The 143343-nt window shown below is 47.6% G+C and overlaps 1 protein-coding gene and 1 long non-coding RNA gene across 6 annotated transcripts; one reads left to right on the top strand and one right to left on the bottom strand.

The window, feature by feature from the left end:
- Positions 1–31829: 31829 nt before the first annotated feature.
- On the bottom strand, positions 31830–40449 carry LOC309639534. Of its 3 annotated transcripts, none has more exons than XR_014251711.1 (5): positions 39211–40449; positions 37700–38475; positions 33466–36299; positions 32401–32486; positions 31830–32269 (listed from the first exon to the last, which is right to left on the bottom strand). It is a non-coding gene; the product is annotated as an uncharacterized lncRNA (long non-coding RNA). The 3 variants fall into 3 exon arrangements; XR_014251712.1 differs by having other exon boundaries at positions 39430–40449; XR_014251713.1 differs by lacking the exon at positions 39211–40449 and having other exon boundaries at positions 37700–38110; positions 38386–38471.
- Positions 36295–89685, top strand: TBX5 (T-box transcription factor 5). 3 transcript variants are annotated; one of them, XM_082416831.1, is made up of 9 exons: positions 36295–36510; positions 40532–40716; positions 42348–42442; positions 44558–44677; positions 45516–45663; positions 49274–49426; positions 57188–57279; positions 73594–73820; positions 82989–89685. In XM_082416831.1, exons 2-9 carry the CDS (start codon positions 40570–40572, stop codon positions 83564–83566), a joined length of 1560 nt encoding a protein of 519 aa, XP_082272957.1. In that variant the 5' UTR covers positions 36295–36510; positions 40532–40569; the 3' UTR covers positions 83567–89685. The 3 variants fall into 3 exon arrangements, with proteins under 3 accessions (XP_082272957.1, XP_082272955.1, XP_082272956.1); XM_082416829.1 differs by lacking the exon at positions 36295–36510 and adding an exon at positions 37947–38029; XM_082416830.1 differs by lacking the exon at positions 36295–36510 and adding an exon at positions 38475–38817.
- The last annotated feature ends 53658 nt before the right edge of the window (positions 89686–143343 follow it).

The raw sequence follows: 143343 nt of genomic DNA, 5'->3' as shown, positions 1-143343 counted from the left end.
CGGCTGGAGGCCAGGGGATGCTGCATGGAGCGATTTGTGGCGCGGTGCGCGCGCGCCAGCGTTTAGGCTCCGAGTGCGGGCCTTCGTCCGTCCACCCTCGGCCAGGTAAGGCATCAGGTGGGTGGGGAGAGACGGACGCGCCTCTGCTCTCAAGGAAGTGTTCGCTCTGGGCCAGTAAAATGCTGGCAATTTATGGGCACCGGGGAGGTGGGAAGGGGGTGTGGAGGTGGAGAGCCAAACAGGGATGCCAGAGGTCAGTGCAACCTCGGAGCATCTGGGCTTCAGGGTGCGGATGTCACGAACGCAAGGAGAGGAGAGACAGCGCTGGGACCCAGGCTGTGCACCCCAAGTTGTCAGTGAGGGTGCGTCTGCTAGGTGTGCCTGACCTCCGGTGCGCTTTCGCACAGCTGGCCGGAAACTCCTGGGCTCAGGCAACAATGTTCTGTTCCGCTGCGTGCCAGCATGCATTTGGGGGTGCCTGTGTGTTGGGGTGGGAAGCCCTGAAGTAGGGGCTGATCGTGGTGCACTAGGAAACGACAGGGATTTGGAGTCTGAAGCCCTCAGTTTGAGTCCAGGTTCTCCACTTTTTACTGTGCACTCTTGGGCTGACCGCTTAACCTCTCTGGGGTCCAGCCCCCTTATCTTGGAGGGAGACATTCTAAAGGCAACTAAGTGGGTTATTGGAGTTTAGTAAAATGATGATTTGGAAGATCGTTATAAAATAGAAAAAGCCTTATTTGGCGTGGTCTATTATTATTCGAAATTTGGGGTACTGTCTAGGGAGAATCAACCGGCTCTGGGATGTGTGGTCCCCCGGAAGGAGGCCAGGGCAGGATCAAACAGGTTGAACCATGGCCTGCTCCTGCTCTGAGCAGGTGTCCCCAGACTCGACTCGGGGAAAGACATTTGGGAGGAATGACGTTGGGAGGCAAGAGTTGCAGACTTCAACCAAGTGCATCTCCAGGCCTCTTAACTCCAGCACCCCTAACAAGTCACTCGGGACTGGGCCCCTGGGAGATCGCGGCCAGAGCCTGTCCCCCAGCGCGTGGTCTCCAGGGTGTGCCCGGGCTCACCGCGCGCCCTCGCACCGGGCTAGCCGCGCGCTCCCGCAGCGCGTCGAGTTCACTCGGGACAGCCGGGGACCCGCGGGCAGACGCGCAGACAGACAGACGCCGCGGTGCCGGGCGGTCTCCGGCTGCGCCCGGGTCTGCGAATCAAAGGAGGGGCGGGCGTACTCCTCTCACCCTCTCACCCTGCTCCGCTCGCCGGGGAGCCCTGAGCGCGGCTCGCACGAGTCAGCTCACGTGGCCCCCGAGCCCCGTGGCGTCCTGGGGTCCCTTCCTAGGGCACTGGTCAGGGTTTACGCTCCGTCTCTTCGCTTTAAGCAGGGGACTTTCACCTGCTCAGGGACTCCGAAAAATTACATGCAAAATCGCCTATTTAAGTGCTGTTTTTTCTTTCTTTCTTGGTGCGAAATCCATTTTTAAAATCTGCTTCTCAGTGGGATCCACATTCCCCCAAAGGTTAAGAACCACCTTTCCCCACCAGGAGCTCCGGGTCTTATCCTGGATGCAAGGTGGAACATTCTAGATTTTGTGTTCTCCTACATATACCTTCAAAATCAGTTGGCTGTGAGAGTACCCCAGTGCTCGCGCGCGCACGCGCACACACACACACACACATCTCAAAAATGTCTCTTCCAAAAGTTTAAAGGGAAACTGAGGCTCAGAGAAGATTTGCTGCTAGCTCAGGGTCAGACAGCCAGTTAGAGGCTGGAAGCAAAGCTCAGGCCCCTTGGATCTTAATCTAAAGCTTTAAGAATCCTGAGTGTCCTGAGTCCAATCGTTACTCTTTAATGGCGCAAGCTAACCTGGTTTGAAGGACAAAAACTTGTGGAGCGTGCGGCTGCCAGCAGCACGGGGAAGGTGAAAGACCCAGCTTAGCTCTTTCCTTAATTAGAGGGTTTTTAACCTTTTGGATCCACCGGAAAGCTAATGAAAACTGAGTTTTCTCCAGAAAAATACACCAATGTCTATAATTTTGCAAATAGTATCCAGTGCTCTGCAGATCTTTGATGGCCACCCATGTAATCATGTTAAGAACCTTCATTTTAACTGATCCCAAGATCAGGCCTGGGGGAGAGGCCGATTTGGAGGACCCCCTCTGCACACCCTGTCTCTGAAGAGGCTTGTCCCCGGGAATGTACTGAATACTCTACACACGTGTACACGTAGACACAATCCATCAGCAGACCCGCATGGGCACACGGCGCAAATATTGGCGTGGTCCCGCAGACCCTTGGCTACGCACCCACAGCCAAGCTGCGGGGCGCCAGGAAAAAAGTTCAAGTCGCCAGCCCACTGCCAGCTTAAGTGGTCTTTAGCACCCAGGCCCCTTTAGCCTCATTGTTTATCCATCTGAACGACTCCCCTTCCCGGCCCACTCCCACTCTCCCCCCACCTTTTCCGAGGTCGACTATAAAAATAAACTATTTTTCCTTGTTAATAAATCTCCGCCCGGCGCCCTCTTTTAAAGAACTCAAAAAAAAAAAAAAATCACTGAGCCCAGCGCGAGCGAGCAGAGAGATTAATCTCGAAGCAGGATTTATGTGGCGCGGGCATCCTCAAACAATTGGAGTCATAAAGTGAAATGAGATTCGGAGGCGGGTGGGGGAGGGGGAGGGCCTCGGGAACCACAAACACGTTTGTGTAGCTAAACAATGTGGAAACTCTTAAAGACCCTTTTCTGCAGACATCTTGCAGCAACGGCGCTTCCCTGTCAGCCCGCGGGAAAGGGAGAAAGATATATTAACTGAAGACACAATCTAAAATTACTTATGGGTTTTAAACATGCGGGCAATGGGGGCGGGGGTGCTGATAAACTGTTGTCCATATTTCCTTCTCTCGGTGTATTATTTCCAAGATATTTCACCCCCCTTCACAATGTCCCCTCTCTCCCCGCCCCTTCTTTTCTCTCTCCATTCATTACGTTGACTAGTGTGCAGCGGCCGAAGCCTGGCGGAACTGGAGACCAGCCGGCAGGATCCTGGTTTGCGCCTATGTGCGGAGCGCAATTGCGCTTGTGCGTGCGTAAAGACGCGGGTGGGGCGCACGGCGCAAAAGCACGGGGGCTTAAATCGCTCACATCCGCCTCTGGGGTGACCTTTTTCAAGACCCTTTCTGCCGTTACCTGCGGACATTCTAGAGTTTTAGGGGCTCTAGGAATTTCGAGCAGCATATTTAAGAGCGGCCTTGGGCAGGTTGGCAGGGGAACCTTTCCCTTCTCGCCTGAAGAGTAATGGCGCAGGAACACAAGAATGCCCAAGCAGTTATGGGTCCCAGGCCTGATCTGTAAATTTAGAGCTGGCTACAGCTCTTCCAAGTTTCCAGTCTTAGTCTGGCTGGACTGCTTAGCTTAAGGTGTTCAGCTAGGGGAGAGGCGGACCCTCGTGTGGTTGGAAGGACTTGTGTAGAATTATAGTAATTCTGAAGAAATGGGTGGCCACGGGCTCAGCACCCTGGAGCGATGCCCCTGAGCAAAAGACTCACACGGTCATCAGAGACCTGCATGAACCAGGCAGCCTGAGTTAATTAGCCTGTTTGAGCTCCAGTTTGCTCGTCTGTAAAATGGGGACATAACAGTACCTACCCCTAATAAATGAATGTAAAGCTCGATGAAAAGAGTAGGTGGTCAATGAATGACAGATGTTTTTTGTTATGACTGAGACAATGACAGATGTCACTTGTTATGACTGAACTGTGAGACCCTGGCGGGGGCCACTAGACTGCCCTGTTATTCTACAGAGGGGACATCAGAGAGAGAGACATTCGGTCTCTGGGAGGGAATTATGATACACTTAAGATTGAAACCCTGATTTCTGGATTCATTCATTGATTCAATAAATATTCCATTAGTTTCAGCCTCCATTCTGGGCTCTGGGGACCCAGCTGTGACCAGGATGGCCCTCTGTCCCGTCCCGCAACCCACCGATCACTAGGAGAGACCGTTGAAACCAACGGTGTCTAATTTGGTGCCGAACTCTCGCCTGCGCCATTTCCTTAACGCCTTTCTGGTCACAGCTGGGGCGATGCAGACGGAGTCCTGCTCTCATGGGGCACACAAACGTGGAAGTCACTCACACACACAAAAAGATAAAAAGAAAAACCCGCAAAAGGCGGAGACGTTCTCCTCCACCGAGGACGCCACGGTGGCCGCCGCTCAGCGCCAGCCTGGGACCCGGAGCGCAGCTTCGCCCAGGCCGCCGGCTGCTGCTGTCGCCCTCGCGGGGCAGGCTTCCAGCAAAACATTTCTAAAAGTGTCTGGGCCCGATTCCGGAGTGTGAGGCAATTCCTCCGGCCCACGCTGCCGGAGGACCCTTTATTTAGGCGTGTTTCAGCTGGGCAGCTCTCGTCAGCGCCACTTATGTCATCTTTTCTGGGTGCGCGCGGGCAACTTTTCTCCGCTTACGCCCAGCGACCTTCTCTGAGTGGCCCCCACTTCGGCCCTGCGGAGCCAGCGATTTGCTCCCGGGGAGCGGGGGGAGGGGTTGGCCGCCGAGAAAAAGTGGCCGCCGCGACGGTGTTCTCAGTGCCTCGCGAGTGTGGCCGAGGAAATTCCAGCTCAAACCGCGCATTTTAAATTAAAACAGAACGAAAAACAACTATACTTTTTTTTTTTTTTTTTTTTACTGTAGCTCGAAATCGCCGCCTAGTTACAAATTCTCCCATCATATGTCTCTTGAATTATCCAGGCGAAATTGCCAAGTATCCAGATGTTATCCTGAATTTTCCAGAATTTCCTGGATTTGCCAGGCGGTCAAAATCTACTCTTATGGGGAGTAGACTGTATTAGCAAGAGGAAAAGGTTCCATCCACCAGCTATGACTCTGAAAGGATACACAGTCTCCTGAATTTTCCAGATACTTCGGGAGTGTCTTCCTTTGCCAAATTTCCCAGTGGCCCCGAGGTTGGGATGGAAGGAGAGAAAAATGGATGTGGTGTTGAGGGTGGTGAGGAGAGCTCAACTGGACCTCTTCTCAGAGCTTGTGGGTTTCAGGGTGCTTTCATGGCCTAGGGAAGAGCCTCAGAATCAGCACCAGGTTTCCCAGATAGATGTTCGGCCCCCTCCCCATATGCACACACAACTCCCCCACGTACACACAGACATAGGAAATTAAAGCGCTCCTTCTGGTCGTCCAGACATTAATCCTCTAAAATTTCCCCAAATATCCAGATAATTAAGTGTATATGGGAGAAGGCAAACTAAGGCCAAAATTTCGAGATAATTTTCTAATTTCCTTTCATCTCCATTCTCTCAAGGAAGGTGTAGAGACAAGTTTTATCTTGAAAGGCAAAAGACAAACCCCAAACCCCTGTACGTGTTTGTTTTACACAACTCCCTCCCAGCACTTAGCAGCCTAGAGCTCCTCAAACCCAGCCGAGGTGACTGGGGAGTGGGAGAGGCAGGTCAGGTTTGGGGATGATTTTGTCGACTTTTTCAGCTTCGGAAAAGACTGTCAGATCTCACCCGGAGCGGATATGGCTTTGCAGCCGAGGCGCCAATTTCTGATTCTTCCGTTTCCTGGAGGGCCCCTGCAGGGGAGAAGAGGGTTTCTTTGGCAACTCTGGCTGACACAGCCTAAGGATAGAGGTCGATTCTACACTAGCAAAGCACGAGGTTTCACCAACAATTTGGATATTTGGAACGGAAAACCCGCGGCTGGCTGGGGGCGGGGTGGAATAATCCGGGCGAGCTGGGTCTTGACTCCCCTCCCTGCCGTTCATCTCAAGGAGGTAGATGTCTACTCGGAAGCAGGAAAGTCTGAAAGCCAAGACTTTTCAGAAGTCCCCTCCTCTGGGGCTCCTTGAGGATTGGGGTTGATTATTGTCCTCTAGTTACGGGGGGGGACACTTTTTGAGGGCACAGTGGTGCCCTGAATTTTACAGCTGGAAAGAGGGGATTAAACTGTGTCTGTGTTTGTCCCCCTGGCTGTATGCTGCCACCAGCAGCATACAAAGAGGAGGGAAGGTTAGGATATGTGAAGGGGCCATCCTCTGCTCTACTGTCCCCAGGAAGCCTGTGATGGTTCACCCAAGTCACAGGTGAGGCCCTAGATCACAATCGTGGTTGCAGAGACTTTACTCTCTGGGTTCATGGATCTCTGCCCCCTTAGAGAGAAGATGCCGCGTTTTTACTGCATCCCAAGGATATTCCTAGCCCCCAAATGTTAAGGATACTCTCACTAGAATCTGTTTCCCACCAGCGGTTCCCCACCTACCTATGGACTCTAATTAAACGGAAATACCTCGGTATGGGGTTGGGAATGCAGTTATCAAAATTCAGGGTTTTAGAGTCCCAATACCTGAACCGCATTACTCTCTTTACTTGCTGAGTGCCTGTGGGCAAGCTACTTAACCTCTCTGAACTCCTCCTCCTCTGTGAACCACGATAGCAACGCTTCCATCACATGGCTGTTAGGAGGAACCAGCCGAGGAAGGGGGCAGGAGGAGGGGACAGCCACACCAAGGTCAGGTCTGATGACTGAGTTCTCAGCCAGAGGGTTGCAGAGCGCAGGCTAGCCGCGCTCATCTTGGCCAGATGGTGCCAACATAGTAAAATAAATATATATTGATGGGCTATTCCAGAAACAGCAGTGTGTGGTGTGGGATATCTTCCTACCTCAGCTGTGTGGGTGGATGTCTGCTTCTCACTGCCAAGCCCTAAGCTGTGGGTTCCAATCCAAGCCCTGCCCCTTTCTAGCTGGCTAACTTTGAGCAAGTGCCTTCCCCTCTCTGTGCCTCGAGTCCTCCCTCTGGGGTGGTTGTGTGGATCAAGTAAGTAGGTGCCTGGCACATGGCAGATTGAGAGATACAATATCACAGCACGTCGTAACAAACACGTAAGCAAGCCTAACACAATATACACATACTAATGGAAGGTAAGCGCGGTATAATATCTGATATTACGATGTGTTGTATTATAATCCTGGGCACACGTGTGCGCGCTGGGAGGGACGGACCGCCTTAGCCAGGACATGCTTCGCCATTGCAGTGCCTGTGGGGGACACTTGGGCTTGCTCCCCCACCTTTTCTCCAGCGGTTGCCAGCTGGGGTTTCACAGCGCGCGCCAGCGCTTGGCAAAACGCAAGAACTTTCGCTTTCTCCGCGTGGCGCTGCTCTGAGCTGGCTTCACCCCACCCGCGAAGGTTTTAGGAGGCTCCCGGACACTGCGAAACCTTGGCTGGGTCTGGCCGTTCTGGGAGGTATCCAGTAGTCCACAGGCACCAAGGAGACCGTGCGTCGGAGGAAATTCGTGCCTGAGCTCGGCGCAGTGCTATGCAAACACCCGCCGCTGCTTGGTTCGCGCCGACCTCTGGGAGCAGGAAGCTTGGTGGAGGCCAAGAGAGGACCCGAAAACACCCACCGGTTCTTTCCACTCTCTGCTTTAACGTCCACGCGGGGAGCGGGCAGAGCCCGCTTGGAGATGGCACGGTTGGAAGCAAGGCTATTTTTCTTTTACGCGCTGCTTCTCGGGACGTAGCCATTCCCGCAGATGTGCACTCTGACCAACCATCGAGAAACGATTTGGAGGAGCCCTTTCTTTGGCCCTGTAAAGGCAACACACACCCACACAACTGTTTGCAGCGCTAGAAGCATTGGCGAGAATACCAAATCGCTTGCACTCTGAACAATTTGCCCAAAGAATTAACACCCACATAGAGGTACTTGCGCACCCCAGATCCCAGATCGTCGGCACATGGGCACGGAATTGTTTGCACATCGATGATCGTTTGCGTATGTTGTTTGCACTTTCTGGCACGGATATTTATATTCTATCTGTAGACAGAATCACCTTTTCGCACACACAATTATTTGCACGGGCGTTAGCGCGTATACACTTCATTATATACAGGCAAATCAGGGCACACCCGCGGCCATCGCGCTTCTGCGCCGCCCTTGGCGCACACACACGCGCAGACTTCAGGGTGTTAAGAGGGAGGCGAGGTCGAGGTCTCTTATCTTCTCGGGAAAGGCCCAGGGTTTGGAGGAAAAAACTCTCTCGGGTCTGCGTTGGTTCTTTGTAGTCCTTGGTCTTTTTTTTTTTTTTTTTTTTTCCGGACAGAGGTCGGAAGCCAGACAGTTTCCCCGCTAGGAAAGACGGGGGTGGGGGCGGGGTGGGGGACGGGACAAAGGCCAGGCAGCGGGTCACCAGTTTTGAATAGAGGTCCAGGAACGGTTCTAGGGTTACGGGCAGGGCTGTGAGCCCCGAGTCTAAGGAGCAGCCTCTCTGGCCTCCCCGGGGCCCGAGAGCCAGGTGGAGCCGGGAGGGACCCACGGCCTGCGCTCAGAGGGCCGGGGAGCTGTGTTTATTTTCTAGTTATTCTTGGCCGCCTTCCACGCGATTATTTGTAGCAGCGCAGGGAACTTCAGGGAGAGCGGGGGCCTGGGAGGGTGGATAGAGGTGGAGGTCACTTTGCCAGGCCTCACGAGTTTTATGGCACCGAAGCTCATGCTCGGAGGGCGAAATTACAGGCGGCATCAAATGTGTAAATTATAGGTTTGCGTTGTAAAGAGGCCTAAGCGCGGTCGCTGGAGAAAGGCGGGTTGTGGATTCCAAGCCGACTCCGAGTCCGGCGCCGCGCGCGCCAATGCGCCGTGGGCGTTTGCGCACTCCGTTCCCAGGAGCGGCAGTCTGGGCGCCGGGCCGCTGGAAAAGACTGTGTCCCAAACCGGGTGGCCCCAGCAGCCGGAGAGAAAGAGACCAGGCCGATCTCCGGCGGCGCCCGAGGCCCTAAGGTCTCACAGCCAGAACTGGGGGAATTGGGGCCCTGTCTCCCCCACGCACCCCGCACCCCCATCGTCACCGGAGACGCCTTTTAGCCCGGCTTGCTAATTCGGTTTAATCGAAAATGGTTTTATACGCTTGGCCCTGGGCAAACGCTCATTTAAGAAGTTAGATGTCTGTGCGGCTGCAAAAGTGAAGCGCGTTGGAGACGATTTCGGCAACATTTCAGTTACGGGCTGTCTTAACTTCATTTCTCATCACTTAGCTTTTCCTGGATCTCTTCTGTTTTCTTTGCTCCTTCATGTCTTAACTTTTTCCCCCTTCTTCATCGCTTTTTCTTACGTTGCTTCCTTTCCCCTTCTCCCTCCTTCTCCCCATCCCTCCTTGTCTCTCTCTCACCATCATTTTTTCTTTTCCTTCTTTTTGTCCTCACCTTGGAGATATTTCAAGCCCCCCTTCTTTGTAATATCTTCTTCCTTATTTACACTATTTTGCATTTCCCTTTTACTCTCACCCCTTCCTCTTTTTATAGAATTACTCTTTTCCCTTCCTTCCTTTTTCCTTTCTACTTGGGTTCTCCACTTCTTGGCGTTGAATGTGCAGCAGTTGAACTTAAACTTTCTTGATTATAGAAAATCCAACTAAAGCAGGTCCCATTGGCCTGGAGAAAAGCAGAAAGAGGGAGACAAATAACAGCCTCCAGAAGCCCTGCCTTTGGTTAGCACCAGCCTCTTCAGGATCGGCTGTGTCGGAGAGGAGAAGTGGGCTGGAGGATTAATAAGAACTCGAAAGTTCCATAGGCAATGGGACTGTCCACTTGGGTGGGGTAAAATACTCAGTTATCAGCGGTCCACCCTGTGTGTTATCAACCACACGTACATACCAAGGTCTGTGCATGTCTGCCGCCCATTCGATCCCCATCTTTGTCTGATCTGAGAACTCAAGAGAAAGCCTTGCCGAGAGTTAGCAAGAATTTCAAGAAGAGAAACAAACCACCCACTGTTAAAATCCTTCTGAGACCACCTAGCTCCCTTCCTGGATGCCAGATTTCTATTTTTTTTGTTTCCCCCCGTGAGCCCAGGTCTCCCTCTTCTCAACAGCTATTCGTCCATTGTTATATTTATTAGGTAAATATAAACCCCATAAATATGCCTGAATGAAAACCTTCATGTTCCCTAATATGCTGTTCAGAGCCACCAACATTCATCTTCCAACCGTTTGACTTCTTTGGTTTAACAAAGAGTGTAGGAATTCTACACTCTTGCTCCTTTCCCTAAGCGATGAGAATATTAACATCTGACCATTGTGCCCCCATAAGTAGCCTCCACCCCATCTACCTTTCCAAGGCTTCCTTATTAATAAGTCATTTCCTCCCAGGCCTTAAACTCAGCCTGCAATTCAGACCAGACAGGGAGAAAATGTTGACATCTCTGAGCCACTGGCCACACCAGGGTGATCGTAGCCTCGTGCAAGGAGAGGCCCCCTGGGGACCCACGCTGGGAACTTGTGCTTCTAGGGATGGGGAGACACACACGGGTGTTCCTGTGTGGAGATCAAGGAGGTGACTTCCGGGAAAGAAGTACTGGTAGCAACATCACTGTTCATTTTCCTGAGCACGTACTCTTTAAGTCTGGCTTTCTGGAATGACTGAAGCAGCTGGCTGATGAGCCCTATTTCTGAAGTCATTGATTGCCTAGCACTCATGAAGCTGGAAACCAGTAAGAAGACTGGTGAAGATGAAAATATGTAATTAACTCGCAATGCTAATGAGGGTGTGGGAAACGGCCACTCTCAAACATGGATGGGGAGAGGATACATGGTTACAACCAGTACGGGGGCAATTGGGTATACCCATTAAAAAGAGGAGAGCACGATCGTTTAACTCAGCCATTTTCTTCTGAGGTCTTGGTCCTACAGATGCAGTCATACATATGCAAAATGACACACGTATAAGGACAGTCAACGCAGCACTGCTGTAATAGCAGAATTTGGTAAGCGATTCGATAGATATTAACGGGGATCTGGTTAAACTAATGATGGTAAAAGGAGCACTAAAATATTATGCAGCTAGAGAAAAGACGGAGGGCTTTCTGTATGTCCCGATAAGAAAAGACCTCTAAGGGGTTTCCCTGGTGGCGCAGCGGTTAAGAATCCGCCTGCCAATGCAGGGGACACGGGTTCGAGCCCTGGTCGGGGAAGATCCCACATGTCGTGGAGCAACTAAGCCCGTGTGCCACAACCACTGAGCCTGCATGCCACAACTAGTGAAGCCCGTGCGCCTAGAGTTCGTGCTCCGCAACAAGAGAAGCCACCGCAATAGAAGCCCACGCACCGCAATGAAGAGTAGCCCCCGCTCACAGCAACTAGAGAAAGCCCGCGTGCAGCAACGAAGACCCAACGCAGCCACAAAATAAATAAATAAATAAATAAATTTTTAAAAAAAGGTCTCTGAGATGTAAGTAAAAAATGATTAAAAGCGAAGGACAGAATGGTTTGTAAAGGATGTTTGTCATTTGTCAGAGGAAGTACAATTGCGTGTGTGTGTTTAGGCTCTACAGAAGGGGATACAGGACCCTGTCACCCTGTCACCATAGTTACTCCCAGAGGCATGGCTGAGGGAGGAAAAGTTACTTCCACTGTATAGTCTTTTCTACTTTTTCAGTTGTTTTGCCTTTTGCATGTCTGTACCCACAGTGACTTTTAAATGAATAGAAAAAATAATAAAAAGTGGTAGCTGTCCACATGGTCATTTCCCCAGTAGTCCCCATATTGCCATCTTCTGTCCTCCTTTCCCTTCCAGAATAACAGTCACCATCTGATGAACACTCACCATGCGCAGAGGCTGGGCCAACCACTTTTAAAACATCTCAGTTCATCCTCACATCAGTTCTCCCAAAGAGGCACCCTTAGCTCCATTTTACAGATGGGTAAACTGAGGCGCTCAGAGGCAAATCTCCTACCCAAGGTCACACACTTAGTAAGATGCTTTCTATCCCAGAGAGCCTGTTTCCTAAACCAAATAACTGCAGTCTGACCTCACTTCAGCATCCTCCTCTTTGTCCACTTTTTTCTTTTTCCAACTCCTCCAGTTCCTCTCCCGTCCCGTGATTCCCACCCCATCTCGCACCACTCACAAGTGGATGAGGGCAAATAAAATACTTGAAAGAGAACAAATAAGTCCAGACCAAGGCAGGTCAACTTGGTTCCAAGGTAAATCCAAAGATAATTTGCCAGAATACATGGCAGCAGATGGCATTGAGAGGTGGACTTGAACATGGAGACAGAAGCAAGTCAGGCACGTCCCTCAGCTCTTCACAGGAAACCTACTCGGTGCTTCAAAAGTATTTGGTCCCAAGTCCTGTCCTTTTCTCCCGCTCCTACAGCCGTTCCCATAAATCCTAGCTGGTCTTCATTCCTGGAGCCAGCTCTAAGCCTTGAAAGGTAATGGGGTGTGAGAATATGGCTTCGGAAAATTGCTCGGTTAAGATCTGGATATGGAGCTAAGATTCCTGTGGGGAGCCCTTTAACATAGGAGCTGGGGCCATTACCAAACTTCCTCTTATCTGAGGATTGGGCTTCTGCATGTGATGCCTTTCAACTTCAAATGCATTCCTTTCCTACCAGAGCAATGCCCCAGGAAGATACCAGGAATCCTATTTTTTGGCAGCTGGGACTAACTCATGGCCAAGTCAGCAAATAGCTCTTGAGCACCTAGGATGTCCAAGGTGCTTACTGCACACCCAAGATATTAACATGTGTGTTAGTTTCATATATACTTGCATATTATAAAAATTCAATTTGAACTCTTTAAAAAGTTACACAGTGAAAATACGTCTCCATCTCAGCTCCTTCCGCAGTCTTCCAGTTTCCTTCTTTCCAGGCAATCCCAGGTGTGGCTCCTTTCTTGTATATTTTCTGGACATAATCTATGCATGATTAATTTCTTCTTAATTGAAGCTTTTAGACTCAATGAATAGCCATGGCCTACTGGGTAAGGGCCCAGGTGCCTGGGTGCACATACTGGGCTGTGACTTTTGTTCTGGACCTCTGGCAATTTCCTCAACTTCTCTGCCTTGGCTTTCTCATCTGTAAAATGGGGTTGATACCTGCCTTAAAGGTTTCCTATGAGGAGTAAATGTGACAAAACATGCCAAGCATCTAGGATTTTGCCTGCCACAAAGAAAACGTGCAATGAATATTAGCTTTTAATATTAGAATCAATAATAAATAATTGTGCTCCATTTGCAGCGTTTCTGCCCTATTCTCCTTCACTGGGTTCCTTTCTCATGTAGGTCATAGTGTCTTAGACCTTTGCTGGAAAAATAACTGAGGAATTAAGTTTCTACCATCAGAGGAACAATCTTACAATGTGCAACGTTTGAAAAAGAGGAAAGGATGCTTAACTTCTCTAATCCTGGCTTCTTCCAAATAGAGAGATGGGATGGGGGGGGTTACAAAGTAGAACTGGTATTACCGTTACTACGTGTGTTTGCTGTGTGTGTGTGTGTGTGTGTGTGTGTATGTGTGTGTGTGTGTGATATCAAAAGTTGAAAGTAATGCCTGAACCCAGAATCTGGTCACTTTGAATGTGGGTCGGATTCACTAAAGAGTGGAATCTGCATTAAACTTGAAAATGTTTGTGGTCATATTAAAAAGTAGAGTGGCATTTACAAATTTAAATAAATTTAAGGCTGAAACATACTATAAACTATTGACTTTTTCTTTTCTTAAATTAATTAATTTATTTATTTTTGGCTGCGTTGGGTCTTTTGTTGCTGTGCGCGGCTTTCTCTAGTTGCGGCGAGTGGGGGCTACTCTTCATTGTGGTGCATGGGCTTCTCATTGTGGTGGCTTCTCTTGTTGCGGAGCATGGTCTCTAGGCACGCGGGCTTCAGTAGCTGTGGCTCGCGGGCTCTAGAGTGCAAGCTCAGTGGTTGTGGAGCACGGGCTTAGTTGCTCCGCGGCATGTGGGATCTTCCTGGACCAGGGCTCAAACCCTTGTCCCCTGCATTGGCAGGCGGATTCTTAACCACTGCGCCACCAGGGAAGCCCAAAACTATTGACTTTTGAAATGAATTCTTCTGGATAAAAATTCATTCCCTTTCATAAGTGTGTTCCAGCATTGTTTACTTAAATTGAATCCTATCTCTGCACCGTGTTTTTTTGTGTGGCCATTGGAAGATGGTATTTCCTTTGTATTCTTTTGGGACAACTGGCAGGTTGGCAATGGAGGGGTTTCTCAGGCCGGGGTCTGCGGTTTAGGGCGTGGCTGGAAGTCTCTGTACCTTATAGAGACAAACAGTAAATGCTGGGTTCCTCCCTGGAGCTGTGTTTTGAAAATGATTTCATAGTTCTTTGCAAAGATCATTGTACAGTTGGATGGTAAATGATGCTTTTTTCTTTTTTGGTCATCAGTAAGTAAAATTTATCCCTCCTCCCTTCCAGGAAAGAAGCCAAAAACATAGGAGGACAGAAAGATCACAAATATGCTGAGTGTGAACTTCTTATAGCAACATAAGCAAAAACTCTGTGTGCTTTTTCTTTGCACTTGGAAAAAATTCTTTAAATACATGGTGCATAGATTAATAGATCTAATTCCTGTGTACTTAACACCCAGAAAGAAAACTTCACATATTAACATGTGGTCATATTCATTTCAAATCTTTTTTTTTTAATAACACAAGTAAAATAGTATAAAGTTGACGTGCTTTTCCCTTTTCTCATCTCATCTCCATATTTCTTCCTCTCCTTAGAGGTAACCACTACTGTAAGTTTGGTAAATACCAGCAGTCCACATTTTTATACTTCTATAAAATATGCACTTCTCCAAAAGCACTACAAAAATTTGGTTTGTACTTTTTTAATTTGCATGAATCTCATATTCTGTACATAGTTCTCCAATTTGCTTCTGTCACTCAGTGTTATATTTCTTTCTTTTTTAAAAATATTTATTTAATTTATTTATTTGGTTGCACCGGGTCTTAGTTGTGGCAGGCAGGCTCCTTAGTTGCAGCACATGTGCTTCTTAGTTGCGGCTCGTGGGCTCCTTCGTTTTGGCATGTGAACTCTTAGTTGCGGCATGCATGTGGGATCTAGTTCCCTGACCAGGGATCGAACCCGGGTCTGCTGCATTGGGAGCATTGAGTCTTAACCACTGCGCCACCAGGGAAGTCCCATCAATGTTATATTTCTGAGTTTAATTTGTATTGGTAAATAGATATGACATGTAATTGCATATATTATATAAATATATAATATTTAGTTCACTTCAGTTGCTACAATTTATTTTAGAATAATAATTGTGGTTGACACATGCATAGCACTCTCCATGTGCCAAGCACTGTTCTAGCATTTTCTATAATGAATTCACTTAATCCTCACACCTATGAGATAGCTGCTATTATTATTCTCATTATCCAGATAAGAAAACTGAGGCATACAGTGTTAAGTAACTAGCCCAAGGTCACTTTCTCTGTTGACGGTTATGTAGATTTTTTCCCTTTTTTCACCACTATAAACAGTGATACAGTGAACATCTTTGTACCCACTTCTTCTTGTATACCAGTCATTTTTCTGTGCGCAAGAGTTTCTATCAAGTAGATACCCAGAAGAATTGCTGGGACTTGTACACTGCTGACTTCACGAAACATTTTCAGTGTCACATTTGCATGTGTGACCTTGGGCAGCCTTTGCTTTACTGAGCCTCAGTTTCTTCCTTTGTAAAAAGGGGACATAAGAGCTAACTTGTAGGGACTTCTCTGGTGGTCCATTGGTTAAGACTTGGCCTTCCAATGCGGGAGTGGTGCAGGTTCAATCCCTGTTCGGGGAGCTAAGATCCCACATGCCTTGGGGCCAAAAAACCAAAACATAAAACAGAAGCAGTATTGTAACAAATTCAATAAAGGCTTTAAAAATGGTCCACATCAAAAAAAATCTTTAAAAAAAAAAAAAGAGCTACCTTGTAAAAGTTGAGGTGGGGATTAAAAGAGCTATACACATGGTAAACACTCAGTAACTAGTAACCATGATAATAGTAAGAATATTACTGCTGCACTAGACTATGGCATTGTTGGCCAGACTCTAATCAAGGATACACTTTCCAAAAAAAAAAAAAAAATACACTTTCCAAAGTTAAATGATCTCTAGGCCCAAACTGGACAATTCTTCTTAGCTGTTATCATTTTATAGGCTTGAAAATAAGCAATAGGAATTTCTGTTAAATTTATATATGAAACCACACCAAACAACCCAGAGTGGGCAAAATGAAGCAGAGCCTTGAAATACAGAACTGGGCCATTCTGGGCCACATGATGACTGCTGTGTGACCCTAGGCCGATCACTCGACCTTTCTGGGCGTCTAGTTCTCCAGATCTCAAGGAAAAAATAATTTTACTTTTTAGCCTTGCAACCTAAGTTTGCTATGAAGAAACATAGACAGATGGATGGAGGTGATTCCTTTTGAATTATTGAAAATAAAAGATCTGATGTATAAAGATATTATTTTCTGTACCTTATATTTGGCTGGACATCCAGAAACCATTTTTCTGTTGCATACATATCCAAAACATTTCAGAAAAAAAAATCTTAACTTTTGAAATTGGTTTTCCTTAGGAGATAAAAGGAGCGCATTATAATGGTGGGTTAGGGAATTTTTCTCGTTACTGTGCCAATTTCTGGTTTGCGAAAATATTAAGACTTTGTTTTTCTACTTAAACTAATTTAGGTAGTAAAGAGATGAGACCGAGAGGAAAATACACAGATGCAACTCAATCCAACCGTTGTTTTGCAAACAATTGGTTACTTGATGGAATTTAATTAGTTGTTTTCACAACGTCTTGCCTGACCAAATTCATTCTTTCCTTTGCCTCTCTGCCCCACGGCCAAGATGTTATAACTCCAACTAGTTGTGTTTGAAATTTCTTCAATCAGTTGTCAGCTAAATTCAGCTTATTTTTATATCAAGATAGCTCACTGGTAGCTTAAGTCAAACCAACTGGCTTCTCTTCAAAGTGGTTTGTCTGAGGCTTGAGGCCACCGGAAATGCTCCGGCCTTGCTCCTAGCTGAGACCCCACTGATGTCAGTTGGAGTTGGGCCATTTTCATTTGCTAATAAAGGCCCAGAATCCATGGTGAAGAACTGATGAAAGGTGCTGGCTACTGCTGGTTGCAGGGAAACAATGCAACATCTCCTCGGGGGAAGGGAGAAAATCAGAAGTAAACGTAACCAATGGTCCAAACCTACTGTTTCAGCCAAGTCCTAATGGTATACTGGTTGGCTTAGTTTTCCTAAGATGATGTGGGGGGATAATAGGGTTGGGGAGAGAGCGAGAGAGAGAGATAGAGAGAGAGAGGGAGAGAGAGAGAGCGAGAGCAAGGGAGAGGGAGAAGGAGAGAGAGGAAGAGAGAAAGAAAAAGAGAGAGATTGAAAGCAAGGTCAATGATGAAGTAGATGTTTTTTACTTGTGTAAATTAGCTAGGAGAAGAAAGGAGACTGGGCATTACTCAAAGACAGAAAAGGGAGTTTGTATCCCCTGGTGGGGTAAGAGTTAGCATGCTGTCAGCGGTATGTGGGGTAGTTGTATCATGTTAGGCAGAAGTACTACTTTGTGGATGTCGTTATTTGGGGATTAAATACAGTTTAATGAGATGTGTGGGTGTCAAGCTGAGAAGGAGTGGTGTGGGGACTTGGTACTGCGTTTATGTGCATTTATATATTACAAAAGTCATTCCTTCCTCCAATCTAGTCCTTATCGAGCTCACCTCATGATTTCTGCCATATCCAAGCACTCTCTATTCTATTTTCTTTTTATTCACTTTTCTAGACCTGAATATCTACTTTGGGCTCATTCTGAGCCCATGAGTTTGGTGGGTTAGTTTTTTTAAAAAATAATATGCATGAAAATGAATATATAAATATTAACCTTTCTTTTTTCCTTAAGTTTATCTGGTTACACTTCAAAGCACCTTGAGAATGGCCAAAGTTTGGGCCACTTGAGGGTGATGGTTAAAAACATAGGATTTAGTGTCAGACCTGATTGAAATCCCAGCTCGAACATTTAGCAGCTGTGTAACTGCATTCAAGTTACTTAAGCATTTTGAGCCTCAGTTTTCTCATCAGTAAAATGGGGATGATCGTGTCATCTTTACGGGGTTATTGTGAGAATTAAGTAAGATGAGGCATGTAAAGTGTCTGCACAGTGCCTGGCACCTCCTACGGTCCTCAACAGGTAAGTAAAAGTGTGTTATGGGCTGAATTGTGTCCTTTAAGAATTCTTATGTTGAATTTCTAAACTCTGGTCCCTCAGAATGTGACTGTATTTGGAGACAAATCTTTTTTTTTTTTTTAATTTATTTTATTTATTTAGGCTGCGTTGGGTCTTCGTTACTGCATGCAGGCTTTCTCTCGTTGCAGCGAGCAGGGGCTACTCTTCGTCGCGGTGTACATGCTTCTCTTTGTGGTGGCTTCCCGTGTTGCGGAGCACAGGCTCTAGGCGTGCAGGCTTCAGTAGTTGTGGCACACGGGCTCAGTAGTTGTAGCTTGCGGGCTCTAGAGCACGGGCTCATCAGTAGTTGTGGTGCACGGGCTTAGTTGCTCCGCAGCATGTGGGATCATCCTGGACCAGGGATCGAACACGTGTCCCCTGCACTGGCGGGCAGATTCTTAACCACTGCGCCACCAGGGAAGCCCCTGGAGAAAAGTCTTTTAAAGAGGTAACTAAGGTAAAATGAGGTCATACAGGTGGGCCCTAGTCCATTATGAGTGGTGTCCCCACAGAAGGAGAGATTAGGACACACAAAAACGCAGACAGAAGAAAAACCATGTGAAGACACAGGGAGAAGGTGGCCATCTATAAGCCAAGGAGAGGACTCAGAAGAAACCAGACCCACCAACACCTTGATCTCAGACTTCCAGCCTCCAGAATGGTGAGGAAATCAATTTCTGCCGTTTAAGCCCCTCTCCCCGCACCCCTCAGTCTGTGGTACTTTGCTATGGCAGCCTGAGCAAACTAATATAAAGCATATAGAATATCTATTCACGGAAGTCTCTACTTTATAATCCTGGTGATTAGCCATATACAGACATGGATTTAGGCTCTATTTAGATCCAAGATGATGACACACAAACCACAAAAAAATAATAGTGGAAACTGGCTTGAAGTACTGCCTTCTTGTTGCCTTCTTGGCAAATTCACAGAAATGCTGTCATCCAGAAATGTGGTTATCACACGAGAAGGGTGACTAATCCCCAGTGATTCTAACTCATCATAATTTTTAGGTAAAGATTTTTGGATTCGGTGAAATGCAGTCATTTTTAATCAGGCTGAAATGTTCTAAAGAGCTTCTGGCCCAGATTCATGGTTCAAGATGCAGTTCATGTTGTCAGATGTTTCTGATGGTTTCTCAGGCCTGAGAAATTCATGTTCATCTAAGAATCTTTTTTCAGCTACTCTCTCTTGGCAAATGTCATTAACCGCCCCCCCCCCTCACTACCACATGCCCTTCCAATCACCAACTAGACTATTTATATGATTTAATGAATTCCAAAACAGTTCTTAATTGTGATTACAAACCAGTCTCTATACACTTTATTCCCATGAGCGATGAACAGATTTGGCAAGGTAGGGCATGCAGTGTCATGCACCATGGATGTTTGATGGTTTGAGCTTTCTGTAAACAGTGGTCAATGAAGGCTCATGAAGGAGAGTGCTTGGGCAGGCCCTTCCAGGCCAGAATGAGATGAGAATTTGGATAGGCAGAAAAAAAGAGGAGAGGCTATTTCAAGCAGAGAGGAGAGGTTGAGAAAAATCAGATGCCATCATATTGTAATCGTTTGTTATATGTCCATCTCCTTATTAGACCATGGTGAGGCCATTGAGAGTAGGGACTGGATCTTATTCGTTTTCGTACACCTGTTGCCAAGCAGAGTGTCGGCAACCTAGTGGCCATATAACATAGCAGTAATTGTCAGGACCCATGCAGTTCTCAACTTAGTCCACTCAATGGACAGAAACACAATTCAAAGTGGCTGAAGTGAGAAAAGAAATCAAAAGGAGAGGATTTTATTGCCTCATTAAATTGGGAAGTCTAAGGGCATGTCGGCTTCAGGCATATTTGCATCAAGGACCTCAACAATGCCTCTTCATCTTTTGGCTCTGTTTCCTTCTCTGTTGGATTCATCATCAGATAAGGTCTTTCCACATAGTAGTTACTGAATGCTCTGGGTTTATAGACAATCAGTACTCACTTTCTCTCTCTCTCTCTCTCTCTCTCTGTCCATATATATATATGGATACCTTTATGTACACATGTAGATGCGCACACGTAATTTTTAATGAACCATCTAAGTTAGAGACATTGTTCCTTTTATTCTCAATGCAACAGCAACCATTTACTAAACACAAGGAGGTTCTCTTATGCAATCACAGCACAGCTACCAAAATCAGAAAATACAATATTGATTCAATACTATTACCAAATCCACACTTCATTTCCATCAGTTGCCCCAGTAATGGTCTTTGTAGTCATCCCATCTCCTCTGCCCCAACCAGTTCAAAATCCAACCCACGATCATGCATTGTATTTAGTTGACATGTTCTGCTCTCTTTCAATCTGGAAGAATTTCTTAGCTTTTCTTTGTCTTTCTTGACCATGACATTTTTGAAGAGTACAGACCAGTTTTGGAAAATGTCCCTCCATTTGGGTTTGTCTGATGCTTCCATGTATATTTTTGTGAACATAATGTTTCTTTTTTTTTTCTTTCTTCCTTTCGCTCCCACCATCCCCGGCACTGCGATGGTGGGAGGGAAATTATCCTTTGGATAGCGATGGCTTTTTCACTAGAGATCTAATATGGCATTACCCCAGACCTTTGGCTCCTGTGAACTCCATGGAAGTGGGCTGTGAAGGAAGCCCGTCAAAGATTCCTGTGTTACTGGCTCACAGTTTCTTGAGGCTCGTTGGCCAGACTTTTATGGGTGCTGGGTTTTCAAAGACCATGTGACATTTTGGAGCTACCTTAAACCCACAGGCCATTTTAGGTCATCTTCATCTAGGTGTGTCTGCTTACAGGTTTGGGTCACTCTTAAGATTTGTTCAGGAAGGCAGCCTTCCTGTAAAAAACATAAAGGTCTTTGGTTTCCTTTATTGAATCATTTACACTCAGACCATTTCCATTGCTCCGTATTCCAACTTGTCTGAATTGACTTCGTACCCTCTAATCCATTCCCATAATTGAGATTTTACTCACAGGCTGCCCTTATACCAATTATGGTGGAGCTCTGAAGCGATTCTTTATTAAATCACATCACTTTTATTCTCTGAGCCTCAAGTGTTCTTATCCATAAACAGGAGACAATAACAGTATCTATTTCATAGGTTGCTGTGAGGATTAAATTTGAGTTAAAGCAAGTGCCACATTTAGTAAAATGCCTGATACAATGCCCATACTCAAATCCTTTTCTGTAGCTCGAGCTATGTATTTGTATGTGTATCTGTATCTCTATTTACCTCTCCATATGTGTAGATTCCATCCTTTACTTTGCAAGTAAAAACCCACGTGATCCTTTCCAGAATTGCACTGGAGAGAAAACCAGGGAGGATGCAATTGATACAGAGTGGTCCAAGCCCCTTATTCATTTGTGGTTGAGCAGCATGACATTAGAATATGAGCTTCTTGAACGCAGAGATGTTTACTGATTTTGGTCACTGTTGCAACTTCAGCACAAAGAATAGTTCTGGGCACATAATAGACACTACCAATATTTATTTAAATTGCAAGCCCCTCCTTGGTAACCTTGGAGGTTGGAATAAGATGGGGTTAGAGTATTAAATGAATTCCAGGTATAGCTCAGATCTCTTCCAGCTGGTCTGGAGAAAGGGGTGGAAAAGATGCTCTCAGCCTTAGACCTGTGAAGCATTAACTAAGTGCCAGTATTTGAGCTGAAGGGGGGTGTAAAGGGAACAGCAGTGAACTAAAGCTCAGTAAATGCAGTCTCATGGGTGTCTTGATCTGATTCACCACTTAGGATTGAAATTATACTCGATTTCCTGCCATTGCGCTTCTGCACTGTGCCAGGCATGCCACAAGCCTTCTTTATAATCCTCAAAATCTCCCTGCAAGGTGGGTGTTCACAGTCTCAAGGCTTCAGATAAATCGTGAGGCAGAGAAACAATCTACTCAGGATTGGCTTTTTTTCCTCCTGTTAAAAGGCCTGAACGCTTTGTTGTGGGTTAAAGGAAACAAGCTTTCTCAGTTCTACACATTCTACACATGGACCACAGAGAGGAAGAAGGATGATATTATCACATCTGGTGGCCCTCTGTCAGTGGCGTGTTAAGTGATAAACATGAATATCTTACTTAATCCTCTTAGCAATCCTAGAAGAGAGGTACAAGTATGTCCATTTTGTACAAGAGGAAATGAGACTCAGGGAAGTTTAGTAACTCACCCATAGTCACCCAAGTCCACTAATGCCCTTCACAGGGGATCCAGCTACTGAGCTCCACTGGAAACGTGCTTCATGTCATCCATGGGTGGTACGTGAATGAAAGCAACTGCCCAGGGCTACTGAGATGCAAAAACTGGGCAGTGGCTGGTACGAGTGACCGCTAGCTCGACCCTCTGGCCATCCAGATCCAAACAGACGGTAATGACTTTCAGCCAGAATGTGGACAGAGAGATGAAAGGCCTTGGTTCAGATTTCCCAACCCTTAAGCCAGCCACCTTGACTTTAGAACCATTCTTTGAACCGTCTTCAAAATCCAGCGTGAGAGGAGCTATAAGTCAGCTCCGAGCAAGACCACCCACTATTATTGCTTATTCCCCAATGGGGGAAGCAATTGCTTTTCCTTTTTAGGGGTGTGAAAGGGGAAATAAGGCTTTGATATAAATAAATGGAGACTAATATTCTTGGGAAAAGAGGATGGTGTCCTTGTGACCCACGTGGGCTGTGCAAACATCTTCCTTCATTGAAATGTAAGTCATTCCAGGTCAGTGACTGAGGTCTCCTGGCAGATGGGTCAACACACATTCATTCAATGTCTCTTTATGTAAATTGAGTCATGACTACTTGATGAGCTACAGGGGTGGGGGTGGGGGTGTGGTGGGAAAACTGGACTGCAACAGCCTGTAGCTGTGTTGTCATAAAACGGTGCCTAGATATCTCCAGGTGTTTGAACCAACACCCTTGCTTTTGGGTGTTGAGCTGCTGAAGACACTTTGCAATCTTAGTTTCATTCACTGCCACATTGCAGACGCTTCCTTGGGAACGCGGCACGAGCCGATGTCTCGCCTGGAAGTTTCCTCTTTCCAAAGAAGCGTGCCCCACCTTTCCCTAGAGATTTGAGTCAAGTGAGCTGAGGCAGAAGTTTTGGGTGATGTACCTTGCTTGACAAGTCTCAGCTCCAAGACTGGCCTCCAGAACTGTGAGATAATATATTTCTGTTGTTTAAGCCCCTCAGTCCCTGATACTTTGTTACAGCAGCCCTAGGAAATTAACACAGCCCGAGAGGAGAGGGAGACAGTGAGGATGGCCCTGAGAATAAATGTAACCCAAACTCAGCTGACCCTCTGCACACAGTACCTTCTGTGGTGGCCACGTCTGTGCCTCTGGTGACCGGGGAGAGTTCAGGGTGGCTCATTTCAAACCTCCCCTCACTAGAGCAAGTCAAAGGACATGCCTGATTAAGATTAGGATTTTCTTCGCTTAGAAAGACCAGCTTGGAATTGTACTAGCTCATCTGGAAGTATATGCCATACAGTATGTTTGCCGGCATCCGTGTACACATGGAAAGCATCATTGTATGGATCTGTTTATTTTTAGTTACAAGTTAAATATCAGATACAGATCTAGGCCGATGGTTATACCGAATTCATCACAATAGCTAACACTTACGGATCACTCGCCTGGTAGCTTTTCATGTATTATCTCATTCAAACCCTCCTAATAATTCTAAGAGGGGACACAATTATTATCTCTTCTTACATGTGGGCATACTAAGTCCTAGGGATGTCAGGCGCGTGTCCTTTTGGGCAGCCCTCCCTTGGTGGAGCAAGATGGTTATCAGCAACACTAGACTTTCCATCCTTAAAACTCTAAGTCCAGTAGACAGAGACCTTCTTTTTTTTTTTCTTTTTTTAAATTGAAGTATAGTTGATTTACAATGTTTCAGGTGTACAGCAGATTGATTCAGGTATACATATATAATATATATAAATTCTTTTTCAGATTCTTTTCCATTATAGGTTATTATAAGACACTGAATATATCTGTGCTATATAGACAGAGATCTTCTTTTTCCAGTATTTCTGGCAAAAGTCCCACAATAGCCTCTGATTGGATAGGATTTGGACACATGCTCATTGTTGAACCAATCACCGTAGCTGGGGGATGGAATATGCTAATTAGCTGTCTCTTGGGTAATTGAAGAATGGGTTGTTTCCTAGGGAGTATCAGGGTGCTGTATCCAGAGGAAGAAATGGACATTGTCTACTCTGGCCTGATAATGTGTTCTACAGAAAAACCTGCTGTAGTGTTTCTCAGAAAGCACTCACTCATCCTGCCTCACTAAACCCAGATCTATGCATTTCAGATTAACCAGGAAATTGTTTCAATGTAGACCTGACTTTATAGGAACTCTCCCTGACTCCTTGTCTCCTCCAGTTTCCATGGTTTGAAGCCAGAAGCACCAATCTATTTCTCATGCTTTAAATAACCAACCCTTGAAATTAAAGCCTGAGAATTTGCAGCTGGAACCTTAAAACGTCTTTCCTTAAAAACTGGAATGTGGGGATAGTCAGGGCTGGATTTGGCACAAGACCTTGTATCAGCTACCTACTGCCATGATAGTGCTGCGTAACAAATAATCACTACCACCAGTGGCTTACAACAATAACGTTCATTTTTGCTTATGAGTCTATGGGTTAGCTGCAAATGTCTGCCAATTGGTGCTTACTCAGATGCTTGTGGTCACCTTCAGTCAACAGGTGGTTTTCTTGATCTTGGCTGGTCTTTCTTATGTATCTATGGCTTTGGCTGGGACAACTGGGCTGGCTCAGCTCTGAGTCTCATGCTCCAGCAAGCTAGCCCCGGCTTCACACGGAGAAGACAGAGGGACAGGATAGCAGAAATGTACAAGGTGTTTAGTCATCCCATTGGCCAAAGCATGTCACAGAGGCCAAGTTCAGTGTCAGTGTGGGAAGGGGTTACCCAAGGGTATGGGTATCAGGTGGTGGGCAATGTTTGGACCACTACCAGGAAGTGACAGGGTCAGGATTTGATCCTGTGGCAATGCCTGGGAGCTGAGCCAGCCCACGCACCCAGCTTCCTCTCCAGGTGTTTTCTACCCCAGATATTTGCTCTCTCCTCAGTTCCTGGTCACACTTTGGGTCCAGATCTCTCTAAATATAATAGAATACAAGAAATAGAAATATAATACAAGAGTGCCCTCCTCTGTGAACCCAAGAGAGAGAAGTGGAGAGATTAGTCTAGAAAAATCAGTTTGGGAAAAGCCCAGCAAATGTTCCTTTTAAGCTGACTCTTCACTCAGCTCCCTAAATCTCCCCTCTCACCAGGAGCCCTGTTGTCCTCCTCCTTGGCCCCTGGGAGCCTCCACCCAGGGAAAAACAGGAGGTCAGGGAGCGGGCGACAGGCCAGCAAGATCAGCGAGAAACAGCTCTTTTTTTTTTTCTGCCGGCGACGGGTCCACACCCAGGGTGCATAAATCCTTTCTTTTATTTTTATTATTATTACAGCTCAGGGTCTAGCATGGGCCATAAATGGATTTAAGAGGCTGCAAGAGTATAGAATTTAACACAGTTGGCACCATTAAATAGTGGCATAGCAAACCCACTTGGAGAAGCGCGAACCCTCCCTCACCACCACCCGCCCCCTTCCCCATCGCCTCTCATCTCCCTCCTGATCCCGCAAATCCTTCTGGCAAAGGTTTCCCCCCCCCCCCCCCCCCCGTCAGAGGGGCAAGGGCAGAGGGGAATGGGGCAGACGCAAGGACAGAGGCAAGCGGGGAGAGTGTCTGCAGCCCCAGTGGAGAGGGCATTGGGCAAATGGCCAATTAGGGACATTGGGGAGATGGGACAGAGCTTTCTAGATAAGCATGGTTTTTTATCAGCCTATAAAAATACCACTTTCACTTATCTGCTGGCTCCTTGTCCAGGCTCCTGGGAACAGACGGAAGGGGGCACAAAAGAAAGGCCCAGGGGACATGGGAGGGACAGTCCAGGGTAGGGGGCATTTGGGGCAGGGAGAGAGGAAGCGGCTCCGAAAGCCAAAAATATGCTGCAGGGACGTTTTCTTCCCTCCAAACTTACCAGTATTCAGACTTCTATTCTTATTTTATTGCATGGAGCAGGGAGAGTCCTACAGTCTTGTGCGTCCTGTGCATTTTATTGATTCCGTATATATGCTTTGTCTGTGTCTCCACATCATTGGGTCTGAGTCCATCTGTTACAATACATTCATATATTCTAGTCAACTGATATTTATCTAGCGCCATGTAGAAGGGACACATGCTGTGTTGAATAAGACAGTCACGATCTCTGTCCTAGGCAGCTTAGAGCCTATGGTGGAGGCAGATAATAAACAAGCACATAACAAAGATGATAGAAAGAGGCGGCCATGAGGAGAGCTGGGAGCAGCGGCAGTGGCACATGCAAAGGTCCTGGGGTGGGAACAAGGGTTGGTGCAAATGAGGAACAGAGAAGGAAGCGGATGGAATGTGGAGGCACAAAGAGGGCAGGAGATGAGGTGTAAGGGGCAGGGAGGGGACAGCTCGTGCAAGGCCTTAAAGATACAGAAAGGAGTTGGTTGGTGTTTTTTTTTTTTTCGGTTGTGCCGTGCAGCTTGTGGGATCTTATCAATAGTTCCCTGACCAGGGATCGAACCCGGGCCTTTGGCAGTGAGAGCATGGAGTCCTAACCACTGGACCGCCAGGGAATTCCTAAAGAACCATTGACTTTTTTTTTTTTTTTTGGCCATGGCACAGCTTGCAGGATCTTTGTTCCCTGACCAGGGATTGAATCCACACCCCCTGCAGTGGAATTGTGGAGTCTTAACCACTGGACCACCAGGAAAGTCCAGGAGTTGGGATTTTATCGTAAGCTCTTTGAGCTGCCCTTTGGAGGGTTGTAAGCAGGAATGAGATATGGTCTGATGACTCACTTTTGCTTATGGGCGGGTCGCTCAGGCATCCTTGGGCCAGTAGGTGGAAGGGTGGTGATGGCAGTGGTGGGTGGCGTGTCGAGTGATCTTGCAGTGTGGTCTGCATGAGGGGCAGAAGATGGGGGCCCCAGCCCTAGCTCTGCTCCAAAATCCTTGGGAATTGTGTCTGTTTCCTTCCCGGTCTTTAGACCTGTGAACTGTGCCTCTAGACCTCAGTTTCCCCAGATGTAAAATCACAGAGTTGGACTAGTTATTACTGAGGGCTCCGTTGGGTCCCACTCCCTAGATGAGTCTATGTCAGAGCCCCGGGACCTCTGTGGGGGGTTGACAGGCAGCTAGGGAAGAGGCGGACTGGAGGGCTGAGGGCAGAGCTGGAGAGAGGCTTCTCCCTCGCCTGCTGCAAAAACCCATGTGTCCTTCCTCCTCCTGAACTGGAGATTTCCTGCCTGGGTGGGGGAGTTAAATTAAGGGGTTCTCTCCAGAGGAACCCCCCCGTGCCTTGGTAACGATCCCTGATCGTGCCCACCCAATAACTGCCAGGCTGGGCAGGGGCAGCCCGACTCTAATGGCACCGTGTGCAGGCTGCAGGAGAGGAGAAGTGAGTGTCCAGGGTAGGGGTGGACACAGTAACTGAGTGTGAACCATGGATGAATGGATGTGAATATGACTGTGTGTGATCGTGTGTGTGTGTGTGTGTGTGCGACTCAGGGTGAAGGATTGTAATTGTGTGTGTGGCTTTCTGTGCGTGACTGTGGGCCAGTGTGACCACTTGTGATTGTGACTGGGTTAACGTTCACATATGTGCAGGTGTGAGCCTGCGGTGTGTGTGACCATGGTTGTGTGTCTGTGTGTGTCTGACTGTGAACGTGGGCCGGTCTTTGTGTGACGACGAGCCTGAGAGTGTGTGTGTGAGTGAACAGGTGTGTATTTGCCTGTGGGAGCTTGTGTGAGACCGAGTACGGGAGGGTGTCTGTGTATTTGTGTGACAGAATCAGTGTGTGTGTGTGTGTGTGTGTGTGTAACAGAACTGCTGCCCCTGTACAGGCAGTGGGTGGCCATGCATGGCTGTGTGTGCTCCAAGTGACTCTCAAGTGGCTGGGTCTGGGGTATCTTGTTGCTTGATCCCTTGGGGACAGAGGGCCAGGACAGTGGCATCAGCGAGGGGCCAGGACACGGGGCTCAGGCAAGCCAGCTCCCTCCCAGCACCGTGGGGCAGAAGTGGCTGGAAACCTCACTGCTTTCCGTGCAGGAGTGATGGACGCATGGGCTCAGTAACCCAGATGAGCGCTGTGCCCCAACCTGGACCCCAGAAGGACTGGCTGCAAGTGGCTGTGGCCCTGGATGGATAGGGCTCCAGGAGCAGATCCACCCTGGAGCGAGCCCATCAGGCCCATGGCCTTGGGGGACAAGGTAAAGGCCACTTGGATGGGGGGGCGGGTCAGACACTTGTTGCAGGGGCAGCCAAACTGCAGCACGTGATCCCTTGGAACCAACTTCTAAGAAGGAAACATGGTTAGGACGTAGCGTCACCTCCTCTTCCTTCTGGGACTGGGGAGGGCCCCGGAGATGTGTGCAGGGCGCATGTGCACACTTGGGTGTGGGCGAATGCTCTGGGCCAGGGGCTGGGGCGTGCTTGTGTATCAGCTGCCCCCCCTCCTGAACTCTGCCTGCAGAGGAAGTAACTGCCCTGCCTACTGTCCAGGTGTGTGGCCAGCACATTTATCGCACCTGACATTTTCAACCTGCCAGGAGTGTGGGCCCTAAGCCCCCGGGTGGCGGGCTTGAGAGGGGACTTCATTTACAACACTGACCCTTCTACTCCCAGGCATCTACCAGCCAGTCCCCAGGAAGTGACTGTGGAATTTGTTTCCAAATATAGACTCTGGTGGCCCGGGCTCCCTGTACACGGCCCCTTTGGCCTCCTGGCTGAACGGCTGGGCTGTGACTGCCTTTCGGGAGACGCAGGCGCTCAGACCTCCGCTTGGCCCTGTTGGTAAAAATAATAATCATACAAGTGGCCCATAAAAAAGGAGGGTAGCTGAACACTGGGTTATGAGCCCAGGACACCAGTTGCCCCGCGATGATCTTTGGGTGATGGCGACCCTGCAGGCTATACGCAGACACAAGGCATTCCACAAGGACACACGGACCCACACCAGCCTGCACCACACACACTCGGGGCCCCGACACCGTGGACTCACCGTGGAGTGTTTTCCCATAAGGAGACGCACAGAAAAAACATATATGTATTTTCAGTGCTCTCTCTCAAGGAGGGACACACAACAACACACACACAAACACAACAGCAGAGAGACACACAAAGTTCCTCCTCAAATGACACACAGTCATCAGAGAGACTTAAGGATAATGTCATCTCCTTAAGGAGGAGACACACAGCCCACCTCTCCAGGTGGCTAGTAGAATCTCCGGCTTTGTTACAAGATGGGAACTGGGGAAGAGGTTGGGGAGTGAGCTAGAGCCAGCCCTTGCCTGTACTCAGATTCAGGTGTTGTGGAGTCAGGCACCCACTCCTGGGTCCTGGGCACTCCCTAGGATGTACCAGGAGCCAGTCCTCCTTGGGGCAGCTGTTGTTGGAGAAGGACTGGCATGGGAGAGGTCGGTGATAAAACCCCAAGAACCCAGCTGGTGTCTGTCTCCCAGGGTCCTGGAAGTGGGAGGTGCACAGGTGGTGCCGGAGATCCTGGAGATGGGGCAGCCCAACGGAGCGCGCATTTTGCATGGAGGAGGGAAGCATTGGTCCCTGAAGGCCATGGGGTCCGGCAGGTCCCGGGAGGAAGCTGGAGTGAGGACCACTTGCACCTCCCTTTGGGGCGCTGTCCTGGGGTTTGGATCTCAGAGTTTCTCACTTTCTAAAGGAGTCCCTCCCTTCCTAACTTGGATTTGCGGCAGCCGGTGCTGTGCCAGGAGCCGGTGTGGCATAGGTGTGCTCCTGGGCAAAGGGGTGGCAGGAAGAAGCGTCTAGAAGCGGGAAGGCGAGGCAGGCGAGGCAGACGCGGCTGGGGAGGCTGCAGGACTGGTGGCAGGCGCAGACTCCTTCGAATCCCAGGTCCGGAGCCCCTAAGAGGTCTGGGACTTCCCTGAGACCCACGCCACTGGCGCACTCTCTCCACCCCGAGCATGGGAACTGCAGGCTGGCTCCATGCCTTCAGCAGGCTGAGCCTACAGGCCCCGCACACTCCCAAGCGGCTAGGGTCCCCTTTCAGGCTCCTCCTGAAGGCGCAAAGCCTAGGGATGGGCACGGAGCTGGGTGAATTTCCAGCAGAGGCTGTGTGACTCTGCCCACCCTCTCTGAGCTTAATTATTTGTTTCAAGAAAAGGAGCCAGGCACATCTCCTCTCGCCCTCTATCCTACCCACCCTATTTCTCTCCCTCCAGGGGACAGCGTGTACTGGCTTGAAGCTGTGATAAATCCGGGCCAGGGTTTGGGAACAGAACACTGAGGTTTGGAGAGGAGGACTCAGCATGTCCCCATCTTCTGTCCCATCCTGCAAAGTGCTGTGGATCTGGGGCTTTGTGTCCACAGGCCCTCTTTTGGGTCCCTCTGCCTCCTCGGTGAGAGTGGGGAGAGGAGATGGTGACACGAAAAGAGATCCAAGCCTTTATCCCACGACTGAAGGAACAACTGACTTCAGCTTCAGACTGTGCTTTTAGGTGCTTACAAAGTGCCCTTCGCACCCCTCCCCGCCGCAATCCAAGAGACCTCTTCCCATTCCTTCCCTTTCCCCGGCCTTGTCTTGTAAAAGAGGAGCTCCTGGCTTCTGCAGTCAGAGCGCCTGGGTTCCGGTCCCACCAGCATGTGACTGGCCGGGAGCCACCTTCTCATGGAGCTATTTACAACTAGCTGAGCCGAGTGAAACCATGCTACAAGAGCTCCTAGCCTGCCATAAATGTTAGCTCTGATGGCACCTCGAAAGCTAGTGGGCATTTGAGCCTCTCTCCTTGTGGCCGTGTGGACACAAGCAGGACTCTTCTGCAAATACGAATGCAAAATGCTGGGGAGGAAAGAAATGGGAGCTTGAGTGTGCTAAGGGAACCCCTGCAGGTTGTCTTCCGGACTCAGACGGAAAAAGCGGGTAGCAACACTGCAAGGCCAGCCCAGAGTTTTTGCAGACATTGGATGCCCCATTGGAAGTAGAGGGAGAGAAGTTTTGTCCTTCCTGACCAGCTGGGAGATGAATGAGGTCCACAGCAGAGAGTGAAACGAGGGGGAGATGGACCCAGAACAGGAATTGCTCTTTTGGCTCCCTCCATTCCGCCAAACCTGGCCGTCCAAGCTGGTCAGCAACCTGTTTCTTTCTGAGAGCTTACTGCCTCCAAAATGGGAACAGAAAAGTTGTCCTGTATTGTCCAGTGGCCACCCCGCAGAGGGGCATTGCCCCGTGCAGGTTCAAGAAGAAAGCAATGCAACCCCCAAGTATTATTTAATGCTCTTTATAGTACACCCACAATCCAACATTTTTCTCTCTTAAAGGAAAAGGAGTATAATTTATTTTTTCTCTCAATAAGATCTGGCAGACATTCATGCCATGAGTTTTAGCTCCTGACTTTTCTCCTCCCACTTTGGAGACTTTTTCCAGGCAGGAGAAAGGGTTGCATGGACGGATGCGGGGGGCCTCAGGTGCCGATGGGGGTGGGCAGTATGCGTGAAGAGACCCCCTGGGATTCCTCAAGTCCCAGGTCCCTAGCTGAGATGTGCCGGATGCGGGCTTGGATGAAAGTATCCCACCCGCTGCGTGAGCGCATGTCTCCGAGGTCATCATTCGCCATTCAAAGTGGGGGCTTTTGCTGGAGACCCGAACTTACCCAGCAGAAGTTCTACTAAATCTCGATTTTCTCCCCCAGTTTAAAAAAAAGAGGGGAGTTTTTCAATCCCTGCCGTGTTGAACCCACTGAAGAGGCTCCGGGAAGCCCAGAGTGAAGGACGGAAGCGCCTTGCAGGCCTCAGGGCCCGCGGCAAAAGTGCGCGGCGATTGTCCTCCGGGCGCCCGGTGGTTGAGAGAGGTCGAGGGGACTCCAGGGTTGCCATGGCGACCAGGAAACCCAGGGTCCTTGTGGAAACAATTGCCGGGAACTTTTCCACCGTGAACCTCTGTCAGTTGCACCCCACGGCCAGCCTCTGTTGGTTTCACCCCAGTGTTTTCCGGGTGTGATTGCGGCTGTGTCGGAGGAGCAAGGCGTTTGGGGTCCCCGCTTCCGGACCCTTCTGTCGCTGTCGAGGCTGCCCCCAAAGGCCAGAAACCCAGTACAAGGAGCCCAGAGGAGACCCGCTGGGGCGCTCTCGGCCCGAGCTGAAAGGGAAGAAAAATTAGAGGTCTCGACCAAGCAATCGTTTTGGTGATGGATCCTTCCAGTTTGGGGTTTGGCCGCCCTCGTCATCCACGCCCCCACCCATCTCCCTTCACCTCCTCAAGGTCATTACTAGAGTTTTCACTCGCAGCTCCAGGCGGGGTGGCCTCCTCCATCCTCCACCCCTGCACCGGTGCAGAACTCCTTTCCGGCAAGTTTCTCCCAGAAAGAAAAGAGGAAGGAATGTGAGGTTTAGCCCTGCAGATGAATCTGCCTATTCCCGCGTCTATAAAACAGCCTCTAAAGTTCTCTTAAAACAGATAGGCCCAAAGCCTGATCAGACCTTAGGGTTTTCCAAAATCACTGGCCTGGCTCACTCTGGCCACAGGGTGAATGTTCCCTACCTAAATCACTGGGTTGATTGGGAGATAGCAAGCTGAGCTTTCTTAAAGGAGGTAAATCTTCTCACAACTGCCATCTCCTGTGTTTTCTTTGCTGTTACGTGTTCTGCCTATCCGCAGGTAGACGGACAGAAACCATGTCCCTTCCCCCTTAAATAAAACGCTTTATGAAACATCGGATCGAATTGTCTCCGGTGGGGATGCCACGCTCCGTGAGACCCGGGCTGGCTGGAAAGAGGCCCGCGGGCAGCCAGAACTGGAAGAGTCAGAGTTTCGTCTCCGTTTTGAATTCTGCCCTTGGAGCAAGCTTAACACGTGTGGATTTAATTTCCCTTTCTTTCTTGCTTTCTTCCCCCCAGCCCGCCGCCCCACCTTGTGAGGAAACAAGAAAAATAGTCTGCCGTGTCGACAGCGCGACACCGTTCCCTTTGCCAAAGAAAATTTGTCTTTCCAGAGCCCCGGAGAGCTGCAGGCTCCCAAGTTTCCATCGCACCCTCCAGTTGAGGGAGGGAGTATCCACACAGCCACCTCCGCCCCCCATCCCGCCTGCATCCCAGACCTGGAGGTATTAGCCTAAATCTCTATCTTTCCAGGGTCAGAGCCCTGGAATGTAGTCTCTTCCCCACCCCCCACTCCTTTCGGGGCTGTGGGGACATTGTGACCCTGCAGACATGGTGACTAAATGAGGAGGCCTTTCTACAGGTTCTAGGCTGCGGACACGACTGGAGTTCTTAGGCTCAGAGCAGCCTACGGAATGGGGGGGTGTGCTCCAGGTTTTCTCAGCTCAAGACCCTCACCCTTCTCTTCCACTGGGGACTTGCCAAAGTGGAGGGAAGCAAGAACAGGGACTCCTCTGCATCCAGGTGTGGTACTGCCTTCTCTGTTCTTCTGCAGATCTCCAGCGCTGATATTCTTCCAGGCTGAGCCTCTCGAATGAAGTTCCCGTAGCCATTTATTTCATTAACCTGACTGGGGTGGTGGTGGCCGTGGGGAAATCTCGTCCACCAAACTTGGGGGAGTGGAGAGGAGTATTTCCAAAGCACAGGGAACAACATCAACATGTCTAATCAGTAAAGTAAGTAACAAAACTAATTCTTGGTGGAAATATTGGAGAATATTGGATATTGAAATAATAATAACCGCCAGTATTCCCGGATACTTCTGGTCAAAAGGGAGGAAACCAGGAACCGAATAAAACATTGGGAAGGAGGATACTGCAGTCCTGGAAAAAAATACAACAGAGCCATAATTAACTAGGCAGCAGGGAAAGTGACCGCCTGAGAAACGAGGGAATTTCCCACCCTCAGTCTGACCCTCTCTTCTGCAAAACGAGTTGGTCAAAGTTTGCTTTCGCCATCATTTCTACTGTTGTTATAATTCTTATTAATTTTCCCAGTCCTATCTGCACTTCTACCTATTTTTCTGCCTTCGATAGAGATCCGAGTCAGGCGGGGACACATCGCGGAGAGAAACGGAAATGGGGTGAATTCTTAAGCGAGTTCTCTTTTGGGAGGAAAGAAATACGGTGGTTTGGAAGGCGACTTTCTTAAAAGCAGAAGGCAAGAGTGAAGGAAAAAGATCAACAGCGGTCGCCCTTGCTTTTATTGTTTTCGATTTTTAACATAGGAACCTCTGCTTCCCTATCCATTGCAATATTAAAATCAAGGCAGGAATTTTGCAAAATGAGGAAAATACATTTCGGGAGAAAACCGAGCGCGGGTGGGGGTGGGGATGGGGAAGGGGGTAGGGATGGGGGTGGTAGTTCGGGGAAAGCATCGGTCCTCCGAAAGAAGGAAGGGAGGTTGCAGATCGAAGCCTCTCTTTCAAGATAACTGTCCAATGACTGGGGAAAGAATGGAGATTCTCAAACCTAGTTGCGGTCTTCAGTTTATTCTACCAGTGGTGCGGCCTCCGGACCCTCTGGGACAGCGGGTCCGGAAGCTGAGCATACGGAATCCTTTGTGAGTCGGTCCGGGTCGTTGCGGGGCTCGCGCCAGGGATGCGAGAGAAAGGAGCCAAACGGAAAAGAGCTCGCCCCGCTCGGAGTTTCGCTTTCCCCTTCCAGTCTCGGCGGGGCCCAGGCCTCCGTTTCCGGCCCACCTCGGCCCAGAGGTCAAATAGAAACCCATCTCCAGGTTCTGGGTGAAGGATTTGGGGTTGCGCTCTTGGGCATCTGGGAACAAACGCTGCACCCAAAGGGCCTCGGAGTGGGTAAAAGATAATTATTAATAATTTGGGAAATGAAAGCGAATCTCGGGAAAGTCACTGCGGCCTGGCCGAGAGGAGAGACAGGGGTTCTGCTTGCTGGAAGCAGCAGAGTCTGCGGCCGGACTGGCCCGGGCGCCCGCGTCCGGCGCTGGAAACCACTGCCAGGTCTCCCCGCGGGCCCGACCTTACCTCCTGAGGCTGCTAGGTCGACTGCGTTCCTGCACTTTTTGTTGCTGCTCCAGCCCCAGACCGACGGGGCCTGGAGCCAAACCGTGCTTCGGAAAGCCCGGGGGGGTGGGGTGGGGCTGGGGGCACGCGCGCAACCCAGGCTCGAACCCCGAAGCCGCGGGCAAGTCCAGAGTCCGATGTCCGGCTCCTTCGGGGCTCCTAGGAGGGGAACTTACCCTTTCCAGGAGGCCGGGCGCTCGCTCGCTCGCTCGCTCCGTGCTGGGTAGGCCTAGCTCTCCTTTCAGCGCCGCCCGGGGCGTCTATGCGGTACGTTTCGCAACTGAACCTAGTGGGTTTCCAGCTGCGCGCAAAAGCTTGTGCGCATCCGCCACGCGGCTGCTTAGAAGTTATGCCCCCTGACGAGACTAATATTAATAATAATAATCGTCATTACAAAACAAAGTGGAGCGCCTCGTCCCTCTGCAGGACCCGGCACTACAATTTTTCTCTGCACAAATCACCCTCCCGCATCCCGCCCCCGCCGGGCCACGCTGGGACCAGTTGCATCCCCCGACCTAGCTAAAGGAGGATTCGCAGAATGGACTTTTTCTCAGCGAGAAACGATGCGGACGACTCTCTCTTCCTCCAAACGTCTCTGTCTCTTTTCCCCTCCGCGATTAACCCAGTAATTACTTCTATGCACGCCTGCAAGCGGGCAGTGAGTTATCGCGTCCCAAACTTAATCAGCTAGAGAAGGCGCCTCAATAGTCATATGCTGAGAGCTCCTCCTGGGAAAAAATTGTTTTAAAATAATGAGAAGACTCTTGCCTCCTGAGAGAGACCTCGATTCCAACCCCCCCCCGCCCCCGCCAACTCGGTTTTTTTCCAATCTATGGACTGATGTGGGCTCCCACCTCCCTTCGCCAAAAGACCCCCTCCCCCTCCCTAAGAAAATCGATCTTGGCTTTATTTGTGGCTGATGTCCGCCACCCCCATTTCCCCAGAGAGCGCTGGATTTGTTTATTTCTTTATTTATTCCCGTGGCCCAGGCGTCTGAGACTTGTGGCTGCGCAGACCCGGGCGGGAGTGATAGGCGAAGACGGAGAGGACTCAACCTCCCGCCGCTGCCCCCCAGTCGAGCGTGACAGCGCGCGGGCCGGTTGCGTGACTCGTGACGTCTCCAAGTCCTATAGGTGCAGCGGCTGGTGAGATAGTCGGTATCGCCTGATTGCCTCTTTATTTTATTGGGGTATGCCTGGTAATAAACAGTAATATTTAATTTGTCGAAGACCACGAACCAACTTCGAGCTGGGAGGTACACACTACTCTTGAAAGACGCTGGAAGAAGGCTTGGCCTAAAAGGGGTCTCTTTTGGGGGGTCCTTTCCAAACTCTTCATCTGAACCCCTCCCAGCGAGCCGTTACTCTCGGCATCTGCGCTGGAAAGAAGAGGTGGGAGTTTTGGAGGTGAGTGTCGCCCTGGAGAGCTCTGGGGTGGGGGGTAGAGGGTTCTCTTAGCACTGGCCTGCCCACGGCCCCTTGGCTTCCCTCCCCACCTCGGCCCTGCTGAATCCACTCCACTCCCAGCCTTGCTCCTTTTTTTTCCACCGTGGAAATAAGAATGCACTCTCTTGCTCACGAGAGTGTCACCTGGCAAGAATAGATTCGCCCTTGAGATTTCAAAATCCCAATTTAACTTGGTGACCCGCAGAATCTGCACTTCACAAACTAAGTGAATCTGGGCCAGTTACTTGGGGGAGTACAGATTCTCCCTCTCGAGAGGGACCTGCAGATTATTTATGGGAATTTATTTTATCCGCAAATCTCTGAGAATTTAAAGGGATTGGAGAGCTCTTTCTGGATTTCCCCTTCCTTTTTGCCAGAGATGCAGGCTCTTCCTGAAGCCATGTCTGTTTTCCGTCGTTGGCCGGGGGTCGCCCCCTGAGCGAGCCCAAAGTCCTCTGAGCTGACATTTTGGAAGAGTGAGGGTGTTTTCACAAATAAATAAACTGTCTCAGCAAAAGGCTGTTTGAAAGCAAACCTGGAAGGTGGAGTGAGAACTCTAGAGAATGCTTGGGTTGGTTTTCTCCCTAGTTGCCCCACTTTTAGGGTTGGACAATCCACTTTGGAGTTTTGCAGCGATGCATCAGGCCTGCCCTGGGATTTTAGTTCCCGGGGCCATAGAGGATGGCACTGAGGCGGCCTCAGATCTCCCTGGCGCTTCTCCTCCCTCCATCCCTCTCCCCAGACCTTGGCCTGCAGGCCTGAATCTCTAGACAGAGGCTGAGAAAAGAACAGGGTGACAGAGACATGGGTGAGAAACAAAAACGGGGACCCTGACGTTTGTTCCAAGCACTAATTCTTGACTTTCCAAGCTGGGTCTGCTCAGGCTAAGACCTACTGACTGTGTTTACGCTTCTATTGACCTCTTCAACTCGACCCTCAAAATAATACATTTCAGATAGGGGGAGGGCAGGGAGAGGAGCCGAGTGGAGATGAAAACCCCAGCCAGCCCCCAGTGACTGTTTGATTATTTTAATAAAACTGGGCACTGCCTTGTGTACACCTCCAGCACGGGAGGTCTGGTGGCCCTGAGGGGGTGGGAGCGCAGGGCGGTTTCTGGGCATCTTTGATCTCGGCCCCTATCCCCACGCACCTTCACCCTGCCTTCACCCCGGAGTCTCTCAGAGTCGGGGTGATGAGTGGGGATGGGGGGAGATATCAGGGCGGCTAGCGGCGGCAGGCTGGGCCAGGCGGGGTCAGGCAGTTCTCCGTCTTGAGGTCAGCGGTGGAGAGAGAACGCGGGCAAGGCTGCAGAGGAGGCTCCCAGCGTGTGTGTGCACGCCTCGTGCGTTCGTACTCCGTTCTCTGCACAGCCGCGTCACCGAGATTACTTCCCGGGCAGAAGCCGAGCGGGTTTGCGATGATTTGTGCAGGATTTTTTGCAGCCACCGAGCCGCGCTCAGAGAAGCAGAGATGGATGGAGGTTGGAGAGCGGGTGGAGAGGAGGGGGTGATCTCGAGGTCTGGGTTTGAGAGTCTTGTTGTGATTTGAGTGTTCGGGAAATCTAATGGAAAAGGTGGTTGGGGGAGGGAGTGGGAAGGGAGAGGGAGGAGGGAGGAAGGGAGGGAGAGAGAGAGAGACAGACAGAGGCAGGCGGCGTGCAGTGGGAGCTAGTTGGATAGGCAATTTCAGTACTTTGTAAGCATCAAGGCAGCCCAACGTCACCGAGCTCAGCTGAGTCGGCTTGTATTTCTGAGAGAGAGAGAGAGAGAGAGACAGAGAAAGAGACAGAGAGACAGAGAGAGAGAGAGAGAGAGAGGGAGAGAGACCGACTCTTACCTCGGATTCCGGAACTTTAACCCTGAAAGCTGCGCTCAGAAAGGACGTCTACCATTCGCAGGCTCCCTCTTGTCTCCCAATTTTCCCTCCCTGTGGGTACAAGGGAGAAGCAGGGCACTGAGATTATATTATTGGAGGTGCTCCCGGAGGTTGCTGTTTTGCTTTTTTCGGAGCCCTTCTGGCGCCTGACAACTTGCAAGTCTTTAGGGAGCGCGAGCGCAAGCGGGGGAGGTGTGTGAGTTGAATTGTGGGCAGTCACTGCCGAGGCTCCCGCGGCGGGTCCTCCTTTGTAGGCAGCGGTAGCCGCTGGTCTGGGGAAGCAGTCCCCCCCATAGACCCCGGAGCCACCATGCCCGCGCCCCCGCCTCGCCGCCGGCTTCCCTGCTAGGAGCCAGAAGGGATGCAGTGAATGCACCGGCTTCACCGAGCGAGGTAACAGTTCCGCAGATGGTCCGGGAGGCTGGGGAGGGAGCCCGCCGGCCGAGCCGGCTCAGGGAGGCGCGGAACGCGGCACTCGAAGCCTGGCCTCGGATTTTGCAGGGCCCGGCTCGCGGAGATTTTACGCGGCCCGGAGCTGCCCGGCGCGTGGAGCCGAGGAGGCGGCCGGGGCTGGGGGAGAGGCGTTGAGGTTTGCAGGACGCGCGGCCCGGTTCTGTCAAGCCGCATCTCGTTCGGCCCCGCCAGCCCCGAGCTCCCCGGGACCCCGGCCAGGGCTCGCGGTGGGACTGTCCCCGCGGCCGGCGGTGAAATGGGAGCGCACGTGGGGCACGCCAGCCCCACTTTCTTTTGTTATGAGCAGGCTTCGGGGCTCCCATCACCGCCTACCCCAAACCCCAAGGGCGTGGTGAAAGAGGCGGCTTGGGTGGGAGTCGGGCCTCAGAAGCTGATCTTCTCCTCGGCACCATTTCTGGGTCTCCTGCCACTGCAGACCCGGGGTGGGATCCAGCCTTTTGCCCAAGCGGCTGCTAAGATTTGGGGGAGGGGGGAGGCATTTCTTGCGCCTCCTTCCCAGTCTTCCCGGGTTTTGAGGGAGGAAATCCCTACTTGGGAACGTAGAGGATGTTGGAAGGAGATCAGAGCAGGAGGCAGGCTCCTCCGGGCTTGAACCGTTCTGCAGCTGTTATTTTGCGTGTTCCAACCTCACATGCTTGTAACCCCGGGCCATTTTGCAAGTTGTGTCGGACCTCAGTGGCCGGTTCAACGCCGGAAGCCCAGGATTTATCCGGGCACCACTTTGGCGTCGCCAACCCCGAGCTTGGGCCTGCAGTTCCAGCGAGCCAGGCCCGACGGAAGCTCGGAGAAGCTCCCCTCGGCCAGGCCGCTCGACAAAATGCCCGTCTCGGGCTGGAGAGCCGAGAAAACGAGGAGAACGCGCCCCCAGCGCTGGCCTCCGGCACCCAGCCGCGCACCGCCCTCCGAACCGCTGCGCCGCCGCTTTCCTGCCCTGTTTGGCTCCTTTTTACTTTTCATGTTGCTTACAGTTGGGGGAAAGGGGAGGACTCAATGTTAAAGGACTTTTAATTTCAAGGCCTGTGACCGATAGAAGATGAACGTGAATTCTCAAGACCTGGTTTCTCGATCAGCAGATCTTTCCTATGTTTTTGGTTTTTGCGAGAGGCGGGTTATTTCAGGCATTTTGCCTGCTGCAGAAAAATATTCCTCTTGTGAGTTTTCATAAACAGGGCTCTGCTGGCCTCTTGTAATTTGACGAAGAAAAAAAAAATCTCAGAAGGGCACCAGGTTTGTGTTTTGTTTTGTTTTTGGTTCGTACCCAATGGCTTCCAAAAATACCCAGGCCTTATCTTTATTGGCTCTTCCAGAAGTCCAGACAAATTTGACGGGCAGCTCGCTTATCGCGGGGGAGCCTGCGAAGGGGAGATGCGGGCCTCGCCTCCTCCCGCTGTGACGCGGGTCTTTCGCAAGAGGTTGTGCGTGGTCTTAAAGTAATAGTAATGATAATCATAACGGGACCTTCTGCAGCCTCCTTCAGCTGGGGACGGAGGTGCTGGTAGCTGGAAACTGCGGCTGGCAGCCTATTCACTGTTCCCTCCTGTCACCAGAACTGTGCTTCCAACCTTCTCTTTTTCTTCCTCTGCGCCCACCCCGTCCCCCGCCATCTGTCTTTCTCTTTCCTTCCCGTCCTCAGAGCAGGACCCCGAGCGGTCACAGGGCCCCGGGCTCACCATGGCCGACGCAGACGAGGGCTTTGGCCTGGCTCACACACCCCTGGAACCAGACTCCAAGGATCTACCCTGTGACTCAAAACCCGAGAGCGCGCTAGGGGCCCCCAGCAAGTCCCCGTCGTCCCCGCAGGCCGCCTTCACCCAGCAGGTAAGAAGGGCCTTGGGGACCTTTGCAAAAACCAAAGCCCCTCTTTCGAGTGTTTGGGCAAGGGGGGCGGGCAGTGCCCATGATTTGCCCCTTTCCTTTTTATCCTTGCGCAATTCCACCCTTCTCTGCCGTGCCTCCCTGAATGCCAGTATAGTGCCATCCACTTTATTGTGACGATTATCTTTATGGCCAGAGGATTTTTGAAATACATTGAAGTTGTTAGGGGAGCCTCAAAGATCCGGCTCTTTGGGACCAGCGAACAATGGCCCAGATCATTTCTTTCCTGCTGCACTAGGTGTAAACTCGGCTTGAACGCCTCATTAAGGGTCGGGTCAGCGGCCGCTTCAGGCCGGCATGAGCGATGGCTTGACCCCTCTTCAGATCTTTCGTAGCCTTCGCCTCCTCCCGCCTCCTCCGCGTCACCGCGCAGCCGCGCGCGCTGCACCGTTTCTCTGGCGGCCGGGGCCTGGTGGGCTGGCTCCGCGGGGCCGGCGGCGGGGAGCGCGCGCGGCTGGGCCGGGAGGGCGCGGGGAGCCCGGGCTCGCCTGGCTGGAAGCTGGGCCCGAGACGAGCGTGAAGCCTCGCCTCTCGCTCTGTGCCCTTCACCCCCGGCGCCCTGGGCGCTCAAGGCGTCGTCCGCAGACCTTGATGGTTTTGGAATAGGGTGTCAGAGGTCTGGAAGCGGGGTGTCTTGACAAGAAAAGATGTTTGCACACAGCTAAAACCCTTCTTTGGGATTTCGATGTCCTTCCTGGCTTTTTCATTGTCTCTCTCCTTTGCCCTTCACATCTCAGGAAGATGCGCGTATATTTGTATTGAGACAGTGGGCACGCATTTTCAGAAACTTAAAGAGGTTTTCTTTCAGGGAAAAACAAATCTACTTGTTAGACGTTTACAAATTATTGCAAAACGAAGACTTTGTATGTAATTTTTTTGTATGGGTTTTGTAAAATAACTTGTAGTTGAAAGTAGAAATGTTAAATCGCTTCGCCCATAACCCAAACAGCTTGAAATGAACGAAGCTGGATGTGAGGAGGGCCTAGGAGGTATGTTAATATAGACATTTGAGAATTAATTTTTGTTTGGGATTGTGGAAACCTATTATATAAATATTTAAAATTTTATATTTCACCTATGTCTACATATGCACTGCCATGGTGAGAATAAACACGCATGTATACAGTGCACATCTGTCTATTTTCGTGTGGACATCTGGGTGTCTACATAAGAATATCCTGGGTGGGTTTTTCAAGATTGAGGTTTTTTTTTTTTTTTCCTTTTAGCTGTCTCTTGGCTAAAGCGGATTGGGATTGGTCCCATTTTTTTCTCAGCCCCCCTCCTCCCCATGCACATTCTGGAACACCCTGATGGCTGGGGTTTTTTCTCTAGCCTTGTGTTGGTGGCATTAGAAGGAGACAGCTCTGCACTGTGGGATTAAGACCTGCCCGGGAGAGAGCATTCACAGGGATTCCTGGGCAGGGGCTGCTCCAGAGCCCAGACACTGCTGCAGTGGGCTGGGGGCAGTTTTCAGCCTATGAGCCCACTGCCTCGAGGGGGAAGGAAGAGAAAGCTCTGTGTTTTGGGGGAGTTTGGGGAGGCAAGCCTCACTGACTTTTCTCTCCTTCTTATAGGGCATGGAAGGGATCAAGGTGTTTCTCCATGAAAGAGAACTGTGGCTGAAATTCCACGAAGTGGGCACGGAAATGATCATAACCAAGGCTGGCAGGTGAGATGGTCACCTCTGTGGAGGAGGTACAGGGAACTTGTGGGAGAGACTAAGAAAGGTGTGGGAGACCAGAAAAAGGGGAGAATAGAAACAGAGAGGGAGGGAGAGAGAGAGCGAAAGCGAGAGAATATGAATATATCTTATTTGACTCTATTCTGGTTAAAGAGGAGAACGGTGAATTCCTCCAGTGATCTCCACCGGTGTGAGGGAAATACCTGAAAGATTCAACTCAGGGAACTGGGTGTTTCTTCCACCTCGTATATAAGAAGAAGCAAGAGCTTGGGAGGCTGTGCTATCTGGATGGATTAGTAATAAGAGAAGGAGGGATGAGGTGGGAGAGCCAACAGGAGAACAGAGAGTTGCAGAGACACACAGAGATGAGACGGGGTTTGGGTTTCATGGGATCTCAGACTTGATTCCTGGCCCAGACCCTCCTTCCCACCCTCCCTGACCTTGGAGCGGTTCCAGAGTCCCACCCGATCGCCAAACTCGGAATCGTTGAATGTATTCGCTACCTCTTTCATTGTTTATAGAAAGCAGGCGAAGCCTTTGAAAGTGAACCGGGGCTCGGCAGGTCTCTATATACAGACACCGATAAACACGGCCGTTTCATCAAGACACTCACCCCGGAGTTCCTCTTAAAAGCTCACAGTTTTAGCTAGAAATGCGAGACTTCTGGGGGAGGGGGTAGGAGGGTCGTGCAACTCGGTATCTCAGCGTCTGAGTGCGCCCGGGTGCGGGGACAACCCCGCCACGTCCCTACCGGCGCTGGACTGGCCCTCCGCGTCCCTGAGGGCAGAAAGTCCCAGTCTGCGCACAGCAGGCGTGTGAAGCCGAGGATCCGGTAGGCCGAAGCCACCGAGTGTGTGAAAGGGGCGGGTGGAGCCGCCTCGCCAGACGCCCACCGCTTGTGCAGCCCAAGCCTCCCGCAATAAACTGACAACAGTGACATTTATTATTATTTGAAATTAAACAATGTGTGCTCCCCCGCTCAGCCCGAGCGAGCAGGAGGCGCGTTCTGTTTATACCAAAGAACTCAGGTCCTCTTCCCATTCCGCCGAGGAAGGAAAGGGCGGCCGGGGGCCTCCTTTTTCCCTCCCAAGCCTGAGCCAACGGGATTTAACTATAAAAGGCCTGCGAAGCCTCCGGCGCCTCCGCCTCCAGGCGCGCTCGCTCGGGCAGATAAACACCGCGAGGCGAGGCTCCAAGGCCAGAGGGAGAGGTCTCCACTCACCCCTTCCCGCCATCCTTGAGCGAGCCAGGTTCCAGCAACTGGTCCTTGCGCCCCGGGCGGCCTTGGGAAGGCTTGCTTTCCGGGGCGCCCTCCTCCCGAGGCCGGATGCAGATGGGGAGCGCGCCCGGCACACGCGGGGCGGCGGAACCTCCTTCCAACCACCCGATCCTCGCGCAGGGCCCGGTTCCGTCCGAAACTAAATTTCTTTGAGGAGGGCCAAAGCGTTTGGACTCTCTAAGGAGGAGTGCCAGGCGCCTCGGAGATGTGGTGGGGACATTTAGGAAGAAACTCCTGCGCGACACTCGTGTCAGAGGTCACGCACCGAGCTGTACCCTGGGGGCGGAGTGAAGCCAGGACGTGCCGTGGGTATCCACGCGCGGGCAGCCCCAGGGGGCACCCAGGTGGGTGCCCACGTGACGCGCAACGCAGCTCAGAGCGGCCAAAGCACCTGGCTGGGCGGAGGAAGCCAACTTTTTTTTTTTCTTTTCCTTTTTTTTTTTTTTTTAACAAGCCTTTCCTGCCCCCAAATAAAAAAGTAGGTGTCTGGTTCTGAAAAGAGTCTTTAGCAAGAGTTGAAATGAGGGGTCCCTTTCAGGGCTTCCTCGAAACCGGTCTCTTGAAGTCCTCGCCGTCTGCTTTCTATTTCCTCCTATAGATAGGTATAGTCCCAGCCTGCTTTCTCATCTCTTGGCCTTTCTCCTCCGCATAACTTGGAGGGAAACCTGGGATGGATCTTGGCAAGAGCGGAGCAGGGGCCGCGTTTCTCGTCCACGTTTCTTAAAAGATCGATTCTTCCATCAAAATTTGTGGACGCGCTCTTCAGAATATTTGCATTAATTCCCTCTGCCTTTGTGTCTCCTCCTCCTCCCCGTCTCTCCTAGGCGGATGTTTCCCAGTTACAAAGTGAAGGTGACCGGCCTTAATCCCAAAACGAAGTACATTCTCCTTATGGACATCGTTCCCGCCGACGACCACAGATACAAGTTCGCAGATAATAAATGGTAGGCACCGTAGCGGCTGGCGGGGAGGGCGGGGAGGACCGTGCAAACCAAACTTCCCTCTCCCCACTGAACCAATAAACATTGTTTTGAGCTCCTACTGTGTGCTAGAGGTTTTTGCTGCCCCTTCCGCTGCATCCTCCTGACCTCACCCTGAGAAAAAGAAAGAGCAGCCATTAGCCCCCATTTTATAAACGAGAAAACTGAGGCTCAGAGGAAGTAAAGTGCCGATGTCTGTTGCTGCATCGGAGGGTTGTGGATTTTTAAAAAGGGTATTGTTACCAAGCGTTGGAGCTATTTCTGGGGGCATAAACCATTAACAGTTATTTTTTATGAGATACCTGCTTTGAACATGCCTTTTTTATGAAATTGCAAAATCAGTCCGGGGTATTTGAGTTAAACAGGCAAGAGAGGAGAGGCCCATTCCTTGGGTGCATTGCTCCGGCGGCAGCCAAGAGTGCAGAGGCATGAAGACGAAGCCCCTTTGGAAAGCCCTCAAGGAGTCTTCCCGAGACTTTTTTGCACATCCAGGCTTCCAGAACCCGCCAGTTGTTCATGGGCAGAGAGACGCTTCGAGGCTCCCCACGGTGCCCTTGGTGCTGGGGGAGTAATTAGGTGGAAGGAGAAAGAGCCGGGCGGCGGCGGTGGTGGTGGTGGGAGCGCTCGCCTGGACACCAGCTCCAGGCTTTCTGCGCATCTGGCAATGCAGATGCCCAAGCAAGACCTGAGGGTCAGGCCATTTCCAGATCATTCTCGTATTCAGCAGCCGTTGCTTTGCTCAAGAACCAGCCGGCACCACGGTGCACTAAGTCTAGGGGGGTGGCGCCTCTCCTTGGTCTAGGTCTGTGACGGGCAAAGCGGAGCCCGCCATGCCGGGCCGCCTCTACGTGCACCCGGACTCGCCGGCCACTGGGGCGCATTGGATGCGGCAGCTCGTCTCCTTCCAGAAACTCAAGCTCACCAACAACCACCTGGACCCATTTGGGCATGTGAGTACCTCGTGCAGATCTTCCTTGTATCTTCAGATTCACACCTTCTCTTCCTCACCTGACTCTCCTCTCCCTCTTCTCCAGGACTTTCTCTCTCTTCTTGGCTTCTTGGCTCCTCACGATGCCCACCCACGCTTCTTTCTTTGCTCCATTTCACCTGCCTTGGTTTTTTACTCTCTCTCCCTTCTTGACCTGGCCTTCCTTTCTCTTCCCCTTTCTCTTCTCTTTCTCATCTCTCTTTTCTTTTCTCTTATTTCTCACACCTTCTAATTCTTCCTGGCTGTGTCCGCCTCTCTCCTACCCAGACATCTGCCCCTTGCCGTCCACCCCGTGGTCCACTAGTTCACGCTCTGGGTGTGTCTTTCCTGGGTGGCTGACGATCAAGCCCCCTAGGTCTCCTGGCCTGGGGCTCTCACCCTGCATCCCTGCTGCCAGCACCCAACCCGCCTGCCTTTGCTGAGGGACAGGGGTCATGGGGTGACTAAGGCAGTTCACTCTGGGCCTGGAATTCCTGTTCGTTCAGCCCCATCTGTGATGAGGGGTGGGGAGCAGTGTTTGAGTCCTGCCGAAAACATGGGCCCTCTAGCTCGGCAGGTACTCAGCACAGACTGCAGAGGCTGGACCACGATGGGAGCTGTATACCTTACCTACCTCCTTCCAAATCCTGCCATATTATGGGGATGTTCCGGCTGAAAGGGAGACCTTAGGCCCCCTGCTTCCTCTTTTACAGATGGGGAAACCAACCCACCAGAGGCGAACTCCCGTACTCGTACTCGTGCCCCTTTTAGCTTGACACTCTTGGGTTTATCTGTTTTTTTCCCAACTTCCAGCTTTCCCCCCTCCTCCCACCATGCCCAGAGGGGGCAAACCAAGATCAGGGCCCTACACCTGGAATCTGGATTGGCCCCGAGACAGAGGAGCCTGATGAACTCCCTGAAATTGCAGGATATTGAGCGTGCAGCCCCCCACCCGCCAAGAGAATGTGTAGCTTCTAGTAGATTCTCTATAGGGTATCATCGTCTCTTCCCCCAAAGAAAAACAAATGAACAGAACACTGATTTGAGGGAAAACGTCCCTAAATCTCTTCATTGGAAATAATCAGGACAGAACGCAGTCTCTGAATTCAGAGTTTACAACCCTTAGTTTGATGATTCCACCAAACAAGTAGGCTGGTTCGTCTTAGGGCATTTGATCCTCATTGCAGCCTAGAGAGGAGGATGGAAATACACAGCCTTTATATGGAGTCCAGGGGAGGGGAGGTTACCTGCCTGAGGTCACACAGCTTGTATTTGGGAACAGGGATCTGAGGCCAGGTCTCTCTAATTCCAGAAGTGACCTGCATCCTGCCACTTTGGAGAATCAACACACAGGGTTCCCAGTCTGGGGACATGAGGGGATGGGGTACGAATGCATTTGATCCGGAGGGAGGACAGTGTGTGAAGGTCCAAATGAGAAATCCGTTCTTGTGGGGCCTTAGGGCTGAAGCACTGAGTCTGTGTTGGGAAGGGGACCAGGGCCCTCCACTGACGCGCTCAATGCCACTGTACACGTGGTTGGTGTGAGATCGGACTGTTGACCACTGGAGAAGAGAGAAGGAAGGCCTATTCCCCTTCTACGCTGTAGGAAGGGAGAGGAAAGGGGCGGGGGGGGGGCGTTTCTAGGCAAAATGCCGGGCCTCCTTTGCGTTTAAACCAGGGTGTTTTGCCTGCAGCGTCCAGCTTGTGGTGCATCCCAGCGCAGACGTGACCTCCACCTTGCGTGGGTGTTGGCTGGCTGACGGTGTACTTGCTGTCCCTGCGGATGCTGAACGGATGCTTTAGGTTAAGCGCTGGGGAGAGAAGGGACCATTTTGTAAAGGTCCTGCGTGCATCTCCCAGGACTGCGTCCTTCTGGATTCTGGGCCTCCGTGGCACCTTGCTCTGGGCTCCTTAGCTTTCCCTCTGCGGCCCCGGCTGTGCCTTTGGGGTGGCCCCCCGGGGAAGGCGCGCGCACGGTCCCGAGCCCTGGGCGCCCGTGTGAGTTTCAAGTCCTTCCAATTCCGCGGAGGAGGGCGCGGTGCTCTGAGCCCCTTCGGACTCCCCAGTTGCCACGTATTCCCACCCCAAACTCCGGACTTTGAGTCCAGAGCCACCCTAATGAAATTAAGGGCCATTTAGATCGCCCTCGCGCTGATGTCTCCACACTGTCCCCAGCCGTCAAAGCAATTTGGCTAAGCCGGGACGGTGGCCGCGCCGGCCCGCAGGGCCCCGCTGCGTCTCTCTGTCGCCACGCCGCCCCGGCCGGCGTCGCTATCGGCCAGGGAGGCGGCCGGGCCGCGGCGGCCGGAGATTAGAGCCGCGCGGCCCGGGGTCGGGGAGCCGCGGGGTCCCGAGCTTTTCGCCCCTCCCCCGGCCGAGTCGGGCCGCGCTCCCCTCCCCCTCCTCCAGGTCGGTTTCAAGGGTTGGCCCGAGAACCCTGCCCCAGGGTCATCCAATCAAAGACGCTGAGACTACCTCCGCCGCTCAGTTTGCAGTCCTGGGGAAAAAGCAGGCCAGATTTTTCAGCTCGTGAAACGCGGCAGTTCGCCCATTCGGTGGGTAGAGATCAGAACGTTTTGAGCTACCAGCTTCCCGGGAGCATCGAAAGCACGGCGCCATCAGAACAACAAACTCAGTTTTTTTTTAGTAAAGATGCTCATCTTCTCTGGATAGTTCCGCTCCAGCAAGAGTGTGGTGACTGCAGACCCCCTCCTAATATTCACAGTGGTGGTTGTAATAAGAGCTGCAACAGTGAGACCCCCCACTAGTCCCTGGGACCCCCCTCCCCAAGACATGGAGAAGATAGAAAGGAAGGAGAAAAATATTCCCCCCAAAGCAGATGCCACAGTGCTGTCTGGGGCCAGGTCTGGGGATAATTCCGGTGGCAGATCCTGAAATATTGTGAAGTTGGAGACAAGGAATCTCAAGGGCAACCAGACCCCTGTTTGATGTTAGGGGTGGGGTGGGTGCTTCCCTCCTGCCCAACTCACATCCTTAGAGTCTCCTCCTCCCCACCGTTTTCCTCTCTTTTTCCTGCGATATTTCTTCCAGTTCTGCAAATGCTTGGTCTCTTCCTTTGCATCTCTTTGAGCCTTTTTTCCTTGGGGGGGGGGTAGTTATATATATATATATATATATATATATATATATATATATATATATATATATATATATGTATGTTTGTTTAGTTGTTTCTGCTGTCCTTTCCTTCCAAAATTGTTGCCCAGGCTTCCTTGAGGGGGGCACCAATTCCTTGCCCCAAACTTGCTTCACTGCCACTGGGGGGGGGGACATGCCCTACGCAGGGAGTTAATTTATTAAACTAACTTTATTAAGCATTCTGATTTACTGCTGTGTGTGCTTTGGGTAGATTCCTGGAATACTACCCTGGCTTTTTCATATGGAAATTGTCATTTTTGAAATGTTTCTTTTTAATGAAATCACTGGCTTCTTTTCAAAAACAGGAGAAAAGAAATGGGACCTTTTTTCCAAGAACCTATATAAGGAACATAATTTTGGGGTGGAGAGTGAGGTTTTATGGAAACAAAGGGGTTTGATTTTTCTTACAATCTCATTTTCTTTATTATTTTTAGATTATTCTAAATTCCATGCACAAATACCAGCCAAGATTACACATCGTGAAAGCGGACGAAAATAATGGATTTGGCTCAAAAAATACTGCGTTCTGTACCCACGTCTTTCCTGAGACTGCGTTTATTGCGGTGACTTCCTACCAGAACCACAAGGTAAGCCCAGTACCCAGGAACCGGCGGGCCTGGGGCCGCCCACTTGTTTGCATGAATCGCAGTGGTCTCCTGCTAAAATCTTTAGCTTTATGGGCACCTTTATTCCTCAGCACAGTGGGCACTAACTTCTGCTTCAGTGGGCTGGGGCAGGGACAGAGCTGCAGCCTAAGGATCACAGCTGTTTGTACTACATTCATGCGGTTGGCACGAAAGTCACACGTACACACACACACAGCCGAAATAGAAACGAAATTATCAAACCATAGATGACCACGTGGTATCAATGCTCGGTACTCAAATGTAACAAGGAGGCATCTCGCTGCAGTCGTGAAGTGATCAGTGAGAAGAAAGGTCCCCGTATTGGCTGGCTCCGTGCTCTTGGGTGGGGACCTGGTGCCACCCTTCCTGGGACCGCCTTTTCTGTGGGGGGTCAGTCTCCTTCCCTCCTGCACTCTGCCTTTTGGATGCATTTCAATTCCAATCGGGACAGGTGGCAAAGTTGCTGGAAACCTTGAGCTTGGGTTTTCCCAGATGCTTCCTTAATTGTTTCAGTGATTACTGACCCTGGACCACATACTAAAGCAAGGTTGGCATTGCTAAAACAAAAGCAAAAACTGAGCAACCTGTGTCACCAGCTGCCTGGATCAAAGCTTTGGGGACTTAAATATGATCCTGCAAAAACACAGCTTGGTGAGGGGAGGCATGCACGCGACCAATGCATCATTTGGTGGCCGTAGTGTGGTATAGAGGTGGGATGTCGCAGGTGGATTGTGTCACTGTCAGACCCCCATGCTGTTCGAAATCCAGGCCCCGATTTGGGCCATTCAAGGCTTGACCGTGATGTTGGAACAGGGTGCCCCATAACCGCAGGTTGGGGGGAGTATCTTCTATTCTTGCTCAAGAGAAAGGGCTTGTCTTGACTCGTCATGGTTCATGTCTGTTCTTTAGAAACCTGAGTGCATGTGGATTCACTTTATTGGGAGGGAGGGCAGGACTGAATGATTCCTAAGCCTCGTTATGGAAAGATCTGGAATCGGGAAAGGCAAGATATAGGGTTGGGGAGAGGCAGCTGCTGCTGTGGGACTGTAGACTGTTGGGAGTATTATGAAGTGATTTGGGGTTAGAGGGCTGTGGGAGGGGAAAGTAGGGGGTCCATATGGGATCAGTGAGGGCGGGTCATGTGGACGACTTACCGAGATGGACATGGGGATGGGGTGCCGCTCACCCTCTACAGCTCCTATCCCTCCTCAACCTGCAAGGGAAGAGTGGGGTGGAGGGAAGGTATAGGGACTGTGGAGCCAGGCAGGAGAGGCCAGGGTAGGGTGAGAGATGGGCTTAGCACCCTAAAGCCTCCAGTCACCCCTTGAAGGTCATTTCATGCAGGCTGTGTGTTGGTTAATCCCCCCCCACCCCCTGCCCCCATGAAACCAGGGCAGTAACGAAATGCTGCGGGTAATCTCCAAATTCAGGTTGTCAATGACCAAGGCAAGCTGTGACGGATGGTCACTTCCAGGCCACACGGCCTGTCTGGGATCCCAGGCCTTGAGAGAGCTTCCTTTCAGCAGAAAACTCACTCTCCCCCACCCCACCACCCCCATGCAATTACTTTTTAAAGGGAAAGAAGGATTCTTTTTTTTTTTTTTAAGTTCTTCCCACTCATTGAACCAATAAGTGTGAAAAAGTAAGGTCAAGTGCCCTGAAAGTTCCAGCACTGTTTCAGGCTTGAGACTGACTGCTAGAAACCTGTTTCCTGGATGGCTGCTGTAAACCTATGTTTAACTTTGTGGTGATGGCCACAGGGCAAAAAAAAAAAAAAAAAAAGGAAAAAATAGCAACCAGGACGCTCAGTTCCCCATATATATGTATGCTTAGAGCCTCCTAGTTCTGACAGAGGATCCAAAAATATGTTGGATTTTTTTTTTTTTTCTGCCAAGGAAACCCATGTTCATCCACAGAGGAAAGGAAGTGATAGACACATGAAAGTGATCTGTTAAAGAAACACGTGGGTGTTCAGGTCTTTTGGGGGAAATTCCTAAGTTCTGTGTAGTAAAGATCTTAGGGGTCCATCAGGAGTGGGTAGATCTGGGGGACCACGCATTCTTTCTCTGTTTATAGCTTTATTGAGACATAACTCTCATACAGTAAACTGCACTATTTGAAGTATTCAATTCGCTAAGCTTGACATATGTGTATACCCATGAAACTATCATTGTAGCCACTTAGGGACATACTCAACACCCCCTAGATTTCTATTTAAAAAAAAAAAGTCTTCTCCAAGGAATATATTTGGTGATCTGTGTGAGTGGAGTGCCTGTCCAATGGGGTGTGTATGTGTGAGTTTTGAACACAATCTAGGAGATTGTGTATCTAAACGCTCACAGGTCTCAAAACGTGGGTCTCCAGGTATGCATTTGGATATATGTATTTTTTTTGTTTTTGTTTTTTCTTCCAGTTTTATTGGGATATAATTGACATACGTACTGTTTGAGTTTCAGGTATACAGCATCATGCTTTGACTTACCTACATCATGAAATGATGACCATGATCAGTTGAGTGATGGATATAGGTGTATTTGAGGATCACACAGGAATTACTGATTTTCTTCATTGGTTGGGCCAGGGAGCCCGGTTGTGCTGTACGTATAGGTCTTTTTAGCCAGCCTGACAATCCAGAAGAGGGATTTCATAGGAGACCACTTTCAGTCACTCTCCCCCATATGAGGTTTTCCCCAGTACTTAGTTACTGAGTACCAAAGACACCTATTTTCTTTGTCAGGAGGAAGTCTAAAGCAATGGATTTTTCCAGTAGAATCCAGGCCCTTGCAGACATTCCCTGCATGGATATATGATGTGTGACTTAAATAAGCAAGTCAGGTTGAGTGTGATTTGTGGACTCTGTTTTGTTACTTTATTGTCCCACCTGGACGGGATGTTGAGACTCCTGACTTCATGGGTAGAAGCCACCTGAGCTGTTCCTCACCCTCCTGTAGGGTTAGGGTGAGAGTCTGCAGGCAGACTGCCTGAGTTCAAACCCATTTGACTTGGGCAGATTATTTAACTCAGTTTTCCCCATCTGTAAAATGGGGATAAGAAGAGAATTTTTTTTTTGTTGTTGTTGTTATTGTCTTTGTGGGGATTAAAATGAGATAATCCGTGGAATGTGTTTTGTGCAGAACCTGGTACAGAATCAGCACAGTGTTAGTGATGATTCCATTGATCGACTACTTAACTGATCAGTTTATTAACAGGGCAACTCCATCCAAAACGCGCGTGTTGGAAAACTCTTTGCCTACCCTATTTTAGAATCTGAAAGACTGAGATTTTTAAATAAGTTCTCATTACTGTGGTTGAAACACAACTACAAATGTTAATGTTTGTGGTTTAGTTGCTTCATTCCGTGGTTGCGTTGTCAGTCCAAGGACTGTTTGCCCAGCGTTATGCTTTGGATAAGTGCGCAGGGAAAGAAAAGCAGTCTATGAGATTAAATTGCCAGGACAATTTGGAAAAATGCGAGCCACCAATTTTGGGTCCAAAGGGCTTAGTGCCTCCAGACTGATTTGGAGGCAGGTACCAGGTACCAGGTGGAGGCAGGTACGCGGCCGGGTTCTTTTCTCACGCTGCTGTCACACACCTGTATACCACGGGGTTCCAATGACACGACATATTTCCTGATCCCAGCTGTGATCCCAAGCTGGATTTGGGAGTTATTTCCCCAGATGGTTGACAGCTTGAGAAAGATATTTAAACGCTCGACTCTTCCCCAGCGACGTTTACTCTGTGAAACATGTTTTTGTAAGTTTTGCGCTGCAGTTGTCAGCAGCTCCCAGAGCAATCCCTAGAAATATTTAGGTGTTAAAAAAAGGTCACATGGGCATTTCATTTCCCTGCTTCTGCAACAGTGGCTTTGTATGCAAGCATGTCTCTCCCCCGATATTAACTTACTTTGCCATTAAAAGGCACTTTCCTCCTGCTTAAATCATTGTGTATGGAGCCTGTATTTATGAGGTATGAGCTTTCTGCTTGGGACCAGGAAAAGAACCCCTAATAGAGAGACATAATTAAGACTTTTGGCCTCCGCGAGGGTTTTTTTTTTTTTTTTCAAAAGTGAGAATTCACAACAATTATTCTCATTAATTTTTACAACCTCTGTCTCACTGGTTGGAGCTGGCATTTATATTTGTTTTCCCCCCCACGCGTGCCCCTCCCCCGGATATCCGGTTTTATGCTTATTTTGGAGGGAGTATATTTGTATGACGAATGGAAGTCAATTTCAGTGGAGCCTTTGGGTAGAACTCAGACATCCAGGTGTATCGGTTTATGTGCCCGTGAGTGACTAGCTCTGTGTTAGGAAGGGAATATCAGAGACAGGGTTATGGTAAGTGAGGGGCCAAGTATGAAATAAGTATGAAATCAGATGGACATTTTTACCTGCACCTAAGCTTGCATGTTAACGTTTCTCACGGGTAATTCTTATGTCCAGTAGGCATCTGCACCAAGACATAGGTAAGATCCACACACCTAAGTGTACATCTAGCAAACTGTGCGTATTTTTGGAAGCTATGGTGATAAGAGCAAGAATTAGGTAGTAGTTAATCTGTTTGAGGTGCAAAGAATGGGTTTGAGCAAAAAAATTTTGTTGATAAAATACCAAAGCCACCCTTTTCTTTTTTTTTCTCAGGGTAATTTTTTTTATCCTGAGCTCTTGGTGGAACAGTGACGTCATGGAATAGGCATTAATTCAGCCGTGATGCCACACCCTCATTGTCTTACTGTCCTCAGTATATTCAGGGGCTGCCTTCCGTCACGGGGTGGGTGGGAGGTACAGAAAGCGGGGTAAGGATTCCCTCCACCCCTTTTAAAAATGATCTAATTTTTACTTAACTTTTTGAGAATTCCCCTCTCCCCCTTTAAAAAATGAGTTATGGTCAATTGGGCTGCATTTTATTGTCATAAAACCGGAGTGAGAAAGAAAACCCCACTAGGTGATGGGCTTTTGGACTCAGAACTGGCTTGAGGAGTACACATGTTCAAGACTGTTTTCCAAAGAGATTTTTTATTTTTTATTTTTTATTGCAGTATCGTTGATCTACAGTATGTGCCAATCTCTGCTGTTTTCCACAGAGATTTTACAGACATTTCTACTCATTCTGAAGAGTTAATTCAAAATCAGAAAGTTGCAGGAATGAGTACCGTTAAAAAAAATGAAGGAGGAGGGAATGTGTATACATAGACATACCCAGACATATTTAAAAAGTTTTAAAATTGATTTTATTTTTTGGAGCAGTTTAAGGTTCATAGTAAAGTTGAGTGGAAAGTACAGAGAGTTCCTGTCTACCCTCTGTCCCCCTACATGTACAGCCTCCCCTGCTCCCAGCCTCCCCCCGACCCAGAGTGGGACATTTATTACTGTTGATGAACCTACATTGACACACCATCACCCAGAGTTCGTAGTTTGTGTCAGGGTTCACTCTTGGAGTTGTAGAATCTGTGGGTTGTTTTTTTTTTTTTTTTGGCTGTGCCATGCAGCCTGTGGGATCTTAGTTCCCCGACCAGGGATGGAACCCGTGCCCCCTGCAGTGGAAGCGTGGTGCAGTGGAAGCATGGAGTCCTAAGCACTGGACTGCCAGGGAAGTCCCTAGACTCTGTGGGTTTAGATAAATGCATAATGACACGTCTTCACCACGATGTATCCTACAGAATCGTTTCACTGCCCTACAAATCCTCTGCGCTTCTCTCGTTCATCCTTCCCTTCCTCCTAACCCCTGGCAACCACTGATCTTTATGCTGTTTCCATAGTTCTGCCTTTTCCAAGATGTCATACGGTTGGAATCACATAACATTTAAAAAATGTTAATTTTACATATATATTTTATTGTGAACACACACACACACACATATGTAGTAATTTTATGTTCATGGTAGAGCCTTGGATTTAGAAGGAAACTTTATAAAACCACCTCTTCCAGAAAAATGAACAGACCAGAATGCTTGCCCCCAAATGGACAAATTATGGGTGCGTTCATTAATTACGCCTAGTTTCTCAAAGCAGCTACTTGGTTTCTCAAAGTCTATAACGATACTACTGGGGGTAGAGGAGATGGTTTTGTGGGTACTTGAAGATGATGGAATCACAGAAAAAATGGTTCTTGTTCCAATTATCTTTCTATTCATTTATCAGAGAGGAGTCTTACTTCAATACCAGTTTATCATAAATACTTCTCTAAAAGTGTTGAATTTCCCCTTGCAACAAAGAGAAGGCAGGCCTTAGGTTTGGAACTTTCCGTGGGTACTAGGAGAGGGAATTTTTTTAAAAATTTAATTAATTAATTAATTTTGGGCTGCATCGGGTCTTAGTTGTGGCATGTGGGATCTTTCGTTGCAGTGCGCGGGCTCTCTAGTTGTGGTGTGCGGGCTTAGTCGCCCCGTGGCATGTGGGATCTTAGTTCCTCGACCAACGATCGAGATAGTTCCCCAACCAGGGATCGAACCCGTGTCCCCTGCATTGGAAGGTGGATTCTTAACCACTGGACCACCAGGGAAGTCCCAGTAGAGGGAATTTGATATACTTATTTTCTTTTTATTGACTAGCAAGTGATTCCACTTTGACATATAGAGAAGTGATATAATTATTTTTATAATATAAATTTAAATCAAAAGTGGTTTGATTTAAATAAAAGTATTAAGCAGACCAGTGAACAGGGACTATATAGATACGATAATGATGGTGAAGGTGACCTTTGAATGACTGGCCTCTGATGAATGCTGCCCGGGTTTCCATAAAGTGATTTGATATGTAAAAATTCAGTTCACACACAGCTTTTAGGAAATACTTCTGGCAAACTCCACAGGGATGCACTCTTTTACTTAGACCTGCTACTTGTACGCTCACGCTAACAGAATATGTGTTGATGGTTTCCATGAAGGTTCTGGACCTTGAACCAAAGACCCTGTTCTATCACTAAGTTTTGTATAGTGCAACAAAAATTTCCAAGAAGAGGGCTCTCTCTTCCTTACTTAGACAATTTTTTTTTTTTTTTGCCCTACCGTGGGGCATGCAGGATCTTAGTTCCCCGACCAGGGATCGAACCCCACTGCCCCCTGCAGTGGAAGCACGGGGTCTTAACCACTGGACCGCCGGGGAAGTCCCCTTACCTAGACAATTAAAGAGGTTTGAAGCTGTTTGGTAGCTATCGTATATGTTATAATTTTATATGTTGGTCTATATTTAATTAGACACCATTTTCCACCTGAGCTAGCAAACTGTATTTGTGAAACTATGAAATGAACATGAAATGAGGCATAGTAGGATTTTGACAACAGTAATCAAGACCTTCCCAATGGAGATTGCCACGCTGCAGGAAGTTGACACCGTGTCAACATGGTACAATTTTCCAAGGAGCAGGGGGTGTACCAAGTGTTGAGGCCAAGATTGTGTTTGAAACACAAAATGCTACGATTTAGAAAAAAAAAAAAAAAAAAAAAAAAGCCACTCCAGCCGGAATGATGCAGAGTAGGACTCCAGTTAATGGGCAAACTGAGACCAGGTTTTCTTCCCCTTTTAAATACAATCTGATCTAGGACATTTTTCAAAGCCTCCTTTCAAATGACATGGTGGGTCCCATTGATGTGACTGGCTTAACTTGCTTCTTTGGGTTGCCAGAGGTTGCGTTTCCATGACACTTATTAGCCGGGTCCCGAGGTAGTCTTGTGACAATCAAGTGAAAACGGAACTCTCTCTCTCTCTCTCTTCCCTTCCTTCAGATCACCCAGTTAAAGATTGAAAATAATCCCTTTGCCAAAGGATTCCGGGGCAGCGATGACATGGAGCTGCACAGAATGTCGAGAATGCAAAGGTAAGAACCGGCTCCCCGCCTCTGCACTCCCCACCCCCACTGATAACCCAGGTGAGCCAACAGCACCAGAAGAGCAGACACAGAGAAATGGGGCCCTCTTTGCCATCAAGAAAAAGGAGAAAGAGCCTCTGCAATCCCACTTTCTGGTAACCCTCCGGGTGGTTTCCTCTATCAGGCAACGTGGAGCGCGTAGCTTTAGGGGAGAGCATGTCCGAGGGAATGTGATGGTCTCCATCTGCCTCGGGAACAAAGGCTACAATCTTGTCCTCTTTCTCTGTTGTCTCTCTCCCTCAAGTGAAGTCTGCTCTCTCTTTCTTCCCATAAGTCACAGCCGATGAATGATGTTCTTTTTGGCAACAGCTCTTGATAAATGAAAGGGAAGTTAATGGCTTGAGTTCCTGGGGGTGATATACAGACAAAGTTGACACCACGTGGTGTCCCAGGCATGGGGGGATTGGAAGCTGGTGATAAAAATTGCTTGGTGTTTTTACATATCCTGTGGTCACGGTCGCTGATATGATGAATAGAAGGGGCTGTGGAGAATGGGAATTTGGTCTGATTTGAAAGGATTGTACAAGCGTTGCCAATTTTGTTAAATATTCTCTCTACCTCTTGGTAGAGTTCCAAAATAACTTACCATATGGCAAGAGAATTAGAAATACATCTTGATCCCTTTGACCATGAAAGTTTTTTTCTTCCCTTTTTGGTGGGTTTAGTATTTCAAAATAAAATGAGGTCATTTAGGAAGCTTTTCCTTATCCCTTCTGGAAGACACGAAAAGGGAGAGTTGGGCAAATGGACAGATGTAGTCATTCAAAGGAGGACAAGAGACCTAAGAAAGGGAAAGAGAGATAGGCCGCAGCTTTGTGGTTTGAACATTGGGTTTAGAAATACATGCCATGGAAATTGTTTTCAGATAGCGGGCTTACCAGATCTAATTTTGCATGCTCTTAAAAAATAAATAAGCCATTATCTTCAGATGGGACACGTACACCACACTCATATGAATTCCTGCATTCATAACTGGTTTTCTTCCCAATTGTGGATTTGTAAAGATGCTTTTTGTGGCGAAAATAACCAAGTTCTTACATGATTATTTAGAAACATTTTTGGCTTTACGTGTCTACATTTGGGAACTGGAGTTGGGTTTAATCTATGGCCGTTGGAAAGGTTGACAACAAATACCACTTAAAGGTGAAAGAGGCCAAACTATTTTCAGCCGTAGGCGCGGGATGCCAAGTTTTTATTTCTATGGTGTCTAAACCCCCATCCTATCCTGACGGTCGTCTGTCATCACAGCAGCTTCGCCGTTGATGGACAGTGTCATCTTGGTCCTCCTGCAGGTAGGGACTGGTTCCAGCCTGCAACTGAAGACCTTCTTCCCTCTCCCACTTCTTCCCTACTTCCCACAAGGTCAAGAGCAGGTGGGATCATGGGTTTAAGGTGTTGCGAGTCGCCCCCACAATCTTACCCAGTCACCAGGTCCTGTTGATGCTACCTTCTTACCATATCTCTCAAGTCGCCTCCTTTCTCCATCCAGGCTGCCTATTCCAGCCACCACCAACCTCACCTGCTGCAGCCTCCTAACCTCTTTAGACCTGACGTCAGCTCTGTTCCCCTCCCGGACGTGCTCCAGGCAGCTGCCAAAGACATCTTTGTACAACGCAAATCAGACACGCTTACTGCACAGCCTAGAACACTGCCAGGCCTCCTATTGCTCTCAGTGTCAGGTCCAGACTCCTTGGTGTAGTTGACCACGCCCTTCCCATCCAGCCTTGCCACGCCCCCTAGCTTTGTTGCTCACCAGCGTACCCTCTCCCTTTCAATCATGCTGAAGGAGCTGCTCCAAGTCTGTCTTCTTTCCATTATTTTTGGCCCTTTGAACACCACAGTTGGTCCGCCTCTGTCTTTCTCCCCTCCTCTTCCACCTCCTGCCCATCACTAAAGCCTCCTTGTAGCTATTTCTTTCTCCAAGAAGCTTCCCCTGGCCACAGACTGCGTAGTCAGGGTGTGTCTATTCCCAAGAGCCCTCACTGCTTTCCTTTGTCAGGCCGGGGCCCTGTGCTCTGGAAGCTGGTTGGACAGATGATGGACATCAAAGGAAAGGCAGGTGGGGAAGGACAGGTGTTTGAGAGCTCACACGTCAGCGATCCTGGGGACTCTCTATTACAGCTCTGAACAACACGGCTGGTTAGATATTTAGGCAGATGACTGTACTTTGGTCTGAACGGGCTGCCCTAACCATCCCCTAGTTACTGCAGATTGGCTGAGGGGTCCTTTCCGGGTAGGCCCTTGGAGATGGAAGGAAGGCAAGGTGGTTGGTCCTCAGGAGTCAGTGATTGACGTGTTGGATCGAAACTCTCAGCCTCCGAGCCACGTGTGTCTTTGTGGCCGCGTTAGGAGTTGTGCTGGGGAACAGGGAGTGGACAGGGTCATGCGCGCAGTTCTCTAGAGATGGCCCCTGGGGAGGAGAGGGAGCAAAGCAGAGAGGCTCCAATAGGCTTTGGAGTCAGACAAACCTGGGTTCAATCCTTGCTCTGCGTTTATCGGCATGTGACCTCAGGCAAGCAATTTCACCCCACGGAGCCTCAGTATCCTCATCTGTAAAATGGGCATAAGTAAATATAGTGTCCCCTTTCTAGGGTTCTTGTAAGAATTATAGGAGAAAATGCCTGAAGAGTGCTTGGTTCCTAGACCACACTCCAAAAAATGATCCAAGCTGGGGAAAACTCCTCATGACTCCCAGTTTTGCCCTTGTTCAGAATTTATTCTGGGCTGTGGTCCCAACTCCCAGCTCGCAGTAGGTAGTGACAAGTGGGGAAGATGGCTCTCCGGAGACGGCTGTGATAACAGCCTGGCTGGAACGGCAGGCTCACTGTTGATCTTGTAATCCTGTTTCCTGTCCCCCACACACCCGGTGACAGCTGGCTCAGGGAGCAAAGCGGGAGGAATGAAATTTCCTCTAATTCCAACAATCGGACGAAGGGAGAAGGGTGGGGTTAAGGAGGGTTGAGCCTTCACTCGCAGTGATCCCACATAAATAACGTTTGGATTAGCTTGGCCAATGTCTGGGCACTCACCTCCCCCTCCTCTCTCTTCACCCAGCAGTCTGGGTTTGGAACATGCAGAGGGTGTCTTAGTTTTCCAACATTGATGTACGGTTTCTAGTTACAGAAGTAGTAACTGCTTATTCTGAAAATGGGGGCGCGAAGGGAAAGCACAAAGAAGAAAATAAAATCATTCCACAAATCCTGCCTCTAGCCGGCTGATTAAAGTACATGCCAAGGTTATTTTGAAAGGTTAGTCTGTGGGTTAAAAACATCTTATCCCTAAAAACCAATATTTCCCAAATTGCAGTGTCCCCTCCCCTGGTGAGAGATGAGATGATTTTAGAGGTTTCCCGCAGACACACAGTTGCATCAGGCTGATTTCATAGACAGTATTGCTTAGAATGCGACTAAGTTCATTTTTTTTTTTTTTTTTTTTTTGGCCACGCCGTGAGGCATGTAGGATCTTAGTTCCCTGATCAGAGATTGAATCTGTGCCCACTAGGCGCAGAGTCTTAACCACTGGACCGCCAGGGAAGTCCCCGAGACTAAGTTCTAAGGAAGGAAGGGAAGAAGGAAAGGAAAGAGGAAGGGAGGGAGGGAGGGAGGAAGGATGGAAAGTTAAGGCTGATTATTTAAGGAAAATATTAACTAAATGGCAGGACAGCTGGTGAACATTGTCAAGGTGATATGCACATTGCAGAAATCTGGGAGTTGCACCTAAATAAATGCTCACCTTAATGAGAAAGTGTGGGAGCTTCACTGTCAAAGGTGAACAGGAACTTCATTGGCTTATGGGGCCAAGGCCAGGGCCCTGGGGTTGGGGAGGGCACCTTTATGGAGAGGATGGGATCCAGGCATTGCCCCAGCAATGGGATTTGAAACTGTTGGGAGGAAGGGTTTTCTGGGTTGGATCAGGGAAGGAATGGACCGGGAGCTACCTGTCTTGGGCTCTGGAGGAGGCGTCAGACTCTAAAGATCTCTGAAAGCCGGCTGGCGTGGCACTATGGCAGGGAACACCATTCCTTAGAAGCGTGGGGTTCTAGAGGTAGAAGGGATCCCGGGAGGTGGCATCTGGTCCCAACTTCTTCCTTTTGCGGAAGGGGAAACTGCGGCCCAGACACTCTTTTATTCAGTTTTTGATCTGTTGCTTGCTTCTCCAGCTAACACACATTGATTCAGGGCTTACTCTATGCCAGGTCCCGGGGATGCAAAGGTGAATCCGTGCATCGAGCAGAGCCTGCTTTACCATGCAGGGTCCACTGATGGTAAAGCAGGCTCTGGAGCTGGGGTCCAGGCTATCACGCTGGTTAGCCCCGGGGCTCCCCTACTCCATGGAGCTTCTATCTCCTCATTTGTAAAATGGGAGATAATTATAGAACCTACCTCCAGAGCTGTTGCAAGGATGAGATGAGGTAAAGCGGGTGTCCTAATTACTATTGCTACGAAACAAATTACTGCTCAATTTCACATGGACGGGCTGCGAAGTCCTGCGCTCTGAGCTGTGCCGTCAGCTGTGTGTGTGTGACACTAAATCCGGGACAGCCAGAGCTCTAGCACTTAGCTTCCGACGCCTCCACAGCCCACTCAAGGGGGAGGAGGTACTGGCAGCCTCGGTCCTTCCATGGGGAGCTCAGAGGCCGTCACAGTGCGCCAGATTTCATCCACTTGCAACCCGCTAGCCCTCGGGAATGCTCCCTCAGTGCTACTTATGGTGGAAAGACCAGGCATCGCTTGCTGTCACTATGCATGAGGTGAAACAGGAAGTCCCAGGGAAACACTTTGGTTTAGTTCAGGATTTGTGGGTCGGGAATTTGGGAAGGATACCTCTGGGCAGCTGTTGCTCGCCGTCTGGTGTTGGTGGGGACGGGGCAGGTATCTGAAGGCCAGACGAGGCTGGACGTCCAAGCTGGCACACCCCAAGACCCGCAATTGACTCTGGCTTTTGGCTGGGAGCCCATCTGGGTTGTTCACTGGAGCGTGTGCAAGTGACCTGTGGGGAATCAGACTCCCTCCGTGGTGTCAGGCTGCCCCTGGAGAACCACAGGGCCTTTGCTCACTAGACCTCGGGAAGCTGTAGTGTCTTTTCTGCTGCGTTCTCTTGGTTGAACGGGACTCACCGAGGCGGACCCAGATTCCAGGAGGAGGGTCAGGGATCCTTCCTCTAGATAGAAGGAGGGTCAAGGAGTGTGCCCACATGATTTAACACTGCCCCAGGGTGCCCAGGAGTGCCTGGCGCGGGCCCTGGCCTGGAGTGACCCTGGATCATGTTAGGTGCTGAGATGGGATCCTTCGCCTCGTGAAGCCAGAGGCCAGGTTGACTGCCAGTTAAGGCGCAGAGGCCTGGCTGTGAGCTTTGTTTCTTTTGGATGGAGAGAATCCCCCCTCCGCCCCGCCAGGCCGCCACTGGTCTTTTTGGAATGACAAACCCCAGAATCTGAACAAACAGCAGCAAAGTGCTTCCTTGGGCACTTCTTGCTTTAATGCACACAGAGTGGCCGTGAGCAATGCCTGGTCTCTGGGGCACACACAGCATTTACTGAGTATTATTGGGAGGCTAGCAGAGTGCAGCGGTGGGGGCTTCAGAGCTCTTCGTGGGAGAATTGCGGTTGCCTCTCCTTCCTCACTTTTTTACTGGACTGCCGATACCTTCGCAGGAAGTCATCTCCAGAGCTGGGGTACTTGGAGTCTCTGTTTGGCTGGCCTGGATTTTGAGCCCCTCAACCAGAGAGCACATAGAAAAGCTTAGAACCCAGGATGTCCCAGGTAGAGCCAGTAGGTTGGTTTTGTCAGCCCCAGGCCGTGGACGTCTCTGCCCACCCACGTGAGAAACCCACTATTGTCCCCCACCTCTGCAGTGCATGTCACCTCCTCCTCTTCTACCTTTAGGGCGGGGCTTCTTAATCAGAATCTAAGATCCCGTTGGAAAATCTGATTAAAGCAAGGAACGCTGAAAAACTCAAAATATATAAATAGAAAAAAATGTCAAAGAATTTCAAGGGATTCATGGGGTCCGGGACCCTTCAAAGGTTAAAATCCTTCTGTTGGAGCTGTCCCTCCTTTTCCAGCCCTTCCTTCCTGATTTCAAATGAATGTTCAGCTCCCTAACCTCAGATGGCCTTTTTCAAATGAAAGGCTCAGGGCTCTTGTATTCTCATGCTTGTGGTTAAAGGTGATGGGGAAGTCCAATTAATGAGGTGTGATTTCCAAGACAGTGTTCTGGAGATGGCGTTAAATCCCCACTTCTTGCTGTACTAGGCACGTGGCTTCTCTCAGGAAATTGTGAAGTTATGTAAAACAAGAGGGGGGTTATGTTTGGGAGGCCAAGCCAGCCTAACTTGTGAATGGAGGTTTGTCCCAAGGGGTCCCATCCTGTGTCCTGGTTGTCCATCACGTCTACCATCGTTTAAGGTTTCCCGTTCATCTGCAACATTGTACCCACCCCTACCCTCCCCAGCCCCTGCCCCAGTGAACCTTCTCTTCAGGGGTAGTGTCTAAGGGCAAACCACATGAAAGCAGTGCTTCTTAAACTTTTGGCAGACATGACATTAGCTGGGGGTGGGGAGGCTCGTGAAAAAAGCAGATTTCTGGGTCTCACCTCAGAGGTTCTGAATCAGTGGCCCTAGGGAAGGGGTCCGAAACTGCCCTTTAACAAGTTATCTGATGGAAGGGTCCCCTGGTCACACCTGGATAATTTGTTTTGGCCCTACAGAATGAGCAAAGACATGCAGGTAATGTGTGATCTTATTTTCTGGAAATAGAGCTCTTGTGCTGGGCTGTTTTATAAAAAAGAACCCTTTTCTCTACTTGGTGGTCAACTTTGGCTGAACATTAGGAGTTCCTGGAGTGTGTCCCAGTGTTGCATTATGAAGAATGTAAGACATATAGGAAACATGGAAGAGTTGTATGGTGACCACCCATATGCCCACTGATTAGGGTCTGCAATGAACGTTTTGCTATATGTTTGCTCCGTCACACATCCATCCACCAATCTGTCCATCTGTCCATCCATCCATACACCTACCAATCTGTCCATTTATCTCTCCATCTATCAATTCATACACACATTTATTCTTCCACCAGTCTATCCATTCACCAATCCATCCATCCATCCATCCATCCATATTATTTTTTTTTTGGATGCATTTCAAACTCAGTTGCAGACATGAGTACCTTCCATCCTTGTATACTTCAGCAGGCATACCATTAACTAGGATTCAGTTTTTGTTCGTGATTCTCTATTTCAGGTAAAATTTACATACTGTGAAATGCACAACTAAGTGCACCATTCACTTCCTGACAAATGCCCATACCCGTGAAACCCAAGCCCGTATCATGATATAGAGCATTCCTTCACCCCAGAAAGTTCCCTCACGCCCCTTCCCAGTTAATTCCTCCTCCACTTCCCCACCAGAAACAGTCAATATTCTGATTTTTTCAAACTGTAGGTTAGGTTTGTCTGTTATAGAACTTTATATAAAAGGAATCATACAGTGTTTACCCTTTTGCTTAAGGCTTTTTCCTCCTGGGTAGCTTTAAAAACTCCCAATGTCCAGGCTGCACTGCAGAACAACGGCATCAGTATTTACATTCCCCAGGTGACTGCAGGATGCAGCCAAGTTTGAAACTCACTTCTCTGGAGAGACTTCCCTATCTCTACCCATCCCCACCTTAAGCCCTGTCTCTCAACTGTCCCATCATAGCGGTTAACGTTCTCACATTAGGAAATTGTTTTCCTAGAGACCCATCCTCCCATAGGTGTTTTTTGGTTGGTTGGTCTTTTTTTAAGGGGGAGAGGCAGACTTGTATATTAGTCCACAGAACATTTAGTATTCCTGCGGAAGTGGCTGCTTTGGGGTGACTTTGTCAAGGTCATCATTTCACTGACGGTCATTCTGCATATGACCAAGGGGCCCCCGTGCTTCCTTTCGGAACACAGGAGACCACACAACCCCTTGAGTACAGGAAGCAGTTTCAGAAAGGTCCCTGTCCCAGGTTAGTCGCGGTCCCTCTGCACTCTGGCTTCCAGAAGGACCGAGGCCCAGCCTCAGAAGGCATCCCTCTACCTTCTCATCCTCCTTCCAAAATCATTAAAAACAAAACAAAACAAAACTAAACTAAAACTAAAATCAGTAAAGTATTGAGCTCTTTAATTTAGTACTAGATACCTGGGAATACTAATTGATGTACTATTACTAGGAGCCCGCCACAGGTTTAGTTTGCTTTGATCTTTCATGACTGTAGCTTCACATCCAGCTTTTACTTGGGGCTCACAACTCAACTGTGACGGGGGCCTTGTTATCCCCATCTGCAAAGGGAGAAACTGAGGCAGAGGGAGATATCCTGAATCATCCACATAACTGGTCCAGGACTTTTCTCTCTCTTTTTTTTTTTTGAATTTATTTATTTATTTTTGGCTGCGTTGGGTCTTCATTGCTGTGCGCGGGCTTTCTCTAGGCGCTCAGGCTTCCGTAGTTGTGGTTTGCAGGCTCTAGAGTGCAGGCTCAATAGCTGTGGCACACGGGCCCAGCCGCTCCACAGCATGTGGGATCTTCCCGGACCAGGGCTCGAACCCGTGTCCCCTGCATTGGCAGGCGGATTCTCAACCACTGCGCCACCAGGGAAGCCCCAGGACTTTTCGCTTGATTCTGGAGCTGCTTCTGTAGTGTTACTCAAAACCTTTTTGTGAATCTCAGGCCCCTTCAGAGTAACCGATGCAAGTATGGACCTCTCCCTAGAAAAACTGACAAGCTCTACTCATCTGATATTAGGGGTTGCGGGGCGGTGGGGGGGCAATTCAAAGATCAGTTGAAACCCTTGCAAGGTAAGAACTTCTGCTTCAAAACATAATTGTGTGGTTTATAAGCTCGTGTTTATTGAGCAGTGTGTCCCAAATATATGCTAAGCCTTTCCAAACACTGTATCATTTGACCATCCTTAGAGGCGGTGAATCTGATATTCCCATTTTACAGACAAGAGACTGAGGCTCAGAGAAAGGAAGAACTTAGCCAGCCCCACAGTGGCCAAGTTGGTGACTGGGTACCAAAGGAAGGCACATCCACACAACCTGATTTCTTTTTTTTTTTTTTTTTTTTTTTTTAAATAAATTTATTTATTTTATTTACTTATTTTTGGCTGCGTTGGGTCTTCGTTGCCGTGCGCGGGCTTCCTCCAGTTGTGGCGAGTGGGGGCCACTCTTCTTCGCGGTGCGTGGCCTTCTCATTGCTGTGGCCTCTCCTGCTGCAGAGCACGGGCTCTAGGGTGCACGGGCTTCAGTAGTTGCAGCACGCAGGCTCAGCAGTCGTGGCTCGCAGACTCTAGAGCGCAGGCTCAGTAGTTGTGGCACATGAGCCCAGTTGCTCCGCGGCATGTGGGATCCTCCGGGACCAGGGCTCAAACCCGTGTCCCCTGCACCGGCAGGCGGATTCCCAACCACTGTGCCACCAGGGAAGCCCAACACACAACCTGATTTCAGAGCTGCAACTTGAAATGACCACCCTGGTATGAACTTATATAGAGATTTAAGAGGTTGCCAACCAAGCTTGTCATAAATGGTGGGTGCTTATGGCTAGAGAGGGCAGTGTCTTTGAGTTTCTTTTTTCTTTTCTCTTTTTTTTTTTTTGGCGCGGCATGCGGCATGCAGGATCTTAGTGCCCCCTGCAGTGGAAGCTCAGAGTCTTAACCACTGGACCGCCAGGGAAGTCGCAGTCTTTGAGTTTCTTGCTGTCCCTTACATCAGACAGCCCTGGTTCAATCAATGGTGGGAAATTCACGTTACTTCTTTGTGTCCCCCCTGGCCTTGCCAGCGAGATGGAACAGCCAGCGTTCACCGTGCTTTTCTCCAGCTCACTGGTGTGGTGAGATCTGAGTCATAAAACGGTCGAGAAGCACTTTGTAGAGAAGGAGGAGGGAGCGATTCATTATTTGCAGAGCAAAAACCCACTTGGGGTGAGCTGCCTCCTGTCCCTTGAGTGTCCACACACGTTAGATCAGAATCGCTTCCCCAAGCCTATCAGAAAGTTAATAAACCGGGAAGGCTCTCATGGGATTTTGGGCCCCCCCCCCTTTTCATTTTAATAGCAGTGAGTGCTAGTGAGAGGAGGAATTTGCTCTTGGAGAACAGAGATCTTACAGTCCCCAGCCTTGCCCCAGTGCGCGGCTTTAGTCGTTTGAGAAAGGCTGCCAGAAACTGAGTAAGCCTCGCCAGGGGAAAACAACAACCGAAACCTCCCAGCACCCCAGAACCTCTGCCACCTGCTCCCGTGAAAAGGCCAATTCAGTCGGCTGCAGTGGAAAACATTCTCGGGGCCGTTCGTTAGCAGGCTGCGATGCCGTTTGGCCGTGGATTTCAATATTCCCTTGTAACGTTTTACAACCCAGACCCGGCGACAATGGTGTCATTCATTGCATCCGCTCACGTGGAACAGAATGTGAGAGGGAGGCGGAGCTGGGGAGAAGCTGGTCTGCAGCCCTGACACCCAGGGCGAGCTGAGGTACTCAGGACCCTGGTTGGTGTCCAGACTGGGCAGAGTGTGTCTGTGTCTGCAGGAGACAGCGGAGAGCGGTGGGATTTGACATTTGGTAAAGCAGGATTGATTGACAGTTTGACCGGTAAAGGTTGATGGTGCCTGGTGTAGCCAATATCTAACTCTGGCATCATAGAGGAGGATGTCATATGTAACAGAATGGTTGTGTCATCTCAGCAGCGATGGGAAGGCAACAATTCCCTATTATCAAGTATAAGTTGGCAAGAGCTTTGGAATAACCCTGACCTGGAGTGCAGCTCAGCTTTACCTCTTCTTAGCTGGGTGATCCGGGGCAAGTTGCTTAACCTTTCTGAGCCTCATTTTCTCTACCTCTAAAGTAAATCTAATCATACTGATGAAATGGGATTCTTGCCAGGATCAGGTGAGGGAAAGCGTGTAAGTCAACCAGTACAGTGGCTGGGACATTAGGACGTACAGAGAGAACAACGTGGATGATGAAGAGGAAGATGAGGATGAGGATGGTGGAAAAACAGTCCCCAGTTGCTGCCCTCTTCCCAGACACACGAGGGCTTTTCAACTTTCACTTTAATTCTCTGGTGTCCTGGATTCTTCAATGATGCTCTCCAACTGTGGAGGAAAATAGTCTATCTCCTCATCACAGGGACTTTAGAGGCTTTTGCTGTGTTGCTACTCACTGAGTTCCTTTGATTGGTCCATTGATGAGCCCAGGAAAAACAATCCCGGGAATTCCCTGGCGGTCCAGTGGTTAGGACTTGGTGCTTTCAATGCCAAGGGCATGGGTTCGATTCCTGGTCAGGGAACTGAGATCCCGAAAGCACTGTGGCCAAAAAAAAATATGCCAATGTTGTTTGTTGGTACCATTTTCTTCTCTTTGCCTCTGTAACCCCATCCTGATTGAGAAGTCACTGTACTCTTCCATGCCTCAATTTTGACACCTGTCAGATGGATTTGGGGATGTTGCATTTCAGGCATCAAGAAAGATGTGCGTGATTGATGGTGGGAATGATGTTTCAAGTTCTTCAGAGAGGAACAAACTGAGAGGGACAAGTGGTTATTGGGATAATATGCCTTTCCCACTTCTGTGAGTGTTAGTAATCAAAAGCAGAATTTGGCCTTTCCAGAGAGTAATTTTGCAATTTGGCAGTGCTGGAAGGGAGAATTCCACAGAGTCCATTGATACATTCTCTTGTAAATTCCCTCAGCCAACATTTTTTAAGAGTTATTTTCTTTAATTAAAAAAATAACGGTCCCCATTAAGAATATCAAGCTAAAAGAGATTCCCCCCTTCCTGTTGGATCTCTGACAGTCCAGTACTTGAACTAAGCAAGACCTAAATAGAATTGCCAGTGAGATTTGACAACTTCTTTGTTTTTTTATTATTATAATTTTTCTTTCTCTTCTTCTTCTTCTTTTTTTTTTTTTCCATTGCGTAGCTTCAGCAGCCAAGGGAGAACTATAAAGCTAATTTCATTCCTTTCAGCCTCCTGGCCCCAGAAGGAGAGTCTGAGCAGTGGAGCTGCTCAGGATGGCTCCAGCTTTAGTTCTGAGATGACACAGGCCACGGGAAAGCTGGGCTAGGAGACCCCTGGGTGTCGTGAGGGTGTCTGTAGCCTCATGGAAACTTGGCAGACACTCCATTGTCCCCTGCCTGGTTACTCTGACGTACTTTCAGATGACAAAGGCAGGGGCCCAGGGTGGAGATGGTCATCCCCCTGAGGGATGGGAGAAGTGAGAGAGGAGTCTTGGGCCCCAAACACCCGCACCCCCAAAAGCATATTATGTTTTAAAATTGAAAGAAGTCAGTAGGAGATTGGCTAGAAGTAATTCGGGGACAGTTGGGTTAGAAATCTGGTGGTGTCTCTTTGTAGCTCTGTGATCCTGGGCAAGTTATTTAATCTGCCTGGGCCTCGGTTTTCTAATCTGTAAAATGGGAACTAAAGCAGTACCCACTTCATAGGGTCATGGAGAGGATGAAGTGGGCGCATGCAGCATTCTTCAAAATGTGCTAGGTGTAGTGCTCTTTGAACGTAAGATAATTTCAGGTCTACCTTTTGATTTTAATAGGTATTTACTTTAAATTGCATTAGAATAACTATAACTAGTACCACAAACCCCTAATTTCATGGATATTACTACTCAGAGTGAGGCAAAACATATTTAGATAAAGAATTCATTTTAAAAATGGAATAAGTTAAAGAACAGTTGGTTCATGGCAAAAATCACAGCTAAGTTCGGGAGAGGCGTTCTTACTCTGTTTAAGGCCATGGGCCTCTCTGGCAGTCTGGTGAAGCTTAGGGATCACTTCTTAGAATAATCTGATTAAATGTGTAAAATAAGATGCATCGATTGCCAAGGAAGCCAGTTATATTAAAACACAGTTGTCAAAATCTTTTCTAAATGGTGATATAGTAGTATGCGCACTTTATGAACGTCTTAAGTAACAGGATCTAGTGGCAGGTCAAAAACGACTGTATTTTTGTAGTCATCATGAGCATAAATGGTGTCTGGAGACACATACAGCTGCAACGGGATGTGAAGCTATTTTGTTTCTGTTGATGACAGTCGCTAGGGCTGCTAACCGAACCGTGGCTTGTTGCCGACACCCAAACAGAAAGAAATACTAAATTCCAATTCAAGATTAGTGAAAACAAAGACATCATTTTGAAAATCTAAGTTTACACCCCTAAGTTTTTCCCCAAAGTTAAGATCTCCAAGTTAAGGAGACAGGCTTATGGCACTGCTCCCTCCCGAGAAATTTTATGGGCTGAAAGCACGAGTCATTTTGTAACGGCAGTCACGATAGTTTCTACTATGTGCCAGACATTTTCTAGAGTGTACTGTTGGGTAATTTCAACAATCTTGAGAGGTAACTGACGCTCAGAGAGATTGTGTCTTGTCCAAGATCACACAGCTGTTAGATGGTACGTCTGGTATAGAACATATATTTTCCTGAATCTAACACCTTTATTCTTCCCACTATACCCTGATGCTTAGATACTCAAGTAAAAATCACAGCCCAGTGGGTTATCAGGGAAGGGAAGGTGTCCGGGGGACTCAGGGCTGACTGCTATGGTTTCTCCAAACTATCTCTGTATTTCTCCCATTTTGCAGATGAGTAAACTGAGGCTTAGCTAGGTCACCTGCCAACTCTATGACCTTTAGCTGAGCTCTGTGCTACAGACTTGGTGGATTGGAGAACCCATTTCTGTGGGTTGCGTGAAGAAGGGACATTTCCTGAAGGGTATCGCTAGCAGCTTTGCTGGATCCACAGATGACCGGAGATCGGATTCAAATCCTGCTCTGCCCCTCTCACTTCTAGGGACCCATCTTGGGGGAAATGCGGGGGAAACTTGGAGTATCTTCAACTTCATTTTCATTTTGCTTTCCAGCCAAGCAGGTCCTCCCCTGGGAATTTCAGCTCTGTTTCCATTGCGTTTTGCCAGGCGCGGTGGTGCGGTGGGTGGGGATGGGGGGAGGATGGATGGAGAGCCTGGAGGGTCATACGTCACTCTGGGAGGCTGTACGCGCTTCCTTTATTTGTGTATTCCTCCTAAACTAGTCCTCCCGCTCCACTGTAATAATAATTATTATATTAATAATTCATATAATAATTCTGTTAATAACTGGTAATAGTAATTATTGTTTTCAACATGGAAGTATTCATCTAAACTTCGTAAGCGCTCACTGTAAAAAGAGCCAAGCCGTGCAGACGTGCAGAAAGTAATAAGTTGATCTAAAAGGTCTCCCATAACCCCAACTTCTGGAGGGAACCTCTGGGATTCATTTCATAATCTAGACCATGTTGTTTCCTCCTTCTTTAACTTAATTCAGCTCACACAGATTTCTGAATTTGTGCATATCCAGCCTTCTCATCCTTTTCAAGGCTGCATAATATTCCATCGTTTAGCTCTATCAAAGTTGACACTACCATTAATGAGGACATTTAGGTTATTTCTGGTTTTTTTCCTTGTTACAGACAGTGCTGCAGAGAAAATCCTTATACTTACGTCTTTGGATACAGACCTGATGGCTTCTTGGGAAAATCCTTCGTAATGGGATTGCTCGCTCCATGTTATTGTATATTATTATTATTTTTATTATTATTATTATTGTTTTGGCCATGCCTTGTGGCAAACGGGATCTTAGTTTCTTGACCAGGGATGGAACCCGTGCCCCCTGCATTGGGAGCATGGAGTTTTAACCACTGGACCACCAGGGAAGTCCATGTATATTTTTAAAAATGGATGCTCTCGGGAATTCCCTGGTGGTCCAGTGGTTAGGACTCGGGGAATTTCACCACCGTGGTCCCAGGTTCAATGCCTGGTCGGGGAACTAAGATCCTGCAAGCCATGTGGCGTGGCCAAAAAAAAAAAAAAAAAAAAGGGTGATATCATATTGCCTTCCAGAAAAGATGGGCAAATCACCCTTCCATCAGCCTACACACTGTACTAGTTACTCTCCTGAACAAGATTTCCTTTCCCCATCCCAAACGTTGACAGCCCCCTCCTCTTTGTGCATGTGGGAATATTATGGGTTGGGCTGTTCTCTTCTTATCCCCCCCGGATGTTTCTCTCAATTCTCCCTGTTATCTTTGAGCTGTCCCTCCTCTCAGCTCCTTTGCAAACTCTCACTCTGATCCCTCCCCCACCCACCTGGCTTCCTTTGGGACTCTTGTGATGCTCAGCACCACTTTCTTCCTTTCCAGGAGAGGTTTCTGTTGAATTTCTCAAACTCTTAGGAGGAAAAAAATGGTCTGAAAGCTGAAGGGAAGGGAATGTGGAGGACGTATCATAAGAGTGTGAGGGACCAGATTTTGAGCACTTTGGAGGAGGCTCTACCTATGGCATCATAAGCTGAGGCTCAGAAAGGTTGTGGTCCAGAAGTCTGTAAGTGGTGGAGATGGGACCTGAATTTGCATCTGCCTGGTCTTAGTTTCCATGCTCTTTTCTCTATCTCCTTTGTCCTCCTTTTTCTTCTCCTTTTCCTTCCCTCTCTCTCTCTCCCTCTACTCTGCCTCCAAAACTGTGACAGTCGTGCTGATGGCTACCATTCGTTGTGCCAAACACCGTTTTAAGCCTTTCACGTGTATTAACTAATTTCCTCTCTCAATAACCCTTTGAACCTGGGGGGTTTTATTATCCCTTTTTTACAGATGGGGAAACCAAGGCACGGAGAAGTTAAGTGTTATGTCATTGGCGACAAGTACAGCAACTCAAAAGGAAAGTCTAAGGCACAAGGAGCAAACTATTCAGATGAGGGTAACCTAGGTTCTTACGTGACTACCCCAGGTGGTCAGCTACCATTCTTTACTAATGTTGGGCAAAGGCCGCAGCCCCACGTTAAAGATGGAGACCCAGAAGTTAAGTCTCAGTGAGCTCTCAGCTCTTTAGCTTTTGAATTAGGGAATTCAAAGACGTCTAGAATAGGTTGAAATATTTCAACTGCCATGTGTGCTTATTGATTGTTCAGAGGGGTTCTCAACTGGGGGTGCTCATTTACCTTTCTGCATATGTGTAGAACTGTTCATAAATCTACTTGCCTAATGTATAAGACATGAAAAGGTGGTGACTAAATATATACGTATAGGATAGGATGCATTGGATGCACTTGAGTATAACTGGATCTATTCATTCATCAAAGATCCCTTTGTTTCTTATTCTGTGAGTTTTCTGGTAGAGTCTTTGACCCTGTGGTTCAGCCAGTGGAAGGATCTCTATCAGGCCACTGACCAGTGTTACTTCGCATCTTCTCTCTTTCAGTAAAGAATATCCCGTGGTTCCCAGGAGCACAGTGAGACAGAAAGTGGCCTCCAACCACAGTCCTTTCAGCGGTGAGCCTCGAGCTCTCTCTGCCTCGTCCAACTTGGGGTCCCAGTACCAGTGTGAGAATGGTGTGTCTGGCCCCTCCCAGGACCTCCTGCCCCCACCCAACCCATACCCGCTGCCCCAGGAGCACGGCCAAATTTACCACTGCACCAAGAGGAAAGGTGAGTGTGACAGCCCTGCCCTCCTGGCCACTGTCTGTACTTCTTCCTTCTTTTCCTTGAAAAAAAAAGTACACATAACTACGTGTATTTATTTTTAAAATGTAAGCAATACAGAACTACATGGAGATTGTAAGAAATTCAAACCATTCAAGTAGAGCTAAAGATTCCTTTGACATGTCCCCCCCTTCCTTGGGGAAAACTTATTTGAAATGTTCAGACCCATTTATTTATTTACACTTGCACACATCCACAAATACAAAGAGTTTTGCTTTTAGTTTTAACAGTTGCTATCATACTGCATCTATTTTGCAATTTGCATTTTTTTAAACTTTAGAATGCATCGTAGATATGTTTTCATGAACTTAGAGTGGCCTCATTCTTTTTAGCTGCTGAAGAGAAAGTATTGCCCCAAAAGGATAAAGCTGAGTTTATGTTGCCACTAGTGGTCAGGGAGTGTGCTTCCAGGGAACCTCCTTGGAATTGGATGTGCCCTTTAGTTCACGTGCAGGGTTTCTCCCAGGTGGATTCTGAGCTCTTCTTTCCTTTCCAGATCAAATCAATACTGAAAAAGGCAGGGAGGGAGAGAACAAAATCACAATAGATATTTCTCTCCTGTGCATCCCCTCTTTAAATCTACTAGGCTGCTCTCTGAGACACAGCCTCGTTTCCTTTGCCAAATGAGAAATGGATGATTTTTTCCTAAGGTATCTGAGTCCAGAGGGTAGGTTAAGGAAGGAAATTTCTGGTGGCAGTTTTTCAAGGCAGAATCAAAGGCGTTGATGCGGGCAGTGGGACCAGAGAAACAGATTTGAGTCTCAACTCTGCCACCAGCTTCCTGTGTGACCTCAGGCAGGCGTTCTAGCCCTGCTGTGTGTCAGTTTCTCGCTTTGTAAATGATGCTAAGTTCCCTAGAGCAGTAGGTGCTTGGTAAGCTGGGTGACAGCTATGAAGGAATAAGTGGCAGGTATCCCTCCAGAAAGTGAGTTCTGGGAGGAAATAAAGAGAAGGCTGCTCATCTAGGTGAAGGTTTGGGATAACAGACACAAGGGGAGGGGGCCATGTAGCCTTGTGCTTACGCCCATGGTCTTCAGAGTCAGAAAAGCAAGATGAATCCTACCTTTGCCATTTTCAGATGTTTATGATTAGGGGCGAGTTACTTAGCAAACATCACTAAAAGTTACTCTAAACATCACTAGAAGTCATCTATAGGTTCGGGCCCGTGATTGGACCTGTCTCATAGACTTGGTGTGAAGATGTCATGAAATCATGCTTGTCCTGTGTTCAGCACAGGGTTGACTTAATAAACCAGCCCTGTTTCGGTCCGGCAGGCCCACGGCTCCGTCTTTAGAGTGGCCTGTTGGACCTCACAGCCCTATCAGCCAACACGACGCCTGTCAAAGCCCAGTGCCTGGTGCCTGGACCCTTTTTTTGGGCTGTGCTCGTGGCATGCGGGACCTTACTTCCCCAGCCAGGGATCGAACCCGCACACCCTGCACTGGAAGCATGGAGTCTTAACCACTGGACCGCCAGGGCAGTCCCCCATGGGTTTTCTTTAAAAAAACAAACAAACAAACAAAACCCAACAACTCACTAACCAGAACCTATGGAAAAGGATGCTTTGGCAGCTTTCTCTGGAACAGGGGTGACATGAGGAAAGGAACACGGTTTGGTGATTTGACATTTACCAAACTCACGTTTTGAAAGAGGGAAGAGCTATCATGGGTCCAAGCCTGGGGCTGGGGAGCTGACTTGGGTGAGACTGAGCTTTCCAGACTTACCTGAAGCCCATCCAAGCTCCTTGGATCTGGAAGTCCTGAGCAATATCACCCCATCAGGCCCCCTGGCCCAACTCCCAGCACGACCGCTGCCAGATGGGCTGGAGACCAGATGCCTGCAAACCTGCCTCTTCAGGCACAAGCAGGGGTTAAGAATGTCCCATGAAACACAGGTCCCTGCACAGAGGTTCTGTTTTATATTATATTTAAGGGTGCCCTGCCTAGGTTCCAGACCACAGCCTTTTCAAGAACGTTAGTAAGTAGGGACTCTTATTAACCCACTTTACAAATGGGGAAACTGAGGCCCACAGAGGGAAAATTGTGAGCTAATGGTTCTTGAAGGCAGCATTTGAACCCAAGCCTGGTCTGCAGACACTGCCTGGGCCCTGAACCACCGCGCTATCTGCCTCCATTACCTTTGCTTATGGGCTACGGTCTCCAGATTTCATCGTCCACCAGAGATCTGCTCTTGAGGCTGGGTCAAACATGCTGATTAAGAGCTCACCAGGTTTGAATTAAAGAGTTCTTTCGATTAAATTAATGCCAGACCAGCAGAAGAGGAGGAAGTTACAGAGAATCAGGGCGCTGTTTTGAGTTCAGTATTTACAGCAGCGTCCTTGTAAGTCCGCTTCTGGAGGATGCAGGGTGCAGGCTTTGAATGCAAGCCTGATGAACCTCTTTGGGTGATGTGAGCACTTGGTTTGCGTGGGGTGTTGTCCTCGAGTGAACTTGGGATCAACTTGAGGTGGCCCCTGGGGAAGCTCGAGTCAGTGGCTGGTCCGTTGCAGTATGTTCCAGCAGCTCTGACACTTTCCAGCAGTGTGGCCATGGGTCAGTTGCTTCAGCTTTCTCAACTACCTTTTCTGCAGAGTGGGGATGACAGTAGCACCTGCCCTGCAGGGTTGTTAGGAGATGAAATGAGATAATCCAGGTAGAGCACCTAAAACAGTGCCTGGTACCCGTTAAGTCCTGTGTGGAACGTGAGCTAGCGCTGCCCTTGGGAAACTCACACGGTTGCAGGCAGCTCACACATGAAACGACTCACTATAGATTTGCTTGATGACAGTGATGATCGAATGCTCGAATGCTATCACGGAGATACGGAAAGTGTTAACAAAAAGCAAAGTGGGGTATCGATTGGACTAGGGTAGGGCGTCAGGGAAGAATTTCAGCTGAGGTCTGCGGAGAGTGGGAGTTGGATAGGAGATTGGGGAGTCGAGTGGGTGTCCAGGCGTTGAGAAGAGCATGCGTGCAGCCCCTCGGAAGATGGGGAGCCCGCTCCCGCTGGGGCAGGGGACAGGAGTCCAGGGTGGTTGGAGCACAGAGCAGGGGAAGGTGATGGGAGGGAAGGCTGCCGAGGAAGGCAGGGACTAGCACGGCACCGGCCCTTGTGAGCCATTTTGGGGGGTTCGGATTTTAGCCTAACACCGATGGGCGGCCATTGGAGGGGTTTGAACCCCCGAGTGGCAGGATTCAGGTTGTGTTTTGAGGCGGTCACTTTGCTGTGATAGAACTGATGCCAGGGCCCCGTTCAGAGGCTGTTGTAGGCTCTGAGGTGTGAGATGACGGTGGCTCAGGCCAGGGTGTGCGGAGAAGAGCTGGCGATGTCGGGAGAGTCAGGACCTCGTGACTGGTTGAAGATAACAAGGTGAAGAATTGCCCCTCGTTCACGGATGCGGGCACTGAGGCTCAGAGAGATTGAGAAACTTGCCCAGAGTCACCCAGCTAGTGAGCCGCTCCGCCCCAAATTCATACATACTGAGGTCTGTGCACTTGGGGTGCAGGGCTCTGTTCACCTCTGCAGAAACCTCTGCCCTTCTCACCTCCCTCCACCCCCCAAAAGGGAGCTCCCAGGGACAGAGAACATTCCAGCCAAGCTCGGTCTGTCCTGCCTGCCTGCCTCGGAGACGACAAAAAGCAATTCATCATCAGCCTCCATTGTAAGGTGATAAGGAATCAGCCGAGGTTTCCTTCCAGTTTGGGACTCCCGTTAAGTGATAACTCCATGGGTGGCTTCCCCCGACCCCGGCCCCTGACTGCCCCACTATCTGACTTCCCCTCATTGTCTGTCGCCTTTCCAACCAGCCCAGGAGGCAGCCCCAATGAAATGTCAAAGGGCCAGGCCGGCCAGAGGGCCCCTTGTGTTTGGACCCAGCTGTCTCCAAACTATCTCTCCCGATGGTTGGAGCCAAAAAAGCTGGGAAGGTCTTTTATCAATGCCACTCAATCAAATCCAGGACCCCAGGGCCTGGGAGAGCACTTGTCTGTCTTTCTTTCCCCCTCCCACCCTGACTACCCTCCCCACAATTAGAAACCAAAGGCAACCCAAATAAAGATTTTAGCAATGCCATTTTCTGCACTGGTACGGAGAGGGAATTGGATACAGTAAAGGGTTTTGCATCTTCTCAGTCTCCGTAGTTTGTAGAGCGATTCTACCTCCTTTTCTCCACTGGATCCTCACTGCAATCTTTGAGCCATGGGAGATGCCCTCCCATCCCCATTTTGCAGGCGGGAAAATAGAGGACTAGGAGCTTGGATTCCCAAGGTTATGTGGCTGGTGAGTGGCCGATCTGGGATGCGTTCATCAAGTAAATATTAACGGTACACTTACTTTGTACTGGGCACTGTGCTGTGTGCTGAGGACAAGGGGAGAGCAAGATGGAAAAGGTCTCTGATCCCAGGAAACTTGTATTCTCACTGGGGGAGACAGGTAGTAAGCAAGTCAGTACATTTCATGGCTTCAGATAGTGGCTGAGATCTGAACTGGAGTCCTCTGATTCCCAATCTAGGATCTTCCCACAATACCATCCCAGTTCTTTTCACTTCAAAGTTAAGAGCTAACAGCGTGGGGACAAACACACACACAAATCCATCCATCCATCCATCCATAAGTGTCAAGGTTACCACCTTGTCTTACTCTCTGAACACAGTGGGTTGCATGAAGGCTGAAAGGTTGGGGCCGTCTAGCAGAAGGAGCACTGTTTAAGGAGTCCAAAGGCCTGAATTAGAGTCCTACTTGTGACTTGCTGAAGGTCACTCAGCTAAGGAGTGGGTGCTGCTCTACCTCCAGGGTCTCTGTCTGTGAAGACTCCACCACGGTCTTTCATCTGAATGAACTCCATCAGCAAGGGAAGTGACCCATTTGGGAATGGTGACAATATTTACTCAATGGCGTCAGTGATCTGAAAGCGGCTCTGTGAGTTTTCTAGCTCTGGAATCCACCCAAACACCTTCAAGTATTGGATGACCTTCACAGAGCCATCTGTCCAATCTTCCAAGAGGGAAAACAGAGTCGACCCACATTACTTGGGCAGATAGGATTTGAATACTTACTTTAGGTACAAGGAAGATAGAAACTAGATTGCACTGTTATTATCTCAATTCCTACATGAAATTTAGGTATTATCCCCACGTACAAACAAGAACGGAGACTGGAATGGTCCAGCGGTTCGCCCAAGGTCACGTAGCCAGTGAGTCAGAGACATAACTGTGCCCTGAGATCTGTGTCCTGGATTCATCATTAAAGTCACTTTATCCAGAATCGACAGCATCTGGAAACACGCAAGGCACCAGGGGTTTTCACACTGCTATGTGGTGATCAGTGGTCAGAATCAGGAAGAGGTTTACTGTTGTCCAAGAGGCTCCTCTGGGTTCTGAACATTACATCAATATAATTGACCACCCTTACGCAACTTTCTGAAACCAAGCTGTGGACTCATCTGATTGAGGACTTGACCCTTGACTACAGCCCATTCCCCAACCGTGGAAGAGAAACGGGACTCAGCTGGGACAGAGGTCTTTGCTGTTGATCAGCTATCAGGCTCCCAATAAAAAGATAGAAACCAAACCATCACGAAAATAAACACAGAGATTACATCCCAAGCATTTATCACGACCGATGTGAAATTTGGATCCTGGCTTTGGAATTTCTTTACAGTGTGATGCGGACCAAGAGGCACTGGAGAATGCTCACGTCCTGTTTCCATCAATAAGCCAGCATTGAGTTTTTCTTAGGACTCTGCATCAGATCTTTGGGGTATTAAGGATTGGAATGTGTAATTTTACGATTTTCCAAAATGTGCTCTGGCCTTTTTCATATTATTCTTCCTTTTTTACTTGTAACCAGTCTGGAAGGGGATCAGAAACTCGGGAATGGTTAGTTTGCCTTGTTTTTTTTTTTTTTTTCCCTCTTGCCAAGGGTACCCTGCAGCTGTACTTTCTATTATTGAAAAGGGGAACGCCCTGGTTAAATGGAAAACCCAAAGGTTATGATTCCAGCAACAATGGGAACATTCAGATTTATGGATCTTGGGGGGCGGGTGGAAGGAAGAATGGAGGGAAGGAATCAAGGGAGGAGGTGGCCAGGACAAAAAAAAAGAAATAAGTCGAGAGGAGCAGTGTCTTTAAGACGCCCCCAAAACGCCCGGTTGAAAAGTGAAAGAATGTGGACACTTGCTCATCTGGATGTCTTCAAACATCTGGATGTCTTCAAACATCTGGGTGGTTGGCATCATGTAGCTAGAACACCTGGAAGAGTGATGACTGCATTTTTCACTTTTTTTTTTGGACCAATGTTTGGGCATCCTATGGGTCCCAGATGTGTCCCAGAAAGAGTCTAGCTAAAAATAAGTTAGGTGGGTACAACCTTCATGTAGATATGTGTTATTTGGGGAGATTTTTGACTTACCTGGGGGTATCACTCAGAGAATGATGCCAATAGAGGTGTTTGGTGGAACCCACACCTGTTGGTTTACAGTCCAGTGTGAAGCCATAGGGCTTCCTGTGGGGAGGATGACTGACTTGGAGCTTTACATCCAAGGACCACCTGCTCTTCACACAGTGTCAGCCTCCTGCCCTTACAGGTCCTGCCCCCGTGCGGGGGAGGATGGAGAGGGGCCAAGGATGTGTGCGTGCCGAGCAGAACCACAACTACCAGTTGACCAGCACCTGGCACTTGGTAGGGGCTCAGTCAGTATCTGTTGGGTGACTTGAGTGAGTGGCGTTGCGTAGTAGAAATCGAGAGAGCTTGGAGGCAAGGTGTGGTCGGCAAGGTGAAGCAGACCCAGCTTTGATTCCAGCCCCTGCTCCTTCCCAGCTGCATGGCCTTGAGCAAGTCACTTCTCTGAGCTTCAGTTTTTGCCTCTAAGAGATGAGAATGAGAGCAGCCACCTTGAGGAATGACTCTAGGAGATTAGAGTCAGGTCACTTAGTAGGTGCTCAATAAATCATAGCTCTTCTTTCTTCCCTTTAGTCCTGCGTCCTGCCCACATGCCATCAACCATCACAGTGGTGACAGTTGTGGGAGTGTCCCAGTGTTTCATTTTTCTTCATACTTGCCAAACTCAGGCATATTTCTTTTCTTTTTTTTAAAAAATAAATTTATTTATTTATTTATTTTAGGCTGCATTGGGTCTTCATTGCTGCACGCGAGCTTTCTCTAGTTGCGGCTAGCGGGGGCTACTCTTCGTTGCGGTGTGCGGGCTGCTCATTGCGGTAGCTTCTCTTGTTGTGGAGCATGGGCTCTAGGCACGTGGGCTTCATTAGTTGTGGCTCGTGGGCTCTAGAGTGCAGGCTCAGTAGTTGTGGCGCACGGGCTGAGTTGCTCTGCGGCACGTGGGATTTTCCCGGACTAGGGCTCGAACCCGTGTCCCCTGCATTGGCAGGCGGATTCTTAACCACTGCGCCACCAGGGAAGACCAGGCATATTTCTTAACATTATTCATTAGAAAGAGATCGGAAGTGAGGAAAGAAAAATCTCCAGTTTGGGGAGTAAAATTCCAGCCAAGGAATGAATCTGTGTGAGGTTTACATCTTGGTAGAAACTCCCAAGTATTGCTTCCCTTGAAGGAAACACCTGGAGGTGTGTTATTACAGACGAGGTCTGCCATGACACAGGTGGTGTTACCCTGGTAACAAGAGCTGCCCTTGGTGATGGATATCAGGACATTTACATGCTCGATTTTATTCCTTAGCTGCCCAGTGAGGTAAGTATTGCTAACTCTGATTCAAAGGTGATAAAAATGAGTCCCAGAGATGGCAGATGCCTTGCTAGTGTCACACCGACATTAAGTAAAAGAGCCGGATTCAGACTCATGCATGTCTAAGTTTCTTAACCTGAGGTCTGCATTTTAGGGAGTGCTTGAGCCCCCTGAAGTTGTGTGCATCGCTTTGGTCTATACATACACTTCTCAAAACTTCGTGTTTCAGTTTCTTTTTCTAGGAGAGAAAAGAACCCAGCTCTTTTGTTAGTCCCCAGAGGGGTCAGTGACCTCAAAGTGGTTAAGGAAGACCCTCTTTCAGAGACAGAACTCTCTCTACTGCTCTCCACTAGGGATTAATGAGTGCTTACGGAAGGGAAGTGACTTGTTCAGCGAAGAAACAGCGACACATTAATTGGTACCAACTCAACAGATCGTAACTGGGTCCTTGTTCACATAAGGCATCAGGAAAGGATTTGGGGATTCATTCAGGCTCCCATCCATTTATCCACTTGCCCATCCACTGTTCCATCCGTTGCACAAGTATTTGCTGCGTGTCTTTCTGTCTAGCATGGCGTGGAAGAACAGGAATTTTGTCACGAGATTCCTAGGATTCTAACCTTAGCTCCACTGTTTATCAGCCATATAAGACCTTGGGCACGTCTCTTGACCTCTGTGTGTCTCCTTTCATCTGTAAAATGGGGATACTGAGAGAACCCACCTCATGGGGTTGTTGAGAAGATTAAACGGGTGACCTCATGGAGAGTACTCAGAACAGTGCCAGGCAGAGTAAATGCCGTATGTGTTTTTACTGTTATTGTTGATGCTGTTGTTATTATTTTTGTTACTAGGTACGTCCCAGGTTCTGGGAATACAGTGATGGGTAATCCAGACCATGTCTTGCCTTCATGAAGTTCACATGCTGGGGAGGATGGAAGATAATAATAATAATTGTGATTTATTGAGTGTTCCCTTGTACCAAGCTCTGGACTAAGTATTTAATCTATATTTTCCCATTTCATTGTCAACACTTCCCTTTCTAGAAGGTGCTGTCATGACCCTTTCCATTTTACAGATGAAGAAACTGAGCTCAATTTCCCCAGGTTACTAGAAACTATACAAAGCATCTTTTCTAATGATTGCATTAATGTTCTATTGAGGGAATATACTGAAAATTATTTAAAAAAAAAAAAAAAAAAGGAAACTGAGCTTGGAAAGGTCAAACTGTTTGCTTAGAACTCCGTAGCCCAGAGTCTTAGCCGTGACAGTCCACCCCCTTTTTATCAGAATGGAGGTTGGAGCTAACCATCTTCCGGACTTAATTCTTCCGTCCTTGGGCCAAATGGCTGTCTCTGCCTTGAGCTATGGGGTGGCTGATCCTGGCCTCACGGGTGTCTGTCCTCCTGTCTCAGCAGATGAAGAATGTTCCACCACAGATCATCCCTATAAGAAGCCCTACATGGAGACGTCGCCCAGTGAAGAGGACCCGTTCTACCGCTCCGGCTACCCCCAGCAGCAGGGCCTGGGTGCCTCCTATAGGACAGAGTCAGCCCAGCGGCAGGCCTGCATGTATGCCAGCTCCGTGCCGCCCAGCGAGCCCGTGCCCAGCCTGGAGGACATTAGCTGCAACGCCTGGCCCAGCATGTCCTCATACAGCAGCTGCACGGTCACCACCGTGCAGCCCATGGACAGGCTACCCTATCAACACTTCTCTGCTCACTTCACCTCGGGGCCCCTGGTCCCCCGGCTGGCTGGCATGGCGAACCACGGCTCCCCGCAGCTCGGAGAGGGAATGTTCCAGCACCAGACCTCCATGGCCCACCAGCCCGTGGTCAGGCAGTGTGGGCCTCAGACTGGCCTCCAGTCCCCCGGCAGCCTTCAGGCGTCGGAGTTCCTGTACTCTCACGGCGTGCCAAGGACCCTGTCCCCGCATCAGTACCACTCGGCCGTGCACGGAGTCGGCATGGTTCCAGAGTGGAATGACAGCAGCTAAGGCGAGGCCTACTCCTTCACTGCCATTTCCAGAGGGAGGGGAGAGAGGGAGAGGGACAGTCGCAGGGAGAACCCCACGGACGAGATGTCTCATTTCACCCCATGTTCACGTCTGCACTTGAGAACCCCCCACCCTGCCCCAACACTGATGTAATCAGTCGCTTGAAACCACAATTCAAAAAATGTGACTTTGTTTTGTCTCAAAACTTAAAAAACCGACAAGAGGAGATGAGTCTCCGCCCCCCCCCCCCCCCCCGCCACACTCATCAACCGGCCACATTCACACCACCTCCAGATGCCCTCCTTGATTTCTTTTCTTTTGGTCTCCAGAAAGTCCTGCCTCCTGGAGTGTTTGATCCTCATGCATAGTTAAGAGTCCTTCCCTGTCTTGGTGTTAATGTTGACGTTGTTATATAATAAATAATAATATATTTTTTTTTCTTTCCATTTTCTTAATGGGACCCAGTCCCTTATTTTGGGGGAGGTCTGAGGCAAGTATGTTTCAAAATATGTATTTGTGGGGTTGCCCTCAAATACTCCTCCACCCCCAAACCTAAATCCGCAACCCTCCGCCTTGACTAAGAAATTACCTACCTCTGCCATGTGGTGTCTCCGATTTTGTCCTCCCTTCCCCATCCTCACGAAGTCCAGTTTCGCCTGCTACCAACCAGTGGAGTCAGGGTAACGCCAGACTCCATCTGGCATCCTATCTTACTCGGCCCTCCCTGTCTTCCCGGCTCCGTGTTTTTCCCGCCTGCTAAAACGTGGCCTATAGCTTCCCGACCGGAAAGCTTGCTTTGAAAAACTTAAAAAGCCCCGGTTTACATGCGGGCAGAACTGCGATAAGCAAGGCGCAAGCTCTGTGCTGACAAGAGTTGTGAAAAAGCCAAAATAAATATTCGTCCTGATAAAAAAACAAAGCCAGCCCCCAGCTTCCAAACCTCCATCACTGCCGACCCAATCTGGATACAAAGGCAAAAGCCACCATCCTAAAGAAGCAGCCAGACGTGCTTACTGAGGAGCCTTCTCCAGAGACGTCACACCAGCACCAAGCGCAGGCCTAAACTGTGGTTATTGAAAGCAGAAAACAGTATTAAAAAAAGTGTGTAAGTAAAATGTTATTGCAGGGTTCTTCAGATGTAATATTTTACTGGTACTATTTATTTATAAATAGGAGTTCTAATTAAGTAATAACCTGAAATGAAATCCAGCATGGGAGCTGGCCAAAAGCTTTTAATTTTATTGATACTCAAAACCAAGTTTGCATTTTTTGTTTTTTTTTTTTCTTTCAAATGTGCTTTGCTTTCTTGATTAAAAAAGTTTTGTTTTGTTTTGTTTTTAACTGACCCTAATAAAGAGAACAGGGTAATATGTGAGACTGCGTATGTTCAAGTACGTGAGGGCGTGTGTCTGTCATGTGAGTGTCTATTCGATTATGTCTTTTTATGTTGCTAAGGCGGGGGGCGGGTGAGAATTAAGTACTCGTTTCGTATATTTGTGTGCCAGTTAATGCCTAATAAATACCATGTGCTTACAAAAGTACAGGGACTTGAACACCCATTTTTTTCTCCCCTGTTCTTTCGACGGACTGATTTGAGAGGAAATTTGGTGGAGGAAACTGCTTTCTCTGGTTGTTCTCAGGGGTATTTGGAATCCTGTACTTGAGTGTAATGGAGCTGAGTACGTTTACCCACTGGTTTAGGTCTCTGGAATGGAGATATTTGTTTTTACTGAATTGGGGTCGGCATCGGAAAGGAAAAATCATCAGGAATCCCAGCTGATCAAAAAATGATATCGGCCATACTATACGTAACACCTAATCCTTGGTTTCCTGAAGGATCTCCTTCTTTGAGTTAATTTACTGCAATCAAGGGTTTTGGATGTCCCAATATAGGCAACTTTACAGACCTTCAATGGATATTTACTTAAAACCCACGAATTTAGGATGTATGAGTTTGTCCCATCTAACACGTGTAGGGCAGAACAGAGCAGCAAATTGGTAAGTAAATCAGTGCTGCAATTTTTTTCCTATTTTTATAATTTCAGCTCCCACACCTTTCAAATGATCTAGAACCATTGAATATGTCACATCCCCTTAAAACAGGAACAACTGGCTTGTTAATTCCAAATTGTTCACTTCATCAGGTCCCCCTGGACTTTTCCTAGGCAAAGAACTCCCAGGAAGTGTGAATTAATTATACAGAAATGACAATTCAGCTTCTTTCAAGTACAATGGAGAAACTAGGTCAATGGCCTTCCTGCCCCCACAGAGAATGAATGAGGAAAGTTTCACTGGATGAGTTCTGACTATACTCTAAACAGATACATACTTTGATGGGTTAAAAAAAATCTTCGAAAAAATTAAATTCTAAACTAATTTACCAACTCTACAAGATAGGCAGTCTTACTCTTTCTCAAGAGCATCGTAAGAATACAGAATTCACGTCCCCATCCCCAGCACTCAAACAATTGCCTCATAGGAAGAATCATTAAAAGCATGTCCACAGCAAGTTTCATAAATCAAAAAAGGGACACTGTCCTTCCATAACAGATGCAGGTTGACCTCTTTGTGTTCCAGACAGTGGTAATAAAGGAGCTTTTCAGGGAATTGGTAGGTTTAAGGATGTCATATCCAAAGATTCATGTGGTTTTTTCGTCGTTTAGATGTCAAAAGGCACAACACAAATTACTGTATTTCTATAATATGTTTAGTGGATGTTTGCTCTGGACTGGACATGTGATAATTGCTGAGGACACAGTGATAGAGGTTGTGTCCTCCTGGAGCTTATGGTTTACTGAGAAAAACAGCCCTTAGGTAATCATCTGCATAATTAAAGGATTGCAAAGGTGGGAGAACTATGAAAGCAGCATTCATGATGTCATAAAGAGATAAGACAGGGAGTCCTAACCTGGGTTAGAGGAGCTGAGTCCTGAGTGATGAGTAGGAATTAGCCAGGTGAAAAGTTGGGAGGGAAACATCTCAGGTAGAGGGAACAGCTTGTGCAAAGGTCCTGAGGCAGAAATGGTGATGGAGAAATGAGATAACAGATTCATGAATGGGTAGTAATCACTGAGTCTGCATTCATTCATTTGTTCAACAAGCATGTGTTGGAGTCCAAGCCTGTGTGACAGATAGACACCCTTACTTGTTGAGGACCTACTAATGGTGTTGAGATCTTTCCCAGTTTGTTCCCACAGCTGCATATGGCAGACTGGATTTGTGAGCCAGTAGGCTTCTTTGTATAATACTTGGGAGAGGAGTGTTATAGCATTCTTTTGGCTGCCTTGCCCAACACTGAGTACGCAAGTGCGGGACTCAAAATTGTGGGGCAGAGGATCACCAGAGCCATCAGAGACTCTGATCATTAGGATTCTTGAGCTCAGAGAGGTTGGGAACACCCATAACATCACACAGCTGGTGTGTGGCAGAGCTCAGCATGGAACCTAAGTTTGTCCAAGCCTTAGCTTCCTTGGTCACTAAAAGGAGCTATTTCACCTGCTTCAAAGGACTGTTATGAGGTTTAAATGAGATAATATCTCTGGAAATGTCCAGTTAAGTACCTAACACAGTACGTGCTCAATAAACACTTAAAAAGAAAGACATTGATCCATGAAATGCAAGTTACATAAAACTTTTTATTCATTGATTCAGCAAATCCATATTTAAAAAATAATAATACAGGGAATTCCCTGGTGGTCCAGTGATTAGGACATGGAGCTTTCACTGCCGAGGGCCCGGGTTCAATCCCTGGTCGGGGAACTAGGATCCCACAAGCTGCCTGGCATGGCCAAAAAAATAAGAATAATACATGTTGCTAATGAGGAAATAGGAAATTTCATAAACTCCTGGCTGGAATGAAGATAGATAAACTCTTGGGGAGGAGACTTCAGTAAAACAGATCAAAAGCCTTAAAAAGGTGCCAATCACTTAATTTGACTATTCTGCTTTAAGGAATCGGTCCTAAGGTCATAATCTGGGGTGTGCATAAATATTTATTTTCTGGGATGTTTATCATGATTGGTTTTTTATCGTGTTTTTTTAATCATACAAAACTGGAGACAGCCTTATTATACAGTATGGAGTTGGGGTAAATAAATTAATGTCTGCCCAGACAGTGCAATATCACTTTGCCATTAAAAACCACATTTGTGAAGACGATTTGAAGAAGATTTCAAGATCCATTATGAGTGAAAGAATGGGTTACAAGAAGCATGCCCACCAGCATCTCAGTTTTACTAAATACAACAGCATTCATTCATGCTCAGAGGAAAAAAAAACCAGGATGTGTAACACAATAATAATAGGGGTGGGAATTGTGAGCGTTTAAAATTTCTTTGTGTATTTGAATATTTTCCATCTTCTTGTGATGAAGATGAATTCTCTTTATAATTAGGAATAGAATTAGTAAAATAAAATCTAGTTTATTTTTTGGTTGTTGACCAAATCGAGTTTGTGAGGAAGGTGAGGCACCGGTGTCTGCTTTGAGGATGAAAGGTTGGAGATTCCATCAGGGGTGATATTGGCCTCGGCAGTGACAAGAGCTGGGTACCAGTACCAGTCGGCTGCCTGCTCAGCGTGGAATGTTCTCCTTGGCAGAAACAAGGAAGCATCTGGATGTATCTCTGGCTCCATTTTCTGGGATTGATTTTTTGCAGGCTTGGTCCTCTTACTGGGTTAAACTATTGTCCTGGGAAAACTGTCCTTCTCTTGTTAACAAATACACATCCACACATACACACAAACACACAAGCACACACATACATACACACACACGCACACACACACACGTATGTTGAATCAGGCAGTTGTAAGAATATCACCTTTGTTCTCTACCTGACCCAGCTTATAAAATTCACCTTACCACTTAGTGCTTCTGTGACCTTGGGCAAGTCACTTAACCTCTTTGACCCTCCATTTAATCATCTATGAATCGACGACAATAAGAGTACTTAGCTAAAAGGGTTGTTCTTGTAAGGATTCAATGAGACAGGAGTGTAAAGTGCTGAGAACCGTGCCTGGTGTAGAGGAAATAATAACTTTTAGCTAATAAGAGTATTAATTATTATTATTATCATCATCGTTGTTAGGAGTCCTTCTCCTCCTCCCCTTCTTCCTCCTCTTGCTGGGAAATCTACCCCTACGTTCTTCCTCTATTTTTATAGTGGACTTAAGCTCACTAGGGGTTAGGAAGGCATCACCACCACCATCACCATCATCACCATCATCACCTTCAACAATAATTAAAGCATAGCTTTCCCGAGCAGGCTCCACATTGAAGACTATTTAAATAGCTGGCTTTGTAAGTGGCTTATCAACCCTGAATTTTCCATGGCAACAAAGAAGGAACAGAAGTTTCTACATCTTAGAAGGCTGACAAGCCAGCACCTTTTCTGACCTCAGAATGCATTCTTATACCTCTTCAAAAAGCAGTCAGGCATGTTAATCCTACCGAAGATATGAATTTAAGAATGCTTGGTCCCTGTTCCTGGAACTGTAAGGGCTGAGGGTGAGAGACAGCCTGGAGAGTAGATTGAGGGTTATTCCTGACAGAATTTTAATATCTGACTGACACCCCTGCTACGGTTGATATTAGTACCAGTGATAGTAAGAGTGGCTTTCATTTATTGACCATATACTATGTGCCAGTCCCTGTACCAAGCAGCATACCTATATGGTCCCATAACTGGGATTGTAGGGGCCAATCTGATTCCTGTTTTACAGATGAGAAAGCACCTTAGCAGAGACTTTAGGTGACATGTCCAAGGTCACTCCGCTTACGAGTGACCATTGCATGCTGCCAGACTCCCTTATGTGATGGTTGGATCCAAGCCACCTCTGCAGGACCTGCAGGAACAGGAGAAGATGGGCAGCTGGAGTGTGCCAGGGCATGTGTGCCTTCAGGTGGCGTGTCCTTGGAGACTTCAACCTCAGGGAAAGTAAAGGAGGTTTTGTGACTTGGTGGCTTCCTGGTCTCGGATGCCCAGCTAACCCTCTGGTGTGTGAGCAAGTTGTACTCACTTCCCCAAGCCTCAGTCTACACCTCTGTAAAATGGGGGCAATCAGATCTGCCTCCAGGCTTGGGGTAGGGGTTAAATGAGAGAGTTTAATGTGTTTATAGGAGAGACTTCTTTCTTTAACTTTCGTCACAGTTTACCCTTCTTCCTTCGTTCACTGCAGGCTTTCTCTCCTGGGGTCAGGAGAGCTTTGTGAGGGCAGGAATATTCCAGTCTCGTCTGATTGTATTTTCATTTAGAAGGTGTTCGCCGTCTATGTCCTGAGTGAATTAATGAATGCCTCACCAGATGTGCATCTCGGAGGACAGCAAGTCAAGGGCTCTGTGGCTGGTGATTCTCGTGCCCGCTTTTGCATCCTCTCCGCCCACCACAAATTTCCGATGCAGTGAAGGGGGACAGTTGAGTGCACGCTGACAGCATGCCACCTCAAACATCCCCTGAGATCTTTAGCCACAATCAAGGCAGCAGGACAATCAACCACAAAACCTCAGAGGCATGTGTGGAAAAACATTTATTTTTGCTCACGAACTAAGTGAGCAACTGAGTTGTTCTGTTGAATCGGCTGAGCGGTTCTGTGGATCATGGCCAAGTTCCGCTAGTCTTGGCTGGGCTTGTGTGCCGTGATCAGCCGATGGTTCGGCAGAGGGCAGATTGGTCTAGGATGTCCTTGGATGGGTGACTCGGTTCTGCTCCACGTAACTTCTCATCCTCACATTTACGTTCAAAGCCAGGAGTGTGTATGCTGTGCCTATAAGTCATTTACAGGTCTTCCCTTAATAGTTCTATAGCCGGGCTTCAACCAGAGAAGCAGAACCAGTAAGAGATGTACAGATATGTATTAAGAACCTTATTGAATTGGCTTACGTTTGTGGGAGCTGGTAGGTAAGTCTGAAATCCATAGGGCAGGCCATTAGGAAGGGCAATGTATTAGTCTGCGCAGGCTGTTGTAACTGAGTGGCTTAAATGACAGAAATTTATTTTCTCACGCTTCTGGTGGCTGGGAAGTCCAAGAACATGGTGTGCTTTGTATTATAACCCCAGCTCACTACCCGGAGAACCCCATTTTAAAAAAATCTTATTTATTTATTTTTAATTGAAGTAGAGTTGGTTTACAATGTTGTGTTAGTTTCAGGTGTACAGCAAAGTGATTCTATATATACAGACTATATATTCTCTCTATATAATCATATATATATATAGTATTTTTCATATTCTTTTCCAGAGGAGCCCCATTTTTTTTTTAAACATCTTTTCTGGAGTATAATTGCTTTACCATGGTGTGTTAGTTTCTGCTGTACAACAAAGTGAATCAGCTATACATATACACATATCCCCATATCTCCTCCCTCTTGTGTCTCCCTCCCACCCTCCCTATCCCACCCCTCTAGGTGGTCACAAAACACCGAGATGATCTCCCTGTGCTAGGCGGCTGCTTCCCACTAGCTATCTATTTTACATTTGGTAGTGTATATATGTCCATACCACTCTCTCACTTCGTCCCAGCTTACCCTTCCCTCTCCCTGTGTCCTCAAGTCCATTCTCTATGTCTGTGTCTTTATTCCTGTCCTGCCCCTAGGTTCTTCAGAACCATTTTTTTAAAAAACATCTTTATTGGAGTATAATTGCTTACAATGGTGTGTTAGTTTCTGCTGTATAACAAAGTGAATCAGCTATACATATACATATATCCCCATATCTCCTCCCTCTTGTGTCTCCCTCCCACCCTCCCTATCCCACCCCCTCTAGGTGGTCACAAAGCACCGAGGAGCCCCATTTTTACCCTGAGTTTTAGGGTCCTGGAAATGTCAGATATTAATACTCTACAGACCTTTAGAGAAGAGGAAAGTGAGGCCTTGTAACTCCAAAGTGGAGGCGGATGTCTCAACTATGGGCATGAGATAGTTGAAACACCATTCAGGTATTCTTCCGGCTAAAGTTTGTCTCTAAAACAAGAGTCCAGAGGAGAAAGAACCAGGTATCACAAGGGAAACTGGGGATAGAAGATTTGACTTTGCTTTCCCAATACCAACTGTATTCAGGGAGTGAGCCTTATTTCTGTTACTTTCATGAAGTTGAAATAACCAGCCCGAAGCCCAGCTATTGCCAGCAGCCTTTCCCAACTCTGTCTGGTATCTGCTTCCTTTCTCTGGAAAAAACATTTGAAGGAAAAGAAGGGGAGAGAGAGAGAATGACAGAGAGACAGAGAGACAGACAGAGACAGAGAGAGGTAAAGGAACCTGAGAAAAGTTTTTACATAACTCTAATTTCTGAAACATAAAAACTATTCTTTTAGAGTAAATCCATTTTTTTTCCCTGTGGCATTGAGGATAGAGAAATTCCTGGGAAAATAATTTGTCAAGTCCTGACTGATCAAAGATACATATGAAAGGAGCTCACCTTTTTTCCTTCCCAAGGAAAAAACCAGCCCCATCTAAGCTCAGAATGAATTGGCAATTCATTTACTGACTGTCAGATAAAGTAGCACAATCTCCATCACATCTTTAACTGGGACAGGACCAGAAGGAAGCAATTCTGTGCCCACCGAATGTACAAGCTGGGGGTATGTTAGTGATTAAGGACTCCTGGCCTAGGGGGAGGCAGAGAGATATGACTCAGATTCGAAAATGCACCATAAATCTCTCTCTTTTATTCAAAATGTGTGTTTTATAGTCGTTTCCTGGCCAATTGCTGCCTTGAATAAATATATAACATATCTGGATTTAGCTTTTAGGCCCAGAGCTGGGGTTTGTCTTGAGGGCCAAGTATTCTTGATATTTCCAAGAACTTAGCAAAGAGCAAATAATGAAGCTCTCCTTTCTTTCAACCACATCCTACACGGAAAATAAAAATAAGAGGTCGGTGCTAATTGGGCAGAGACAGATAAAGCAACACCTGGTCAGCTGAGCTAATTTCTTGTATTCTCCAAACAGGCTGCCACTTTACCCTCTTGACACTCCTCAGCCAGGTACACCCCAATGAAGTTGCCAGCTCCGAGCCATTGACAGCATTTGGTTAGATCGATACATACTAACTCTGACATTTGGTCAAGAACTTTGGTTTGGAGGATTAAGGTTTATAAAAAGGGTTTTAGGAGATTTCCATTTGATTTCATCCATTCTCTTTTTCCCTCTTGCTATCAACTTCGGTTGAGTTTGGAGTTCAAGCCCCAGAGTGCTTTACAGTCCCGATTATTGAGGGTCCATTATATGCTAAGCATTTTATATGATTATCATGCATAGGCTCCAAACTTGCTATTGAGTGTTTTAGAAGTCAAGGCCAAAAGGGAGACCTACTCAGTTACAAGATTCCCAATATAGCCCTGGGAGGTGTGCAGGGACCATTCTTAGCCCCATTTTACAGGTGAGCAAATAGAGGCTCAGAGGGGCTGTCACTCGCCCAAGTTTTCATAGCTGGACTAGACAAACACTTCTACTTCCTCCAGCCCTGACGCCAGGCACTTGCAGTGTACCTACTGCAAAGCCCAAATGGCACAGTCCCTGCCCTACAAGAGAACTCAGTCGAGTGTGACATTAAATGTCTTGTGCCTAGATTCCTGAGAGTTAGCTCAGAGCCTGGCAAGAAGTGGGTGCTTAGACTTCCTGCCAAATTCCCCGATTCCCGACAGCCTGGCTGATCTAACTTGGAGAGAATGTTAATCTTGATATATATGCAGAAGTCACTGAATACTCTCTTATTTCTCAGAGAAAGCTGCACTTGAGAACGCTCGGTGGTCAGAGGAGACATTTGAGGGAGGACAGAGCTGAATCTCGTAGAGCCTTCATGTTACAATACCATGTCAGGATCTTGTTGTGGAATGAGGTTCAAAAGGTTGAGAATGGAGGCACGTGGGGTGACTCTACCTGCGACAGCTGAGTCAGACTGCCCGGAATGGAACCCCACCTCTGCCACTTCTCCACGATGCCAGATCTGGTAAACCTCTTTAATTTCCTGCGCTCTGGTTTCTCTACTTGTAAAATATTGATAAGAGGATTGTTTGTGAATTAAAGCAGTGAAGGCATAAGGAAGGATCTGTTTACACGGCTCTCAGCATAGAACAAACACTCAGAAAACGGCATTGATGACAGGCACTGTCTATCTCCTGCCTATTTCCATCAAGGATCTTTGACTGCAAAAATGCATGCAATCCACAGGTGGCAAATAATAAAATAATGAGGCCAAGAGTGATTAGTATATGTCAGTGAATTCCATTTGGTCACGTGTGATAGACTATATTTTCCAAAAGTGGCCACCACAATATTTTTGTCCCACGCTGTCTTCCAGGGCCATGATGCTTCTCCCATCAAGAGATGGAGTCTGGGCTGATTCATTTTGTTGCGCAGTGGAGACTAACACACATTTGAAAGCAACCATACTCCAATAAAAATTAATTAAAAAAAAAAAAAAAGAGATGGAGTCTGATTCTCCCCTTGACTTTGGGCTGGACTTACTTCTGGCAAATGGAATGTGATGGTGGTGGGGTAATGCTCCCCAGCACTAAGGACTGAGCTAAACACAGGCCAGGCCCAGGGTAGGCGACAGGTGGTGACCCCTTCAGTTGGAAGACCTCCCAAGGCTAGGTCATAAAAGGTGATACAATTTCTGCCTAACTTGCCCCTGCGCTGGGATACTCACTCTTGAAACCCAGCTGCCATGCTGTGAGGAAGCCCAAATGAGCTTACTGGGAGAGCCCATGAGGAGCAGCCCGTGTGGAGAAGAGCTGAAGCCCCAAGCCCACGGCTAGCACCCAGCCCCAGACGTGCGAGCGAACAGCCTTCAGATCATTCTGCCCTCAGCTCCCAGCATCGCGGTACAGAGACTGCCCCGTGCCATGCCCTGTCTGAATCACTGACCCACGGGATCCAGGAACGTAAGAAAAGGTTGTTTTGCATCACTAAGTTTTAGGATATGTCGCTTCTCAGCCTTCGGAACTGGAACATCCTGTGTAGTTAATAGAAATATATTTGGGGCTTCCCTGGTGGCGCAGTGGTTGAGAATCTGCCTGCCAGTGCATGGGACACGGGTTCGAGCCCTGGTCTGGGAAGATCCCACATGCCGCGGAGCAACTGGGCCCGTGAGCCACAGCTACCGAGCCTGCGTGTCTGGAGCCTGTGCCCACAACAAGAGAGGCCACGACAGTGAGAGGCCTGCGCACCACGATGAAGAGTGGCCCCCGCTCGCCGCAACTAGAGAAAAGCCCTCGCACAGAAACGAAGACCCAACACAGCCAAAAATAAATAAATAAATAAAGGACTTCCTTTAAAAAAATAAAAAATAAAAATAAAAGAAATATATTTGGCTCTGAGTTTTCGAGCTGCCAAAACGAGAAGAGAATTATAGTTAGTTACAAGAGCCCTAAGAGTGCATAAAAGACAAATACATCGAGATGTTTGCTATACACCAGGAGGGAGATTGTCCTTGGGTTCTTATAAAGATGATGTAGTGCTGTGTAGTTTTTTGGTGATTTTCTTGAGGGTACCATCGTGTTAATGAAGCCCAAGAGCAAATATTACAGGACTGTCTCTCTTGGGTTCCCTGGAGATGCTACCACTCTAAATCACAAAAGTTGGACAAAATCAAGTGGCACAGAGGCCAAAATGATAAAATCTGGTTCTTAAGTTCTCTGCAGGTCTGGCTTAACGTAGGGGATATGTTGCAGAGATCAGTAAGCAGCTGGGGTCAACTCTTTATTGTCAGTACCCAGAGCAGAATCTGGCACCAAGGCAATAAAAGTATTTGTTGAATGAATAGAGAACAAATCCTTCATCCAGAGGAGTAGCAAGAAAATACCCTGGTTAAAGAGGTAAGAAGTCAGCTTTGGAGCTGAGAGAAATCCACGTTCAAATTCCCCCGACACCTCTGATTAGCGGTGTGGCCCTCGGTGAGTTACTTAATGTCTCTGAGCCTGGCTTCCTTATCTCTGAGACAGGGAGAATCAGAGCCCCCGTTTCACAGGGTAGTAAGAGCCGCAGCTGGTTGTTAAAGGATCATGGGGCCGGATGGCTGAGGTCCGTTTGAACAGCAGCAGAAAGCGTTTCTCTTTTGCTCACTCTCTCTTTCCTGCATTTCACACTCTCCCCCAGCCACTTGAGAAAGACAAGTTTCAGTTTCAAGTGGTTCCCCTGGGAACGGGGCCCAGGTAGGGAGCCAGTGCTGAGCTAAAAACAGGCCTGGCCTAGGGTGGGGTGACCTTCCCCCTCTGCAAGCTGAGTCTTGCTCTTGGGGGAAGCTGGCCGCCAGGGTGCCCGGTCCTAAATGCCTCACTCACTTCCTCCCCTCCCCCAGCATCGCCTGGTTAGGACTCCTCTCCAGGAGGGGCTGTAAGTACTTTAGACAACAGGCTGATAGTGTCCAAGAGATGGATGGGGCCGCCGCTTATCTTGCTTAAAGAGACACAGCTGGCTGGGTCTGTTGCTTCTCCCCCTCCTCTTCCTTCCCAGCCTGTGAATTTAATTTTCTTACACACACACACACACACACACACAGACACAGACACACGCACACACAGGCAAGCACATGCAAGCGCACATGCACACAGCCTCTGGGAATCTTCTTTCTGTTTCTTAGGACCACTTACCTTGTCTTCCTCCCTCTTGTCCATCCTTTTCATGACCTATAAAACTCAGAGAGCCACCGGGACACAGACTGTGTTCTTAAAAAGTCTGAAAAGTGTAGGCTGGAAATTTGAGGTGGGGACGGGGATGAGCAAAGTATCCTCCCCTCCCCTCAGCAGAACTACCTTAAAAGAGAAAAGGAGAAAGAAGGAGGGAAGGAAGGAGGGAGGGAGGGAGGGAGGGGGGAAGGAAGGAAGGAAAGAGGAAGGAAGGGAGGGAAGGAGGGGGGAAGGAAGGAAGGAAGGGAGGGAAGGAGGGGGGAAGGAAGGAAGGGAGGGAAGGAGGGAAGGAAGGAGGGAAGGAGGGAGGGAGGAAAGAAGGAAGGAAGGAAGGGGGAGGGAAGGAGGGAGGGAAGGAAGGAAGGGAGGGAGGGATGGAGGGAGGAAGGGAGGGAGGGAGGGAAGGAGGGAAGGAAGGAAGGAGGGAGGGAGGGAGGGGGGAAGGAAGGAAGGGAGGGAAGGAGGGAAGGAAGAAGGGAAGGAGGGAGGGAGGAAAGAAGGAAGGAAGGAAGGGAGGGGGAGGGAAGGAGGGAGGGAGGGGGGAAGGAGGGAAGGAAGGGAGGGAGGGATGGAGGGAGGAAGGGAGGGAGGGAGGAAGGAAGGAAAGAAGGGAGGGAGGAAGGAAGGAAGGAAGGAGGTAGGGAAGGAGGGAAGGAAGGAGGGAAGGAGGGAGGGAAGGAGGGAGGGAGGAAAGAAGGAAGGAAGGAAGGGAGGGGGGAGGGAAGGAGGGAAGGAAGAAGGAAGAAGGAAGGAAAGATATAAAGAAAATAAAGAAATCGGTTCCTTGTCACCCTTATTTGATAGTCCCTTCTACTCCAGACCTCTGGGCTCATATTCTAGATTCTAGAATTGTGTTCCAAACATGATAGGATTCCTGGGCTTCGGGGCTGCAGGAGGTATTTGAAGGGAGAGATGCTCAGGGTTCAAGCCCAAATTCTAAGTCCAGACTCACAGAGACAAAGGGACAGGCTGTTGGCTGGCAGGATATTCCTGGAAAATTAGACATTGTGAATTAGTGCAGGAACTTTAGAGCCATGTGGACTCCAAGAAAAAGTATATATCCTCTGTAACCCTTCCCTTCTGGGTTCCCACCCCAGAGAAGCTGTTCTCAGCCAGGGGCGATCTGGCTCCCCAAGGGATATTTAGCAGTATCTGGAGACGATTTTGACGGGCGTGATGTCCCGGTGTCTAGGGGGTGGGGGCCAGGGATACTGCTCAACATCCTACAGTACACAGGACAACATCCCACCCCAACCAAGAATTACCCAGCCCAAATGTCAACCGTGCAGAGGCTGAGAAACCCTGCCCTGGAAAAATACCAGCACAGATGCGTAAGAGGATGTACAAAGAAGTGCCCAGCAGGCTTTTTTTTTTTTTTTTTTTAATCAGCAAGGACTTGGAAATAGCTTAAATATGCATGAATAGGGGACTAGCTAAATGAATCAATCTTGACTTTGGTTGCAAGTTAAAATCGCTGGAATTGTAACATTCTGATACCTAGTTCCTGCCTTCACATCTCATTCAATTTGTCTGGGGAGGGGCTCCGGCATTCATATTATAAAAGACTCTCCCCCCCGACACACACCTTGGTATTTCGACATGCAGCTAGCATTGAATAAACTAGGTTCTCTCCACCTTCAGGAGTACTATGCAGCAGTGAAAAAGAATGAGGTTGATGTGTATGCAGCTCTATGGCAAGGTTCCCAGACACGTCACTAAATGAAAAAAAACCAGTTAGAGAATCGTAGGTTCAACGTGGTGCCTTTCAGCAAAAAACAAAACACAGCAAATCAACACACCCCACTGGAAAAGTCTACATACCAGTAATATATACACATGCAAAATAAGGCTACCTATTGTATGACGTACAGGGTATAACAAGCATCAAATGGGTTCTAGAAAGATACATACATCCTGAAATGCGGTCCAAGGTTACTTCCTGGGAGACGCTGAATGGACCAAGATGAGGGTGAGGTCCATGTGACCTGATCTGCAAGGTTAATTTTTTTCAACAAGGAGAACGTATTCATGATTGTGTAAGTAAAACTTCATTATAATAGGAAATCAGAGGAGAAAATTGGGTTTATAGTCACTTAAGACCATCGAAATCCAGAGAGGTCCGATATTGCCAAGGGCATCGGGCCTTTCTCAGTTGTGGCCTGGGCTTATTTATGTATTTAATATCTGGAGGCAGTGGCTTCTCCTCAGCTCCCCTTCCTCTAGCCCCAGCTTTGAGGCTGCCCCGAGCCTCCGCATCTGCCCCAAGCAACGGACAGCTGATTGGAGCAGAGGCTGAGAGCCGCTCGTTTTATTAATAAGTGTCATGTCCAGGGAGCTTAAATTGCCGCATTTCTCTCTCTCTCTCTCTCTTCCTAGAAGGCTCCTGTCAGTGATCAAAGCTGTTCTTCGTCTCTGGGCAAAGTGGGAAAGATCAGAGGGGGCTGGGGAGGCTGCCCTACCACAAGGTGCGGAAGAGCTCCACCTGGATTCGAGAAGGAAGAAGGGAAGTGCTTGAGGCGGCAGTGGCAGGCAGTGGGGATGACTAGGAATTTCTTGCACACCTACTAAGTGCCAGGTCCCGTGCAGAGTGATGAAGATTAAAAGAATGAAAAGGCATATAATCATCTCTGCCTTTTGGGAGATGAATAAACATTCATTTCTCCCCTTAACAAGTATTTGTTGTACACCTACTATGTGCCAGCCTTTGCTAGGTACTGGGGATCCACATTCCCATTACTCTAATAGCAATACTTATATAACACAATACTTAATACATAATATGCCAGGCACTGTGCTCAGCTTTATATGTTATATGTTAATAATATATGTTATCATTTAATCTTTAAGACAACCTTATGAAGCAGATTTTATTCTTATCCTTATATACATGAAGAAAAGGAGGCACAGAGAGGTTAAGGAACTTGCTCAAGGTCACACAGCTGATATGTGGGATAGCTGAGATTTAAATCCATGTAGCTTGGCTCCTCACTCCATTATGATTTTGGTAAGGAATGTGGACACCATCCCTCACCCTCTTGGAGCTAAAAGACAAGTGTATGTGTGCTGGGAAGTGGGAAAGTTAGACAGACTCAGATTAACCACCTGGAAAAAAGGTTAATTTATGTCATGGTGTGGGGACCGGAGCAAAGGCTGCTCTGAGGAAGTTTGTTCAGCTGCAATCTGAAAGGTAAGTAGGAGTTAACTAGCAAAATAGGGGGACAATTGTTCTCTAGGCAGAGGGAACAACAGCATGTGCAAAGGTCCTGAGGTGGGACTGAGCTTAATCAATTCTTAGAAGAGAAAGAAAAAGTCAGTGCAGCTGGAGTACAGGGGGCCTGGAGGCAGTGGGTAGAGAATCCCAGGGGATTGGCAGGGGCCAGGTCACAGGGGACTTTGGAGATGGCGTAAGGAATTTGGTCTTTACTCTTCAGAACATGGAGAAACATGGCAGGGTTTCCAGCAAGGGAGCTTTGTGAAAAGCTCACTCTGGCTCTAGTGAGGAGGGCATGGGGCATTTCAGTACAGTAAATGAGAAGGTGGCTACAGAAGGAGGGGACCCTTCACCCATTGGGGTCTCCTTTCTCTTCCTGCTCCTTCCTTTCTAGCTGCCACCTCTGACTCCCCCCACCCCCCATTCCCCAAATGCTGCTGGAATATCTACACCCACTCAGCACTCAGGTGTTCTGTTTTTGCCCTGTTTACTGATATGTGCCCACATGGGGCCTCAAATTGTTTCATGCATGGCAGCCTTGTCTCTCTGAGTAGATTGGGGCATGGATGACCGGATACCCACCTTTGAGGCCTCTCAGGCAAACACTGTCATTCCTTGCCTTTTTTTTTTTACCCTGATCAAGGCAGCAATATACCCATGGTAATCCCTTTCTTTTTTTGCTCAAGTACTAGCTTTCCCAGCTTCCCTTGCAGCAAGAGGTGGCCATGTGACTCAGTCCTGGCCAAAAAATCGTGGAGGAATCCTGTTGGGGGTGCTTCTAGGGAAAAATTTCCTTCTTTTTAAAAGGAAACACCTTGCTGTTGGCCCGTTCCTCTCTGAGTCAGACACTGGAGTGAAGTGTGATACTTGGTGCTCTGGCAGCTATCATGTGACCACGAGACAACAAGGATGAGATTGAAAGCCAACATGTTAAATATGGTGAAGAGAAAGGATTGAAAAAGTCTGTAGCTTTGATAAAATTATTGAGCAGCTGCAACAGCTCTGGAAATTTTTACCTTCAGATTTCTTGTTAAGTGACATTGTAATATACAATATATTTTAATGCTGTTATGGTTTATTCGTCTGTTACTTGCAGCTGAACATATCCCGAATGACAGAGCATGATAGGAAGGATAGGAGCCTCAGAGACCATCTCATTCAATTCTCATCTTGGACACAGGGGAAAACTAAGGTTCAGAGAGGGGGAGGGGCTGGTACAGGTCACATAGCAAATCACTGGCAGAGCTGAAGGCCAGAGCTTCTGCCTCACTGGTCCAAACGGAAACCTAAGATATCCCAGCCTGGCACTCTTGTTTGTGATTCCATGGGAAGGTCTCAGTGGATGACAGGAACACTCAGGAAATGTACATTCTCACTCCATTTCCCATTTACAGAGACGTTGGGTACATTAGGGAAGAAGCCAGAGATGTCTCAGGTTTCTTGTTGTCATTGACACAGGGGAAATAAAAAGTCTTTAAAACAACCATGTATATTAGCTTAAGCCTATGGGCCAGGGTTTGAGAAACATCAGATCTGGGTGTAAAGACATGAGGCAGTAAGGAAGGAAGTGTCGTCAGTCATCCATCTAAGTAGATACACATTCATCCATGCCTCCAGTGACGTTCTGAGAAAGGTTCAGCAAAGTCAGTGGGGAGTCTGTGAATGAAAGCCATTCATCAGAGGAATCCCACATCTCCCAGGAACACATCTGCCTTAGTATCTCTGCTGTGCTCAGTCCTTGGAGAAGCAGCTCAAGGGAAGTGTCGCTTTGGTGCAAATCTGGTGATGGATTTCAAAGTGCAGCAGCTGGAACCCTTGGTCAATTACTCCCCCTGTAGTTTGGGGGTATGTGAGGTATATTCTCATGGCTACCACAGCATCATTTCATTCAATTCTCCAATCTCCCCTGTGAAGTGGCAACCTAAACTGATTTAGTCAGAATGCATTAGGCTGTCCTAAAGAAAACTTGTCCCATAGCAGTCTCCAGGCAGGGCAGCACAGGGGTTGATTAACTCAGCGATGTCAAGCCAATCAAGGACCCATTGTCTTGCTCTGCTCTCCTGAGCCTTCTGACCAGCTCTTTGCGTGGGTGCCAGCTGACTTCAGCAGTTACAGTTTCTACAATGAGTTAACAATGTCCAGGGTAAGCAGAGCAGGAGCCACCCCTCCTGTGTGTATTTCCTAGAAGCCCTGACACACACCTCAAATCTCACTGGTCAGAATTGGCTCAGGGGTCTCTTCCTAAAAGGATCACTGGCAAGAAGAGGATTTTCATAATAGGCTTAGTCTAAGCAGGATGCAGCCCAGGGGCTGAGATCCGTCTCCCCGGAAGCACAGGGTCCCTTGGAGGAGGATCAAGTCAACAAAATCAGGGTTTTGTCAACAAAGTGGAAAAGGGAACGCGTGGGTATTGGATAGATGTCACAGGTTGGATTCCCAGAAGCAGACCCTGAGATGGGGTTTAGTGTGCAAGAAGTTGATCAGGGAGGGCTCTTGGGATGGACTGTTGTGGAAAGGAAGGAGAGGAAGCAGGACGAGCAGAAGGAGGAGGTGGGGGCTTCCCTGGTGGAGCAGTGGTTGAGAATCTGCCTGCCAATGCAGGGGACACAGGTTCGAGCCCTGGTCTGGGGAGATCCCACACGCCGTGGAGCAACTGGGCCCGTGAGCCACAACTACCGAGCCTGCGCGTCTGGAGCCTGTGCTCCGCAACAGGAGAGGCCGCGATAGTGAGAGGCCTGCGTGCCGCGATGAAGAGTGGCCCCAGCTCGCCACAACTAGAGAAAGCCCTCGCACAGAAACGAAGACCCAGCAAAGCCAAAAATAAATAAATAAATTTATTAAAAAAAAAAGAAAAAAAAAAAGGAGGAGGTGGGCTGTGATGCTGTCTTAATGAAAATTTTAGCTGACCCTACAGAGAACCTCGTATTAGTTATAAACTTAGCAGCTTAGAGTAGCGCACATTTAGTATCTCACCATTTCCGTGGGTCAGGAGTCCAAACACAGCTTCACTTGTCCTCTGATTCGAGGTCTCTTGCATGGTCATAATCAAGATGCTGGATAGGGTTGGGGTCTCATCTCAAGGCTCAACTGGGGAAGGATCTACTTCTAAGGTCACGTGGCTGTTGGCAGAATTCGGTTTCTTGCAGGCTGTAGGACTGAGGGCCTCAGTTTCTCTTTGGCTGTTGGCAGGAGGACACCTTTGTTTCTTTGCCATGTGGGCGCCCCCCCCACCATGGCCATTTGCTTCATCAATGCCAACAAAGGAGAGAGTCTGCTAGCAAAACAGATGTTGCAATCTTATGTGATGTAATTGAACAAGTGATATTATGTCACCTTTGCTACGTTCTATTGTTAGAAGCAAGTTACGGGTTCTACCCATGCTCATGGAGAGGGGATTGTACAAGAACGTGAGGACCCAGAGGCAGGAATGATGGGAAAACCATCTCAGAGTCTGTCCACCACAAACTCTGAAGCTGGGATGGCCCTTCAGAGTTGTCCTGAGTTGGGTCAAGGGGGTCAGGTCTTTCTGTTTCCCCACGGACCTGTCATTGGATGTGGGCTGTCCCAGGAAAGGGTCGTGACCTTGGATGAGATGGTTTTCTGCTGATGAGGCAATTTCTGACAGCTGAGGGCTATCAGCTGGCAATCTTTCCAGTGGGGAGTCCTGAAGGGGGCATGGAGAAGCCACAGCAATTACGACAGCACACAGCCAACAGGATGTGCTGCAAACATTATCACTATTTACAAGTGAGGTAGTGAAAGTTAAGACTTGACCAGGTCCACACGTTAGCATGTAATTAAACCACATTCTAACTCAAGTCTGCCTGCCTTGAGAGCCCATATGCTAACCCGTTTTATGGTTTATTCCCTGATGGAATTTAAAATCTAGTTGTGGAGCAAACTGATAGCCTGATTTGCAATTACCTAGGTATAATCCCAATAGTTGATGTTCCTTGCCACCAGGTATAGTGTACTGCTAATCACAGCATCTGTGGCATTTACAAGTAAAAGTGAGCTAGGGAAGGTGATACGTCAGTGGGTTGCAGTTATATTTCGAAAGCTAATAGACTTTTCTGAATCTAATTGCATTAGTCAGGGTAGGCTAAGTAATGCTGCAGTAACAAACTCTCCAAACTCAGTGGCTTAATACTCTCACCTGCATCAGAGTCTAGTATGGGTTGAACATTTTTGGCTGTTCTCCTCCAAGTGGTCTTTCAGGGATCCAGGTTCCTTCCATCTTAAATACACAGTCTCCTAGGTGACCAGAGAAAGAGCAGAAGGTTATAGATGTGCAGGAAGTGTCGTGGCTGAACCTGAAAGCAGTAGATATACATCTACCTCCCTCCCATTGGTCTGGACCTAGTCACATGTCTTTAACCTAACAAGGGATCCTGGGAAATAAAAGATTGAAGTGGCATTTTCTGAATACATAGCATTATCTCTGCCACACCCATCTATGTGTCCAAAAAGGAGGCAGACAATGTGAAATGTGAACTCTCTAAAACTAATATTTACAGTTGTGTTTAGAAGCCCCATCCCTTTAAGCCTCAAGCTCCAGCTTTGGACTTTAGATTCCCCATATGGAATATTTGCTGGCGGAAAAAAATCAAATGGCCTATATTTACCAAGCTTTTGGGCATTGATAAAGACCATCGTCTCAGGCTTTCTGAGTCGGTTTGACCCTCTCCCGGGTTTCTTGACGCTCTCTGCAGTCTGTGGATCCTGAGGGCCTCAGGTCGGAACCAAGAGACCCCGGGGAGGAAGATAAGCTACCTGGCTTTAAACTATTTCCAGACGAAGGGGCTCTCAGCACCTAAGCCTCAAGGGGAGAGACACTTGCCTTGAGAGACTGTCTGAACCAACACCTGGAAGAGATTGATTGAGAGACAGTTACCACGGCTGCATGATTTATGAGGAGACATTGTAGCCAAGGTGCGCGGGCAGGGGGCTGGGCAGGGTGAGCACAAGGGATGTTGGGTACTTACTGCTGGGTCAGGAAACACTTGATAGTGTTCCACAGTGGGAGTGGGGCTCGTGGCTGAGGGAGGGAGAAGGGCCAGACAGCTGGCTCCAAAGCCAAGTGCGGAGGGGTCTGTGGGATGCACTTCTCCCAGGGATGCTGGTTTCGGTGGGACCCAGGGCTCAGCCTTGCTGCCTCAACATTCATCATGTGGATGAATGGTCCCGCGTGAAATAGCACATCTGTCAGGAGCCCTCCGCACTTGCTGGCATCCATCGCTCCAGCTCCAGCTCACGTCCATCCAATGTCTACTTAGTGCCAAGTACTCATTCACACAGTGTCTGAAACCACACATCTCCGGGAGAAGGAGTGTTCCTCCGGCTTGCTGCCCTCTGAACCTCGCTCTCTTTTTCTGAATTAGTAAGAGTGTTCTCTTCCAGGAGCTTAGCTGATCCTTGTGGCCTTTGGACGAATTGGTGACTTCTTGTGAATTTCCTAGTAATTGTCCACCTTGAGTTCCCATCTGGAAAGTGGGGAGGAGTGAGTCTTCTTTGCTTGCCTCACTTGCAAGAATATAAGCATAATACTAGTTTAATGCTTAAGGGCAAGGGTTTTAGACATGAGTTGGAGTGCTGGCTCCACTACCTGCTAGCTGTGTAGCCCTGAGAAAGTTACTTGACCCCTCTGAGAGAGTCTCAGCTTAGTCACCTATGAAATAAGTGACAGCTACCTCTTAATGTCCTACAGAATTAATATGATGATATAGGTAAGTTGCTTACCTCAGGAGCTGGTCCACAGCATGAAGTCAACAAATGAGACATCAAATAATGACTACTGATAATATTAATATTAAGGATGGCTAAAGGGCATGCACAAGAAAGTGTTTACAAACACATTGTCACCGTTGATTACACACCCAAGGATCGTGCCCAGCTCTGTCAAAGAGGTAAGTTCTAGGATCTCTGCAAACGTTTGTATGGCTTCCTTTAGCAGGTTTCACACATTTTGGCCAAACTCCTATCAGCCAGTTGGAGAACTGAGCCTGAATAAATCCATATTGAATTTCTATTGTCTAGAGGATAGTCTTCGGGAAAGTTCCATTGTATATGTCTTTATAGGTCAGTGGAGGAGAGGTTTAAATAAACAAATGAACAAAAATATAGTCTGATAAGGGCTCCTCATGGACTCAGTACAATGAGGAATGGAGGTAACCCTGAAAAGAGTGATCAGTGAGTCATTTTCTGGAATGATCCAGGAAAAAATTCCAGAAGGTTGTGACATTAGAGCTGGGTTTGCAAGGATAATAAGAGCTTGCCAGGCACTTTTTTGTTTTTAGGTTCTGCTTATTGAATCTTTTCTGTCAGTGGATGAATAGGATGCCTTTAAAATCTCTTGATAGCATCATTTATACCTTCAGGGAAGACGAAAGGGTCCCCAGAGAAGCCCAAGTGCTGGCAAGCATGGGTGATGGAAAGAAGGTAACTAAATTACTAAGGTTGTGAGCTGGACATTTTTTGTACAATCTCTTTGTAGTAGCTCTCTTATGGTTTTTGCTGTCCCACATTCCTTCTGTCTTTTTCTGGCAGAATCATCATCTCCTTTTCCCTTTGTAGAACCACTTATCCTCTGATCCCATTGTGACTGAGGTGGAGTTGACCGTGTTCTCTGGTTCCCAGGGTGTAGACATGTCCCAACCCTGAGCAGTCAGAGAACTCCATTCCTAACAGTGATTGGTTTAGGGATGGTCATGTGACTTTTAGCCAGGCCAATAAGAGTCAGCCTTGGCACCTTTGTTGATACTGTTGGGAAATTGAGGCCCTCTGTTTCTGCAGGTCTGGAACTTGGGTGGATGTCAGCCTGGAGTTCTAGGAGGCCACTCTGGGAAGAAGGTTGGACTGGGAAGAAAGCTAATAGGGAAGAGAACAGAGCTGAGCAAAGGAGTGAGAGACCAAGTTCTGACAGCATCAACATGCTTTGGCTTTTTGGATACTTGAGTTATACGTCTCTTATGTTGCTTTGGCCAGTTTGAATGGGGTTTCTGTTGCTTGCAATCACAGCAATCCTAATACATCATTTATTCTGCAACTATTGATTGACCTTGACTACATGCTAGGCACTGCATGATTACTATGATTATTAAAATAGCTAAATAATAACACATCTAAAACATTTATATAACACTTATACCTACTAAAACACTTAGTGATAATAATTATTATTATAATTACTGAGCTTGGCCTAGACTATACATAGCTGCCTCATTTACTCCTCACATTGATTCTACAAGGAAAGTTCTACTCTGATCCTCGTTTACTGATGAGGACGCTGAGCTTTAGAGAGCACGAGTCAATGGTCAAATACCTTACTTGCTTATCCTAGGCTAGAAAGTGAGGGCATCCACGGCATGAGGAAGTGGGATTTAAATCCAGAAAGTCTGTGGCTCCAGCTCTGCTCTTACCCCACAAGGTGCCCGGCCCAGTTCTGGCACTGGGGATAAAAGCCAAAGGGATTAACATATACACACTACTGATATGTGTATATGTATAACTGATTCACTTTGCTGTATACCTGAAACTAACACAACACTGTAAATCAACTATATTCCAATAAAAAATTTTTTTAAAAAGCTATATTTGGAAAAAGTTCAAAGAGAAAAAAAAAGACATATACACACTACTATGTATAAAATAGATAACCAACAAGGACCTACTGTATAGCACAGGGAACTACACTCAATATTTTGTGATAACTTATAAGGGAGAAGAATCTGAATAAAATAGATATATATGTATGTATAACTGAATCACTTTGCTGTTCACCTGAAACTAACACAACATTGTAAATCAACTATACTTCAATAAAAAATATATATATATTCCTTTTAAAAAAAGCCAGAGGAAACAATGACTCTTGTTTACAGAAGCTCTGCGTCTGCAGGACTGACTGCCCCATAGAGACAGAGAAAAGGGCCAGATGGTATGTAAAGAAGCAAGGAAGGTTCTGGAAGCTCACAAGACTGCTGACCTGTCTATTTTGCTTTGCCTTCACCAGCCCAATGGCAGCAGGTACTCGTCTCCCATCTCTCATTTAGGCAGTTTTTCATTTGTTGAATTCATTCATTCAACAAATCTTGTTTACAAGCCAAGTGTTGTTCTAGATTCTGGAACCACAGAAGTCAATGAAACTGAAAAGGAATCTGCCCTCTTGTGGCTTTTATTCTAGTGGGGGGACACTGGCACTAAGCCAGCAAACAACTAAACAAAGAAGGTAATTTCTCATGGTGAAAAGGAAATAAACTGGTTGATGTAATAGAGCATACCTGGGGACAGCCTCCTTTAGGTCGGATGGTCAGGGACGGCTTCTCAGAGGAGGTGACAACTGGGTTGAGATTTGATGGTTGAGAAGGAGGCACCTGTGTGAAGGTCTGGTGGAGCCTTCTGGCTGCAAGGCCACCCATTTGCCATGTCTTCCTTGCGGGAGGGAAAGATGAAAGAACCGTGCTCCTAGCTTCAAGCTGAGCACACTAAGGGGAGAGACTTTATTGACTAGCCCAAGAGCACAGGGAATTGGATCTGCCTAGTCGGGACCCCAGGGAGCTCTTTCCAGCTGGGCATTTGAACCTCTGTCCACTGGTTTTTCCAGAGGTCAGTCTATAGATGCTCAGAGGACCTTGGGGGACATGCCAGCCCTGGAGCCAAGGCTGGAGGCCGCCCATGCCCACCCTCCACTGGGCTTAAGAGAATTCACTTGTCAGTCACCCATCCCGGAGTCTTTCACAGAGGAACAGCCAAACCAGGCTGGATCCCAAGGGGGTTACCGTAAGCTTTCCCTCGCCTCCATATAATAAAGACAGCTGCTTTAAAACCGATTTGGCTTCTGTGTTTTTATAGAGGAATGAGCTTGCTCATAGCTGCAAGGGATTAGAATGTCATGGAAAGGCACAGATGCTGTATTATTAGTTCTTGGGTGAGGCTGGATAACACACATTGACCCCCGGTTACCGCCTGTTTGGGCTGCGGGGGCTGGTAGTTACTAGGGTAATCTCATCTTATAATAAAAATAATAGAAGGAAAGGACAAACCCCATCCAGCCCAATGGTACTGTTCGTGCTCTATGGGGTTTTTAAATTGGATCCTTGGTCACTATGGCAACAGCTCTGCATGGTGGTTTGTTGCAGCGATTAAGGTTTTGAGTCCCGTTGACTTAGGTTCAAGTCCTGGCTCCAGCTCTTACTACTATATAACCTTGCTTAGGTTTATGCAACCTTTCTGAACCTCTGTTTCTTCATCTGAGAAATGGGGATGCTAATGATGCCCTGCATCTCAGAGGGTTGTTGGAGGTGGATGAAGCAAAGCGCTTGGAACGTAATAACTGAGAGTTGTTACTCTTACTATAATTATTAATGGTTATAATTGTCTTATCATTAGTACTCAGAATTAGTAACAGTAGGCTATGTCATATTTCCCCATGAGGAAACTGAGGCACTGAGTGATATGGTAACTTGTTTTAGTCAAACTTTCCCATCTTTCATGTCAATAATGGACTTTACAGACCCGAAGAGTAGGATTTTAAAAGTCTTCTCCATAAATAAATGGGAAAAAAGAAATCTCTTGGCCCTGGAGACAACTTTCTAGCCTAGGATAAGCAAGTAAGATATTTACAACACAGCCTCAATAGAGGGGGTATTGTTCTGGGTGGGTCAGAGGGCACATCTAAAACTCTTCCACTTTTTTTTTTTTTTTTTTGCTGAGGTTGTCTTTTTCCTAAAGAAAGATCTTATTGCCTCACATAGGGGCCACTGGGATAATTCCAGGTGGTAGCTCTGGGGAAATCCCAGGAGAATATTCAAGCGAGGAAGGATTTGGGAGGGGAGCAAGATGAATTACCTACTCTGGTTTGCAAGGAAAGGAGAGGAAAACATAAAAATGGAATTAAGCTTAGTAAGGGAAATCAGCCAAGGGCCTTTTGGGGAGCTATTAATAACAGGAACAGCAATAAAGTTTGGCAATTATGAAGCACCTACTGTGTGCTATGCCGTCATTGGCCCTTGATTTCCATTTTCTCATTTGGTCCTTCAAAACATCAGGCAAGAAAGATAGTAATTTCCTATTCTACAGATGATCAAAGTGAGTCCTAGAGAAGTTATTTTCTACTGAGCCCTAGATTCCACTTTAATCCTGGTTAGCTGCTTTCAAAGCCCACTCCCACTCCTCATCCCTGCAGCAGCTATCAAATTGCCAAGCCAGGATGAAGAATGCAGACCGTCAAGATCTATCCTAAGGAAAGGGAGGCCCAGCCCCGTGGGGGGCAGATGGTGCGTACTTGACTTATCCTGATGTCTTGGCCCCCTTGCTGGATGGAGGAATTCTGGCCTCTGCAACAGCCCTCCTCTCTCGCCAAGAGGCCACAGGCTGCAGCCTTGTTTCCTCTCCCTCCTCCTGCCACCCACATACCCACGAGTCACGTCCAAGGGTGGAGAAGCCTTGTTAAGTCAGTGGTGGCGCTGTGGAAGGTGAGAGCGTTGGGGAACCGTGGAAGAGGTGAACACGGGGCCAGCAGATAAGCAACCTAAACAACCACGAGCGCCCTCCCAGTCTCAGAATGAGGAATTTCCGACAGCGGGTCCTCGCCTGGGTTTTGCTTAGTCTAGTTTTTAGAGCTATGAGGGGTGATGTTCCCAAACCCAGCTGAGCCAGAAACGGAAGGCAGCATGGGCTCAGCAGTTGTCGAGGAGCTTTCCTCAGGGCTAGAGCTCTGGTTTGCTTGTCCCCGTGGCTGACTTGCCATGGCTTCCTCTCTCTCTGTCTCCACGTTGAGTAAATCAACCTGGGGCCCACAGAGTCCTGGAAGGTGCAATTTATGTGAACATACATTTCTCTCTTGAGAGTATCCAGAGCTTGCATCAGAGCCTCAGTGATCCCTTTCTGGAAAAGGTAACAATTTTTTGGAATAGATGAATGAAAAAATGTAAGCTGTTAGCAAGTTGGTGGAGAATGCAAACTATATTTTTGTTAATAACATTCTTCTATTGTCTTAGGTGGAGATGCCCCAGAGGTAGACCCTGAGATAAAGATCTGAGTGCCAGCAATTTTTGTTTTGCTTTTGGAGGCAATCCCAGTAAACACCAGTAAGGGTGTAGAGAAGTTTGAAGGAAAGCGGTCAATACAGAATGTATTCATGAGCAGGTTACTGCTGTGGGAAACTGAAGTTCAGTCCTGCTGGGGACCTCTGAGAAGTAATGCAGAACTTGCCTCATCGGGGGGGAAAAGAAGCTGGCACGTATAACTTCCAACTCCAGCCTGTCCTTGTCTGAGGGCTACTCCTAGACTTCTGGTCTACCCTGTGAGCTAAGGCCAGGGGATACTGTCAGGTGGAGAGTTGCAAATTCTTGCTCTAGGAAGCCATCAGCTTGCATAGGAAGGGTGTGGGCTGAGAGCATATGGGTGAACTCCCCACGGGCGTCTACTACATCCATAAATTCACATTTACTTGTTTCATTGCTCAGTGCAATTTTCTACTTGGGGGAGATACAGCTCTGAAGATGACGAGCTTGGATTTTGTAGTAAATTAGGAACGGGGCTCATGTAATATTAATGATATAAGTATTTACATAAATGCTGTGGGCTTATAGGTGAGCCTCTGGGATGAAGCATCATAAAACATTTCTTTGCGTGGAAAATAAATACGTGCAAATGTGGCAGAAGACCTAAAGGAAATGTGAAATTAAGGAACCATAAAGTCTTATGAGGTTTCTATAGCTACCCTAAAAGTTAAGAGTCTGGGTTCAGGATTCAGATGGTTCAAGTTCTAGGTCTGACACCTAGGACTGTGTGACCTCCAATAAGTTACTTAACCTCTGAGATTCAGTTTTTGTCTTTTTTTTTTTTAACCTGTCAAATGAATACTGGTTTTATCTTTTTTTTTTATTTAACCTGTCAAATAATATGAATATTGATCACATACAGCTGTCATGAAAATTAAGGGAGGTAGTGCCTACAGACAATAGTTATAGGTTATATTATTTGTTTAGTATTCTTTCTTTTTTCCCCACCCTTGCCATGGTTTACTGTGTCAGGGGTATACTTCCTGTCCCATTGACTTAAGACTTGGCCATATGGCTTTCTTTGGCAAACAGATGTGAGCAGAGGTAACATATGCTCCATCTGAGTGGAGACTTTAAATGTGCTTATATAGTCTTGATTTACTCTTTTGTATTCCTGCCTGGAACCGTGAGAAGATCATGCCTTAGGTCGTTAATGAAGCTTTAACTTGGATTCTAGAACTACAGACACATACAGCAGAATTGAACTCAATCTACAGCCTGAGGCACACCAGCTAATCACAGACCAATGAGTGAAAATGAATATTATTCATGTAAGCCATTGAGATTTTTGTGGTTGTTTGTTATGCAACATTATCACAATAATAGCTGACTGTTATACAATGTAAAGCATTTGGGACAAGGCCTTGTCATGTACTAAGAATTTTACACATACCATCTCATTTCATTCTGCTAACAAGGCAAGTGCTTTGTTAGCCCCACTTTATAGAGGGGGAAAGTGAGATTTGGAGAAACTGAATGGACTTGCCAAAGGCTACCCAGTTAATAAGGATGGCACCATCACGCAAACACAAATCTGTCTGATGCTAGTTGGCTGTAAGCATTAAGCTCTACTGCCTGTTGACATAGAGAAGAGACTGGAAGGTGAACATTCATTTTCCATTCTTTTATCCCTGCCACACCAAGGGAAGCGGGTGATAGTGGAACTAAACCATCCAGGCATATGCCAGGATGCAGAAGTAGTCAGGCAAGAGGTAGATCAGCATAAGAAAGGAAGCTGTCTTGGGAGCCAGAGAATCAACAGATTATCTGTGATGATCAGTGTCTTGCCCAAGGTCACCTAGCCAAGTAGAGTCAAAGTGGAGATGAGAACCTGGGCCTTCTGACTCCCAATTTAGTACTTATTTGAAACAGAGCCAATAACCATGCTTCCTTTTTCTCTTTAATAAAAGTCCCTTATGTTGTTGGAAGCAGCATTATGCCAAGATAAAAAGAAATTATAGCTTGAAGAACCCCTTGCAGATAGGGGTGGTAAATGAGATAGATTTTAGCAGAAGTTATTGACTGGAGTTTCCAGAGAATTCTCGGACTTTCTTCTTTCCTTCCTCTTCCCAATATGATGGCTTGGAGCTCCAGCAGCAGCTGTGATTATGAGGCAACTTTAATGATGAAAGCCAGTGCTAAGCATGGTAGGGCAGAGAGACACAAGTAACCTGAGATACTGATGACATCATGGAGTCACTAACAGCCCTGGTTGCTTAACCCCAGTGGGTGCCATTCGCTGTTTATGCTGTGAGTGATGGTCCCTGGAGTTATGCAACATGGTGACCTTAGCTTCCTATGGCTTTTTTTTTTTTTTTTTTACATGACAGAAGATAAATCTCTGTCTTGCTTATTCCATATCTCTTTGACTAGCAGCTGAATGCAATTCAGATGGATATGTCGTTCCACCAGGTTCATATGCCAGGTATCTTCCTGTATAGACCCCATCAATGGACTCCTTGTGTCTGGCTTCCAACTGGATTCAGATAATGGGAGGTACCAGCAGGAGATGCAAGGGATGGAGGACAGTGAAGATGCAGTCTTGATTCCCCTGCCTCCTTCCCTGCCATGGCATCTAGGGCTGGCAGTGTCTTGGCCAAAATCTCAGCTTTCATCGGAAGCCCCCTCTTCGCTCTTTGTCTCTGGATTCTGATGACATTCCCTCCTTTTGCTCCTTCAGGACTGGCGATATTAACAGCTTCCCGATGTCACTAGACTCTGGGTGCTTCCCATCCGTTGCTGGTTTCCTTAATTCTGCCCACATCTTAATAAATATCACCTTTATTCAACTCTCCCAGTTACCCCATTTGAGTGGGCCACCTGTTTCCTGCCAGGGAATGTCACTGGAACCCTGACTGGTACAGTTTCCTAGCCCATCTTGGCTGGGACGTCCCTTTCAATTCTCTGTTGCAGCTTGTCTCTCCAGCTAGACATTCCTGAGCCTCTACTCTTCCCTCTCTTACGATCCTAGCACCTTTTCTACTCTTACATGTGCCCAGGTTTATTATTATTATCGTAAAAATCATCATGCAAGGAGCACTCACTACATTCCAGCCGCCCCCAGAGGGCACTTTATGTATACTGTCTTGTTTAATCCCCACCACAACGCAGTGAAGTAGGTCTTATGCCCATTCTATGCCCAGGTGAAGTGACCTACCCAAGTCCTCACAGCTCGGGGAGTGGTGGACCTGGGACTTGAACCCAGGGTCATCCAATGCTAATGCTAGTGTTCACGCCAAGGACGATGCTGTCTTGTCTCTGGCTTGAATATAGAGATAACCGCGACTGTGGTTGTCATGACTAGCTCAGCGTCTATTAGGATATTCTCAGATGTTCTAGTGCCCACAGGAGACCAGTGGCATCTCCTAAGTGTTCACAAGAGATCTGGCATCTCTTTTACCCCAAATTGTGAATACTAACCCTTCAGCACACTCACATTTAAACACAAACGCGCACACACACTCAATATGTTCACACTCGCACACCGTCTCACAAACACACTCAGACATGTTCACACGCTGTCACGTACACACTCACACACACTTATATTCACACACACTCACACCTCTACACGTCTTGAGTGATACCAGGAGACTTCTGGGCACCCTTGGCAAATGAAGGCAACTAAACTCGATTCTACAGCAGGTGAGAACATCTCTGCTCAAGGCTCTTTTTGACTTATGACTTAAAAATAACCCCACAAGCTTTAGGCACCTTGGGTTTGCTGGTCTCCCCAAACTTCACACCGTGATGGGTTCCAAAGAAGACTTCACCAGGGCCCAGGGAAGCCAGAACATCTGCTTTGTCACCTGCGGGGAAGATGGAGACATGCCCTGTGTGTTTCACCAGAACCGCTGTGTCTGAGGCCTTGGCTGGCACCTGCCTGACCCAGGTAAGCAGAGTTGAGGTGTGACAGGTTCTTTCTCTTTCCTCAAACCTGGATGGATGTCAGAGTAACGAACCCATTAATATCAACACTTTCGTGTGGGGCTAGCAAAGGGCTGAAAATCCAGTGGGCGAGACAGACCCCGAGTTGCTTCAAAACCTGGCCTTTGGAATCAGATCCTCCTAGAATCAACATTGGCACTAAAGTTGGGTAGCCTTGGCATGGCACTTACCCTGTTAAAGCTTCAATCTCCTGATCAATTTATAAGAATAGTAATAGAAGTTTCTTAGAGTTTCTTTGAGCATAATTGAGGCAATGAACATAAAAACTTGAGTCCAGTGTCTGTCCCAGAGTTAGTTCTGAGGGAAAAGGGGGAGTTTATTTCTAAAAGAAATTAGGCAAGAAGAAGAAGAACTCAAAGTTCCGAGTACAGAATGCATATGACTAATCTCTCTCAGGCCTTGAAAAATGAGAAAGTGTGCAAATCTCAGCGTATGGCTGCTTTTTGCATTCTGGGAATTTGCCTCTGAGAAGCTGCCATAGGTGTGTAAAAGACAAGTCATACCACCTGTTTAATCAGAATGATACAGGAAAGCAGGTAAAAGCTCAGACACCACAATGCCGGATGTCCTAGCACCCTTTCTTAGTAATGACGAATTGGGAACCACGGCATATTTCCTTAGCTCATATTTTTTCTGTTTGAATCCAACGTAAGTCAGATGCTCTACTGGTAGTCAGATGAGGGAACTTAGGTAAGTTCCTTTCCCTATCTGTGCCTCAGTTTCTTCATCTGTGAAATGGGTGTCACACTATTTACCTCACAGAGTAAAGGAGCAAAATACCCAGCACATAATAGGTGCTCAATGATTAGTTCCCATTCATATAAAGGTGGCTTGGGACTAGAGGAAAAACTAATGGTCAGCTTGGAGAAGGGGTTTCTACATTATAAAGATTTCCTCCAAATGTTCAAAGAAGTCCACTCTTTGTGGACTTGGCCAGAAGTCTCCAAACTTTTAAAATTAAAAAAGAAAAAAAAAGAGGATGGATTATATCCATACTTATCCATATACCATATATCCATGTAATGTTAGCATATTATAAATATTATAACTATATGCAAAAATTAGAAATGAGAGGGATGAGCTAAAAAATGAATATAAATAGATGTTCTGATACTTCCCCCCAAATCCCAAGGTATTACTCTATGCACCCTACTTCGTATACCACAGTCTAGGTCCTTGTTATTTAAAGTGGAGTTCCTGGTCCAACAGGATCAACATCACCTGGGAGCTGGTTAGAGATGCAGAATGTCAGACCTCACCACAGACCGGCTGTATCCGAATCTGCATTTTAACAGGATTCCCAGGGGATTGAGTGCACACTGAAGTTGGGGAACCACTGCTTCCCTCAATTTCAGTTTCCTTATCAGTCTTGGACCTTCTCCTTATTACCTGAGGTTGAATGAGTTCTCATTGTCTTCAGTCCAACTGGCATCTAGGCAATTCGCTGGCCCCCTGTGACATGGCACCAAGTTCTGTAAACCTTAGAATAGATTGTCCCAAGCCAAGCCTGCTGAATGTGTCTCATTTAGCCTATATTTAGTGATGCCAGCCAATTTGGAGACATCCTCAAAGAAAGGGCTGCTGGTCTCCATCGTATGAAACATGACTGCCGAGCGATTCCATAAATCTGCTTGGGAAAGGCCTGGCAATATTTTTGGAGGTAAAAAAGCTAACAAAACTAATCCCTCGCTGTTATTGAAGTGGACTCAGATGGAAATAAAATCTTTCCACAAAATGAGCTTTGGCCTCACTTCCTCATTTCGGGTCCAAGAATGACTTTCAGAGAGCATGTTAGCAAGAGCTCTGGCTGGAACACGGAAAGGCAGGCCTGCGGCAGAGAGGCGGAGGGGCCCCGTCACCAGAGAAGCATGCTAATGGGCCGGGCTGCACAAACATTATTTTTTCATTCTGAGGGTAGAAGCAACTGTTGGAGAATTCATCAAACTCTAGACAGGGAAAGGGCTTGGTTTCTGCTACCCTGGCACTTCCCCGAGCTCGGAGTGGAGTTGAGTCACCTCTAGTCGTGGGGACACAGCCAAAGCCAGGTCTTTGGTTACCAGCCGGCCCAGTGGACTTTACGGGAGTGGAAGGGGGCGTGGTGACCAGGCCAATGGCTCAGAATGAAGACTGTGAAAGGGACTACAGCGTGACTGTCTGGTGGAGGGCAGGATTGCACGGCCCAGTGGCAGAATGTGATTGTTTCTTTCTCCATCTGAGTTTGCCCCTTTGGCTGCCATGTTGGAAGCCAACAGGGTGTTAAGGTGGCCAGTAGATGGCTGGTGAAAACTACAGTTCCCAGTGTCCTTTGCTTCTGGTTAGGTTCAGCCAATGGGAACGTCCAGTGGGGGGATGGCGGGTTGGTGGATGGGATGATGGGAGATGCTAAGGTCATTCTCCCACACTCCATGCTCCCTCTGATTTGAGGGACCTCTCTGGGCTTAGTGGTGACTCTAGCAGTGGCTGTGTTTCTCTATGTCCCTCCATGGTCCCAACTCCCTGCATGGTAGCAACAGCTCCCAGATTCTGGTGACGCCCCCTCCTCCCTTGGTCCCTCCTGTCCCAGATGTTAGTGACTTACTGCTCCTTGCTAATCTGAGTTGTCTCCCATGCCCTGTTTGCCCTTTTAGCTCTTCCAACACCTTTGCCACTAGTGACCTATATTAAATCCTTTCTCTTGAACTGCCTGATGGGGTGGCTTCGTCTTCCAGACTAGAGACTACCAAAAAACGTTGAGACTTGGCAGCTGCAACTTGAATGCTGTCAAATGAGTAAGTATTCAGAGACTACTCCCGGACTCGATGACTCAGGCTAACCTAAACAATGTATGACAAGGACACAGGTTCTTCCTGTGATTTGAAAACAAAACAGAACAAGAGACCCACAACGAATAGAAAGCATGAAGTTTCCAATCTCTAGGGAGCAGGAACTAATAGGACAGTCTCCTTAGGATACAACCTTTGAGATAAATCAGCTCAACTGCTTTCCTGGCACTCATGAGTCATTTCTTGGAAGAGAGAGGCCCTCATGGCCTTAGCTTGGGTCCCATGGCCACTGGTTGACCAGAAAGCCCAGGGCACTGTGACTGATAGTCCCAGCAAAACTGCAAACAACTGGGAGAGGAACTTATATTCACTGAGGAACCATGTGATCTTGTGGGGGACACAAACGTTCAGTCTGAAGCAGTTTCCTTCCTTCCTTAATTTAATAGTAAGGGTGCCCTACATGAAACTACAAACCCAGAGTACCTTGAACATAGTAGGTGCTTTTAGTGGACTGTGTTGATCTGTATGTTCACCATCTCCTTCAGATAGCAGCACCTCGATTTTTCTTTGAATAACGTCTGTGGTTAGACTGCTGGTTCCCCCCCCCCCGCCCAGTATCTGTTCTCTCCCTCTTCCACAGCAAGGAAACAAATATGTCCATAAGAAATCTGTAGTTATAGAGAATAGAGAGAAGAGCAGGGTAAGGAAATAAAGAGTGGCAGGGTGCAGTCAAGGGCAGTCTGTCTAGAAAGGTGAATTTCAGCAAAGACGGGAATGATTTAAGTGAATGAGCCATGGGCAGAGCATACCAGGCCGAGCAAACAGCAGGTGCAAAGGCCCTGGGGTAGGAACATGATTTACATGCTGGAGGAAGAGCAGAGGCCAGTGTTCCTGGAGTGGATTGAATGGTGGGAGCCAAGGTGGGAGCAGGTGTTGTAGAGGCTGAGGATCATGGTTGGGACTCTGGATTTTACTCTGAGTGAGCTGAGAGCCATTGAATGTTTTGAGTAGAAGAGAGATGGGATAGGATATGTTTTATCACCCCCATCAGCCAGAGGATGAGCAAATGTGAGAAGATAAAAGAAAGAATGGATATTGAAAGTTAAACAAAAAGAGATTTAAGTAAGAGTTCCAGACAAGACTGGAAGGGTCACTGCAGGCCCGTGCATGAGTCATTGCCAAATGCAGGGAGTAGACAGGATTTACTCTGGGAAATCTGAGGTGGGAGCAAACACTTCAACCTGTGGAGAGAAGAAAAGGTGTTATGAAGGAGGTGGGGTTTGAGCACAGCTTGAAAGATGAGGTGGACAAACTCTAGTCCTTGCCACCACAGGAATTCACGAGCAGAGGAAAAGTTTGGGCCACATGGGTCTACCAGTTATTTTCTGGCCAACCAGGATTATTAATCCATCCAGCTGTCATGGGTGGGAGAGTGATGGATGGCTCTTGATTCTCTTAGCATTTCCTAGGTCTCTGTCTCTTCCTCTAAAGGCTCTGAATTCAGCCTCTCTGGCTGGCAGAGTCTGGGCTTCTAAATGGAAGATGAGTGGGTGAGGTAGAGGGGTCTACAAGGATGAATAAAACACACAAGCCCCCTCCTCAGGGAGCTTATAGACAAGTAGAGGATTGCAATGTTAAGTAAGTAAAAAGGAGAACTATTTCATTACAAATATTGGTGAATGTGATGAGGGAACACATCAGAGTTGGGGAGAGGAGGGGCAGAGGGAAGTCTTCTCCAGACAAAGGGACATTTGGGTTGAACCTGAAGGAGTCTCAGCTTTCGTGCAAAACTGGAAGGAATAGCATCGGTGGCAGAGGGAACAGTGGGTGCTAAGAGTTCAGGGCAAGAGCGAGCTTCCTGGAATCAAGGAAATGTACGAAAGTGAGCATGGTGGGGACAGAGTGTACAAAAGGAGTCGTACAAGATGAAGATTCTCCAGCTATTCTTTACTTTCCATTTATTGGGAGGAAAGGCAGAGAAGGATGTACAGGCAACAGCATGGGGTTCCGGGGGTATTTTATTGCAAAGAATGATTTCTTGTATCTGGAATAATGCCAGATGGGGGTGTGAGTTGCTGATCATTGATGACAGTCGTCACTGTACTGATTTCCAGTGCTCTCATCAAGAAGTAATCTCTTCCCAGACTGACTAAGGCATGAAAACCCACTTTAAAACTTTATTTGGCCAAGCACAGAGTTTTGTCTTCCTGGCTCAACGATTTGACGTGCTCCATCGGAGAGTACTTTATCCCCAAGGCTTCAGTGGTCTAGACTGTTTTGTTTTGTTGCCACTGAATGTCAGTTAAGGAGGAGTCTTTCTCAGATGCAGTGGGGCTGCCCTATGGCTTATTCCAGGTTGCCAAAAACAAAGACAAAAACAAAAGCAAAACAAACAAAAGCAGTCCCAGCTACTTACTGAAAAGTGCCTGCGGTCAGCTCTGGAACAGACCTTAAAATTTAACAAACCATTTGTTTCCAGGACCCAGCCAATACTGCAGCTGAGTCCTTTTTCATTCCAAAGCCATTTCGTGTTCCAGGGGATTTTAATTTGTGTGATTCCGATTCATTCGCACGCAACTCATCAGAACAGATTTGTTTGGTTTCAAAAGCCGGGCAGCATCCTTAGATACCCAAGAAACCCCACCATCTCCGCAGCCTCAGCAGCCAGCGGTGTCCTGCCCGTTCTCAACCGGCTCCAGAATGAATTTGGAGCCCTGGAGTCCGGAGCCTTGTCAATTGTTGGCAGCTGTCGTCTTTGTTTTTTTATTTTGTTTCCAATTTGGGAAGAGGATGGGTCCCTGGACAGTATTGTAAAGAGGTTCTCCCAACCTCTCCGTTCTCTGTGACGAGGATGATCGCTCATTCAACCACCAAGCCTTTAACAAGTGTTTGCTGTGTTCCAGGCACTGAGCTAGAACTGGGGAAACAATACGCAGCATGGCTATGACTCATGCCCTGCCCTGAAAGGAATTCCTAAATGGAATTTGCAGCAAACGTTAAACCATTAATGACTCATAAAGTAGTGGGTTTTTTTTTTTAAATCTATTTATTTATTTTTGGCTGCATTGGGTCTTTGTTGCTGCGTGTGGGCTTTGTCTAGTTTCGGTGAGCAGTAACTACTCTTTGTCGCGGTGCGCGGGCTTCTCTTGTTGCAGAGCATGGGCTCTAGGCGCACGGGCTTCAGTAGTTGTGGCACGTGGGCTCGGTAGTTGTGGCTCGCGGGCTCTAGAGCGCAGACTCAGTAGTTGTGGCACACGGGCTTAGTTGCTCCGGGGCATGTGGGATCTTCCCAGACCAGGGCTCGAACCCGTGTCCCCTGAATCGGCAGGAGGATTCTTAACCACTGCGCCACCAAGGAAGTCCCTCATAAAGTAGTTTAATTGCAAACGCAATTTTTCAACCATCAACAAATGTCTGTAGAGCATCTCTGCATGCTAGATACCATTCGGCACTGGAGATACAGCAGTGAACAAAACAGACACAGCCAAAATGGGGATATTAGTAGTATTGAGGTTGAAATGAGATCAGGCACTGTTATTATGAGTTTACCTACCTGGTTTTAAATCTTCAATGACTCCCCAGGGCTTAGAAGGCAATAATGTTCCATCTCTTTGGGCTACGAACAGCTGGGCTTTTCTTCTTTACCAAATCAGTCCAATCCTGGTTTCACCACTTAGTAGCTGTGCAACTGTGCAGAAGTCACATGTACTTCTCAGAGCCTCAGTTTCCTCTTCTGTAGAATGGGGGTAATGGAATCTATCTCAAAGGATGGTTGTCAGGATTCAGAGACAAGAGTAAACACTCAATGAATGTTAGCTATTGTTATTGAAATTATTGTTTTTTAAAACTATTGCTACTTGTGGCAGAGAGTCTTAATTATTTGATTTCTCCATTTCATGATAGTAATAGAATCTTTAGCTGGACACACGGCTACTCAGCATAAAAATACATTTCCCAGACTCCTTTGCAGTTAAATGTGGCCATGTGACTTAAGTCCTGGCTAATGGGGTGTGAGCAGAAGTAATTTGTGTAATTTTCTCTTTGTGCCCTTAAAGGGGATGGATACACCCTAATTTGGCACCTACTGGGTGCTAGGTGCTGTTTTGGGTTCTTTGGATCCAAAAGAGAAGAGTAGATGGTCTCTGTTTTCAAGGAGCTCTCAATCCTCCATCCACTGTTTCATTCAACAAATACTTTATGGCCCCTATGTGTCAGGGACAGGACTAGGCTCTGGGATTCAATGGTGAACAGAACAGAGAGGTCCCTGCCCTCATGGAACTTAAGTTCCAGAACATCCACTTATGTTCTGGTTGAGGGGCGGGGCAGAGCACAAGCACATAAATAAAAAGACAAGGCAACTCCACGATAGAATAATATGATACAAAGTGAAGATGGGAATGCAAGTCTAGAAATGATCATCAGAGGAGGCTTCTCTGAGCAGCTGACACTGGAGCTAAGGCATAAATGATGGGAGGAACCATTCATGGGAAGGTCTTGGGAGATGCACGTCCCAGGCAGAGGAAGAGCAAGTGCAAAGGCACTGGGGTAGGAATGAACTTGGTGTGTTTTGAGTCATGGCAAGAAGGGCAGCAGATTGGAGCAAGGCTGAGAGGGCAGGAGATGATGTTGGACAGGTGGGCCGAGACCCGACCACAGGGGGCATCCTTGTGGCCAGAGTAAGGAGTTTAGATATTCTTAATGCAAAGGGAAGCCATTGGGATTTAAGTAGAGGAGTGATATAATGAGATTTGTACATTTAACCTGATTGTGGATCATAGCGGGGAAAGAGGAGGGTCTGGGAAACCACTTAGGAGCCTATTGTAGTCATCCAGGCAAGAGAGGAGAGAGTGGCTCAGGTCATAGAAATGCAGAGAAGTAGAGGGATAAGGGATATATTACAGAAAGAGAACTGACAGCACATTGCAAAGATACCTAGGGCTCATCTGCTGGTCTCAAGCAGCTCACAATCCTGTGAGGGAGACAGATACCTAAACAGATAAATATAATACAATATATTGCCCGTGATGAGAAAGCTTCACTTTCAGACCTATTTCATAACTGAAATTGCCCTTGACCTTGTCACAAACTGAGCTCTCATTTCCCATATAAAGTTAAAGTTCCTTGATTCCTCTTTGCGTCACTGACAGCTCTTGGTCCATGGCACTGCATGTGGGGATTGCACCACAGGTATTTGTTGGATGCCTTGAGGGTTAAATCAACCTACACCAATTATCATTCATATCAATAGAATGATAGTTAATATTTACTAAGGACGAAGATCACAGACCAGGCTCTGCGCTTGGTACTTCACATTTATCATCTCAGCTCATCCCTACAATGACCCTTTAGGGTAGATTTTATTGTTTCCCCCATTTTGCAGCAGAGGCAGTTGAGGTTCAGAGAGGGGAGGCAATGTGTTCCTGATCACAGCTTGTGCATAAATGGTGGCATTGGGATTCACACCCAGTTCTGCATGACTCCAGAACCCAGGCTCTTAGCTGCAAAATTGTATTTGTTCCTCCTTTACGGATAACCGGGCCTCAACTCCGTCTTTTGTAGGAGTAGATGGGTGTGCCCTGGCCTGTTTCTACACGAGCTCTGTCACGTACTCCCACTTGAGTTAGAGAATCTGTAAAATTTGCTGGGTTGGGGTGAAGAGATGGGCCCACGTCACAGGGGCCTGATCATTTATGTTCCTCTGCAGGCCTGGAGTATGACGGATGGAGACTCTAGTTGTGGTCAGATGGGTCAGCTCTGCCGCTCATTGGCTGTGTGGCCTTGGGCAAGTTACTTTACCTCTCTGAGCTTCATCTGTAAAATGGGAACGATAGTGACAGACCTCCTTCAGTGGGTTTCTAGAAGGATTCAATGTGCCCATAGCAAGCACCCAAAGCATGCTGGTTGTTACCATTGCCATCCTAGAGGTGCAGGTTCAAGGTCAACAAGACGGAGGAGGAGTTACTTCAAGGACCTCTTTCTAAAGTCACAGAAGGAGGGAATTCCCTGGCAGTCCAGTGGTTAGGACTCGACTCTCTCATTGCCAGTGCCAGGGCTCGATCCCTGGTCAGGGAACTAAGATCCCCGCAAGCCGCGCGGCAGGCCCCCAGAAATAAAAAAAATTAAAAACGTAAAGTTACAAGAAGATGTAACTGAATTCCTCGCAGCATGAATTATTTGCAAGTCCAGTGTCCTCTTGACCTGCCCCTCCCTTCCAGGGCTCCCCTCCCTTCCTCGCTTGTGTTCTGAGGATTCTGAACCCAGGGATTTGGGCCTGGGAGCCAGAAGCCCAGCAGCGCTTTGGAACTATAAGAGTTAAGCATCCGTCCAGCTCACAAACGCAGAAAAACTCCACCAAGACGCGGGGGAAATATTTCCATCTCTGATAAGGAGTAAAAACCGAGCAACTCATTCCATATGGGCCGGTGAGAGGGGCGGGCAGGGGCGGGTGGGGTCCGTAGTGTGCAGGGCTGCGCGGGTCTGATGAATGACCCACCAGCCGGGACAGGCAGACTGGCCTCCACTTTGGAGGGACCAGGAGAGAGCGGGGCCAGAGGGAGACGAGCCGAGTCCTGGACGACTAGGGGGTGGGCGTCACAGGAGCCATCCCCATTTTTCTCGTGCATGGCAGCAAGAATGTGTGTCAACGTCAGTCATTTCGAAAGAAATGGCGGCTTTAACTAGAGAGGGGTGTGGGGAGGGCAGCATTCGAGTTATTCAGCTTTGAGTCCATCTGGGTTAAGATCTGGATGGATTTTAGAGAAAAATCACCCAGGATGTCTTGGTGGGCTGTTTGGCAAGACCAAAGAATGTCATTTTCCTCCAAGTGGGTACCTAAAAAAAAAATACTGCTTGAGGTGAGTTTTGGTTAACGGGCTATTTGGCTGGATGCAGCCAGATGATGTGGGTTACAGTCTGTGCGGTTCTGTTTTTGTCTTCTGGGCCATTACCCAGGCTGTGTCCTCTGCCTAGGGTGCTGTTTCTCCTCATTTTTTTTACCTGGAAATTTACTAACAATTACCTCATACTGTGTCCTGGCCAGGCGTTTTCTAAGTGCTCTCTAAAATATTAATGTCCTTCTAAAACATCAACTTCTTTAATTCTTCCAATAAAGCTATCCGGTCGGTGCTATGATTATTCCAGTTATGCTAAAGGGGAAGCTGAAATAACCAACCCACTCCACTCAGCTCATAGGTGGCAGATCCAGGATTTGAACCAGGCAAGTGTAGCTCCAAATGCTATGCACTTAACTGCTAAGCTACAGAATTCTTATACTTCTGTTGTACCTTCAGATCTCTACTTAGATTTTCCTGACCAGAGATGCTCTCAGCCTCAAATGCCAGATGACTTGATTCTCTTCTGATCTCTTTAGTACCACTTAATTGCCCTCATTAGGGTGTGAGAGAGCCACAGGGTGCCAGGTTCAGATTTCCTTTTCCAAAGAGCTCCCTGTTCCAAGGCACGAAGCATGCTAGCCCACAGCCTCCAACTGCGGCATCTTCAGGATCCACCTTGGCTCTCAGCTGAGGCCACATCTGCAGCCCCAGCATATGACTGTGACAGAGGTCCTGGGGCCTGGCCACTTTTGTCCAGCAGTCTCTGCTCTGGAGCGCCCCCTGTGTTGACCGGGACTGTCGGATTTGAGTCGCATTTGGAACGCCCACCCTGCCCCCACGGCTCTGCTTCTTTCTGTATTCTTTTTCCCTGGCCTCATGAGGGTGAGGCCTGGTCCACGTGCCTGCTGTGTTTCTAATCCCAAGTTCTCTGTGCCTGGTAAGATGTTCTATACTTGTGGTGGGGGAATATTTTTAAAACGCGAAGTGAAATTTTTTTTGTTATTTTGCTATTTAATGTTATGCTTCAGATTCTGCCTGCTCCCCCTGTTTGGCCACTCCCTACCCCTAGTTTGAGCAAGGTTCTGGGTACCCATTGCCTCGGGGAAAAGTTGAAACAGCAGAAAACAAAATTGAGTCTCATCCTGGCTTTTGAAATTCAAAATCCTACACCCTATGACTCAGGTCATAGGCTGTATATTTGGTATTTATTATGAATAATAGTGTGCTTTCATCTCCCTGAGTTAGAAAAGGATGCCCAGGCTGGGAGGGAGGGGAAAAGATGGAGACGATTTGAGGAGGGAAAGAGAGAAGGGGGCTGAGAGGATAAGACCCAGCTTGAAGAGGTTGAACAGATACAAGGGGCTGGATCAGCCTCCTCCTGAAGGTGGCTCCACAAACCAGGTAGGATCTGAGCAGTATGGAATTGTCCCGTCTCTGCCCCAGTGAATGCTGGGGACCACATGGGTGTTCTTCCTGGTGATGTCTGGCTAGGACCTCCTCTCAACCCCAGCCAGCAGGCCCCGTGTTGAACATCTGTCCACAAGGCCCTGAGACTTTGCCGGATCACAGTGTGACTTTCTCCTCTGAACAACCTCTCCTTCCATTGTCCCAGACAATGGAGGGTGATGGAGGTGGAGGTTGGGGCCCTGAACATCACCGAGACGGGTGGTCATCCAGAGGACCAGAAAGCCACCTACAAACAGGACCAGCTCAAGTTGGTCACTGAGCTGCGGCAGTTGTAAAAGATTCTCCTGGTCTCTGAGCTTCTAGCTTTATTTAGGTCTTGGCTCAAACGTCACTCTTCAGAAAGGTCTTCCCTGACTTTGGATCAAAGGCTCAATTATTCTCCTACTTGCGAATCTATTTCCTCCCTTTTATCACCATCAGAAATTGTCTTCCTTGTTTATATACTAGTTTAGCATCTCTGTCCTTCCTGGAAGGTGAACCCCACAACTGTAGAACCAGGTGGGCTTGTTCATGGTCCCATACCCAGTGCTTAGTCCAGGCCCAGGCCCACCTCCATTCTGTACAAGGTACTCAATGCTCTGGAGAGAACAGACAAGCTCCACCTTGTCTTCGGAATAAAGTCTGGGATGCGGTGTGTTACTGCAGACCTCTTACTGGCAAATGGATGAATGGAACCATTTAGAGGAATATGAAATGGAAGAGTGGGAATAACCCCTGAAATTATTGGCTGGGGTCATACCAGTCACGGGAACGGGGAGAAGACCATCTCAGCCGGAGCCAGGGGCTGCGTGGGTGAACTCGAGAGATGGCAACGGTCCACGTGGATATCTCTTGCTTGAGGTACAGGAGGATGCCAATCTACTGTGAGGTGGACCTAGGCCAAGTCTGAAGGTAGAGCTTCCTTCCCCCTGACGTTCATTTCAATCAGATGAAATTCCTGATCGCTTGCTTTATGGTCTTTGAAAAGCTTCTCGGCCAGAGCCACAAATCTTTCAAGGGCCAGCCCAAATGGGGAACGCCATTGGCCCGCTTTCTGCGTGGGCCCTTGGTGGGCAGTAAATCATTCTGAACCTCGGTTCCCTCCGCCCTTGGAGCCAAAGATAGGAGCTGCTTGCCAGAGTTAGTCAACAGGCCAGCGGTGCTCTGGAGAGGTGGATCCCCTCCTCAGAAAGTGGAGGGGGTGCTTAGGGTACGCTGAGGGAGATCTGTGCTCTCTATTTGCTTTCAGGACACGGGGCTCTCTCCAATCCCCAGGACTTGGTCAAGGGAAGGAGGAGAGGCCGGTCAGGACCTGGGGGCTGGTCTGCTCTGGCAAATTAGGGAAAGACAAAGAGCCTAAGAACAGTAAAGGCGAGCATCGTTAATGAGAATTCAGGGGGACTTAATGAAAGTATATTTGGAACCCTATATATTCCTGAAGTAATCCATGTTTTTAGAATAACAATAGAAGGGCACAGACAAGCCCAAAGAAACAAAAAATATATATATATGGATAATCCCTCTACTTAGACATAACATCATTAATAAGTTGTGGTTTAGCTTTCCAATAATTTCATGCATAAATATATATGCTTTTTATTAAAATGAAGTTATACAATACATACTGTAGGATGACCTGTCTCTCTCACTCAGCGTTAAGTTAGGACATATTTCCTTGAAAATAATGTAGAGCTACCTCATCGTTTTTGATTGTTACCTAAGATTTCAATGATGGGTGGCCTGTGATTAAAGAGTAGTTTAACTGGGACTTCCCTGGTGGCGCAGTGGTTAAGAATCTGCCTGCCAATGCAGGGGACACGGGTTCAAGCCCTGGTTCGGGAAGATGCCACATGCTGCAGAGCAACTAAGCCTGTATGCCACAGAGCAGCTAAGCCCATGCACCCCAACTATTGAGCCTGCACTCTAGAGCTCGTGAGCCACAACTGCTGAGCCCACGTGCCACAGCTACTGAAGCCCGTGAGCCTAGAGCCCGTGCTCCGCAACAAGAGAAGCCACCGCAATGAGAAGCCCACGCACCGCAATGAAGAGTAGCCCCTGCTCACCGCAACTAGAGAAAGCCCGCGTGCAGCAATGAAGACCCAATGCAGCCAGAAAAAAATAGAGTAGTTTAACCAAATTACTATTGTTGACGTTCAGGCCATTTCTAATTTTTTGCACCTTGAATAACAGTGCAGTGACCAGCAACCTTTTATGTCCCTCTTTTCACACGCTGCATATTTCTTTAGAATAAATTAATTTAACTGGAATTGCTAGGTCAAGGACACGCACATTTTAAATGATTTTTTGGTATATGCTGCCAGGAAGACTTTCTAAAAATGTGTATCAATTAAATTCTCATGAGAAGTATTTATGAGAAGATGCCTTGATAGAAATAACTTTTAAAGCAATATATGCTTGTAAAAAAATACAGAAATGTAAACTGAAAGCTGCTTCTTTAATTCTCCTTCCTAGAAAAGATCATATTTTTACTGCACTGTTATCAGATCCCAATTTCCATTCAATCTTGATCCTGCCAGACTAACTCCACCTTCTTCATAAGATTTGCTTCTGGACTCTCAAGTTCTGGGAGGGCCGAGGCTATATTTGTTTTGTTCACTTTTGCATGCTAGTGCCTATTTCAGGGGCCTGGCACACAGTGGATGTTTATTGTATTAGTTATCAATTGCTGTGTAACAAATTACCCCCAAACTTAGCAGTTTAAAGCAATAAACATTTATTATGTCACACAGTCCTTATGGGTCAGAAATCTGGGAGGTGCTTAACTGGGTGGGTCTGGCTCAGGGTCCCTCCTGAGAATGTGGTTAGGATGTTGCCTGGACCTGGAGGACCCACTTCCAAGGTGCTTCGCTCACATGGCTGGCAAGGCATGCTTGCTGTTAGCAGGAGGCCTCAGTTCCTTGCCATGTGGATTTTCCACAAGGCTGCTTGAGTGTCCTCACAACATGGTGGCTGGCTTCCCCCAGAGAAGTGATCCAAAAGAGGGGGCGAGGTGGAAGTTGTAGTATCTTTTATGACCTAGCCTGAGAGGTCACATGTTGTTATTTCTCATCAAACTTTATTTCTGTTATTAATTCAGCAATACAGACAGACCTCAGAGATATTGTGGGTGGGGTTCCAGACCACCACAATAAAGCGAATATTGCAATAAGCAAGTCACAGGAATTTTTTTGTTTCCCAGGGCATATAAAAGTTATGTTTACATGATACTGTAGTCTATTAAGTGCACAATAGCATGATATCTAAAAAAAAATACACACACCTTAATTGAAAAGCACTCCAGGGACTTCCCTGGAGGTCCAGTGGTTAAGACTCCACACTTCCAATGCAGGGGGCGTGGGTTTGATCCCTGGTCGGGGAACCAGGATCCCACATGCCGCATGGCACGGCCAAATATTTAAATTAAAAAGAAAAAAAGGTACTCCATTGCTAAAAAATTTCTGATCTTTATTTGAGCCTTCAGTGAGTCTTAGTAGTAACATCAAAGATCAGTGATCACGGATAACTATAACAAATATGAGAATAATGAAAAAGTTTGAAATAATGCAAGAATTACCCAGCTGTGACACAGAGACGTGAAGTGAACAGATGCTGTTGGAAAAATGGCACCGATAGACTTGCTTGATTCAGGGTTGCCACAAGCCTTCAATTTGTAAAAAAAAGAAATATCTACAGAGTGCAATGAAACAAGGTATGCCTGCATTTTACTGGTTACCAAGGTCGGCTCTATTTCGTGTGGGAGGGTCCTACAGAAGGGCATTAGTTCCAGGCAGCAGGGATCACTGGGGACCGTGTTGGATGCAGGCCATCACATTTATTAAAATAAGCTGAAAACATGATTAAGAAAATGAATAACTGCCTTGGATTAGAAGAGGCTAATGGCCTTTTCCTTGCTTTCCAGACTGTACTGTGTCAGCGATGGGATAATTATCAAAGAACTGAGTTCAGACTAAGCTGTGTATTTGCTGTAGAAGCTGCTGGTCTGAACTTTGTCTTGAGTCAGGATAGGCAAATGAGGGCCTACAACTCCCAAAGACAGCTGGGAAATTCCCAGAGGGTTGAGGTCCTGAGGTTCAGACCACAGGCCCAGAGGAAGGCTCGTTCTTGCAGCTCTAAGGAATGCCAGGCCTGCTTGTCAATCAAGGCAGGGTGGGTCATTTGGCCAAAGGGAGGTCACGCTCATCATTGAAATACTCAGTAGTTTATGACCTCCATAAAGCTATTAGCCCCGGGAGATGAGGGGAAAGTGGTTACCAGCACCCTTTGCCTCTCTTGGGTCCATTAACATTAAGGTTGTAAACTCGGTCTTAGGCCATGGGTGACTGGTTTTATTATCAATCAATTACTGTGCTTGTCAGCAAGTCCCAAGCACCCTGCCAGCACAGAATCTGGCCCAGATAACTATGGGCAACGCTGGGCAATTCACCTCTACTCTTTGTGCCTCAGTTTCCCCATCTGTAAAGAGTTGGACTAGATCAGAGGTTCCCACACTTCTCACTACCAAAGTCTACTTCCTTTATTTTACTTCAATTGTGTTTATCTCATGTTTCAAAACGATTTCCCCAGCAATTGGCATTCCTTAAATACCTATTTCTCTTCCCCATTAGTATTATTAAAGACAATTATCTTTATATAAAAAGGAATACACAGGGAATTCCCTGGCTGTCCAGTGGTCTAGTTCAATCCCTGGTTGGGGAACTAAGATCCCGCAAGCCGGGAGGCACGAGCAAAAATAAATAAATAAAAAGGAATACACAACTGGAGATTAAAAATTCTGAACACCCCAGGTAGGGCTGCACCCAGAGTATATGGGGCCCTGGGCAAATATTTTTTTTGCAGGGCCCTGGCTGTATAAACAATTTGAGTTACCTGAAATCAACATGTCAGGACCATTCTGGCGGCGCGATTCCATGGAAGAAATACCACGCAGGCCCGTGGGAGTGATCTGTACTCCAGGCTGCCCTCCTAGAATGGGGACCAGCCATGGGGCCCTGTGACAACCCCAGAGGTGCAAGTTCTGGGGTTCCTCAAGGTATCTGCTTGACCTCACGCATGGGTTCAAGGATCAGAGAGAGTCACAAAGGGGAGTGTCAGGGACCAGGACCCTTGTGGGTCCTGAGTGTTCTCCGAGTGTTCTGCTCAGACAGCAGAGCCAGCCCTGGCTGGTCCCACGCACCAGAGGGGACTTAGAATATTTCAAGGAAGGTGGTCCAAAGTGGGGGGCCTGGGTTAGGGTTCCCTCTTGATTAGAACTAAGAACCATACTGATCATGGGATCATCAATGTTTCCGTGATGACTTGTAAATATTCTGTCCCAAAGGGAAATAAACACATTTCTGTTAATCTGTGAAGCCAAATCACTGGTAAATGAACAATTCTGTTCTTCTGTTGGAAACATGGAACAAAAGCTGAGGCTCAGTCTTGGTACCTTCTTAGACTTACAGAGGACAAAGACTCCGGTCATTATACTCACTTATTATACTCATTTATTGAGCAGCTAGTTTGCCCAAGACCCTTTACACATACTATTTCCATAATCTTTATAAGAATCCTGTAAGAAGTCCCTCTATACAGATGCATAAACTGAGATTCACAACACCTTCTTCTGGCTGAGAACTGTAGGAGTAATCCGTCTCCAAGAAATATTCTCTAATAATTTCATCCAGCACTTATTAAAGGTGTTCTATGTACCAGGCATTGCTTGAGCATTTCAATCCTCAGAGCTATACTTTGAGGTAAGAACTGCCATCACCCCCCGTTTTACAGGTGAGTAGATGGGGCTCAGGGAGGTTACATCACAGGCCAGTGTCGCAGAGCTTAGACATGATGACCGTGGTATTGGGACTGAGGCTGTCTAGCACCAGGGCTGAGTTCTTAGCCATACTGCCTTTCTCTGACCTCACTTTCCCAAGAGTCTACCTGAAGGAACATCTGTTGAGCAGGTCTTCTGGAAGAAATGTGCTCGGGCAGCCAAGTCTGGAAGTAGAAAACTAACCTTTGAATCCTTGAGGATAACTCATTCCACCTCTCTGAGCCTCAGTTTCTTCCTCGGTAGGATGGGGATAATCTCATCTTGCTGGAGGCTGCTATGGAGATAAAATAAGATCAGGTGTGCAAGGTGCTGGGTTAACAAGGACTTGCTAGTGTTTCTATTCTTAGCCCAAACTACCCAAGGAAGTAATGCCTGACTTATGACAGTGGTGATCTTTCTGGCACGTGCAAGATGGAATTACGCTCCCGGGTAAATGGGAGCGTACTCACGTCAAAGGAAATAGGGGTACCTCGTTTGGCAGGAGTGGGGTAGGTTGGAGATTGGAAGAACTTAAGCATCTGTGTCTCAGGTTGGGTATTCTGGAAGCAGACACTGAGTGGCCTGTATCAGGCCACATTGGCTGGGCATTTATAATTTTCATCTCGCTCAGTCGCCACTGTAGGCTGCCCCTAGAAGGGCGTGGCCTTGGGTGAGGCGGCAGCTGAGAGAGACCTGGGGGGGCTGGCTACTGGGGGTCATCTGTTGACCACATTTCCCTACAGCTGGACAGCAAGTCCTTCCTTGAAGAAGGATCTGGAAGGCGCATCTCCTTGTCTACCAAGCCTGCTAGGCTGGTGGCGCCAAGGGCATTGGGAGGGGGGCAATGAGGTCATTGGGCTGAGCAGACAAACCGCATGTTTAGACGACTTCTGCTCCCCTCTGACTCCCCCTACACTGTGTCTCGTTCTCCAAGTCCTACGTGACCACCAAGAACGCTCCACGACGCCTCCCCAGGTGACTGCCAATGTGCTCTCATCTCCATGGAAACCCTGATGCTGGTGAAACAGTCATCACGGAGCCAAATTGGAAATTCCGAGAGTCCTCGACTCACCTCCTCATGGCCCAGAGGCTTGAAATGGAAGCTTCTGAGGCTATTTGTCCTTCAGTCCTCAACATCTGAGCACATAAGAGGCCAACTCATGGCTGAACAAGGCTTGCAAAGCACGCTGTTTCTGGGGAGCCACAGAATAGGAAGGGCTGAAGCCGTTTCCTCAGGCTGTTGAAGGACATCAGCATACTTGGCAGACTCAATGGATTTCTGGAACATCTTAAGAAAAACCACTCAGCCTTGGAACCCAGAAAATAAACTGGCGATGGAGGCAGATTCCAAACTGAGAATGGCAGAAACTGTGGGGACAGCCATCATGTGAGCTGGAATTGTATGATTCAAGAGTGTGACTGATAATTACGCTGTACCCATATGTAAATCAATGAACAATTTACTATTGCAATCAAGTTTTTCTGTAATTAAACAGTTGCATAAGTATATATATAGCAATTCATTATTATTATGGCTGATATTCGTTGAACACTGCTGAGTGCATTGTCTGTATTATTTCATTTCATCTCCCGATAACCCCATAAGGAAGATGCTATTATCATTCCCATTGTACAGATGGGGAAATTTAGTCTCAGGAAAATTAACTCACTTTCCAAGTTCATGTCAATAATAAACTGTGGAGCCAGTTGGAGCAAGTCGTAGGCTTACCTAGAACAGCACGGCGTGGCTTGGCTTTTAAGGATACAAACTCTAGAGCCAGATTGGCGTTTGATTCCTAGCTGTACCACCTATTAGCTGTGTGACCCTGGACAAATTACTTAGCCTCTCTGTTCCTTGGTTTCTCATTTGTAAAAAGGGGTTGATAATAAATACCACGGAGAGGTGTGGAGAGGACTAAATGAGTCAGCACAGGTGACGTTCTTAGAACAGGACTGGCACGCGGTAGGTATTTCATAACTGACAGCCTTGATTGTTGTTTTGTACAAATGTCTTCATACAATAGATCCCAAAGCTCCCACCCATTTGAATCTCACCGTGGTGATGACAATCGTGGTATCCTTTGGCCACTGAACACAGGCCAGAACAGTCTGTACAAGTGTCATAAATAGTGACTTAGCATTAACTTAGAGGTTTACAACAGCCATTTACTGAGCTTGTGATGTTGCAAGTCGGAAGGGCTCAGCCAGCCAGAGGTTTTCTGGCCTCTCTCATGCATCCACTGTGAGCTACAGGTTGATTGGGGGCTGATGGGTCTAGGATGACTTCCCACTGGGAACAGTAGTCTCTCCTCCAGCCAGCTAGCCTGGGATTGGTCTCAGAGCAGCTGGGCAGCTTCTCAGAGGAGGAGAAGAGGCTGCAAAGCATCTTGAGGCCCTGGCTCAGAACAAACATAGCATTGCCTCCGCCACATGCTATTGGTTAAAGCAAGTCACATGACCAGCTCCTATTCAAGGGGTGGAGACTAGGTTCTGCCTTTTCATTGGGGGAGCTGAAAAGTCACATTGCAAAGGAGGGGATAATCCACGTTTGCAAAGAATCTACCAGTTACTATACAACCTACATTTGGGGTTGGTCCCAGTTTCAAATATTCTGCTCCACTGTCAGCATAGACCGCTGACATGGTCTAGAAATGCCAACCCTTTGGCATTCACCTTTATCCATCTGTCTCTTGTCCTCTGCAGTGAAACAAAACTCTTTTTCATTTTATGGGGCCCAAATTACAGCTAGGAACGTAGAACTGTCAGTGGAGTATTTAACTCGCAACTTGGGGGTCTAAGACCTGGATTCAAATCCAGGCTCTGCCAGGTATTTGCTGTGTGACCATGGGCGAGCCACTTCCCCTCTCTGAACCTCCGTTACCTCCTCTGTAAAGCAGGGCTCATAATAGCTTCTATGTCACAGGGCTATTGTAAGAATGAAGGGAGACAGCAGTTGTCACCTGGCCTGGTACCTGGCTCCATGAGTGCTGGCTTCCTTAACTAATATTATCCTTATTCTTATTCCCCCACTATGACCATAGAAACGATTTTTTTTCCTTCCCTGCTCTGCAAATTATAGAGGCAAGGAGTGAGAGTGACGCACTGCAACCTGTAATCCATGTGATGAACCATGAACAGCCATTTCCAATCGCATTTCCTCCTGCTGGGAGGATAAACTAAGACACGTACCTTCTCAAAGCCAGAAAAACAAGACAAAATAAATAATAACCAAGTGCGGTATTTAACCTCACGATGCCCCTGAGAGGGGAGACCGGCAAGAAGGATTAGACAGCAGTTCAGAAATCTGGAGTATACTGTCTACAGCCAACTTCTTTGGCCAGCTTTTTTCTTTTTCTTCCCCCACGCAGACCTCAGCAGTGAGAGAGCCAGACCAGAGGGTCTTAAAGTACCACAGCCACATTTGAGGGTTTGCTCAGGATTAAAGAAAGGCTGATCTGGCCGGAGAAGCTTATGCCTGAAGGCCTTCCAGCCCAGCTCTGTGGCTCTGACATGTGAGGATATGATTCTGATCAACACTCCGACTTGGAGTCATGTAGCTCAGCTCTGGATCGGGGCGTGCTGATCATGGGGCCTGACAGGTGCTTGGATTTGGGGGGAGATGGGGGGGGAGACTGGGATGTGGATTTCTACTGGTCAAGACTCTTTGGCTCAGTTTGGAAAATGTGCCAATTCTCAAGATCCTTCCCGAAATTCCTGATCTTTCCCCATTTGTTCTCTGCTGTCTGAAGCCTGGGGCGTAGCACGAACTTCCCTTCTTGGACAGGACCAAGGCCAGTACCTTTGGGGCAGGGGAGTGGATGGAAAGAATTTGGCCTTCTGAGTCGGCGGCGCAGGCTCTGTGGCTGGCTGGTTGTGTGTGCTGAACCCCTCTGAGCCGCATCTGATCCTTTCCACTCAGACAGGTGGGTGGAACCAGCTTTATTCTTTCCTTTTGCCAGATGGGAGCACTGAGATCATGATGACGGCGCTGATAATAACTAATGTTTGCTGAGCATTTTCTACGTGCGGGGCGACATGCTAAGTGCTTCAGATGCTTTGTCTCCTTCAAGCCCATTCATTTTTTCACATTTTACTAATGAGCTCACTGAAGCCCAGCAAAGTAAATCCACATGCTCAAGGCCACACAGCTGGTAAACAGCACAATGAATGTGCTACGCTATTATTCATAATCGCGAGCATTCTTTTTAAACCTTCGGCACTAGAGGTTCTGATTACTCAGTGAGAACACGATCCCTCCCTCCAATTGCACACCCACGTGGCTTAGACTAGCAAGGTCTCCAAATGCATTTTTTTCTTTTAAATAAACTGTGCCAGTGATCTGCTGTTGTCTAAAAAGCTACCCCCCATCTTACTCAAGTAAAACAACCATTTTCGTATTCTCATGGTTTTGTGGGTCAGAAATTCAGTCGTGGCAGAGTAAGGAGGGCTCGCTCATGTTCCAAAACAACTGAGGTCTTAGCTGAGGTGACTCAAATCCCAAAATGGCTGGGATCATTTGCCCGGAGCCATACGTCTGGGGCTTTGATTCTGGCTGTCATCTTGGTTCCTTGTTTCTTCTCTCCATACGGCATCTATTGGGGCTGGAAAATCGGAGATGGTTTCTTCATGTCACGTTGTCTAGGCTAGTGTGTCTGGAACAGTTGAGGCTGTTGCCCACACATCTCTCTCTCCCTCCATGTGCCTCTGCACGTGGCTAACTTGGGCTTCCCCACAGCATGGTGATCTCAGGGTAGCCAGACTTCTTACACGGAAGCTCAGGTCTCCAAGAGCCCTTGTTCCAAGAGGCCCAGGCAGAAACTACAAAGATTCTTATGACCTGGCCTTGGAAGTCCCAGGAGGTCAGCCAAGGTCCTCAGCATAGCAGCCAAGAGATGTGCCACTTGGAACTCCCTTCAAGGAAGAATTTGTCCTTCAGCTGGAAGCAGTATCGCCCACGGCAGCCTCCAGCTGCAGTGCATAAAGGACCTACTGCGGCATTCCAGCCAAGGGGGTGTCCTGCCAATGACTGAGCAGGGCTGGGGTTCTAGGGCCTGGCCATTTTCAGGCAAAACCAGACTCTTCTAACAGGTGATCTTTGCTCTGGAACTCCAAGTTGAGTCGCTCAAGACATTATCAGATCAGGTGCAAGGGATGAGGAATTAGAGCCCACGGCTCAGTGGCAGGAGTAGCAAAGCCTGTGCAGCTCTCTTTCATCTACTACATCAACTCTCTTTATCAGTGCTCAACGGTACGTATATATATAAAGAAACGTTCACATGGCACAAATGTATACCTCAATGAACTATCACAAAGTAGACCCACCCAAGTATTTACCATCCAGATGAAATAAGACTTTACTAGCACCTCGGATGCTCTGCCAGTTTCCACCCACCTTCCTGCCCAAAGCTAACCATTATCCCAACTTCTAACACTAGAATTTCATTTGGCCTGTTTTTGTACGTTATATAAGTGGAATCATAGAGCATACACTGTTTTGTGTCTGGCCTTTTTTACCTTATATTATCTTTGAGATTCATCCACGTTGTTGAGTGTGACAGTATTTATTAATTTTCATAGTATTCTATTGTATGAATATATTGCAATTCATCCATTCTATTATTGATATTTCCACTTTTTGATCATGCACCTTATCATTAAGAAATCTTTGAACATGCCCTATATAGAATATATATTATGTATATAACAGTATATGCACTGCTGTAGTAGTAAACTTTGTATACATTGAAAAACATATAGAAGTAGGTAGTAATTTTGAAAGATGAGCTAATCTAGAAGTTTTAATATTTTCTTTCTGCATCCTAGTGGATCACGCACGCCCCACCCCCTACTTTGTTGGCTCCTGGCTTGAGGGACAGAATTCTCATAACATATATATATACTTAAATAAGAGGTCATGTGACATAGGGGGACGATCATAGACTTGAAATCAGATCTGGATTTGCCTGTGTTTACTAGCTGAGTGATTCTAAATGAACGATGCCATGTCCTTGTTTATGGAGGGTGGCGTCTCTGCCTTGCATTCATCCAGGAAATATTTCATGTGCACGTATTATGTGCCAGGCACAGTTCTAGGCACTGGGAAGACGGCAGAGACCTGCAAAACCACATAGCAAAGGGCATCGCTATGTAATTCTGATTCTGGGAGAGAGTGGAGAATTGGACGTGATGATCCTCTTGCCTGGACAGGCCAAAGGGACCAGGGTGTTTTGGTAATTCTTGGAGAAGCCCTGTGTGGGAAGCAGACAGCATAGCCTGCCCTTCTCTGATTTTCCCTGCACAGGTCCCTCCGGTGCGGTGTTCTCTCCACTCGAGGCCTCTCCCCTCGGCCCCGCCCCCCAGCCTCCCCTCCATTGTGTGGTAGGAGGGGGCTGTCCCTGGTGGCAGTGGGAGGGAGTCAGAGGGGATAGGGGAGGCAGGGATGGAAGGGCAAAGGGCAGAGTGGTGGAGATTTCAGAGACCCCGCGGTTCCATCAAACACCCCCTCCACACGCCCACCTAATACTGCCCTGCCTCTCCCTCCCTCTTCCTGGCTTATCTGGACGGGGTGTCTAATTGAAATTGAAGACCTGTTTAGCTGTGTGCCTACACAGTCTGCTCTCAAATGTGGGCTACCACAAAGTATGCACTGGTGTTTCATGTTCTCAGGAATCTGACAAAGTGATGGATGCCCAGCGAAGCTATTTCTTCAGAGGTCTGGAGGCCGTCTCTTGTTTAAGCTGGGCAATTGAAGATTCATCCAAAACACCAGTCTTGTGCTAATGAACCCAATACGACTGAAGAGAAACGGGTGACCGGACAGCCCTGAGAAACACCTAAAGGCTTGGATCTGGGCTGTAAGGCTGCCTTGAAAAGAAGCCCTGAGATTTTTACCAGCCCAGAAAAACTGCAAGAGAACTGAAACTTGCTTGGGAACAATTGTAGGCAAACACCTCCTTGTGCACATGATCAGGGTAGGTCCAAATTGGGGTACCACTGTCTCAAAAGAGAAGGGATCTTTTTTTTTTTTCATCACAAATCTCTTGGAAAATCTGATAAAAGGTATGGATCCTTTAACCAGGAAAAAATGCACCCACATGGATGCATAAATTTGCACATACCATTTTAGCAATGAAAATAAATAAAACATAAAACAGCAGAGGTACTGTTCTACGCTCTTAAGTTTACTCATTCAATCCTTATTAAACCTCATAGGTAAATACTATTTATTACTGTGCCTGTTTACCCAAGGTCACCCAGGTGCTCAGTGGGGCAGCTAGGACATGAACCTGCGAGTCTGAGGTCAGTGGTCATGTTTCTTGTCATTGCCTCACACTGCCGTGCAGGGACTCTGGAGGCAGTGACCTGATGATAATTCATTGTGAGAGTAATGATAACATCTCACACTTGATAGAAAAAAATTCACATTTTACACATTCAGGTGGATGGACACCTGTTGGTTTTGCCTGTCTGATGTCTTTTCTTTGGTGGACCACCTCCCTAACCTTCCCCCACCCCCATTTCAGTCCTGGTTGTTCACATAGGGTCAGCTGCAACCACTGTCTCCCAGGATGGGAAGGTGTGTGTCCCGGACCTGGCTAATGAGAGCCAACATTCCCCTGCACATGGAGATTGGTTTCAGAGGTTAGTCCATGAATTTTTGATGGAGCTACCAGGAAAGAGAAGGTCTCTTTTCTGCTGATGTTTCTAAGAGGTAAGCATTAACATTTTGGAGTAATCAAAGGAATGAGCCTGCTTGAGAAGGAAACTAAAACAAAGGAAAACAGAGGCTAGAGATAAAGAGAGTTCTCCACAGATGAATGGTTAAGGAAGATGTGGTATATTTATATAATGGAATACTACTCAACTATAAAAAAGAATGAAATAATGCCATTTGCAGCAACATGGATAGACCTAGAGATTATCATAGTAAGTGAAGTAAGTCAGACAGAGAAAGACAAATATCATATGATATTGCTTATACGTGGAATCTAAAAACAGTGATATATATGAACTTATATATAAAACAGGAATAGACCCACAGACACAGAAAACAAACTTATAGTTACCAAAGGGGAAAGCAGGGAGGGTTAAATTGGGGAGCTTGGAATTAACATATACACACTACTATATATATAAAATAGATAACCAACAAGGACCTAGTGTATAGCACAGGGAACTATACTCAATATTTTATAATAACCTATAAGGGAAAAGAATCTGAAAAAAATAGATATATATATATGTATAACTGAATCACTTTGCTGTACACCTGAAACTAACACAAAATTGTAGATCAACTATACTTCAATTAAAAAAAAAAGAGAGAGTTAGAATCTAGATGATCACAGTTCAGTGATCAGATGATCACCTTGATCCATCCATGCCTGATTTCCTCTTGTATGGAAATAAAATTGTATAAGACAATATTATTTTTGAGGGGAGGGGTGGTGGATTCCTGTTATGTGCAACTGAAAGGGTTGTGATAAATATACAGACATTTTATCATCTTCCCCCTCTTTCCATCTCCAAAGACAGTTTCTCTCCATGATACAGATGACAACAGAGTACAGCGCTGTGGTTCAGTGGTGACCACATAGCTTCATATCCTGCTCACTGACTATGAAGACTGGAGACGCCTGGCCCCCTCAGTTATATTTCAGACCCTTGGAGTAGGTGTTAAGTCTCAAATACCTCTTCCCTACATGCTCAGCATGCACAGATTCTTAAATAGTAGGTGCTCCATAATTGCTTACCAGTGTAATGGGATTATAAGTAAGGATTTCTCTATCTTGGAATTTGAGCTGAACTTCAGAGCTGAAAACAGTAGTGGCTGTTGAGTGCTCACACATTCTAAAGAAAGGGGTTGGACCCTACTGACAGGATGTGCAACAGGAGGCCTAAAACTGGTTCTTGTCACCCACAACAGAAGGTGATGATCATGGAGGGAAAACAAGAGTGTGAGAATTTCCTTAAAGAAGGTTGTTAATTAACAGTTGTATCTTTCCCCTCATGCTGTTCCCTCTTCCGGGATTACACTCACCCCTTTACATGAGAGATGAATTCCAGCTATCCTTTAAAATTCAGCTTAAGTGTTGCCTCCTCTAGGAAGCCCTGCATGGTTTCTATAGCTAGAGCTGTTGCTCCTGTCCCCTGACCTTCATCCCAGAGCCCGTAATAGTTACTTAGGTTCTAGTACTTGAAAATACACACTAATAGTGTAATAGTGTGACATGGGTCATCTCTCTGTTAGCCCAAGAGTGCCAGCCTGGCACAGATCTGTACTATTATTCATCTCCTTACCCTTGAAAGGGGGGAACAGGGTTGACTGTATGTGACTCTAGCAGCCATCCTGCTAAATTAAAGGCTTTTTGTCTTGCTTAGAACTTTCCCAACTTTGGATATGCAGAAATGGAGCTGGATCTGAATATGGGAGTAAAGCTAGAGAGAATGGGATCCTCTGTGAAATGGAGTATGCAGAATTTGGAGCTCCAGGAGGTGGAGCCTAGAGGTGGGGTGGGGTAGGGATGAGAAGAAGAGATGGAAGGGGAAACAGAGGGAGGAGCTGGGGGAAGGCCGTGAGGAGAGGCTGCCACATACAGTGCAGGGCCAGGGAAGCAATCTCCCAGCACGGGGGCGGTCAGAGACTTTGGACAACGGGGATGTCTAGTATTAATTTGAAATGTTTTACATGTTTGCAGTGTAAATCCCCTTGGTATCTTTTAGTCTTAGATAAAAGCTTGAACATAACCAGAAATCTTATGAGATTATTTTTGTTTTTATTTTGCTTGATCTGAAATAAGGAAAAGGGCAAAATTCATAAATGGGTGGACAGTATGAAAAAAAAAAAAACCATAGTGATTAACAAACAGAGCAAGTTAAACAATCCCTGACATTCAAGGTGAAAGGTTGCAATGAGATCATAAGTCCCCTGGAAGTGGCAGACATCCTGGGTAGGGCTTTGGGTTTCTATAAGGCACGGAACGGGGACTTTGAGCCAGCCTTGTATAGAACTTATGGGGCAAGCAGATGCCAGGTGACACTGTTTTCCACGCTCCTGGCACAGTTGTTCTCAAAGTATGGTTTGCAGCCGCACCTGGGAATTTGTTAGAAATGCAAATTCTTGGGCCCCACCCCAAACCCACTGAATCAGAAACTCTGACAGTCGGGCCCAGCAACCTGCAATTGACAAACCCTCCCTGTGATTCTGATGCGTGATAAATTTGCAAATGGCATGTTAAGCCCTCAGTAGCTGTGTGTGAAATTAACGAATAAAAAACTTATGGAAACACAGTGCCCTCATGGTAAACCTCTGTTTTTATGTCTCTAGAAAAATTTTTAATTCTGTGCTGAATCACAATTCATCAACAGCCAGGCGTCGAGCTGTGCTTGACTGGCTTTCTCTCTAACAACCTCCCATCAGACCACCTCGCATCCCAGGGTGTAGGTTGAGTGCGGCTGCCTTTGGGTCATGCAATGAAAGTGGATATTCTGAGGCTCCCTGGGCCCACAGCCCGATGGCAGACTGCCCACTGGACCCCCAAACTGGTTTTCTGTTCTTTGATGGGTAAGGAGAGGATAAACATGTCCAGGGACTTAAAAAAAAAATCATCCACCCTGGCAGATTCTCCCAAAGAGGTATAGTTCTTTGCCTGTCAAGCTAGGATATTAAATTAAGCAATTTTCATCAGATAACACATCTTCTGGTTCATGTAAACGTCCCACAAATCGCTGAGCTCGTAACTCAGCCTGATTGAAAGGGAGCCACTAACCCATTTCCCTTTGTAGATGGGTTGTGAGCTAGCTGGGGGCTTGTCCCTTGACCAAGAGCCTTGTGACAGCCATGCTGAGTCACCCTCCCCCTTCCCCCTTTCTCTGTCTGACTAGGCATCCAGTCTCCCTGGCCTCAGACCACGTGACCACAGGAGACCTGCTCCCTGACCTCGTAGAGGATAAAGTGCCCAGTGCCCACTTCAGGACACGCTCGAAGTTTTGTTGTGATGTGGATGACATTTGCCATGATGTCCTCCACCTCCCTTCTTCCAGTCTTCCTAAGGTCAAGTCCGGTGGCCTGATTCTTAATAGTCCAGCCCCTCAAATGTAGGCATGATGGTGGAAATGAAAATGGTGTGTGTGTGTGAGTGTGTGAGTGTGTGTGTGTGTGTGTGTGTGTCCAGAGGGGAAATGCATTCCCTGGTATTGTCTCTCTCCTTCTTTCTGAATGTACAGGAAAGAATGGGACAGTGGGAGCCCCCCGATATGATGGGGGCACAAGCACGTCCTGAAAGGTTGACTAGAGCCCGAAGTGGTCAAGTTCACCTAAACGCACCAACTGCCCTATTTGTCACATCCATGCTCCCACCTCAGCAGCCATCACTGTGCCCAGTGCAGAGTAGGTGGTCCACAAGGTTGGTTGACTGAATGAATGGGCAAGAGGTTAAGAGCCCTAATTGCAAAAGAAATCCAACTTTCCCAGGTGGAGCTACATACTCAACTGATTAAACCCAGCCTCCACCCACCTTTGTGATGTAAAAAAAAATGGGAAGGAATCAAAATCAATCTGAGCGCCCACATGGGAGTCATCTTCCCAGACCAGATGGCATGTGCCCACCCCCATAGTGTCACTAGGTAAGAAATGGGATGTACAGTCAAATTTTAATTTTAAATAACCAACATTTTTCTTAGCATAAGCAGATACCAAATATTGCATGGGACATACTCACCTAAAAATATTCTTTGAAAACCATATACATCTCATATATATTTTGGCTACTAAATAAACCTTTACAATGATGTAAAAGCATGACACAAGTGTATTTCTTCTGTTAGGATCACTCCATTATATTGTCACTAAGGTATCTGTAATCACATAGCCAACTTCTATGGATTTTATTAGTTTCCTTTTGCTCCAACAGAATATTAATACATTTTTTACAAATGGAAAAAAAATTCATTGATCTTAAATTCAATTAACTGGGGATCTTATATTTTTATTTGCTAAATCTGGTAACCCTATCCTCTATTAATCTGGAAAGACTATGATCTGACCTTTAAAGAATCCCTAGCTCCCTCATTTCCCTCTTC

This window comes from Balaenoptera physalus, assembly GCF_965194825.1.
Source record: "Balaenoptera physalus genome assembly, chromosome: 12".
In the NCBI taxonomy this organism is placed as follows: Eukaryota; Metazoa; Chordata; class Mammalia; order Artiodactyla; family Balaenopteridae; genus Balaenoptera; species Balaenoptera physalus.
This window is presented reverse-complemented; position numbering and strand designations above follow the sequence as displayed.

Coding starts and splice junctions, on each gene's coding strand:
- TBX5 (XM_082416829.1), top strand. Junction 44,678..45,515: donor AAGTTCGCAGATAATAAATG/GTAGGCACCGTA, acceptor TCCTTGGTCTAG/GTCTGTGACGGGCAAAGCGG. Junction 57,280..73,593: donor AGAATGTCGAGAATGCAAAG/GTAAGAACCGGC, acceptor TCTCTCTTTCAG/TAAAGAATATCCCGTGGTTC.